Source organism: Oryctolagus cuniculus, chromosome 2, assembly GCF_051225735.1.
Source record: "Oryctolagus cuniculus isolate XC-2025 breed Fujian yellow rabbit chromosome 2, ASM5122573v1, whole genome shotgun sequence".
Taxonomy (NCBI): Eukaryota; Metazoa; Chordata; class Mammalia; order Lagomorpha; family Leporidae; genus Oryctolagus; species Oryctolagus cuniculus.
The window spans coordinates 100,583,156-100,727,334 of record NC_142868.1 but is presented as its reverse complement, the minus strand read 5'-3'; the positions used below and the strand labels follow the sequence as shown (position 1 = coordinate 100,727,334).

General features: G+C 39.8%; 1 long non-coding RNA gene and 2 pseudogenes across 2 annotated transcripts in view; 2 read left to right on the top strand and 1 right to left on the bottom strand.

The window, feature by feature from the left end:
- The first annotated feature begins 53,723 nt into the window (after positions 1 to 53,723).
- LOC149127944 (uncharacterized) lies at positions 53,724 to 135,315 on the top strand (annotated as a pseudogene). Its single transcript, XR_016230123.1, has 2 exons — positions 53,724 to 53,837; positions 134,362 to 135,315. The product of XR_016230123.1 is annotated as an uncharacterized LOC149127944 (transcript).
- LOC100341734 (heterogeneous nuclear ribonucleoprotein Q-like) lies at positions 119,157 to 123,185 on the top strand (annotated as a pseudogene).
- An 8,045-nt stretch (positions 135,316 to 143,360) lies between the features above and the next one.
- LOC149127943 (uncharacterized) overlaps positions 143,361 to 144,179 on the bottom strand; it is a 17,695-nt gene continuing 16,876 nt past the window's right edge. The window contains exon 4 of the long non-coding RNA XR_016230124.1: positions 143,361 to 143,437. This is a non-coding gene — a long non-coding RNA (uncharacterized LOC149127943). The remainder of the gene's footprint in view (positions 143,438 to 144,179) is intronic.

Genomic DNA, 144,179 nt, shown 5'->3' with positions numbered 1-144,179 from the left:
TTATTTTTTTCAAAAAACCAGCTCCTCGTTTGGCTGATTTTTTGTAATGTTTTTCTTGATTCAATCCTGTTGATTTCTTCTCTGATTTTAATTATTTCTCTTCTCCTACTAGATTTGGGTCTGGTTTGCTGTAGGTTTTCTAGATCCTTGAGGTGAATTGAAAGCTCATCTATTGGGTGCCCTTCCAATTTCTTCATGTAGGCACCTATTGATATAAACTTCCCTCTTAACACTGCTTTTGCTGCGTCCCATAAGTTTTGGTATGTTGTGCTGTTATCCTCATTTACTTCCAGAAAGTTTTTGATTTCTCTTTTGATTTCTCCTATGACCCATTGTTCATTCAGGAGCATGTTGTTCAATCTCCATGTGTTTGCATATGCTCTAGGGATTCCTGAGTTGCTAATTTCCAACTTCATTCCTTTATGGTCTGAGAAGCTGCATGGTATGATTCTAATTCTTTTGAATTTGCTGAGACTTGCTTTATGGCCTAGTATGTGGTCAGTCCTAGAGAAGGTTCCATGTACTGCTGAGAAGAATGTAAAATCTTTAGCTGTAGGATTGAAAGTTCTGTATATATCTGTTAGATCCATTTGGGCTATAGTGTCGTTTAAATCTACTGTATCCTTGTTGATCTTCTGTCCTATTGATCTATTTCTGAGAGTGGAGTATTGAAGTCCCCCAGTACTATTGTATTGGGGTCTAAGTCTCCCTTTAAGTCCCTTAACAAATCTTTTAGATAAACTGGTGCCCTGTAGTTAGGTGCATATACATTGATAATTGTTATATCTTCCTGTTGAATTGATCCCTTAATCATTATGTAGTGTCCCTCTTTGTCTCTCTTAACGGTTTTTGTGGTAAAGTTTATGGTGTCTGATATTAAGATGGCTACGCCCGCTCTTTTTTCATTTCTGTTGGCATGGTATATCTTTTTCCAGCCTTTCACTTTCAGTCTGTATGGATCTTTGTTGGAAAGATGCGTTTCTTGTAAGCAGCAAATAGATGGGTTTTGTTCCTTAACACAATCAGCCAATCGGTGTCTTTTAACTGGACAGTTCAGGCCATTCACGTTCAATGTGACTAATGATAAGTGGTAACTTTGCCCTGCCATTTGCCAAAGATAAGTTCTAATATATGCTTTGAATTCCCTGTGATCTTTTGCTGTGAGCTTTCCTTCCTTGGTTTCCTTCCTTTACCTTCTTTCATATTGATGACCGTGTTTCTGTGTTTCTGTGTGTAACACATCTTTAAGCATCTTTTGCAGGGCTGGACGAGTGGCAACAAATTCTTTCAATTTCTGTTTGCTATGAAAAGTCTTTTTTTCACCTTCATTCACAAATGATAGCTTTGCAGGATATACTATTCTGGGCTGGCAGTTGTTCTCTCTTAGTACCTGGGCTATATCTCGCCATTCCCTCCTAGCTTGTAGAGTTTCTGATGAGAAGTCAGCTGTGAGTCTGATTGGAGATCCTCTGAGAGTAATCTGACGTTTCTCTCTTGCACATTTTAGGATCTTTTCTTTATGTTTCACTGTGGAGAGTTTAATTACAACGTGTCGTGGTGAGGATCTCTTTTGGTTGTGTTTATTAGGGGTTCTGTGAGCTTCCTGTACTAGGATTTCTCTGTCCTTCTCCAAACCTGGGAAATTTTCTGCTAATATCTCACTAAAAAGGCCTTCTAATCCTTTCTCCCTCTCCATGCCTTCAGGAACTCCTAGAACCCGAATGTTGGGTTTTTTAATAGTATCCTGAAGATTCCCGACAATATGTTTTAGATTTCTACTTTCCTCTTCTTTTCTTTGGTTTGACACTATCCGTTCCTGTTCTCTGTCTTCTAAGTCCGATATTCTCTCTTCTGCTTCACCCCTTCTGTTTGTAAGGCTCTCTACTGTGTTTTTCATTTGATCTATTGAATTTTTCACTTCAGTCACTATCCCAGTTTCCTGTTGTACTAGTTGTTTCGTTTCATTTTGATTCCTCCTTAATATTTCATTTTCACGAGAGAGATTTTCTATCTTGTCCATTAAGGATTTCTGTAGTTCAAGAATTTGTTTTTGAGAACTTCTTAATGTTCTTATCAATTTTTTGAGATCTGCTTCTTGCATTTCTTCTATGTCATCATCCTCATAATCTTGAATTGGGGTGTCTTTTTCATTTGAGGGCTTCATGGTGACTTCCTTGTTTTTATTACCTTGGTTTTTGCGTTTGTTATTTGGCATATTGGAAATATTTGGTTTCTTCACTGTGGTGCTTTTTCTTGTTATACTATGACTCTAGATTAAGTGGACTATCTGTTTTTGATGGAGCCTTAGGGCTTGAGATGGGTGTGGCCTGAGAGCTCTGTTTGGTGTGCCAAAGGTGACACTCCCAGGTTAGGGGTGGTAAACCTCTCTCTCTCTCTCTCTCTCTTTCTTTTTTTTTTTTTGATTCAAAAGGGAAGTTATTCTGCACAGCTGAACGAAGTTGGAGGTAGTTAGCAGGCAAATGATATACCCACAGGAGCCAGAGATTGAAAGCTCTTTCCCAAGGACCACACAGGGAATCTGTTCGGCCCTCAGAGTGGGCTCAAATTCTCCTTCAGTCTCCCACTGGGTTGCCAAAGTTACGGAATTGTAGTGTCTCTGGAGAGTGCTCACGTGAATTCCGTGAGTTCTCTCCCCCACCGTCTCCTTTTTCACAGTCTCAGTTCAGTAGCACCACAAATTTACTAGGTCCTAATCTCCTGTTAATTCGCCCCGCCCAGAGTCAGGTTTTTCTGCTAGGCTCAGGGCCGGTGCAGACCTGAGGTCGCTTTGCTTATGACGTATGTCCAAGATGGCGCCTGCTCTTTGTCTTGCTCGCCCTTGAGAGGTGAGCGGAGAGAGAGAAACCCGTGTCCATACCTGTCACCTTTTTTTTTACTCTCTCTCTCTTCCAGTTAGCCTGGTGAAGTTCCCCCCCCCGGGGGTCGTTCCCTCTAGTCTCCTCTCTCCGCTTGCCTGCCGGTGTCTTGGGCTATTGAGGTTCGGCTCACCTCGCGTTCCAGCGTTGGTGTGTTGAGTCTGCCGCTGGTGTCCCGAACTGTGGGCTCCCACGCTCTCCACGCAGGTCCGCTCCCCTTCCAGCACCGATGTGTGGGCTTGGAGCCCTGGATGTCCCAAGTCTCCCCGCTGTTGTCTGTGTGGCACGCACTCCCCTTCGAGCACTGTCGCGCAGACCCTGCAGCTTGCGCAGCTCGGTCCCGCAGCTCGGCTTCCGTGGCTCGGTCCTGCGGCTCGGTCCCGTGGCTCGGCTTCCACACGGTGGGCGACCTTGTTCTCCCAGTAGGTCCTCTGATTCACGGCCACTGGATCCAGAAGAGTTTCCTCTGCAATATTTTCCTGGTTCTTTTTTCTGAGGCTACCGTAACTCCCCTTTTATTAAACTAAATTTTCCTGGACTATCGGTGCATGCCCTCACTATTCCGCCATCTTGGCTCCGCCAAAAGCAAATTTTTTAAAATTTAAAGCTTTTTAAAATTTTTTGGAAGGTAGAATCACAGAGTGAGGGAGAGGCAACAAAGAGATCAATCTATCCACTTGTTCATTCCCCAAAGGACCTCAATGACCAGAGCTGAGATGGGCAAAAGCCATTAGCCTGGGATTCCATCTTAGTCTCCAACATGGTTGGCAGGGGTCCAGCTACTTGGTCCATCATTCTCTGCCTTTTCAGGTACATAAGCAGGGGGCTGTGTTGGAAGCAGAATAATGGTGACTGATCTTCTGTAAAAAAAAAAAAAAAAAAAGAAAGAAATTATCAATTCCCAACTGGACTCTCACTGGGATTAAACATGACAATAGGTCTGATCTGATTTCATCATCATTTAAAAAAAAACATCTATTATTTTGCACTTTATGTTTCTGTGTGGGAGCAAACTGTTGAAATCCTTACTTAATGTATACTAAGCTGATCTTCTGTATATTAAGATAATCAAAAATGAATCTTGATGTGAATGGAAGGGGAGAGGGAGTGGGAAAGGGGAGGGTAGTGGGTGGGAGGGACGGTATGTGGGGGAAGCCATTGTAATCCATAAATCGTACTTTGGAAATTTATATTCATTAAATAAAAGTTAAAAAAAAGTAACTCTGAAATAAGGAAGCTGAGCTGGTGAGCCTAAACTTCTCTTGTAAGAAACTTTGTTAGGAGGAAGATGGATTTTGTGGAATTTATAGGAAGAATGACAGACAATACCCTTCTTCCCCCTAGTCAGTGCACCTCCAAAATAGATGGCTGGGGTTATGAGAGAAATTTGGAAGAAAATTTTTGTGTTAATCTAATTAGTCTCCAGGGGAACCAAATCTGTAGCTCTAGCTTCATTAGTACCATCCCAGATGAGCCAACTGACTGGAGAGTCTGCCGACTTCAGGCAAGCATTAGCAGTCAAATCCAAGATGATCTGGGAAGTCATGTTGTTTACTAAGTCAGAGAGGGTAGGATTATGCTCATGTTATCTACTAAATGTTATTGCATAGTGTGTGAAGGCTGACCCTAGAGAGTCTGAATGGGAATGGGCTGAAACTTCGAGAAATCATTCCATTTATATCTAAAATATGTAATAAAATGTAAATAACGATGAGTATCAGGATCTCTGAGATAGTTTAATAGGGCAGATTTGAAAAAGGCCAATGGATTCTGTTGGGACCTTCCATGTCATCAAATCAGCAGACCTGATGTGCCAGCACTGTCTGAGCATCATTTTTCAGTTACTGTTTTCAATATTTAGTGTGTAAAATATGGAGAACTGAGCTCATTGTGCTATAAATATAACTTATGAGGGCAACTGTTTTCCTATCAACTTATGAACTACTTGAATAATTTCCTGTATTTTAGTATTTTTTCTCTCTTCCAGGCAGATCTGTTCTCAATTAAATCAAGGAGTCACGATTCTTTGAACAGGGCAGATAGTGGAAGCCTAAGCAACAACAACCTCTTTCCTTATGCTTTCTGTGGAAGATGGGTGGGCTGGGGGAGAAGAGAGATGAGAGTGTGGATCTCATTCTAAATAACAGGAGGAACTATGACCTTATGGATATAACAGGCATTGTCTTGAGTTGAATTAGGAGATGACTAGGTATATGTGGGGGTCTAGCTGATGGTTCATCCTTGACACCATAATCAGGTTCTTTATCAGAAAGCAGCTTAGGCTATTGAACATAGCTTCATGGTCAACAATTCAAAGCACCTTTGAATACCTCCAATCTTCTTCTTAAGCCTCTTCAGACTCTTCCCCTTGGCCATCTCTTCTTCATCCTTCATATCTCCAAGCTTAAATGTCCCTTCTGTTGAAATGTTTGAGCAGACAGGCGCTTGGCACAGAAGTTCAAATGCCCCTTGGGAGGCCTGGCTTCCATGTTGGAGTACCTGAGTTTGAGTCACCAGCCCCATAGCTGATTCTAGCTTCCTGAGAGGCAGCAGGTGATAGCTCAAGTGCTTATGTCTCTACCACTTATGTGGGAGACTCAATGAGTTTCTTGCTTCTGACTTCAACCTGGCCCAGCCTGAGTTGTATCAGGCATTTGGGGGAGAGATTCAAGAGATGGAAGATATTTGCTCGCTCTCTCTCTGCCTTCCAACTAATAGAAGGAAGGAAAGTGAGAAGGAAGGAAGGAAAAAAGGAAGAAAGAAAGTAAAGAAGGAAGAGGGAGAGAAACTACCATTAGGTGGGTAACTGTTCTATCTAAAATGCATACTGCCTTTTATTATCTCTCTCAAACTTTTGATTGTTTTCTTTTTAATTACTTATTTATTTTACAGATAGAGTTAGACAGTGAGAGAGAGAGACAGAGAGAAAGGTCTTCCTTCTGTTGTTTCACCCCCCAAATGGCCGCTATGGCCGGCGCTGCACCAATCCAAAGCCAGGAGCCAGGTGCTTCCTCCTGGTCTCCCATGCAGGTGCAGGGCCCAAGCACTTGGGCCATCCTCCACTGCCTTCCTGGGCTCCAGCAGAGAGCTGGACTAGAAGAGGACCAACTGGGACCAGAACCTGGCACCCATATGGGATGCTGGCACCACAGGCAGAGGATTAACTTAGTGAGCCACGGCACCAGCCCTTTGTTTTCTTGTAACACATAACCTAATCTATAATTTTTTTTTCATTTGTCTTACTCACTAGAATAGTAGCGCTAGAGGGTAGGGACTATATCCGCATTATTTCACAGTCAAATATCAGTGCCTGGCACCCAGCAATAAGTCATTAAACTTGTGTTTGCCAAATAAATGAACATATTTAACTTAAAAAAGGTCCTATGGCAAAGGCAATGGTTCATGTTAAAGTGAGGGCATAAGATTGGACTTATCTTTGCCATTAACCATCTTTGCAGTTCTATCTGACTTTCTATTTCTCTGATCTCATCTTTAAAATGGGAAGCTAGAAGGGGTTCTTTCTCATTCCAGAGTTATATGATTAGAGATCACTGACCATACTTTTTGAAGTTTTTTGAGTGTTAGTTTACACTATGGGCTCATACTGAGGGTTTCTCTTTCTAACTGGTTTATATATCTTATTTTTCATAGAGCAACTTATTTTGACACAAGTCATTACTATGACCAAAACTAAACCATCTGAAAAACTTGTACACATAGTTAAATTCTGGTATTTATGATTCCAAAACCACTTTAGTGAGAAAATATGGTCATTGAATATAGGAATTCCTAACACAAATCAAGCATTAGTCTATTAAAAATAATCACGAGTGATTTGGAAAATGCAAAGCTTTTGTGGTGTCTTCAAAATATTGCAATTGAACAAATGACAGTGTTTACTGAACAATCAACTTGTTCTTTCATGCTAAGAATAGAGGTATTTAAAAATTGAGAAATCTCCCTGACAGCCTCACTGGTGAGGACAAAGGCATAAAGTTACCATCATAATTGTACATTAAGCTGAGGCCTAGCAGAAGACCACAGGAAAGTGATCACTAGGGTTCATGAGACTCATGAAACAGATGTGAGCTGCCAGTAGAGCATGGACTCAGATAACCCTGTATGTATTGATTCCATTTTCATAAGAACCAGAAGTAGAAGGAAACTGTGTCTGATTCACTGGGTGATTGTTGTAATGATTGTTGTCATTAAGATGTTTGCTGACATCCAACTATTAATTTCATCCCCATTAAACCTGCAGTGGTGACTTTCAGAAGGAAGAGATAAAAGGCAAATTATTTTACAAGGGTATTTTAAAAAGATCATGCAAAATAGAATTAAAAGGTAAAGTCATTTTAGTACAAAACTGTTAACATCTTTACTTAATATATGCTAAACTGATCTTCTGTATATAAAGAGAATCGAAAATGAATCTTGATGTGAATGGAAGGGAAGAGGGAGCGGGAAAGGGCAGGGAAGTTATGGGGGAGGGGGAAAGCCATTGTAATCCATAAGCTGTACTTTGGAAATTTATATTTATTAAATAAAAGTTAAAAAATAAAATAAAAAAATTCTTGTACTGTATTCTTAAAAGTACAGAAGAACTAATTCTTTTTTATGAGGAAAGCCAGGAGTACTTGTTAATAGAGCCAATTTCTTGTCAAATGACAATGTCTTAATCACTCTTTCAAACTAAATCCCTTTGCAATACAAAAGATTTTTCACTTTTCCTTTTCTATTTCAAATTTATATTTTTGTTTTTGAAAAAATACTGTTTATTTTCATCTACTTGAAAAGCAGAGCAAGACAGAGAAAAGAAATAGAGACATCTTTTTTCTGCTGATATACTCCGTAAATTACCACACATTTCAAGGTTGGACAAACCACAATCAGGAGAAGGACGATTGAGCTAGGAACTCCATCTGTGACCCCCATGTGGTAGGAAAAAGCCCAACTGGTCCATCATCTGCGGCTTCGCAGGATGCTTTGGCAGAAAGATGGATTGGAAGTTGGGTTGCCAGGACATGAATCAGCACTCCAATACTAATGTGGGAATCCCAAGTGGTGGCTTAATCCACTGTGCCACACTAGCCCCTACCTTACACTCTTGCAATATATCACTTTGTTAGCCGGCGCCGTGGCTCAATAGGCTAATCCTCCACCTTGCGGCGCCGGCACACCGGGTTCTAGTCCCGGTTGGGGCGCCGGATTCTGTCCCGGTTGCCCCTCTTCCAGGCCAGCTCTCTGCTATGGCCAGGGAGTGCAGTGGAGGATGACCCAGGTGCTTGGGCCCTGCACCCCATGGGAGACCAGGAAAAGCACCTGGCTCCTGGCTCCTGCCATCGGATCAGCGCGGTGCGCCGGCTGCAGCGGCGGCCATTGGAGGGTGAACCAACGGCAAAGGAAGACCTTTCTCTCTCTGTCTCTCACTGTCCACTCTGCCTGTCAAAAATAAAAAAAAAAATCACTTTGTTGATAGAAGCCAGTTGGCCATCCTTTATAAGACACATAATATGTTATACAAGTCATAGAATTTTGTTGTGAGGACTAAAATGAATTTAGCAAATTTATACTGCTTAATAATAATCATTTCATGGGATGTCCTGCAACGAAACTAAATATTTTACAAATAGTTTTCAGTACCCAGAGATGCTTGTCTTTATTGAAAATATCTTTAAGGGTGGGCATTTGGCTTAGTGGCTAAGACACCACTTGGTATAATTCTATCCCATATTAGAGCACCTGGGTTCAAATCCTAGGGTCCACTTCTGTTTTCTGTTTCCTGAATGACAGATTGTGGTCCAAGTACTTGAATCCCTGCCACTGCTGTGGGGGACTCAGATTGAGTTCCTGGCTTCTGGCTTTGTCTTAGTTCATAACTGGATGTTGCAGGCATTTGGAAAGTGTATTAATGGGTAGACGAGATATCTCTGTCTCTCTCTGCCTTTCAAATAAAAAATGAATTTTAAAAATATCAAACTTTTATTTCTTTCTATCAAACATTATGAATAACTTTGTTTTTCCTTTTGCTTTGGCAATCAGAAAGCTGAATCTAAATTCAATCATATGTTCAGTTAGTATGAGTGGCATAATTTTCTTTGTCCCTGAATATCACTCTTTCTAGTTTAATCCCCATTGAATAACATTATTGCACTTTGAGTTACCTAGAAACTATCACTAGGAAAAACATTAAATTACAAATTGATTTTCAAATGCAGATATTCTATTTAAACAGATAGTATTTTAACCATTCTAATTTTTAATTTTACCATACCCTTTTTGTATTTTATTTTCACATTTTAGCTTTTTAATTTTATTTGCTCATTTTAATTTTTGTCTGTTCTTCCTTGAATCTTTACTCAGAAACAAGTTCTGGACCCTGAGTTGTGGATACTTTAGTCTAAACCGTAAGTTATTTCTCTCCACATGAATTCCCTGTAATGTATACAGTGTATAAAATGAAACATGTACATTAAACTACAGGAAACAATCAATTTTGTTCAATCACTTATCACCTGTCAGTGAAGTCTATACAGGGGATTGTGATTAACTTGGACACCGACTGAGGTTTAGGCTTTGCTTCCACTGCTCTGAAAGGCGGCCAGGGTGCTTCCCCCTCTCAGGGGAGGAGGGCCTGTGGGAGCTGGGCGCCCAGTGTTCCTGGTCACAGGAGGGCGGCCTCGGCCACTGTTCCTGAGCAGCGGAGCTGCTGCCCTCAGACGTCCTCACTCGCGCTGGCAGCCTTATCCTTGTCAGGAAGAGGTACCTGGGCTGTGATTTTATCCCATTCGCCATCTCTCACCCAGCGGAGGAGCTCAAGAGACACGCACCCTCTTCAATGGGGAGGTAAGACCTCCTTCACGGCTGATCCTTCTAGCGGCTTTTTCCAGCATGGGAATCCTGAGGCAAGCCCAGGATAGGAGCAAGCCCTGGCCTCAACGTCCCAGCGCACAGGCTTCCTGTGCCCACAGAATTAACTCACAGTTACTGTAGCCAAGCAAGGAGGTTAAACGGAAGTGAACTCGGCCTGCAGAGGGCAGTCACTGCACATGCGCACGGAAGACCAGTGGCCGCCAATAATCAGTGCCTATGTTGGGTCCTCACTTCTGAGCGATGGCCTTCCTTGCTTCCAAAATGGGTGGGCCCTGGTGACAGCAGGCAACATTTCCAGAAGTAAAAATTCAGATCTGGAACTTCAGGAGGCTGAAGACCTTGTACCTAATAAGTTTCCCTAAATTCTCTGTGCCTCTGAAGTACATGTCACTCTGTCCTAGGCAGTTTCTTTGGGAATTTAATAGCTGCAGCAAAACTGTGTTTTCATGACTTTAGACACTGGCCATATGTGTTACCAATTACGATTTTAGAAACAGAAATCAGTGCATATTTGTGTTATTTCAATTTTTATTATTTTTTATATATAGGAATCACCAAAGAAAAACATACAGTTAAATAAACTGTTTTCTAAATGGAAACAGAGGGTATAAATTTTAGTAAGACTATGTTGCTTCTCAAATGTTGCAATTTCAATCTGGAAAAATAGTTTGATTCAAAACCTTAGAATATTATAGAGCTAGAAACAGAATGTTTTAGGCAGCTCCTCCTTTCAACTCTTTCACAAGTCAGAAAAATAAGCTAAGTTTTCATCTAGAATACCATTCAACTTAGGGAAAAATTGTAATATGGGGCATACAGGTAAGAAAAATCAGTTAAGGAAACTTTTAAAAAATTGTTCAGTAAGAAATGTAGGAGGTAGAAAAGAGACATTTTGATACAAAATTTGATATTGAAGACTTACAAAATAGATAAGTGCAGTTTGAAAATGTTTCCTGTCACCATTTAGAAAACAGCAAGCCTATTGAGAATAAACACAAATGAAAGGAAATTTCTTTGAAAAACACCAAAGATGAAATGAAGCAGAGGAATTAAGATTTGTTTAAAATATTCTCTCAAGTGCTTAATAGGTCTCCACGAAGAAATGGAGTTTAAACCTTTTAGGACAGTTTTGGATGTTGGCATTCTGGGTAAAAAGATACTACAGCATTTTCTTGCCAAAAAAACATGTTTTTGAAAGACCAACCTGCCTTGATAATTCATTAGATAATTATTAAAGTTCTTGCAAAGTATAGAAAATGCACTAATGTTTCATAATATAATACTTAATCATAATGGTAGAAATAATGTTGTAACTAACTTCTATTCAGATAAGTGACTAACTCAAAATGTATGTTAGAAAATAATTTTATAGACTAAAATATGTAGAAATATAAGATATTCATAAAAATTATAATTGAAATATGAACATTAAATCAGTAACTTTATAAATCATAATTATATTTTGAGTTTATTACTATAATGGCACATAATATTTTGCTTTATCTTTATTGAGACATTATATAATACACTGACATTTCTTCAGTTTGTTTGGGATGAACATCACCTTCAGCAAGAATTTTTATTAAATTTTTAATATTTTTTTCAAAATGAAGTTACATGTTTAATAATATCAGATCTGTATATAAGTTTAACAAATGAAAAGTTACAATGTAACAAAGAAGAGCATAGTTTGTTTCCCATTATAACTCCCTGTATTTTCACACTATCATAACTGTAAATTCACTTCTTCAGTCCCCTCTGCTCACTCTGCTGTGGCATGACATGACTCTGTCTTCATGTGACTGAACTGGCTCATTCTCATTTCTAGCATAGCTCCTCCTGTCAGCTGTGTCATCCTACTGCAAGATGGAAACTGGCATGAGAGGGATGGTGACCTAAACTAATATCTAAAGACAGATCAGAACCCATGGCCTCCTCAGCCCACAACCACTGTAAGTACTGCTGAGCATGAGAATATCTTATTGTTAAAATTGTCTCTGACCAAGTTAGCTGAATGGTGACTATCACTTGAAATGTGGCTGCCTGGTCACCAGGGTTCTAAGTTCTATCGTGTTCTATCACTAAGAAAATGATAACACCTTTACTCCCCTTACCTGATCCATCTCCTCTAATAGGGAAACCCCCAAGAATCCTCCATTGATTTCCCAGGCACATTAGCAGGGAGTTGGATTAGAAGTGGAGCAGCTAGGACTTGAATTGGTGCCCCTAAGTGATGCCAGCGCTGCAGGCCGGGGCTTTAACCCACTCAACAGCACTGGCCCCTAATGGTTCTTTTTGACTTTCCTGTCTCCCATGTTTTCATTAAAATGGTATTTTATTCTTATACAAAAAAAGAATATTAAACAAATAGCATTCTACCACCACCTGTATTATAGATAAGCATGTAGCTAAAATTTCTTTTAAAATTATGTATAAAATTCAAAACCTAAACCATATCCCCATGAATCATTCATTCATCAATTAATTTAAACTTTTAAACTATATTCTGAATACCTGTATTCTTTCCCATGCTAATACTTCCTACCTAAGAATTGACTCATATAGACTCATTTAATTTACTCTAAAGTTGGATTTATTTTAATCGCAGCATTATAAGTATGTAGCAAGTTAATATGTAGGTAGCAAGTAGATAATCTCTTTGGAAATCTTCAAAGTGTACCTAGATAAAATGAAAACCCATTAACCATATGAACAAAACATTATTGTCCAAGTATCTGGACTTCAATAGCAGATATACCTATATTAGAATTCCAGTTCTGTTAACGACATCTTGAGTGCTTCCAGACAATATCATGTCACTTTCTAACCTTCATCATCTGTTTCAAAAATCAGGATAATAGAAACATATAGAGTGTTAGTGAAAATTCAATGATGTAAGTAACATTTACCAGTCTCAGTGCCTGACACAAATTCATGGCTCATTCATTGAAGATTTTTAGGTGTAATCCATTTGAGATTACTTCTGAACTTAATACAGCAGAATGGGAGGTCCAAGATGGCTGAATAGAGATAAGATGTGCTGATTTTGACCACAGGAAGATAACAGAAAGAGGGTGAAGTAACTGCATTTCCAGGACAGAGTTTAAGAGAAGTTTGCAGTGGAAATCCTACAGAAAGTAGGAAGACTCTGTGGAGCATGGACAGTACAAATACATAACAGTGGGTGGGGACACCATGGGGAGACTCTCGCAGCTGGATCTGGAGAAGACAACATCTTCTTGGAGCTAGGTGAGCTCTATCTGTGACATCTTGTGTCACTGGTGATTTTGCTGAGGGAGAACCATGTGGACAGCATTGACGTTGAGTCAGGCCTGGTGAGATAGTGAGGGGCAGTTTTCCCACCTTACCCTGTGACAGGAGAGCACACTGATTTCCTCCCACTCCCCCACAAGGGTGACTGGTGACTAGCAGGAAGAAAGTGCCATCTTATTAAGGTGAATAAGGCTGCTGCAGCTCACATGTGCATGATTAGGTTTTATTTACTTATTTATTTATTTTTATTTAAGGAATACAACTTCATGCATTTAATATATACAGATTTGGGAATGTGATGTTCTTCCTCCCACCTCCCTCCCATACTCCCACCTTTCTGCATCCCCCCTCTTCCTTTCCCATTATTATTTTTTAAAGATTTATTTATTTATTGGAATGTCAGAGTTATACATAGAGGGAAGGAGAGGCAGAGAGAGAGAGAGGTCTTCCATCCATGGGTTCACTCCCCAGTTGGTTGCAACAGTTAGATCTGCGCCATCCTTTCACTCTTAGCCCCTGGCAACCTGTAATATATTCTGTGCTTATGATTGAGTTTCATGGATTCCACAAATAAGTGGCATTTATATTTTTCTGTGTTATGTCAAGAAGCCCAATGTCCACATTCATACTTTAGGGTCCATGTTGTGACAAAATGTCACAATTTCTTTTTTAAGGTTGAATGTCATCCCATTTTTTGTGTGTATCATTTTTTCTCTTTTCATGTGTTGACAGACAATGCAGTTATTTCCGTATCTTGTTCTTGTGAACAATGTTTACATGAACATGGATGTACAGATGTATCTTTAAGATAGTGATTTTATTTCTTTTGGATACAAATCCATTAGTGGGATTGCTTTGTCATTTGTTCCATTTTTAGAAGCACCTCAATAGTGTTTTCCATAGTGGATATACCAGTTTACATACCTACAATTTATGCGTTCCATTTTCTCCACATCTAGTTCAATACTTGTTAGCTTTCTTCTTATTCTTTTTATTTTATTTATTTGACAGGTAGAGGTAGAGACAGCGAGAGAGAGAGACAGAGAGAAAGGTCTTCCTTCTATTGGTTCACTCCCCAAATGGTCACCACGCCCAGCGCTGTGCTGATCCAAAGCTAGGAGCCATTTTGTGCTTCTTCTTAGAATCCCATGCGGGTGCAGGGGCCCAAGCACTTGAGCCATCCTCCACTGCCCTCCCGGGCCACAACAGAGAGCTGGAATGGAAGAGAAGCAAGTGGGACTAGAACCCAACCCCCATGTGGGATGCTAGCACCACAGGTGGAGGATTAACCAAGTGAGCCACAGCACCAGCCCCTTTTTTCTTTTGATAATATCCATTTTTACATTTGTGAGGTGATAAGAATTGTAGTCTTGATGAACAGTGCTGAGCCCTTTTTTAAAAGATTTATTTATTTATTTGAAAGACAGAGTTACACACACAGAGAAGGAAAGGCAGAAAGAGAGGTCTTCCATCCACTGATTCACTCCCCAGTTGGCTGCAATGGTTACAGCTGTGCTGATTGAAACCCGGAGCTAGGAGCTTCCTCCAGGTCTTTCCATGTGGGTGCAGGGGCCAAATGACTCAGGCCATCTTATACTGCTTTACAAGGCCATAGCAGATAACTGGATTGGAAGTGGAGCAGCTGGGATTCAAAGCAGTGCCCATATGGGATGCTGGCACAGCAGGTGGAGGCTTTACTCACTACACCACATTGCCAGCCCCAATGCCGTTATTATTTTCAAAAGATTTATTTATTTATTTGAAACGCAGGGTTACAGAGAGGCAAAGGCAGAGAGAGAGAGAGAGAAAGAGAGAGAGAGACTTTCCATCTGCTTGTTCACCCTCCAGATGGATGCAAAAGTTAGAGCTACATAAATCTGAAGCAACAAGCAAGGAGCAGGAGCTTCTTCCAGGTCTCCCACATGGGTGCAGGGGACCAAGGACTTGGGCCATCCTCTACTGCTCTCCAAGGCCATAGCAGAGAGCTTGATTGGAAGTGGAACTTCTGAGATTCAAACCAGCACCCATATGGAATGGCACTGCAGGTGGTGGCTTACTTGCTACACCAAGCACCAGCCCTTCTATTCTTATTTTTTACAGAAATCAATTTTCAGTTAATTTTTATACTCATAAGACTGTCCCTATACTAAGTAGAAAGTTCACTGTTTAGTATGAAGAAAGAAGTAAAGAACAAAAACAAAAAAAACATTGTTCCCCAATAGTGAAGGCACATGCTGTTCAAAATTATCATTTCTCAAAGTGTCAGTTTCACTCCTATGGATAACATTTTAAGTATCCTGTTACTTAACATAGATTAGAAAGACTATATGGTATTTGTCCTTTTGTGATTGGCTTATTTCACTAAGTATAATGGTTTCCAGTTGCAACCATTTTGTTTCAAATGACAAGATTTTATTATTTTTTTACCACTGTGTAGTATTCCATAATGTATATATACCATAATTCTTTATCCAGTCTTGAGTTGATGGACATCTGGGTTGATTCTATATCTTAGCTACTTAAAATTTAGCTGAAATGAACATGAGTGTACAGAGAACTCTTTCATATGATTTAATTTCCTTTAGATAAATTCCCAGGAGTAGGGTGAATAGGTCATATGGTAGGTCTATATTCATCTTTCTGAGCTATCTCCATACTGTCTTCCAAAGTGGCAGTACCAGTTTTCATTCCCACCAACAATGGATTAAGGGACACTTTTCCCCACATTCTTGCCAGCATTTGTTGTTTGTTGATTTCTACATGCTAGTTATTCTAACAAGAGTGAGGTGAAACCATATTTGGTTTTGATTTGCATTTCCCTGATGGCTAGCAAGCCTGAACATTTTTTCATTTGTCTATTAGCCATTTGAATTTTCTCTCTTGAAATTCAAAATTTCTTTAGTTCATTTGCCCATTTCTTAATCGGATTATTTATTTTGTTATTGTTGAGTTTCTTGAGCTCTCTATAGATTTAGGAAGTTAATCCTTTGTCAATTGCTTTGTTTGCAAATATTTTCTCCCATTCTGTTGGTTGTGTCTTTTTTTTTATCAAGTGCTTCTTTTGCAGTGCAGAAGCTTCTCAGTTTGACGTAACCCACATGTTAATTTTGGCTTTGATTGCCTGTGCTTCTGGGGGCCTTTCTAAGAAACCTTTCCCTATGCCAATACCTTGCAGCATTTTCCCAAAGTTCTCTAGTAATTTGATGGTATCACCTTATTGATTTAGGTCACTGATCCATTTTGAGTGGATTTTTGTGTAAGGCATAAGGTTTTGTTTCATACTTCTGCATGTGGAAATCCAGTTTTCCCAACACCATATGTTGAAGAGACTGTCTTGGCTTCAGGAGTTGATGTTTGCTTCTTTGTCAAAGATAAGTTGATTGTAGATGTATGGATTTATTTCTGGGGTTTGTATTCTGCTCCATTGGTCTACATGGCTGTTTTTGTGCAATTGTCAGGCTGTTTTGATTATACCTGCCCTGTAGTATGTTTTGAGGTCTGGTATTGTGATTCCTCCCATTTTGTTTTTTGTTGTATATTACTTTAGTTATTTGGGATTTTTTGTGTTTCCGTATGAATGTTACTATCATTTTTCTAGATCTGAGAAGAATGTTACTGGTAGTCTGGTTGAAAATCACATTGAATTTATAAACTGCTTGCAGTAGTATGAACATATTGACAAGGTTGATGCTTCCATCCATGAACATGGAAGATGTTTACACTTTTTTATGCCTTCTATTTCTTTCTTTAATTTTTTTGTAATTTTCATCACAGAGATCATTGGCACCCTTGGTTAAATTTATTCCAAGGTGTTTTTTTTTTTTTTTGTAGCTACTGTGAAAGGGATTGAACTTTGAACTTAGAAGTTCGTTCTAACTTATGGCATTGTCTATGTATACAAATGTTGCAGTTGATTTCTCAACGATGTTGCAGTGGATTTGTTTCTGAGAGAAGGAGTGTGGTGGAGGCAAGAGGTGTGGAGCCACCACACATACCCTGGGGAGTCAGGTGAAAGCAGGCTTGAGGCAAGCAGCCTGTGGACTCCTTTATTTCAGTTGCTATAGTTGCTTATATAGCTGAGAACAGCCAATCTGGTCAAGGGGCTGTCTATGCCCCAACAAATCACAGCCTGTTGCCAGGCAGGCTCCGTTTGACAGGTGGGTTTCAAAGCCATTCCTGAGTAACTGACACTCACTTACCAGTGGCCATCTTGGCATGGCCTTCTCATTCAACCACATACAAAGACTCTTTATTTTTTTTTTAACAGGCAGAGTGGACAGTGAGAGAGAGAGAGAGAGAGAGAGAGAGAGAGAAAGGCCTTCCTTTTCCATTGGTTCACCCCCCAATGGCTGCTGCAACCAGTGCACCATGGCCAGTGCACCGTGCTGATCCAAAGCCAGGAGCCAGGTGCTTCTCCTAGTCTCCCATGCGAGTGCAGGGCCCAATGACTTGGGCCATCCTCCACTGCACTCCCGGGCCACAGATGAGAGCTGGGCTGGAAGAGGAGCAGCCTACACAGAATCCAGCACCCCGAACGAGACTAGAACCCAATGTGCTGGTGCCACAGGTGGAGGATTAGCCTATTAAGCTGTGGCACCGGCCAGCTCTTGATTTTTTTTTTTTAAGATTTTATTTATTCTGAGAGATAGAGTTACATACAGACAGTGAGAGGAAGAGACAAAGAAAGAAAGGTCTTCCTTCCATTGTTTCACTCCCCAAATGACCTCAATGGCTAGAGCTGAGCCAATTTGAAGCCAGGAGCCAGGTGCTTCTTCCAGGTCTCCCACGTGGGTACAGGGGCCCAAGGACTTGGGCCATCTTCTACTGCTTTCCCAGGCCACAGCAGAGAGCAGGATTGGAAGAGGAGCAGTAGGACTTGAACTGGCACCCATATGGGATGCCAGCACCACAGGCAGATGATTAACCTATTGCGCCACAGCACCAGCCCCAAGGCTCTTGATTTTGTGTGTTGATTTTATATGCTACTTTACCAAACTTGTTTATGAGTTCCTATCATCTCTTCACAAGCTATTTTGGGTTTACTATATATAGAATCATACCATCAGCAAATAGGGGGAGTTTGACATTTTCCTTCTCTATTTGTAGCCCTTTGATTTCTTTTTACTTACCTGATGGCTCTAGTTAAAACTTTCAGGTCTATATTAAATAGCAATGATAAGTGTGGGCCTCTTTATTTCTGGATCTAAATGGGAATGCTTCCAATTATTCTCCATTCAGTAAAAGGTTGGCTGTTGGTTTGTCTTAGATTGCTTTGATTGTGGTGAGGAATGTTCCTTCTATAACCAATTGACTTAAACTTTTCATCATAATTGGGTGCATATACATTATTCATTGTAATTGGGTGCATATACTTTAATTATAGTCACCTCTTTCTGTTGTATTGATCCTTTGACCATTACATAGTGTCCTTCTTTGTCTCTTTTGATGAATACAGTTCTTACTATAAGTGGTCATGAACATTAATCCTAGAGATTATCTTTTAAAGTGATTGAGGATTCAAAATTAACTGCAACAAAAAGTGCTTTTGCCAATGTAAAAGAGATGAAAACCTCTTGAGTATATCCATCCTTAAAGTAGTTGAAAATGTCAAACATCAATTTGCCTCATCCTATCTTCCCTGTTTAATGTTATATATTGTTAATATAAAGTTATTTTTGACATCACTGTTAAATCATATTTCAGTATCCATGAAATTGTAAATGTATATGTTATCTTAGAATTGATTTTTCTTTCCTGAGTAAGAGGTGATTTGTAGCATAGTAGGTTGTAATTTTAGTTAACATTTAGGATACTTGCCCTTATAACACCAAATCACATAAATTTGCTATATTTAAGATTTTTCTAAGAACATTTGAATTTATATCATGTTATATTAATCTATCTGAAAGGGAGGTCAGTCATTGGAGAAGCAGCAGGCCACTTTCTCACAATGCTATGCATATCAGATAAACACATGTAATGAAATGGAAGGCTAATGGATGAGTTACTAAATATTAGAATACTTAATTTCAATTGAAATTAAATAAAAAATAAACTATTTCGTTCTTTTGGGCTACAAGATTATTGAGGAACTGTTGTAGGAGATAATTTATGATGAGAAATATGCTTATTTGTTGAATTTTTGACATTGGTTTATTTTCATAGGAGAATATATTCACAAATTATTAATTTTTATTTCTTCATGATAGGTTAGATGGAGTTATATTTGAAAATGAAAAAAGTTAAAGTTATTGCCAAGAAAATTACTAATAAACTTAAGATAAATCAGAACAAATGGTAGGATTGAAAACTTTTTATCTCCAGATCTGAGCCCGTATGTGTCAAAATGTATTCTTTTTCCCCATAAAGCAAAATATGTAGTTAACTGCCCTCACTTTTCTTATTAATTCTGAAAATGTTTCACAGCTAAGTTGTTGAATTACTCTAAAATCTTAACTGCTCATAAGCCATTAGAGGGTTTTAATTCTTCCAATTACTTTTTAATGAAGAGAATAATTTTAAATTTTTCTTCCTTGAATTCTGTCTTGATAGTGGAAAATAATATTAATCTCAATTAAAAATTATGCATTTCAACATTATGATCCTTTCATTTAGTGTAAATTTTTGTCAATGTTAAACATACTGTTCTAAATGTATTGGTATTAAAATCATATTTAGACATTTATACTTTATAAATAAACAGTGATGGGGAAAAATTGCAGAAGTGTGTAGTCTGTACTTAGCACAGAATAATTTTACATCTAAAGACCTTTACTTGTGATGCTATATACTGTTACATTATTAACACCTCACCTGGGATAATAAATGAAAATGAAAAGAAATATGATTACTTAGTTATATTACATTACCTTCACAGATATTATCCTAATTGCTAGACTTTTAAAACTTCCCCTATGGTGGAAGGAGCTGAAGTTCTTTATTTTATGTATACAAACAAATTTTATTAAGAAATTCAAGAAACTGACAGAAAGTCTAGTTAAGCCAAACAGTAGAACAAACTTTTCTACTTGTTAATTATTTAAAGAAATTGCTCTTGGTTCACCTGAACATATTTCTTGCAGCTCATTTCTGTGCGATGTGACATGAAACCAGTGGATGGAAAGAAATTTTCTTTTAATAAATGTGTTCGTTGTGTTAGACTTTGTAAGGACATTTTATGTTATCTGATAATGGTTCCACTATTCTTATTTCATTGAACTTTTTTTTCTTTCAGAATATTTTCATAGTAGGCTGAGAAACTCATGGTTAGAGTTATAGTTGATAGAAACTACTTGGGCTGTTGAGTATATTTTATGTTTTTGAGAAATTAGAACTTGATGCTATCACTCAGTTTTTCATGGATTGAAGTTTATGATTAAGGATGATGGAAAATACCAATATTTAGGAGTTAAAATTGTTGCTAAAATGGGATGGTAGTATTTTTCTTTGTTGCTCTTTCATGTAATATTTTAAAAGTAAATATACCTGACCTCAGATTGTGTTTTATAAATTATATTCTTCTATATTTGATTAAATTTCCTTTTCAATATTTCTCAGATCAATAATGTAAATTAGAGTACAATAGTATTTTATTGTTTAACTATTTTATCCCATTAAGGCTTCCATTTATTTAGATTTCCACTGAAAATCTCAGTACCTTATGACATTTTAGATTAATTCTGTACTGATGAAGATGCTCAAATATTTTAATAACATTTAATACATATTAAATTAATGTATATTATGCTATTTCATATGCAATGGATTAATCATAAAATCACCATGAGTATGAACAATGGCACTACTGAAAATGAGCTTTAAACACAGGCTTGATTTAGAAAAGATAATACAGATGATTACTAACAGTGAAGGTGCAGAAAAATGTTCTTATCACTCATGTAAAAGTTAACTCTTTAAGAATTACATTTAATGATTCAGATTAGATTTACCAGCTCCATTTCCCACTACTTCTATAACTGATTTAGGTGAAGTGACAAGAAGTTTTGGCAACTACTCTTCATAAGTTATTTCTTGCCTATTTCCCTTCCTTATTATAAAATATCATAAGTAAAAGAAATATACTAAGAATTGTACCAAGATTTATGGCAGATGCATTTATACACTCTGACAGGCAAAATGCTATGTTTTAATTTTTGGATATCTTTATTTGTTGATATGTTACTGCATGTTCGGTCATATTCATTTAACCATTAGTTTTATTTTAGCCAAAGCCATATATCAGGGATCAAAAAATAGAAATAAATAAATATTTTTAAAGAACTTTACAATGTAGTGGAGTAACAAACATATAAACAAATGTAATTCAATATAATAATCCTCTGAAAAGTAGAGACACTTTTACTATAGCATAATAGGCTAATAAAATCCTTTTCCTAGGCTGGCACCATGGCTCACTAGGCTAATTCTCCACCTGCGGTGCTGGTACTCTGGGTTCTAGTCTCAGTTGGGGCGCCAGCTCTGTCCTGGTTGCTCCTCTTCCAGTCCAGCTCTCTGATGTGGCCCGAGAAGGCAGTGGAGGATGGCCCAAGTGCTTGGGCCCTGCACCCGCATGGGAGACCAGGAGGAAGCACAGGAGGAAGCGCGCCAGTAATAGCAGTCATTTTGGGGGTGAACCAATGGAATGAAGACCTTTCTCTCTGTCTCTCTCACTGTCTAACTGCCTGTCCAAAAAAAAAATCCTTTTCCTAGTTTTGGGTGCTCTTATAATGAAGAAGTGTGGGGTTTTTTCAAATTGTTTTTTGTTTATTGAGATGTTTATATCCTTTATTGTTCTTTTTCTATTTTTTGGATATTACATTGAATGATTTTCATTTGTTTACTTTTCCTTTAATTCAAAAGATATTCCATTTGGTTAAATATAAAGTATCTTTTTAGGTGTTACTGAATTGTTTGTTCACATTTTTGCTGAGGATTACTCATCTATAAAAATAGGGAATATTGTCTTGGTTTTCCTGAGTGTATTTTTTGATTTTAGTATGAGGATAATGCTGGCCTCACTGAATGAGTGGAGTGTTTCCCATCTATTTTTGAAAAGTTTGCAAATAATTGGAGTTAATGTTTCATTTTTCAACACAGACACGTTATCCTTTAGGAAGGTGGAAAAAAGAGTTACAATGAAAATATATTATTACAGTTTGTTTTTCTACATTGTGCTATTAGTGGTACATTTTATGTCTTTGTGTTAATATTTGCTATCATCAAATACCCCTTAATTTTACCTTGAAGTACTTTTAGCAATTCTTGTAGGATAGATTTACTGATGACAAATTCCCTCAATCTTATTAAATCTATAAATTTCTTAATTTATTCATTAATTTCTTTTTTTAACTTTTATTTAATGAATATAAATTTCCAAAGTACAGCTTATGGAGTACAATGGCTTCCCCCCAATAACTTCCCTCCCACCCACAACCCTCCCCTTTCCTGCTCCCTCTCCCCTTCCATTCACATCAAGATTCATTTTCAATTCTCTTTATATACAGAAGATCAGTTTAGCATATATTAAGTAAAGATTTCAACAGTTTGCACCCACATAGAAACACAAAGTGAAAAATACTGTTTGAGTACTAGTTATAGCATTAAATCACAATGTACAGCATATTAAGGACAGAGATCCTACATGAGGAGTAAGTGCACAGTGACTCCTGTTGTTGACTTAACAAATTGACACTCTGGTTTATGGCATCAGTAATCACCCTAGGCTCTTGTCATGAGTTGCCAAGGCTATGGAAGCCTTTTGTCTTCACTGACTCTGATCATATTTAGACAAGGCCATGGTCAAAGTGGAAGTTCTCTCCTCCCTTCAGAGAAAGGTACCTCCTTCTTTGATGACCCGTTCTTTCCACTGGGATCTCACTTGTGGAGATCTTTCATTTAGGTCTTTTTTTTTTCTTTTTTTTTCCAGAGTGTCTTGGCTTTCCATGCCTGACATGCTCTCATGGGCTTTTCAGCCAGATCCGCATGCCTTAATGGCTGATTCTGAGGCCAGAGTGCTGTTTAGGACATCTGCCATTCTATGAGTCTCCTGTGTATCCTGCTTCCCATGTTGAATCATTCTCTCCCTTTTTTATTCTATCAGCTAGTATTTGCAGACACTAGTCTTGTTTTGTGCTCCCTTTGGCTCTTAGTCCTATCATTATGATCAATTGTGAACTGAAATTGATGACTTGGACTAGTGAGATGCCATTGGTACATGCCACCTTGATGGGATTGAATTGGAATCCCCTGGTATGTTTCTAACTCTACCGTTTGAGGTAAGTCAGCTTGAGCATGTCCCAAATTGCACATCTCTTCCCTCTCTTATTCCCACTCTTATATTTAACAGCGATCACTTTTCAGTTAAGTTTCAACACTTAAGAATAACTGTGTATTGATTACAGTATTCAACCAAAAGTATTAAGTAGAACAAAGAAACAAAAAATACTAAGAGGGATAACTTATTAAGTTGTTCATCAATGGTCAGGGCAAGGGCTGAACAAGTCACCATTTCTCATAGTGTTCATTTCACTTTAACAGGTTTCCTTTTTGGTGCTCAGTTAGTTGTCACCAATCAGGGAGAACATATGATATTAATTTCTTAAAGATTTATTTATTTCTTTGAAGGGCAGAGTTACAGAGAGTCAAAGGCAGAGAGACAAAGAGAGAGAGACAGAGAGAGAGCGAGAGAATCTTTCTTCTGCTGGTTTATTCCCCAAATGGCTGCAATGGCTGAAGCTGGGCTGATCTGAGCCAAGAACCAGGAGCTTTTTCTGGGTTTCCCATGTGAGTGCAGGGCCCCAAGGACTTGGGCATCTTCCACTGCTTTCCCAGGTTATAGCAGAAAGCTAGATAGGAAGTGGAGCAACCAGGACTCGAACTGGCACCCATATGGGATGCCAGCACTGTGGGTTGCATCTTTACCCACTATGCCACAATGCTGGCTCCTGAAACATTCTATTTCTGTCACTTTTCCTTTCTGGGACATGCATGTGGATCATGATATACTTGATTAGTTTCCAAAGATCCCCTTGGCTTTGTTCATTTTTATTTATTCATTTTTCATTTTTCCATAGATTGGGTAACCTGAAATGCCCTTTAGTTTCTATCTTCATTGATATTCTGAGCAGCATGGAGACATTGACCTCATACTTTATTATCTTTAGATAATGTTTCTTTTGTTCTTTGTGAATGGTTTAAATAAGTGATTTAAACTCTTTGTCTAGTAAGTCTACCTTGAATTCCTCAGGGATAGTTTCCATTGGCTGATGTTTTCCTGTGCTGGGGACATACTTGCATCTTTCATTATATTCTCCCATCTCTGTTTCTTGTATAATATTTCTGTTCAAAACTGGACATTGATATAATAAAAATGAGGATTCAGATTATCTCTCATGCTAGTTTGTATGTGTATATGAGGGGATTACTATTTGGTTAATGACTAATGACTTTTCAGAACTAATTCTGTAGCCTGTTTTTATGTATGACCACTGAAGTTTTTGCTTGGTTAGCTTAGTGGTCAACTAATAATTAGACAGAATGTCCCTTACATATTTGGAACCAGTGAATTAATTGAGTAGCCTTTGCCTATTGGATTGTGTACTCACTGTTATGTCTCATTCACCCTTGATATTAGATATCATATTCAAAATATGAGTTTGGTGTGGGCACAAAAATACACTCCCTACCAACTTCACATTCTTCAGCTTTTCTTTTCAAATTTGTTTTTGTCCACTGCATATTTTCTCCAAATGTTATAATTTCTGGAAGCCTCAGTGTTGAAAGTATTGCTGCCTCTAATTCTCAACAAATTGATTGATTTAGGTCAAATATTGACAGGCCCTCCTACTGGGGTTTCCAGGGAAGAGGAAGGCTGGTTAAATAATGAAAGCTCTATGTTAACGTTGCTGCACAACTGTCCTGTTTCCTCTGGTGTCTGCACAGCTGCTCATTTTCACTGTGAATATGAACTTGCTGGTTTTTAATAGAAGTTCAATATCCCTCAGGTGAAAGATCTGAAAATAAATTATTTTGGACTTTGCAATTTTTAGATATTGAAATAGTTATAGATTTCATAATTAGAAGTCATGGAGATGGGGCTCAAGTCTAAACATGAAATTCATAACCTGAATGTAATTTTATACAATATTTATAATGTGCCTGCATTTTGACCATAACTCTTCACAAGAGATCTAGTGTGGGATTTTCCTCTTGTGATGAGCACGCAAGTTTCAGACTTTGAAATTTAGGAGTTTTGATGTTTGGATAAGTGAAGGCAAATTTTTACTACCAAGCAGGAGGGGAGAGGGAGATCTGAATAGGAAAATATCCATTGCCCCAAATCTCACTACTTTCAACAAAATTCTCGCACTCTTCTTGAGTAACCATTCCCTTAGTTATTGCAAGCCTTTAAGTAATTTCCAGATTTCTGGAAAGGTATACATTGAAACTTTTGAGAGTATTCTTATTGATTTTATAGGGGAAATGATTTTTCAAAGAAAATTTAGATAGTCATTTCCAGTGATTCCATCTCTTGCACCTTTTCAAAATTGCATTTTCTAGTTAATTTTTTTGGTTTCACCTTAATCCATTCCTCCCATTCCTTCTATCATTTTTATTTTTTACCTTTCTTTCTAGTTATCATTTATGTCCTTTACTCAGGGGCATTTTTTATGGACATTAATAACATTTAGAATCAATGTTTACTTTTCAACTAAAAAAAAAACTTTCAAAGCATTTTTTTATGATTTAATATTTCTTTTTTTTAAACTTTTATTTAATGGATATAAATTTCCAAAGTACGATTTATGGATTACAATGGCTTCCCCCACATACCGTCCCTCCCACCCACTACCCTCCACTTTCCCACTCCCTCTCCCCTTCCATTCACATCAAGATTCATTTTTGATTATCTTAATATACAGAAGATCAGCTTAGTATACATTAAGTAAGGATTTCAACAGTTTGCTCCCACATAGAAACATAAAGTGAAAAATAATAGATGATTTTTTAAAATGATGATGAAATCAGATCAGACCTATTGTCATGTTTAATCCCAGTGAGAGTCAAGTTGGGAGTTGATAATTTCCTTTTTTTTTTTTTTTACAGAGGATCAGTTTAGTATACATTAAGTAAAGATTTCAACAGTTTGCACCCCCATAGAAACACAAAGTGAAATATATTGTTTGAGTACTCATTATAGCATTAAATCTCAATACACAGCACATTAAGGACAGAGATCCTACATGAGGAGTAAGTGCACAGTGACTCCTGTTGTTGACTTTACCAATTGACACTCCTGTCTATGGCATCAGTAGTCTCCCTATGCTCCAGTCATGAGTTTCCAAGGCTATGGAAGCCCTCTGAGTTCTCCGATTCTTATCTTGTTTAGACAAGGTCATAGTCAAAGTGGAGGTTCTCTCCTCCCTTCAGAGAAAGGTACCTCCTTCTTTGAAGACCTGTTCTTTCCACTGGGATCTCACTCGCATAGATCTTTTGCCAGAGTATTCTTAGATAACAAATTTTGTTTTAAGTTAAAAAATGCCTGAGTGTGTGTTTGTGTGTGTGTATGTGTGTCTTTGTGAAGATTTGAGTTTTCCTTCTACTTATTAGTTTGAAATGTATTTCTCTAATAATAGGAAACTGTAAACAAATAAGACTTTCTGGTAGACTTTAAACTTAAATGATCTCATGTTGGCCATTTGATAATTTCAGATAGCCAAGACATTTTATTTATTCTGTTTTTTAAAGATTTATTTATTTATTTGAAAGAATTATACAGAGAGAGAAGGAGAGGCAGAAAGAGAGAGAGCTCTTCCATCTGCTGGTTCAATCCCCAATTGGCCACAATGGTCAGAGCTATGTGGATCGGAATCCAGGTGCCAGGAGCTTCCTGCGAGTCTCCCATGCGGGTGCAGGGGCCCAAGGACTTGAGCCATCTTCTGCAGCTTTCCAAGGCCATAGCAGAGAGCTGGATCAGAAGTGGAGCAGCCAGGAATTGATCCAGCACCTGTACAGAATGCCAGCAATGCAGGTGGTGACTTTACTTGCTATGCCACAGCAACAGACTCAGCCAAAGCATTTTAATAGATTACTTTTTAGTTTTTATTTTTTTTTAACCTAAGATGTAGAAATGTTTTGATGCATTTCCTATTTATTAAAGCCAATGGCATTCCAACATTTGGAAAATAACCATGAATGTCTCTTAAAATATCATTAATTTGAGCATTTTCCTAGGTATAATGTTATAAAGTAATATGATAATGCTTGCTTTCATTCTTTCTAGAAAAGATTTTATTTGTCATATTCTTGTGTTAGTTCACACTCTCCTTATACATTTTTGAAAGAAATATATGAAGTGACATTAACTGAAAAATACGTTGTGAACTGAAATATTAGTGTTTTCAGGATTATCCAAGATGATCTTATCAACTTTATGATGGCATTATGGTAAAATGCACAATTTCTCAAATACAAAAATTGTAAACATTTTCTATTATGCCATGTCATCATTTTTAAGCACATCCTAATTTCAGAAATATGTGATAATATATAAAACTTAGATTGGAAATATATTAGTTTGTATTGAAACGTCATGAAACCTTGAATAATAAGAATGGCAAATTTATGGGAATTTCAAAGGTCAGAATATAAAGGTACAATGTTGTCACCCTCTCACTGATCTTAACTATAACTTTGATTCTATCTATTTTTTATTGTTTACTTAAGTTTATATGTAATTATATCATTAATATATCTTAACAAATCATGTTTTTCCTTTCCTCAGACTTTTCTCTCTCCACTATTTCAGTTAATTGTGTGTGCGTTCCTTACACTCAAATTCTTTCAAATTTTTCAGTACTGATTCATCTCAACTCTGTTGGTAATATTTCCTCCAGCTTTTATTCTGTTACTATGCTAGTTGAGGTCATCATTTTCCATTTCTTCTGTGAAGTATCACAGTAGATTTTAAATATTCTTTCTCTTTTCTGATTTCTAAAAAATGTAATTATGTATTCCATCAGTTTGGATAATTTTTAATCATTTGTACTAGAACATTGGTAAAAATCTCTTACTCTGACTTGAGTTTTCTTTTTTTAATTTTATATTTGTTCTACTTCATTGCTACATCAGGAATACTCTGATCTCTTTTTTAGCATGAAAGACGTATTAAGGGATAGAGAATCCAGGATGCATTTTAGTAATATTTTCACTTGCTAAGTTGACTTTTCTGACCTCCCTTGGATATTCTTGGTCTTTACTGTACAACTGTCTACATTCATTAATTCCTTGCTCTTTGAAAACTCAGAAAGCAAACAATTCCACAGAAATGTTCCTATATTTGCTGAGATTCTGGGTAAGTAAGAAAAATATTAGAGTAGTTCAGGAAGCTAAAGCTATGTGTTACACAGGTAAAATATTCTTACTGTGTAAAATTATTTCATATGTAAATTGAATTGGGATTGTAAGAAAATCCTGGATCTTGTGTGCAGTACACCAGATTCTGTACTATCATGACCTTTATAAGATTTAAATGTACTTATTTTCTGTGTCTCTGTGTGTGCAAATAATATATTTTATAAAATTACTTCATCGATTTCTTTAGTTTTTAGATATTTCCTTTTCACTTTTATGGAAAATGGAATAACTACTGTGCTATATAAGTGAAAGGAAAAGTTATAGTTAAAATTATAGTTAAAATATTCAGAGATTGGTGGAATACTGTCATTTCTTATGTATTTTAGATGACACTAATTCACCTTTTATACTTTGTTTTTCTTAAAATTTCTGCATGTGTGAACTTCTTTTTCCTTATAACCACAAATCCTTTGTTGTATTGGGATGGAAAATGAGCTCAATTCTGTCCACAATATGCCTTAATCTGGCAATGGGATACTTAGCTTTCCTGTTCTAAATATTCAAAACCTACACCTTTAGAAATAAGTGTATTTTTGTTTACTGTATGAATGTTTCTCCCACCATTTTGCAAATTTTATCTTTTATCTTCCTTTGTTAAAGCATTTTTTCTTTTTCTTTCTTTTTTTTTTTTTTTTTGGACAGGCAGAGTTAGTAAGAGAGAAAGGTCTTCCTTCTGTTGGTTCATCCCCCAAATGGCTGCTATTGCCGGTGTGCTTTGCTGATCCAAAGCCAGGAGCCAGGTGCCTCCTCCTGTTCTCCCATGCAGGTGTAGGGCCAAAGCACATGGGCCATCCTCCAGTGCCTTCCCAGGCGACAGCAGAGAGCTGGACTGGAAAAGACAGAATCTGGCATCCTGACTGGGACTATAACCCAGAGTGCTGGTGCCACAGGCAGAGGATTAGCCTAGTGAGCCACAGCACTGGCCTGTTAAAGCTTTATTAAAGCTACTGCTATGCTACTGGAATTTACAGCTGTGCATAATGCTGAACAATTAAAACTTCTTATTTATTGGTTATGGCAGCTTTACTTATAGGTAGTATGCATATATTATGGGATTATTGGAGCATATATTATATACAACAACAGATATGTTAGTCTTTTTAAAAAATATATTTATTTGAAAGGTAGAGTTACAGAGGGGAGGAGAGAGAGAAAGAGAGAGAGAGAGAGAGAGAAAGGTCTTCCATCTGCTGGTTCACTCTCCAGATGGCCACAATGCCCAGAGCTGCACAAATTCAAAGCTAGAATCCATGAGCCACTTCCATGTTTCAACTTGTATGTAGGGGCCCAAGGATTTGGGCCATATTCTACTGATTTCCAGGACATAGCAGAGAACTGGATCAGAGGTGGATCAGCCAGGATTTGAACCAGTGCCCATATGGGATGCTAGCACTGCAGGCCGCAGTTTTACCTATTAAGCCACAGGTCTGGCCCCATGTTAGTCATTAAGAGTGCATTATGTTTACTTAGAAGTAAAGAATAAATACAAATAATTTAGTAGTCATAGATATTCAAAATTAGATCATTTTTAAAGATCTATTTATTTATTTGAAAGGCAGAGTTACACCAAGAGAGAAAGAGAGGCAGAGAGAAAGAAAGAGGCCTTCCATCCATTGGTTCACTCCCCAATTGGCCACAACAGCTGGAGCTCTGCCAATCAAAAGCCAGGAGCCAAGATCTTCTTCCAGATCTCCCAAGTGGGTCCAAGGGTCCAAAGACTCGGGACATCTTCTATTGTTTTCTCAGGCCATAGCAGAGAGCTGGATTGGAAGTAGAGCAGCCAGGACTCAAACTGGTGCCCATATGGGATGCTGGCATTGCAGGATGCAGCTTTACCCACTACACCACAGTGCCAGCACCCATAATTAGATTGTGGATGGTTTTCAATAGAGTCATGATTTTTACAAAAATTGATATTCATTTTAACATAATTTTAAAATTACAATGAGAGAGAGAGAGAGAGAGAGAGAGAGAGAGAGAGAGAAGAGATATCTTCCATCCATTGATTCACAATTGAAATGGATGGAATAGCCAGGGTTTGGCCTGGCTGAAGCCAGGAGGCAAAAACTCAAGCTTGGTTTCCCACACACAGGTGACATGGGCTCAAATACTTGGCTCATCTTCGTGTTCCCAGATGAATTAGCAAGAAACCTGATCAGGAGTGGAGCAACCAGCACTCAAACTGGCACTCTGATATGGGATGCTTGCATGGCAAGTAGTAGATTAACTAGCTGGACCACAATGCCATCCCAAATAACATATTCTTTTTAACATGAATCACTTTATTTATTGAAAAGTAGTATGGCAAAGATGGAGAGGGAATGAGGGGGGGAATTGATCTTCCAACCATTGGTTCACTCTCAAATGGCTGTAACACTGGTGTTTTTTAGGTGGAATTCAGGAGTCAGGAACTGGATAATATGAGTCACCCACAGGGTGGCAGTCACCCAAGTACTTGAATCATCTTCCACTGCTTTTCAAGGTACCTTAAAAGGAAGCTGGAATAAAAGTGGAGCAGCTGGAATTTGCAAGTGATAGCTCATCTCATTGTGATGAATAAATTTTATTTATTTATTTGAAAGGCAGAGTGACAGAAAAGAATAGGCAGTAGGAATAGATTCTTAATCATTTCCAGAGTTTAATTTTGAAATACATTACTTGTGGTTTGGGGCCAGTGCTATGGCTCAGCAGATAAAGCCAAGGCACCTGATGTTGACATCCCATGAGTACCAGTTTGAGGCCACCAGCTCCACTTCTGATCCAGCTTCCTGAAAATGTGGTTGTGGAAACAATGGGATATGACGTATGTGCTTGGATCCCTGCCAATCATATGGGAGACCTGGATGAAGCTCCATGCATTTTGCATTGGCCTGGCCTACATCAGGCCACTGAGTCCATTTGGGCAGTACACCAATGGATAGAGGACCTCTTTCTCCCTCTCTCTCTCTCTCTCTCTCTCTCTTTCTTACTCTGACTTTCAAATAAATTCAATCTATTATTTATCTAAAATGCTTTAATGTGCCAGCGCCATGGCTCAATAGGCTAATCCTCCACCTTGCAGCACCAGCACACTGGGTTCTAGTCCCGGTCGGGGCACCGGCTTCTGTCCCGGTTGCCCCTCTTCCAGGCTCACTCTCTGCTATGGCCCAGGAGTGCAGTGGAGGATGGCCCAAGTGCTTGGGCCCTGCACCCGCATGGGAGACCAGGATAAGCACCTGGCTCCTGCCTTCGGATCAGCACAGTGCGCCGGCTGCATCGCGCTGGCCACGGCGGCCATAGGAGGGTGAACCAATGGCAAGGGAAGACCTTTCTCTCTGTCTCTCTCTCTCTCTCACTGTCCACACTGCCTGTCAAAAAATAAAAAAATAAAAAAATAAAATAAAATAAAATGCTTTAATGGCCGGTGCTGCGGCTCAATATGCTAATCTGCCTATGGTGCTGGCACACTGGGTTCTAGTCCTGGTCGGAGCACCAGATTCTGTCCCGGTTGTCCCTCTTCCAGGCCAGCTCTCTGCTGTGGCCTGGGAGTGCAGTGGAGGATGGCCCAAGTGCTTGGGCCCTGCACCCACATGGGAGTCCAGGAGAAGCACCTGGCTTCTGGCTTTGGATCAGCGTGGTGCCCTGGCCACAGCATGCCAGCAGCAGTGGCCACTGCTGGGTGAACCAATGGAAAAAGAAGGCCTTTCTCTCTGTCTCTCTCTCACTGTCCACTCTGCCTGTCAAAAATAAATAAATAAATGCTTTAAATGTAAATTAATATTTTCAGATATTAGAAATGTCATTTTAAATGTTTGATATCTTGGTATCAAGCTCTGCTAAACTAAAATTAATTTTATGGTTCATATGATTTTGGTAATTCTGTTCACAGCAATTTTTTTCATCTACTGCCAAATTGAACTAATTCAATTTGTCAGAAAAGACTGAATCGCAAATTAAATGAAGCACCAACCCTATCCAAAATATATTAAAAATATGCCACAATACTATTGCTTAATTATGTTTTGACAAGTTTGTCAATTGAATAATTTGGATCGCACCTGCTCCCATGATGTCTCTGTTCTTAGTTTTACATGAATACATATGTATAGCTTGCATTAAGATGAATATTTGTACAAACTTAAGCATTGTTTTTGTGGTTACATCACTAGCTTTTTTTTTTAACTATTATCTAACAAATATAAATTTCCAAAGTACAGCTTATGGATTACAGTGGCTTTCCCCCCCATAACTTCCCTCCCACACGCAACCCTCCCAACTCCTGCTCCCTCTCCCATTCCATTCACATTAAGATTCATTTTCAATTATCTTTACATACAGAAGATCAATTTAGTATATATTAAATAAAGATTTCAACAGTTTGCACCCACACAGAAACACAAAGTGAAAAATACTGTTTGAGTACTAGTTATAGCATTAATTCACACAGTACAATACATTAAGGACAGAGATCCTACATGAGGAGTTGTGTGCAGTGACTCCTGTTGTTGATTTAACAAACTGACACTCTTGTTTATGGCATCAGTAATCACCCTAGGCTCTTGTCATGAGTTGCCAAGGCTATGGAAGCCTTTTGAGTTCGCCGAAGCTTAACCATTTTTAATAAGATATATATATTTGTTAGAAGCATAAATGCCTAGATCTGTTAAGAAAAGAGGACTGCATCCAAATACACTGAGCATCATGAGTTAATGCAGTAATTATCCCCAAATATTGAAATGTGATATGGTACATATGTATAGATCTTATAAAGTGATATTGTAATTTGGAGAGTTTGCTATATTCTAAGTCAATTCAGTGAGTAGAATACATGAAGACATATATTAGAAACACACTCAAATTTAAGAATGGGGAAAATTCTAAGTGTATACTAGCAGAATATCAAATAATCATTACCTTCAAAGGAATTAAAATAACACTTACCTTCTCATATTGGTCATTTTCAACAATGAATTCTAAAACTAGGGATTTTTAAAATCTTTATAAAGTCTTGGGCGGAGCCAAGATGGCGGAATAGTGAGGGCGCGCACCGATAGTCCGGGAAAATTTAGTTTAATAAAAGGGGAGTTACGGTAGCCTCAGAAAAAAGAACCAGGAAAATATTGCAGACAAAACTCTTCTGGATCCAGTGGGCGTGAATTGGAGGACCTACTGGGAGAACAAGGTCGCCCACCGCGCGCGAAAGCCGAGCCGCAGGACCAAGCCGCGGGACTGAGCCACGGAAGCCGAGCCACGGGACTGAGCTGCGTAAGCTGCAGGGTCGGCGCGCAAGTGCTCGAAGGGGAGTGCAACAGCGGGGAGACTTGGGACTTCCAGGGCTCCGAGTCCACACATCGGCGCTGGAAGGGGAGCAGACCTGCGTGGAGAGCGTGGGAGCCCACAGTTCGGGACATCAGCGGCAGACTCAACACACCAGCGCTGGAACGCGAGGTGAGCCGAACCTCAATAACCCGAGACACCGGCAGGCAAGCGGAGAGAGGAGACTAGAGGGAACGACCCCCGGGGCGGGGGGGACTTCACCAAGCTAACTGGAAGAGAGAGAGAGGGAAAAAAAAAAAAAAAGGTGACTGGTACGGACACGGGTTTCTCTCTCTCCGCTCACCTCTCAAGGGTGAGCAAGACAAAGAGCAGGTGCCATCTTGGACATACGTCATAAGCAGAGCGACCTCAGGTCTGCACCGGCCCTGAGCCTAGCAGTAAAACCTGACTCTGGGTGGGGCGAATTAACAGGAGATTAGGACTTAGTAAATTTATGGTGCTACTGAACTGAGACTGTGAAAAAAGAGACGGTGGGGGAGAGAACTCACGGAATTCACGTGAGCACTCTCCAGAGACGCTACAATTCCGTAACTTTGGCAACCCAGTGGGAGACTGAAGGAGAATTTGAGCCCACTCTAAGGGCCGAACAGATTCCCTGTGTGGTCCTTGGGAAAGAGCTTCTGATCTCTGGCTCCTGTGGGTATATCATTTGCCTGCTAACTACCTCCAACTTTGTTCAGCTGTGCAGAATAACTTCCCTTTTGAATCAAAAAAAAAGAGAGAGAGAGAGAGAGAGAGAGGTTTACCACGCCTAACCTGGGAGTGTCACCTTTGGCACACCAAACAGAGCTCTCAGGCCACACCCATCTCAAGCCCTAAGGCTCCATCAAAAACAGATAGTCCACTTAATCTAGAGTCATAGTATAACAAGAAAAAGCACCACAGTGAAGAAAACAAATATCTCCAATATGACAAATAACAAACGCAAAAACCAAGGTAATAAAAACAAGGAAGTCACCATGAAGCCCTCAAATGAAAAAGACACCCCAATTCAAGATTATGAGGATGATGACATAGAAGAAATGCAAGAAGCAGATCTCAAAAAATTGATAAGAACATTAAGAAGTTCTCAAAAACAAATTCTTGAACTACAGAAATCCTTAATGGACAAGATAGAAAATCTCTCTCGTGAAAATGAAATATTAAGGAGGAATCAAAATGAAACGAAACAACTAGTACAACAGGAAACTGTGATAGTGACTGAAGTGAAGAATTCAATAGATCAAATGAAAAACACAATAGAGAGCCTTACAAACAGAATGGGAGAAGCAGAAGAGAGAATATCGGACTTAGAAGACAGAGAACAGGAAAGGATACAGTCAGACCAAAGAAAAGACGAGGAAATTAGAAATCTAAAACATATTGTCGGGAATCTTCAGGATACTATTAAAAAACCCAACATTCGGGTTCTAGGAGTTCCTGAAGGCATGGAGAGGGAGAAAGGATTAGAAGGCCTTTTTAGTGAGATATTAGCAGAAAATTTCCCAGGTTTGGAGAAGGACAGAGAAATCCTAGTACAGGAAGCTCACAGAACCCCTAACAAACACGACCAAAAGAGACCCTCACCACGGCACGTTGTAATTAAACTCTCCACAGTGAAACATAAAGAAAAGATCCTAAAATGTGCAAGAGAGAAACGTCAGATTACTCTCAGAGGATCTCCAATCAGACTCACAGCTGACTTCTCATCAGAAACTCTACAAGCTAGGAGGGAATGGCGAGATATAGCCCAGGTACTAAGAGAGAACAACTGCCAGCCCAGAATATTATATCCTGCAAAGCTATCATTTGTGAATGAAGGTGAAATAAAGACTTTTCATAACAAACAGAAATTGAAAGAATTTGTTGCCACTCGTCCAGCCCTGCAAAAGATGCTTAAAGATGTGTTACACACAGAAACAAAGAAACACGGTCATCAATATGAAAGAAGGTAAAGGAAGGAAACCAAGGAAGGAAACCTCACAGCAAAAGATCACAGGGAATTCAAAGCATATATTAGAATTTATCTTTGGCAAATGGCAGGGCAAAGTTACCACTTATCATTAGTCACATTGAACGTGAATGGCCTGAACTGTCCAGTTAAAAGACACCGTTTGGCTGATTGGGTTAAAAAACAAAACCCATCTATTTGCTGCTTACAAGAAACACATCTTTCCAACAAAGATCCATACAGACTGAAAGTGAAAGGCTGGAAAAAGATATACCATGCCAACAGAAATGAAAAAAGAGCAGGCATAGCCATCTTAATATCAGACACCATAAACTTTACCACAAAAACCGTTAAGAGAGACAAAGAGGGACACTACATAATGATTAAGGGATCAATTCAACAGGAAGATATAACAATTATCAATGTATATGCACCTAACTACAGGGCACCGGTTTATCTAAAAGATTTGTTAACGGACTTAAAGGGAGACTTAGACCCCAATACAATAGTACTGGGGGACTTCAATACTCCACTCTCAGAAATAGACAGATCAATAGGACAGAAGATCAACAAGGATACAGTAGATTAAAACGACACTATAGCCCAAATGGATCTAACAGATATATACAGAACTTTCAATCCTACAGCTAAAGATTATACATTCTTCTCAGCAGTACATGGAACCTTCTCTAGGATTGACCACATACTAGGCCATAAAGCAAGTCTCAGCAAATTCAAAAGAATTAGAATCATACCATGCAGCTTCTCAGACCATAAAGGAATGAAGTTGGAAATGAACAACTCAGGAATCCCTAGAGCATACGCAAACACATGGAGATTGAACAACATGCTCCTGAATGAACAATGGGTCATAGAAGAAATCAAAAGAGAAATCAAAAACTTTCTGGAAGTAAATGAGGATAACAGCACAACATACCAAAACTTATGGGACGCAGCAAAAGCAGTGTTAAGAGGAAAGTTTATATCAATAGGTGCCTACATCAAGAAATTGGAAAGGCACCAAATAGATGAGCTTTCTATTCACCTCAAGGATCTAGAAAACCTACAGCAAACCAGACCCAAATCTAGTAGGAGAAGAGAAATAATTAAAATCAGAGAAGAAATCAACAGGATTGAATCAAGAAAAACATTACAAAAAATCAGCCAAACGAGGAGCTGGTTTTTTGAAAAAATAAACAAAATTGACACCCCATTGGCCCAACTAACTAAAAAAAGAAGAGAAAAGACCCAAATCAATAAAATCAGAGATGAAAAAGGAAATGTAACAACAGACACCACAGAAATAAAAAGAATCATCAGAAATTACTACAAGGACTTGTATGCCAGCAAACAGGGAAACCTATCAGAAATGGATAGATTCCTGGACACATGCAACCTACCTAAATTGAACCAGGAAGACATCGAAAACCTAAACAGACCCATAACTGAGACAGAAATTGAAACAGTAATAAAGGCCCTCCCAACAAAGAAAAGCCCAGGACCAGATGGATTCACTGCTGAATTCTACCAGACATTTAAAGAAGAACTAACTCCAATTCTTCTAAAACTATTCAGAACAATTGAAGAAGAGGGAATCCTCCCAAATTCTTTCTATGAAGCCAGCATCACCTTAATTCCTAAGCCGGGAAAAGATGCAGCACTGAAAGAGAATTACAGACCAAGATGCCTGATGAACATAGATGCAAAAATCTTCAATAAAATTCTCGCCAATAGAATGCAACAACACATCAGAAAGATCATCCACCCAGACCAAGTGGGATTTATCCCTGGTATGCAGGGATGGTTTAATGTGCGCAAGACAATCAATGTGATACACCACATTAACAGACTGCAGAAGAAAAACCATATGATTCTCTCAATAGATGCCGAGAAAGCATTTGATAAAATACAACACCCGTTCATGATGAAAACTCTAAGCAAACTGGGTTTGGAAGGAACATTCCTCAATACAATCAAAGCAATCTATGAAAAACCCACAGCCAACATCCTATTGAATGGGGAAAAGTTGGAAGCATTTCCACTGAGATCTGGGACCAGACAGGGATGTCCACTCTCACCACTGCTCTTCAATATAGTTCTGGAGGTTCTAGCCAGAGCTATTAGGCAAGAAAAAGAAATTAAAGGGATACAAATTGGGAAGGAAGAACTCAAACTATCCCTCTTCACAGATGACATGATTCTTTATTTAGGGGACCCAAAGAACTCTACCAAGAGACTATTGGAACTCATAGAAGAGTTTGGCAAAGTAGCAGGGTATAAAATCAATGCACAAAAATCAACAGCCTTTGTATACACAGACAATGCCATGGCTGAGGAAGAACTTCTAAGATCAATCCCATTCACAATAGCTACGAAAACAATCAAATACCTTGGAATAAACTTAACCAAGGACGTTAAAGATCTCTACGATGAAAATTACAAAACCTTAAAGAAAGAAATAGAAGAGGATACCAAGAAATGGAAAAATCTTCCATGCTCATGGATTGGAAGAATCAATATCATCAAAATGTCCATTCTCCCAAAAGCAATTTACAGATTCAATGCAATACCAATCAAGATACCGAAGACCTTCTTCTCAGATCTGGAAAAATTGGTGCTGAAATTTATATGGAGGCACAAGAGACCTCGAATAGCTAAAGCCCCAAATGGTAGAGTTAGAAACATACCAGGGGACTCCAATTTAATCCCATCAAGGTGGCATGTACCAATGCCATCTCACTAGTCCAAGTGATCAATTTCAGTTCGCAATTGATCATAATGAAAGGACTAAGAGTCAAAGGGAGCACATAAGCAAGTCTAGTACCTGCTAACACTAGCCGATAGAATAAATAAAGGGGAGAGTGATCCAACATGGGAAGTGAGATACTCAGCAGACTCATAGAATGGCAGATGCCCTAAATAGCACTCTGGCCTCAGAATCAGCCCTAAAGGCATTCCGATCTGGCTGAAAAGCCCATGAGAGTATTTCAGGCATGGAAAGCCAAGACACTCTGGCAAAAGATCTCTGTGAGTGAGATCTCAGTGGAAAGAACAGGTCTTCAAAGAAGGAGGTACCTTTCTCTGAAGGGAGGAGAGAACCTCCACTTTGACTATGACCTTGTCTAAACAAGATAAGAGTCGGAGAACTCAAGGGGCTTCCATAGCCTTGGAAACTCATGACTGGAGCATAGGGAGACTACTGATGCCATAGACAGGAGTGTCAATTGGTAAAGTCAACAACAGGAGTCACTGTGCACTTACTCCTCATGTAGGATCTCTGTCCTTAATGTGCTGTGCATTGAGATTTAATGCTATAACGAGTACTCAAATAATATATTTCACTTTTTGTTTCTATGGGGGTGCAAACTGTTGAAATCTTTACTTAATGCATACTAAACTGATCCTCTGTTAAAAAAAAAAGAAAAGAAACTATCAACTCCCAACTTGACTCTCACTGGGATTAAACATGACAATAGGTCTGATCTGATTTCATCATCATTAAAAAAAATCATCTATTATTTTTCACTTTATGTTTCTGTGTGGGAGCAAACTGTTGAAATCCTTACTTAATGTATACTAAGCTGATCTTCTGTATATTAAGATAATCGAAAATGAATCTTGATGTGAATGGAAGGGGAGAGGGAGTGGGAAAGGGGAGGGTTGTGGGTGGGAGGGACGGTATGGGGGGGAAGCCATAGTAATCCATTATTCGTACTTTGGAAACGTATATTCATTAAATAAAAGTTAAAAAAAATCTTTATAAAGTCTTTTATTATTATTATTTTGTATTTGAAAAGGAGAGAGAGAGCAAGATAGAGATTTACCCCCATCTGCTGGTTCATTCCCCAAATGCTTACAATAACCAAGGCTGGCTCAAATATAAGCCAAAAGTGAGGAACTCCATTAAGATCTTCCTGGTGGGTGAAAGGGACCCAAGCACTTGGACCATAATCTCTGCCTCTAAGGTGCATCAGCAGGAATCTATGTGGGCAGCAGATCCAAGGCAATCCAGTATCAATATGGACAGCACAACAAAATCTATTTGAGCAGCACAATCCAAAATCTATATGGGCAGCAGATCCCAGGTAATCCAATATGGGATGTGAACATACCAAGAAGCAGGTTAACCTGCTGAGGGCAAAGAACACCCAAATATTTTCTAATAAATGTGTAAAACAGGAGTGCTATGTGAAAACAAAGTTATCATTTATGTTGAAAAACAACAGAAATTCATTCTCATCTCCAAAGATTTGTGAAAATTTTCCATTCAGTTGTTATTCAGTTAATTTAATGACATGCCATAAATATTCTTCTGAAAAAATGTAGTCATAAATAAATAATTATACCAGAAAAGGATTGATAATGATTTTGACTCTTCTTATTGTTTATACTGAAGAGAGACAGAATTTACCACCAATGAGAAAGTTATAATTATTAAATATATTTAATTTCTAAATTCACCAATCTATACCCAAGAAAAATTGCAAGAGCATTAACTGCAATGAAATAATAAAAAATATTGCCTTTTTCCTTTTTTAAAATTTTTTACAAGCAGAGTGAGAAAGAGAGACAGAGAGTTATAGACAGTGAGAGAGATACAGAAAGGTCTTCCCACCACTTGAGACAGCTGCATCCCTTATGGGAAGGCCTGGATTGGAGTCCCAGCTCCACTCCTGATTGCAGTTTCCTGCTGGTGCAAACTCTAGGAGGCAGCAGGTGATGGCTCAAATAGTTGAATCTCTGTCACCCACAGAGGTGGCTTGGATTGATTTGCCATCTTCTGGCCTGGACCAGCTCTGGGTATTGTCATCATCCAGCATCTGTGTAGTGAGCTAGCCTATAGACTGTCTGTCTCCTTGTATCCCTCCCCTCCCCTCCCCTTCCCACCCCTCCCCTCCCCTTCCCTTCCTTTCCCTTCCCTTCCCTTCCCTTCCCTTCCCTCCTCTCCCCTCTGCTCCACTCCCCTCTCCTCCCCTCCCCTCCCCTTCCCTTCCTTTCCCTTCCCTCCTTTCCCCTCTGCTCCCCTCTGCTCCCCTCCCCTCCCCTCCCTTCCCCTCCCTTCCCCTTTCCTTCTCTCTCTCTCTCTCTCCCTCCCTTTAACATAATGGTTTGAATCTTACTTTGATTTCTGATTCCAGTTTCCATCTGGTGTACACAGTTGGGCAGCAACAACTGATGACTCAAATTGATGGGTCCTTGCCACCAAAGTGGGAGATCTGGATTTCAGTCAAGTTACCACTTTGGAATTAGCCCAATCATGAGCATTTTTGGTATTTGAGAGAGAAGCCTGCTGATGGGAGATGTCTCTCTCTCTCCTCTCTCTCCCTCACACACACACTCTTTCTCATTTTCTTGCTCTCACTCTAGCTCTCACCCTCATCTCCATCCCTGCATGCCCATAAATAAATAAAAATGCTTAACAAATAGACTTAGATAAGATAAATGTGGTTATACTAATGCATAGAAAATAATATTTTAAAAAGAATAAAGGGCTAAAGCACATAAACAAATAGCTAGGACAAAACATATTCTCAGTGAATAAACTCAATTAGCTGAATCAAGAAAGAAAACTTAGTAAGCAAGAACAAAAACAACAAATATACAGTACAATAAAACACTGAAAGTCTTACTGATGATTATGTTAACTATAAAGGCTGTAAACATTCCAATTAACTCAGTTTTCATACTGAAGAAAAAAAGCCACTCCAACTATATGCTACAGAAGTTAAATTTCTAAAATAAATGAAAATTAAATTAAATATTAGTACACAGACAAATTAAAAAATAGAATACCTTGCAAACACTAATCTTAGTAAGCTAGACTGACTATATTGATAAGAAGCAACATAGATTTCAGGACATGGCATATTGCTAGGGATAAGAAATAACATTTCATAATGACAAAAAGACCAATTGACAAGGAATATATAATTATATATCTACAAAATGACAGAGATTCAAAATTTGTACATATAAAAATGGCTGACTGAGGTAAGAAACAATTGTGTACATAAATGATAGCTGAATGTTTCAGTATGCATTTACAGTGTTACAAAAAACAGAATACTACCTACTAACTGGGTGAAAACATTTGCAAATCACATGTCTCAAAAAGTACATGTATCTAGTATGTATGTGTGTGTGTATATAGATACTATATATACATATACACACTATATACACCTTATATATATATATGAGTATATATACATACTCAACTCATTTGTAGGAAAATAGGAAGTCCAATTAGAAATGGATAAAGACATGAACATACATTTCACAAAGGGGTAGGTATATACATACTGGAAGTAAGTACATGAAAAATAAACAAGTTCATTAGCCTTTGTGGAAATACAAATTAAGGACAGAATCAGATACTGCCACAATCTATTGTACTGACTAACATTTATGCTGATGATATAAAGTGGTAGCAAGGATTTGGAGTGACAAGACCTCTCTCAAATTACAGGTTGGAATGTAAGCTGGAATATCAGCTCTTGAAAAAAATCATGGCTGTGTTTTATAAACACACATCGCCATATGAGTAGAATTTAAAAGTTGTGTTCCCAGCTATTTATCTTAGGGGAATGAAAACTTAACATTCACACAAAGAATCTGAATCTGAATATACATAACAGCTTTATTAATACTCAAATAAAACTGAAAAACCTAAATGTTTTCAATGAGCAAATAGATAAACTATGGTGCATCTGTTCAGTGAAATTATTACTCAAACAAAATGTACAACATAAATGGATTTTAGGAACATTATGCTAGGTGAAAGAAGCTAGACAGAATCTACCTGTCTTTTTTTAAAATATATATTCTATAAATGCAGAAAGCATATTTGTAGTTTCCTAGTGTTGAAGTTGGGAATGGGATGAACTGCAAATGGGCATGAAAGGAATTTGTGAGTGGAAGAAATGGATTATTGTGGGGCTGGCACTGTGGATTAGTGGGTAAAGCTGTTGCTTGCAATGCTGGCATCCCATATGGGTGCTGGTTTGTGTCCCAGCTTCTCTACTTCAGATCCAGCTCTCTGCTATTTCATGGCAAAGCAGTAGACGATTGCCCAAGTCTTTGTGCCCCTGCACCCACATGGGTCACTCAGAAGAAGCTCTTGGCTCCTGGCTTCAGTTCGGCACAGCTCCAGCCATTGAAGCCATCTGGTGAGTGAACCAGCAGATGAAACCTCTCTCTCTCTCTCTCTCTCTCTCTCTCTCTCTCTCCCTGTCTCTCCCTGTCTCTCCCTCTGCCTCTGCCTCTCTGTAACTCTGCCTTTCAAATAACTAAATTATCTTATTAAAATGGATTATGATGTTAGTTATATAAAATTTATATACCATAACTTTGCTAGCAATCATGAAATTGCATTCAAACAATGTGTTCTTTAAATTAAATCGTGCTGTTCTGTAAAAAGCATAATTTAGTATGTAAAATTTGATGGTGTAGCATGTGGTTTATGAAATAAAGTTAGGTATACAAGAAAATAAGATAAAGGTGAAGAGGAGAAAAGTCAAAAACATGGTATTATAAAATTCTCATATGTAAAGCAGTATAATATTTGAATGCCATTCTTTTATTATTTAAACCCTATACTTAAACCCTAAAGCAGTACCTAAAATAATGAAATCAATAGTTTTGTATAACTCCCATCTGGGGAGTGAACCAGTGGCTAGAAGTGCTCTCTCTCTCTCTCTCTCTCTGTCTTGCTCTCTTTCTCTCTAAATCATTCAAATAAATAAATAAATCCTTAAAGCATTTTTAAATATTCATAAAATGGAACTAACACATGAGTTTTTGTTGGTGCAATGCTAATTTTGAAATTCATGTGCTTCTCATTATCATGCATTCTCTATATATTATGAAAAGGTCTTTTTGCCAAAAATGTACCAAAATAAACTCATACTTTCAACTCCAATTTTCATGAACTTTTTGAAGTTCTCTCATATATGCTTCACTTACCACACTGCACATTGTAGGACAGCCAGAACTGTTGCTCCTATCCAGACAATTGATCCAACATCTGGGTTCCATTTGCTGCATAAGCACCTACAGCTGTACTTCTATGTAGCCTCCTTGATTACACAATGGGGAAGAGAGGTAACAAATTGACACTCTTGTTTATGGCATCAGTAATCACCCTAGGCTCTTGTCATGAGTTGCCTAGGCTATGGAAGCCTTTTGAGTTCACCGACTTCAATCTTATTTAGACAAGGTCATAGTCAAAGTGGAGGTTCACTTCTCCCTTCAGAGAAAGGTACCTCCTTCTTTGATGGTCTGTTCTTTCTACTGGGATCTCACAGAGATCTTTCATTTAGGGTTTTTTTTTTTTTTTCCAGAGTGTCTTGACTTTCCATGCCTAAAATATTCTCATGGGCTCTTCAACCAGATCCAAATGCCTTAATGGCTGATTCTGAGGCCAGAGTACTGTTTAGGACATCTGCCATTCTATGAGTCTGCTGTGTATCTCGCTTCTCATGTTGGATGGTTCTCTCCCTTTTTGATTCTATCAGTTAGTATTAGAAGACACCAGTCTTGTTTATGTGATCCCTTTGACTCTTAGGCCTATCAGTATGATCAACTGTGAACAGAAATTGATCACCGGAACTAGTGAGATGGCATTGGTACATGCCATCTTGATGGGATTGAATTCGAATCCCCTGGCACATTTCTAACTCTACCATTTGGGGCAAGTCAGCTTGAGCATGTCCTAAATTGTACATCTCCTCTCTCTCTTATTCCCACTCTTATATTTAACACATATCACTTTTCAGTTAAATTTAAACACCTAAGAATAATTGTGTGTTAATTACATAGTACAACCAGTAGTATTAAGTAGAACAAAAAATACTAAAATGGATAAAGTATTACATTGTACATCAACAGTCAGGACAAGGGTCGATCAAGTCACTCTTTCTCATCGTGTCCATTTCATTTCAAAAGGTTTCCTTTTTGGTGCTTGGTTAGTTGTGTGTATGGGTATCTTAATAGGTGTGGCCTCACCATTCCTCAACTACACTAACACAGGTGTCTTCTTAGGGTGATACATCCATCCAGAGCAAGCACAACAGCTTACTGAAGTCCTCAAGAAGGATCCATCAGTAAGGGGCAATTCATGACGTTAAAGCCACAGATCTTGTCGCTCCCCGTCTTCGTGGGGGAACGACACTAAACCCTGCCTAGGCTTCATATCCGAGTCACGGCACCATTATGTCGCTCCCCCTCTTTGTGGAGGAACGACACAGGACCCTGCGCTGTTCTTTCGTCTGCTCGGCCCTCCCCGGGTTTGCTGCTGGTTCTTCCCGGGTTGGCTACTGACCCTTCCACCTCCGTGGAAGGGCAGTTCCCCCTGGCCACATTCCCCACTTCCACAGGGGAGCGGCACACCGCCGGCCGGCTCTCTCGGGGGCTGCACAAGTGTTCCTCAGGTAGATGTTCCCCTTAGATGTTCCTGGTGCGTGCCGTCTCGCTCCTCCTTTATAGTCCTCCTCCGCCAATCCTAACTCGGCTGCCCACACGCCGAGTACGCTGCTCTCCTCCAATCAGGAGCAAGTCCTACAGTTTATTGGCTGAACTGGAGGCAGCTGTGCAGAAGCTGTTTTCTTCTCTCCCAGCGCCATATTGTGGGAGAGCAGATGCATAGAATAAGTCTTAATTCCAGTAACAGTCTAGTCCGAGTTGCTCACCACAAGATCTGAGATTAAGTAACATAAGATTTAAGGCAGAAGTAGATTTTAATGGATGAGTTGTCACAAGATCTGATTTGGAAAAACAAGACTTTGATCAACTGCCGTAAGAAATTTAAAAAGTGAAAACTCCAGAAGCACCAGAGACGTCTATGAGACATATTAAATGTTCAATCAACTGACAATCATGTATTTGTGCTTCAGTAGGTAGGGAATATTCTGGTCTTTAAATTGTTCATAATTTCTCATTTAACCTGTAAATATGTGTTGTACATTGAAATCATGTTTCCTTTCTTTACCTTGGTAAAAATAAGCAGCATCACCAGGATCATGGTTTTTAGTTGTTTTTCCACTGAAGATTAAATTCCATCAAACTCTGCCCAAATTGAATATGCTCGCTGTATATCAGAATGTGATTTTTAAAGTCACTCTATTTCAGAGTTATCCTTTCTCATAAAATGTGTAAATTATTTCTACATAACTTGTGACTTTGACCTGAATGCCAACAGAAACACTATCCTAACCTAATTATCCACATTGTTTATTCCAGAAATGACTTAGTTACTGAATTTGAATGAAGACTTTACCATACATAATTTCAGGCCATAGTTGTTGTAATTCTGTATTTTTTTGTTTCTCTGTAACATTTTCCTTTACTTTAATTTTTTTAACATAAGAAGTTATAAAATAATCATACATATTGCCATGGGTCAATTTTTTTTCATTTTAAATGGGTTACAGTGCCATATTTATATACTGAGAATTAATGTATTTCTAAGCCTTTAACATTATGTAAAATGAACTAGTATAATGTCCTATACAGGGTAACATTTTTGTTTAAAAACAGGTAATTCTTGTGTAAATTCCTACCATGGAATGTTTCTTGCCTTTGTGAGACAGAGCAGTAAATCTACACTGAAACTTCAGTCACAATTTTGTATAATATAGTCAATACTTTGTCTGTAAGCTCCTTGCAATTATAGATGGGTATTTATCATTATGTATTGGTATAATCTAATATGTGCTAAAACAGTTTTCTAATGACCATAACCTGTCAAGGTAAAAAAAAAGAAAAAAAAGGAAACACATGTAATTCAGTAATTGAAAGTTTAACAGAAAATTGCAGTTGTCTCCACTGAAACAACTCACATTCACTTTAAATCATTCAGGAACCACTGAACATTGTTCATGAGACAGTGTTTGCTGGCAACCTCTTTTATGGATGAATGCTTAACTTGAAGGCATAACTACCTTTGTGAAGTATTTTCATATTTACTGAGACAGGAGCTTATGAAATACCGCAAATTTTATGCTGGAAGAGAAACATAAATCTTTGAACAAATAGCCAAAATTAAATCTATGAAAATGAGAGATAATTGTTTCCCTGAGAACTGCTGTAATTTTTATTGTCTGAAATATTAATGAGCACAGTTTTCCTCATTGGGAATGTTTTGCCTTGGCTTTCTTTCCCCCTTATTGTGAGCAATTAATGTATATGTTGTAGGATATCATGTCTTCCTCTCTCAAAGGCAGGTTGTGTTTGATTAGCACTTTTCTATGTAGGAGTGATTTTTAGGGTTTATTAAGGTAATTATAGGAATTATGTTCTTGTGTCAGAATTTGAAATAACTTAATTGGTATAGTACATGTAATTAAATGTTAACATAATTGACATCAGCATTATTGCTAAAGGTTTTCATTGAGTCTTATTGATCCCCATTTTTATACTTGCCAACTTTTGATGCTTTTTATATTTATAGCATAAAACAGAAAGAAACAAACTGTAGACCACTGCAGCTAAAGGTTTATGTATTGTTTATTTTACAACAAATAGTATGTCTGTGCAGTGCTGGTATTTCGTTTGCTTTGTTTTGAAGTATAACAAAATTCCACAAGGAAAAGACAGATGGCAACGTATGCATCTAAAGTATAGACAGCTATCCAAATAGTAAAGTAGGATACTCTGAGTTTATTGGTAAACACTGTCAAGCCAATTATTTAAATGAGAGTATAGGATTAACATCTTTAACTTCCAATTGTTGAAATGTCTGATTTAAAAGTCCAACATTTTAACAACTGCACATATTAAATTTTATATTTTTAGTCATATTGCACAGGCTTAGGAAAAGGTAAATAAGTATCACTTTGAAGAATGAAGTGATGGGGCTGGCACTTTGGTGTACTGGGAAAAGCTGCCACCTGCAGTCCTGGCATTCCATATGGGCACCAGTTCAGTTCTGAACTACTATACTTCAAATCCAGCTCTCTGCAATGCCATGGGAAAGCAGTAGAAGAATGCTTAAGTGCTTGGGACCCTGCACCCTCATGAGAGATCCAGTCTCCTGGATTCGCATCAACTCAGCTCAGTCCATTGCAGCCATTTGAGAAGTGAACCAGTTAATGGAGAACCTTTCTGTCTTTCCCTCTCTCTGTAACTCCATTTTTCAAATAAATAAATAAATAAATCTATCTTTATAAAGAGAATGAAGTGGTAAAAAACGGCATGGGGTTAAAAGAAGGTTTATTAGTAACTATACAGAAAGGAACATGAAATTTTCCAAAAATGAAGTTAAAAGCCAATTTCATTTTTGTACAAATATGCATGAAGCTTTTTCATAATACATATTCTCTTTGCATTTTTAGACTCATCATATCATCCCAGATCTCTTTGTGAAGAAATATTTTTGTTTATGTCCAATATGACAACATTCTATGTGTACAATAGTTACCTGATTTCATGAATTCATAATATGTATTTTTTTTATTTTTTTATTTTTTGACAGGCAGAGTGGACAGTGAGAGAGAGAGACAGAGAGAAAGGTCTTCCTTTGCCATTGGTTCACCCTCCAATGGCCGCCGCGGCCGGCGCGCTGCAGCCGGCGCACCGCGCTGATCCGATGGCAGGAGCCAGGAGCCAGGTGCTTTTCCTGGTCTCCCATGGGGTGCAGGGCCCAAGCACTTGGGCCATCCTCCACTGCACTCCCTGGCCACAGCAGAGGTCTGGCCTGGAAGAGGGGCAACCGGGACAGAATCCGGCGCCCCGACCGGGACTAGAACCCGGTGTGCCGGCGCCGCTAGGCGGAGGATTAGCCTATTGAGCCGCGGCGCGGGCCTCATAATATGTATTTTTGTTCAGCAATGCATTGCTATCCTATTTTAAGAGCAATGATTACTGCCAGCGCTGTGGCTCAATAGGCTAATCCGCCTGTGGCGCCGGCACACCAGATTCTAGTCCCGGTCAGGGTGCTGGATTCTGTCCCGCTTGCCCCTCTTCCAGGCCAGCTCTCTGCTGTGGCCTGGGAGTGCAGTGGAGGATGGCCCAAGTGCTTGGTTGGGCCCTGCACCCCATGGGAGACCAGGAGAAGCACTTGGCTCCTGCCTTCGGATCAGCGTGGTGCACTGGCCATGGCGGCCATTGGAGGGTGAACCAATGGCAAAGGAATACCTTTCTCTCTCTCTCTCTCTCTCACTGTCCACTATGCCTGTCAAAAAAAAAAAAAAAAAAGCAATGATTACTTTATTTTTCCATGTATCAGATATGTCCAGGGAACAAAGGAGGACAACTGACTGAATTCATTCTTTGCCCATTTCTGTCATTTAGTCTTTTACCTTTCCATTAAGATTTCACTGATGTGCTGGAAACAAAGTCTAGCTGTCCTTAAGAATGTCCCTTTTTTTCTTTTTTTCATCTAGATGCTCTTAATTTGTCTTTTAATATTTTATTCTGCCCTCTAAATATCCTTGAAACAGGAGACAAATCATTTTAGGTTCAAGTTAAACATGTTTGACAGGAAGAGAATATGTATATGAAATATGTGTATCACACATTGTATTGCTACAAGAGCAGTACTGCCAGATAAAATACAGGATACCCTAATACTGTGTGGAACATAATTATACTAAAAATCATGCTGTTTAACTGAAATTTATATTTAAATAAGAGCCTCATCTTTCTTTATATAGACCAACTTAATAAAAAAAAATAAAAGCTTCTCAAATTAAATAATGAGGTGATGACACATTGTTCATTGTAGTTATTCCACTTTGTAACAAAGGATGTGAGGTTACTCTGATACTATATAAATTTCCACTCCCATAAAACATTTAACTGCCCAGTTAATTACTCTTCTTGTTGTCCAGTCCATAGATCTTTAGGCTTCAGGGAATATTTATTTTATAGTACTATCTGAACATACATGTTATTTTATTACCATTCTACTGAGGAGGAAATATTTTGTCATCTGGGTATATTAGTAATGCCCAAACTATGGTTACTAATTGAAAGATGGAAGGCAGGATTAATAACAGTAACTACTACTTGAATTTTTCTCAAATTGCTATGACTCAATGAAGTGACTCCCAGATAGGATGACTTGTGCAATGAAAGATTAGATTGAGTATGCCCTTTAATCCAGTTATTTCATTTCTAGAAATTTATTCTAGGGGAACAAAAGGAGTAGACCATAAGACTATATGCACATTATGTTCCACACAATGTTTGCAATGACAATCAATCAATAAATAAACAGGCAGAGTGGACAGTGAGAGAGAGAGACAGAAAGATCTTCCTTTTCTGTTGGTTCACCCCCAATGGCAGCTGCAGCCAGCATGCTGCAGCTGGCGCACCGCACAGATCCGAAGCCAGGAGCCAGGTGCTTCCTCCTGGTCTCCCATGTGGGTGCAGGGCCCAAGGACTTGGGCAATCCTCCACTGTACTCCCAGGCCACAGCAGAGAGCGGTCTTCCACTGCACTCCTGGGCCACAGCAGAGAGCTGGAATGGAAGAGGAGCAACCGGGACAGAATCCGGCACCCCAACCAGGACTAGAACCCAGTGTGCCAGTGCTGCAGGTGGAAGATTAGCCTATTGAGCCATGGCACCGGCCCTAATGTGGTCTTACCAATTACTCTTATCCTTTTACTGTCCAGTGTCTACAGGATATGTTGTCTCTTAAAACACCAGAGACATAAAAATGATCTCTATGCTTGAAATTCACCAGTAACTTCTCATTTTTAATTTATTCACTTGAAAAAATAAATAAAAACTAAAACATATACAGTATATAGTCACATATTACATACAATGAGTATTTCAAAATATTTGAGGTGAATGAAATTCAAAGACAAGTTCATTTTTGTGCAAGAAAATTTGTAATCCATATAATGGATCTTTAAAAACACATTGAAAATTTGTATTATACATATCTATAAATCTATTTTAAGTTTTTCTTAATATAAATCATTTAATCCCACCTTATGTGAACTTCTTTGCAGTATCATTATACATATCGTTTTGAAATATGTATGTATTATGTAATGGCTTAATAAAGTGAATTATCATACATATAAACTTGCACATTTTTCAGAGGTAGAACATTTTCAATCTATTTGCTCAGTAATTTTGGAGAATAAATTACTTTGCATTGACTATAATCACCATAATTCACTTTTTTCTTCATCTTCCAGGTAAATACTTCCATATTTTTCTTTCCCTCATAAAGATCATTAAATATGTTTTTGCTTCAACTTAAAGGCAATCTTCCTAGCTTCCTTAATGAAAGTTACTCTCTATCATTATTTTTTTTAAATATTTATTTATTGATTTAAAAGTCAGGGTTACACAAAGAGAGAAGGAGAGGCAGAAATAGAGAAAGAGGTCTTCCATCTGCTGGTTCACTCCCCAGATGGCCACAATGGCCATTGCTGCACAGATCAAAGCCAGGTACTAGGAGCTTCTTCCAGGTCTCCCATGTAGGTGAAGGGGCCCAAAGACTTGGGTCATCTTCCATTGATTTTTCAGGCCATAGCAGAGAGTTGGATCAGAAGTGGAATAGCTGGGACTTGAACTGATGCCCATATGGGATGCCGGCACTGCAGGCAGTGGCCGTACCTGTTAGGTCATAGCGCTGGTCCCTGTCATTATGTTTTAAGCTCAAATAATTGCCCATAGTTGAGTTTTTCAAAGTGTTACAGCTAAAATAATCTTTGCCCCTTGCATTAGGACCTATCCATTATTTTTTTTTTCTCCAGAGCACTTGAAAAAATTAACTGTTTTTACATATATAATTTGTAAAACCATCTTCATATATGCTCTTTGAGGGTGGAGTTTTGCCATTCAGGACACTCCAGTAAATAGAAAAATCAGGTATATGAATCTCATTAGCATCAATACAATTTGGCAATTAACTAACATCCTCATAAAGAAAAAAATAAAAACTGATGATCAGAACAGATCAGATGATTCAGATATTGTCAATAGTAAAAACGGAATGCCTACCTAAGATGTCTGGGAAATTTTAGTTGCTTCGCTAAATGAAATCAGGAGAGACATGGCTCCATGAGGATGTGATAGGTTTTGAGGGCTCACCTCTTTTCAAGATATGGAAATAGTAGTTGATATGCTGAGATTACTAGGCACACAAGAGTAAAGAAAAGGAGTGCAATGAATCTGTTACCAATCAGAACATATGGGTTGCAGACATTGAGACACATTTAGCCTGTGATGGCTGCAGTACCATGGGGGTCAAAACACTGGGAGACAGACAGGGCCTGCATATACATATACAGGGTTTGGAAACACAAGAGGAAATAAGAGAATGCAGATAAATCAATGCCTAGAGATAATGTACAGCTTTAAATGATGATGTTAAAACACTGAAAATCAAAGATTACATCATCTTTGTCAAGAATCAAAAATATTGAACGAATATTTAATAAAAGCAAGAGAACAAGATAACAACAGACATCTATGAAATACCATATAAAGTACCACAAAAAAACAAGGATATAATTTTTTTTTAAGAAAAATGTTAGCAATGTTAGCAAACCATTAGAAAAAGCATTTAAGGAAACAAATGGAACAGTAACACAAACAAATGTCTTCATACATTAAACAAGATCATTATTTTCTAGAGATAATAAGCATTTCCTAAGATATAAGGAGAAAGCTGTGAAAACCTTAGAGGTAAAAATATGACTACAGAGTTCAAAATTCATTGTATTTTGAAAATCAGCTTCCAAAACAAAATACAAATTAGAAAAACTCATATAAACCAAGTAAGTTGAATCGATTTAAAAAATTCCAACAAACCAATTATGAAAACAGTCTCACAAATCTAAATTTCAGATACAGATTTAAAGAATACCCCAGACTTTCAAAGAGGAAGATGCAAATCTACATTTCCCATACATACTCAAAGTGGAAATAAGAAGAGAAAAAAATTTTTTTTAAATTTCTTTTGGAAAATCAACATTACATTAAAGATGATGCAAATGGACCAGAACTTACTTTTTTTAAAGTACCCCTTCAATAAACACAGCTACAAGTATCTTAAGCAAAATATCAATATAATAAATGAACTCACTTCATAAAAACGTAACATATCCATAGCAAGCAAGAAGTAATGAAAAATGCAATAGTGGTTACAATTTCCAGACCAGGCATCCAGGAAGCAAACAGTAAAGGGAAATCACACAATTATGTAGATTACGTGTTGAAAAGCATTGGATAAAGTTCAGCATCTAGTACAAAATAAAACTGCTAGGAGAACAAGAGAAAAGTCAGTGATCTCCTTATATGATCAAGAGCAAAAGGAACCTATAAAAAACTACACAGCTAATACAGGATCATTGAAAGTATTTTCCCTGGAAGTAAACTTAGACAATGCCTGCACTTTCTCTCTCCAACTTTCTACTGCAAGAGTGGTCAGGGAAGTAAGCAGCAAAAATCAAGCATAAGTTGTAGAGATCAATTCCTATGTAATACAATGTGAATATTTTGGATTATGTTTATATACAGATAATTGATGAAAATCTTAAAAAATAGCTGATAAATGAGATTACTAGAAAGATCATAAAATCCAGTCATTACTAAGAATCAGTATGAAACAAATAAAAATAATACTAAAGGACAATAGGCAGACTAGAAAAAATCTGCAAGAGAAATGGAAACCAACAGATTAAATTATCTGTCTCTAAATGTTCTTGAAAGCAATATGAAAAAAGAAACAACTGAAAAGTACTCAGGAGCTAATAAACAGCCTTAAAATTATTACTGATCTGAAGCAGGTTGCTGTGAGCCCAGGTAGGATCCTCGCAGGAAAGACCCTGGAGGCAGGAGTGGGCCGGCAGGTGGTGGACCAGGGAGGTGAAAACACCCGTGGCAGGACACAATTTCAGAACGGAACACAGGACTCACCTCTTATTTTTCCTTCCCGCAACATCTGAAGTTGTTTGTCAGCACTGTGGAGGATGCTGATTGATGCGACTTTGATAACGTGCATGCTCACGGATATCCACGCTGTCCAATCAGGCATGGGGCGTGAATGCTACGTAATCACGCGAGATCTTGACGCCATAATAGTCTTCCAGCGTCACAGCGGAGAGAGGTCCAGGGCGGGGCCTCTGGTGTTTACTGAATTCTGGTGTAACTCAGCGTCAGGACAGTGCTCCCCTCGGAAGCTGTCATGGTGAGTGTGAGAGTCCCGGCATGCAGACGTGGGGAAGGAGGAGTTGGGGAAAGTTGTGGAGAAGGCTGGTCTGAGGCGGGCCTCCCCAGGGTCCTCTCTGGGAATCTGTGGGCCGCATCTCCCTGCTGACACGGCCCTTCCCTCGGCCCACTCTGGTCTGTGGTGTCGGGGCTGGGGTGGCAGCTGGGACTCCTGGAGTCCTGTCTCCTCACAGCCAGTTGTCGGCTGGACCAGTTTCTGAGAACCAGTGTTGGTGGCATCCCCGGCCTCCCAGATTGTGTGGTGAGCACGCGATGGACACCAGGGAGAACCCAGACCCTGTGTGTGGGGTTCATGCAAGGGAGGAGTTGTCCTTCATGGAGTGCTCCGTTATTTTTTCCAAGACTGACTTCATTCCCTTGTTTTCTGATTTTGTGAGAAGCAGGGCCTCAGCATAGCTCATGCTAAGAATCTTGCCTCCACTTTCTGCTCACAATAACAGTGTCCTAGACTAGGTAAATTAAAAACAAAGCAGTTTTATTTGACTCAGGTTTTTGTACAGGTTGTGGGGGGGCAGGAGGACACTGTACATTGATGTTTGGATGTCATCTTAGCCCTGCTCATTACATGGACAGGCTGTCATCTGTCTCTGAACTTTCAAAATACAAATTTTAGCTGGTCACATATTTATCTGTTTTAAAATCTATTTATGTTTCGTGATTATCTTCTCACCTCAAGCATATAAGCCTGGATTCCTAAGTTAGTTTTTTTTTTTTTTCATTTTTCATTTTGATAGAGGGTGATTTTTTAAAGATTATGTAAGTATAATTGACAGACAAAATTTGTATACATTCAAGGCCTGCAACTTGTTGTTTTGCCATGTGGGGAACTTTTAAAAGCTTATGGCATATTCACATTATATTTTAAGCCCTTTATCAAAAACCTTTTGGTGTCCCCTTATCCATTTATATTATGAAATGACTAGGACAATTAACTAACCATCACCTTACATAGTTTTTAAAAGATATTTCAGATGTTAACCTGTTGTATCTAATACTGCATTCATATCATTACTGTGCTCTATTATACATCTCAATGTTAATTTATCTCCTAACTGCAAATGTGTCATTCATCTAACATCTTCCAGTTTCTTTCACCCTTAGCCCCTCGCAACCCTTATTATATTCTGTGCTTATGATTGACTTTCTTAGATTCCACAAATGAGTAGTATTTATTTTTCTCTCTGTTATGTCAAGCAGCCTAATGTCCACATTCTAACTTTGGGATCCATATTGTGACAAAACGTCAGGATTTATTTTTTAAGGTTGAATGTGTTTCCATTGTGTGAGTATCATGCTCTATCTTTTGATCTGTTGACAGACAATGTGGTTATTTCAATATCTTATTTTTGTAAATAATGCTTCCATGAACATGGATGTGCAGGTGTACCTTTGAGATAGTGACTTTATTTCTTATGGATGCACATAAATTAATGAGATTGTTTTGTCATTTGTTCCATTTTTAGAGGCATCTCCATAGTGTTTTTCATGGTGGATGTACCAATTTACATTCCTACAACCAATTTATATGTTCCCATTTCTCCACACCTGGTTCAATACTTGTTACCTTTTTTCATACTTTTTGATAATATCCATTTTCACGTATGTAAAATGATAACCATTTTAGTCTTGATGATCCATGCTGAGTCCCTTTTCAAATATCTGTTGGCTGTTTGCATATCTTCACTGGAACAACTGGTCAGATCATTTGTCCAAACTAATTAGGTCATTTATCAGTTTTTATTATATTTGCTTTTGATTTCTATATGTCTTATGTATTCTTTCTTTAATCATACTTTTGCCAATATTTTCTCCCATTATTTGCTTTATGTTTTTATCATTTCCTTCAGTATGTAGTTTTTTGGTTTATTTTTTACAGTCCTATTTCCTTATTTTCATTTTTGTCACCTGTGTTTGGTGTCATATCTAAATCATTGTTGAATTTTTAGGCATTTGTGAAGTGACAAGTTGAAGAGAGTGGGATGTAATTTGATTATATCAGGACATAGATTTAGACCTTTAGTCCATTTTGAGTTGATTGTTATATAAGATGAAATGTAGGCGTCTTGTTTCATGCTTCTGTAAGTGTGGATATAATTTTTCAACATAATTTGTTGAAGACTCTCATCTCACCAGGGATTGATTTTAGCTCATTTGTAAAAGATTAGTTGGTTGTAGATGTGTGGGTTAGTTTCTGGACTTTCTATTCTGTTCTGTAGGTTGTCATGTCTGTTGTGCCAGTACCAAGTTGTTTTGATTATAACTTCCCTGTATAGTGTGTCTTGAAATCCAATATTGTGATGCCCTCAGTTTTGTTTTATTTCTTTACTAGTGCTTTAGCTATCAGAGATCTCTTTTGTTTTATATTAATTTTAGCATAAATTTTTTCTAGACATGAGAATAATATGGCTGATATTTTGATAAGGATTATGCTGAATTTGTAAATTGCTTTGGGTAATATGGGTATTTTGATTGTATTAATTCTTCCAATACACAGACATGGAAGAGTTTTCTATTTTGTTGTGTGTTTTCTTCTATTTCTTTTTTTAATGTTTTGTAATTTTCATTATACAGATTTTTCACATTCTGGGTTAAGTTTATTCAAGGGATTTAAATTTTTAGTAAATATTGAGAATGATACTGATCTTACAAGTTTATTCTCTGTCATGACATTTTCTGTGTATACAAATGTGTATAGAATTTGTGTGTAGAATTTATTTTTTGCAACTTTACCAAACACTGTTATGAGTTGCAATAGTCTCTTGGTGGAGTCCTTTGGTTTCACTATATATAGGAACATGTCATCTGCAAACAAGGATAATTTTACTTTCTCCTTTCCATTTGGTATCCCTTTAATTTCCTGTTCCTACTTAATGGCTCTGCATACATCTTTGGAAACTATGTTGAAGACCAATGTTGAGAGTGGACATCCATGTCTGGTTCTGGATCTTAGTGGAAATGCTTCATACTTCTCCACATAAGGCTTGATGTGGGTTTGTAATATTTTGCCTTGACTGTGTTAAAGAATAAAGACTTTTATCATTAGATGATGTATTTTATCAACTGATTTCTTAGCATTTATTGAGATAATCATATGAATAGTGTGGTGTGTCATATTTATTTATTTCTATATGATGAACCATTCTTGCAAACCAGAGATAAATTCAACTTGTCCAGTGAATGATCTTTCTGAAGTGTCGTTGGATTCAATTAACTGTTATTTTGTTTGGGTCTTTATATCTGTTGATCAGGGATATTCATCTGTGAGTATCTTTTTTCTATCCTTTTCTGCTTTAGGAATTTAGGTGATGCTGGCCTCATAGATGTAGTTTGGCAGGATTGCTTCCCTTTCAAATGTTTTGAATGGTTTGAGAATTAGAGTTAGTTCCTCTTTAAAAATTTGACAGAGTTCAGCAGTAAAGCCATCTGGTACTAGGCTTTCCTTTGTTAGGAGGTTGTTTATTACTGAATTAAACTCCCTCTTGGTTATTGGTCTGTTTAGGAGTTCTAGACCTTTAGGAACCAATTATGCAAATTAAAACAACAGTTGGAGCGACTATTCTCAGGCCATAAGTAAATGCTCATGAGGATGTATAGAAAAAGGAGCCCTTATAAATTGTTAATGAGAATGAACTTTAGTACAGCTATTTTGGAGACCAGTGTGGATGTTCCCCCCAAAATTAAAAAAAAAAGATCTGACTAATGATTCAGCTATTCCATATCTAGTCATATGTTTGAATTAAGTGAAATTAATACATCAAAGAGAACTTGTGCTCTCATGCCTGGCCTTATTCACAGTAATGAGGTATGGAATCAATGTCGGTGTCGATTGATTCATAAATAGGTGAAGAAAATTCAATACATAGAGGCAACAGAATATAAAAAGAATAAAAAGAGTGAAATTCTACCATCACCCAAAAAATGGAGGCTATTATATTAGGCGAAATCAGCCAATATTTCACAACAGAAAGTTGAATACAACATTTTATCATCTTATGTGAAAGTTTAGTAAAAGTATATCTGAAATTGGAATAATAAGTACTGAAGCCTTGGCATTATGGTGTCAGGGTAGAGAAAGGTTCAATAAGGTGTCAAAACATAGAATTAATAAATTTTAATGTTCCACAGTACACTGGGATGACTACAGCTCATAATAATAAAGTTGATGTTTACTTTTTTGAAAACAAATCAATTATATCACAAAATAGATTTATTGCAATAATCATAACGTGGGAAAATGTGGTATATTCCCATATGGGAATATGGCTTAATTCTGTGAAGAACTATTTATATCTATATAAAAATAATGTATCCATGCAATTTTTATACTCTTTCTATATTAATGTATAGAAGCGTAATAATCTCCAGTTGCATCCATTTTGATGCAAATGCCAGGAATTCATTGTTTTGTGCCTGTCATATTCCATCATGTATATGCATATATATATAAAATATTTTATTCTTTTTACATTTTAAGCTTTGATTCAGTAAGAACGATGCATAGGAAAGTGAGGGCTTTATCTATAGGAGGGAGATAGATCTGGGTTCATACCAGGTACCAGGAACCATCCATATGGAGGAGCATCCAAGTCAGGAAGCATGGGATGGGTGGCACAAAGCCACATGCCCTGAAGGCACAGGCCTACAGCCAGCCCCCTACTGGCAAGAGGCCAGAGTGAAGAGAAAGGAGGAAAGGGCCAGACATACCCTGTCCCAGGCTTTTGATTCACTTTCAAAGGGGAGTGGTTCATTAACCTGATTGGCCAGTGGGCACTCAGGTGTGGCAAGGTAGGGATATGAGGTCACAAAGGGGCATGGTGAAGGCGTGATGTTCCAGCTCTCAAACCTAATAAATTTTTAAAATTTATTTATTTGACAGATAGAGTTAGTGAGGGAGGGAGACAGAAAGGTTTTCTGTCCATTGGTTCATCCCCCAAATGGCTGCTAGGATTGGAGCTACACCGGTCCGAAGCCAGGAGCCAGGTGCTTCTTCCTGGTCTCCATGCAGGTTCAGGGGCCCAAGCACTTGGGCCATCCTCTACTGCCTTCCTGAGCCACAGCAGAGAGCTGGACTGGAAGAGGAGCAACCAGGACTAGAGCCTGGTGCCCATATGGGATGCTGGTGCCGCAGGTGGAGGATTAACCAAGTGAGCCATGGGGCCAGCCCCTCAAACCTAATCAATTTTAATCTGTATGTCTGTCTACTTCATTCCCCCCTCAGAGACTCCATCCCTTAATCCTAAGGGAAGTTGAAGGATGTAGAATCATCTCTTTTGTAACTGCTTCCTGCTTATGAGGGGTGTAGTGCAAGCCTTGCCTATCCAGGGTCTGGAAGTCTCTGTCTATCTAGCAAATTTGTCTTGTGAGCTGGAGCAGTCTCCATCATTGCCAATATCTGTGTCCCCTGCATGGTCAGTTACTTCCTGAAGTCAAGTTCTGAAACATTTAAGTTTGTTAATTACTATAAGCAAAATTGGAACAAATCCAATTATAAGTGGGGTGCCCCTTAAGATGAAAACAATATATCTTATAGATTTCCAGATAGTGGTTAGTGATAGGCTACCCTTATGTAGATTATAAACCCTTTTAGCTTGAGTATGGAGAATTATATAGAACTCATTAGGTAGGTTTATCCTCAATAACAGTTCCCAGATATAATCAAGAAAGGCAGGTAAAGCATGTTTGCCTTAAGGTGCAGCAGTCTGGATGTGACAAAGGCAAAACTTTACATATCCTTTTTGCTTTGAAGAGGTACTAAGGTTTCTGATTGGCTAATAGGAATAATTAGGCATGTCTTTCACATTCACCTGTGAAGACTTAAGAGGTAGAAGTTAATCCTAATTTCATAGAGGTAGTCATGCTCAATAGCACCTGGTATGGTCCCTTTAATTTAAGCTGTTTCTGATCTGAAGAGGTCTTCTTGTGAATGGCTTGCTCAGGAATTTCCAATGTTGGAGTTTTTGTCAAAAACTCCTTGATTCTTTGGAACACCTTCTGTAGCTCCCCTGTCCAGCAGTGTGTCTGTGTCAGGGGCTTTAAGGAAACACAAGGCTTAGAATCCAAATACTGGAATCAATAACTTTTGTAGCTACTCTTTTCAGTGCAGAGTCTGCATCAGGGCCTCTTTAAAGCTATATACAAAAGCTTGGAATCCAAATTGCATAGAATCCTGTCATCTGCAATTCTCAATACAGGAGCTTTAGTTAGAACCTCCTTAGTTCTCTGGAACAACTTTGGCAGCTACCTTTCAGTACAGAGTCTGCATCAGGGTGTCCTTAGAGCTATATAGAGGCCGGCGCCATGGCTCATTAGGGTAATCCTCTGCCTGTGGCACCGGTACACCAGGTTCTAATCCCAGTTGGGGCACTGGATTCTGTCCCAGTTGCTCCTCTTCCAGTCCAGCTCTCTGCTGTGGCCCAGGAAGGCAGTGGAGGATGACCTAGGTGCTTGGGCCCTGCACCCGCATGGGAGACCAAGAGGGGACACCTAGCTCCTGGCTTCGGATCGGCCCTGCTCGCTGGCCGCAGCGGCCATTTGGGGGGTGAACCAATGGAAGGAAGACCTTCCTCTCTGTCTCTCTCTTTCACTGTATAACTCTGCCTGTCAAAAATAAATAAATAAATAAAGCTATATACAAAAGCTTGGAATCCAAATTCCACAGAATTTTGTTATTCCTAGAAATCTCCTTGGCTGCCTTTAAATATCTGACCCTATGTTTAAACATACGAGATAGGAATTTCAGAGAGAGACATGTATCCAAGATTTTACGTTTGAGGCACTTAATAAACTTTGAAGAAATACCTAAGAATACAGGCAATGGAGTTTGACATTTAGAAATAACTAGAACTTAACACATGCAAATAAAGTAAATCTTAGGGATCAAATTTTACCATTAATGTTAATACTGTAGCTCTTTGAGAACAGAGGTCCTGCATGGGAAGTTAGTACACAATGCCTCTTGTTAATTTAACAATTAACACTCTCATGTGTGATGTCAGTGATCACCTGAGGCTCTTGACATGAACTGCCTAGGCCATGGAAGCCTTTTGAGTTCCACAAACTCCATCAATATTCAGGAAAAGCCATAAGCAAAGTGGAAGTTCTCTCCTCCCTTCGGAGAAACATACATTCTTCTTTAATGGCCATTCGTTTCCACTGGCGTCTCACCCAGGGAGGTTCTCCAAGTAGGGACACTTTTTGCACAAGGGACCTGGCTCTCTATGCCTGAAATGCTCTTGTGGGCCTTTTTAGCCAGACCAGAATGCCTTTAGAGCTGATTTTGAGGTCACTGAGTGCTACTTAAGGCGTTTGCCACTCTGTACAGTCTGCTGTACAGACTCCTTCCCATGTTGGAGTATTTACATTTTTTAAAATTTTATTATTATTATTAGTTAACACAAAATATTATTGACATGATCACTTTTAATAATCAATGTCACCTATATAATCACTTTAAAATTTAAGATGTTAACATTACCATCTAGTCCGAGGGTATTTGCGATCCCATAGCAAGTTTTAAACTATACCCTTAGAAGTAAGTCCAGGCCGGCACCGCGGCTCACTAGGCTAATCCTCCGCCTTGCAGTGCCAGCACACCGGGTTCTAGTCCCGGTCGGGGCGCCGGCCTCAGCGTGCCGGCCGCGGCGGCCATTGGAGGGTGAACCAATGGCAAAGGAAGACCTTTCTCTCTCTCTCTCTCTCACTGTCCACTCTGCCTGTCAAAAAGAGTAAAAAAAAAAAAAAGAAGTAAGTCCATAGGAATGCATGCAGAGCTACACAGTTTTTACAGACTCTTTTTAGGTCCAAGTACCAGGAACCAGCCACTTGGAAGAGCATCCAGGCCAGGAAGCATAGCACTGGTTGGCCCGAAGGCCATGTGCCCAGAAGGCACAGGGCTACAGCCAGCACCCTACTGGCAAGAGACCAGGGTGAAAAGAAAGGAGGAAAGGCTATATAATATTTTCTTGTCCAACCTTCAGTTTATGGACAGCTAATCTGACTCCATATTATTTCTATTGTGCATTTTGCTGCCATAAACAGTTTTTATATGTTGATTTTATTTCTTTGGATATATCCCCCTGCATCAGACAATTGAATCATAAAATAAATCCACCTTGAGTTTTTATTTATCTCTATACTGTTTTCCATAACAGTTATTCATTTTCCCACCAATAGTGTATTAAGGTATTCTTTTCTCAACAATATTGTCAGTATTTTTTACATTTTGATTTTGGCATTATAGCCATTCTAACTGGGGTAGGTTGATATCTAATTGTGGTTTTATTTGAATTTCCCTGAAGGCTAGTGACACTAAATATTTTTGCATATGTCTGTTGGTCATTTGTATTTCTTTTGAAAAATAACCGTGGATATCCTTTGTTTCTTATACATATTGTCTTGTTGATTTCTTGAGCTCCTTATATGTTCTGGATATGAATCATTTATCAGATGCATAGTTTGCTAATTTTTTTTCTATTCTGTCATTTTTCTCTTCATGTTATTTTTTTCCCTTTGGAGTGCAGAAGCATCTTAAGCTTGGTATAATCCCATTTCTCTATTTTTTTTTCTTTATTCCCTGTGCTTCTGGGATGCTATACAAAAAAAAAAAATCTTTGCTTAGGCCAATGTTGCAACATTTTTGCTATGCTTTCCTCTAGTAGTTTGATGGTTTTGGATCTTAAGGTTAGATCCCTGATTCATTTAAAGGAATTTTTTGTATAGATTATAATGTACTGGCTTCATTTCAAACTTCTGCATGCATAGATCCAATTTTCCCAATACCTGAAATTTTTTTAGCACATTTGTCTGGTATTAATTGATTGCAGATGTGCAGCTATTTCTGCTTTGTATATTCTGTCCCTTTAGGTTACATGTCTATTTTCACACAGTGCCATACTTTTTAAATAATAATTGTCCTTCAGTGTGTTGAAATCTGATATTTGATGCCTATAGCTTTATTTTTATTGTTTAAACAGCTTTGGCCACTTACTGTCATTTACATTTCTGTATAAATTTCAATATTTTTTTTTCTGTAAGGAATGTCCTTGAAATTTTGATGGGCATTGCACTGAATCTGTAAATTCAGGGAATAATGTGGCCATTTGGAATAATATTAATTGCTACAATACTTGAACCATTGATTTTTTCATTGTTATACCTTCTGTTTCTTTCATTAATGTTTTACAATTTTCATTGTAGAGTTCTTTCACATCTTTTGTTAAATTTATTTCATTATTTAATATTTGGTAGCTTTTGTGAGTGGAAGAGTTCTTATAAGTCCTTCAGCCACCACTTACTCTCCTCAGAAATTTATATTCATTAAATAAAAGTTTGAAAGCAAAAAAAAAAAAAAAAGTCCTTCAGCCAGATAATTGTTGATATGTATGAGTGATATGGATTTTTGTGTGTTCACTTTGCATCTGCATCCTGAAACTGCTGAATTGTCATATAAGTTCTAATAGTCTGGTGGGGGGGGGGGTCTTTTTGTTTCTCAATATACAGAATCGTATCAACTATAGTGATACTTTAATTTCCACCTTTCCAATTTTTATCCTTTTTGTTTCTTTTTTTCTTGCCTTATGGCTCTAAATAAAACTTCCAGAACTATATTGCATAAAAGTGGTGACAGTGGAGAGCCTTGTCTAGTTGCAGATCTTTATCCAAATTGTTCCAGTTTTTCCCCATTCTATATGATATTTGCTGTGGGCTTGACATATATTTCCTTTATTGTGTTGAGGTACATTCCTTCTAAACCCAATTTTTATGACTTTTATCATAAAAGGATATTGTATTTTATCAAATGCTTTTTTGACATTTACTGAAGAACTTGTATGGATTTAATCCTTATATTATTGATGGTATGTATTACATTTATTGATCTGGGTATGCTATAATAGCCCTGAACCCTGGTATAAATTCTATTTGGTCAGTGTGGATGTGTCATTGAATTCAGTTTGCTTGCATTTTCTTAAATGTTTTTGCAGCTACATTCATCAGGGATAATGGTTCCTGGTTCTCTTTCATATTGTATCCTTGTCTGGTTTTATCTTTAAGGTAAGTTCAGCCTCATAGAGTAAGTTTTGAATAGTTCTCTCCCTATCCATTGTTTTGAATAGTTTAAGAATTGATGTTAGTTTACCCTTGAAAGTTTGATAGAATGCATGAATGAAGCCACCAATTTCTGAGCTTAGTATTGTAGCAAGGCTTTACTACTCAATCTCAACTTTTTTTATTGGTCTATCCAAATTTTCTATATCTTCATGCATAAATTTTGGTGTATGTTTCATAAGGAACTGAAGGAGAGGACTAAGGTACTAAATGAAAGTGGTGGAGCGGTAGAGAGGTTGATTGCTTTCTTTGAGCAGTTCTCACTGTGTTTGTGCATTGAAATATTGCATTGTGACATATAAAAGTGTATAATTCAATAAAATTTTACAAGAAATAGTTTTTATTGTGCTTTTAGTGAGAATCAATGAGAATGCCAAGGGTAAGTAGGGTAAAGAGGCTTAGGATTAGCTTCTTTGACTTAGTTCCATGTAAGTCTAGAGTGTAGTAGCTGGGTATCTCTGATTTTCTGTCACTTGGCTTTGGAGTGATTTAGCAGAGGAATGCCAGACTAAAATGTGAAAACCTTATACAGAAGGCAGTTGGTGCTGTGCGATGAATTGTGAAGTTTGCCTAGAAAGCTGCATTCACAAGCCAGTCTTTTACCATCACAAAGAATCAACTAATCCTGAGAACCATTTGTCCCTGGGCAGCCTTCAGTTTATCTATCTCATGTAAATTCTCATTTTTTGCAGAAATGTGTTATCATATTACCTTATATTATTCATCTACCCATTATATGGATGTTATCTCTTTCACTTCCTGACATTGTGTTGCTGTACTGTGATGCAGTTTACTGATCATCTTTAAAGCATATTTTCATATCATTCATTTTTCTATATCATGTTTCTGTTTTCTGTTTCATTGGTTTATATGATTCATATTATTTCCTTTTATTTACATTGTGCTTTATTCATTTTCCTCTGTATAGTTTAAGATTGAAAGACACAATTCCATTTTTAAAGACATTTATTTCTTTGAAAGGCAGAGTTACAGAAATGCAAAGGCAGAGAGAGAGTGAAGGGGGAAAATGGAGGGGAGAGAGAGAGAGAGAAATAGAAAAAGAGAGAGGGAGAGAGGGAGAGGTGTTTTCCACTTTCAGGTTCACATTCAAAATGGCCACAGTGGTTGGAGCTGGGCCAATCTGAAACAAGAGCCTGGAGCTTCTTCCAGGTTTCCCACATGGCTGCAGTGGCCCAAATACTTGGGCTATCTGCTGCTGGTTTCCCAGGCACACAATCAGTGAGCCAGGAAGTAGGACAGCTGAGGTTCAAATTGGTACCCACACGGGATGCCAGCACCACAGGCCATGGCTTTAACTGCTGTGCCACAGAGCCAGCACCATATTTTCAATTTTAAAACATTCATTTTTTGCAGATGATTGAATTGAAAATTTGATCTTCAATAAAAATCCTTTCATTGATATTAAAGTATCACATGCTCAGAGATTTAATTTTACAATACGGAATTCCTCAGAATTAAGTTTAGTTATTTTCGATAGCATTCTTGTTGTTAGTGGCAAAGATCCAATGATGCCAGTCTGGTAATTTAATTATGGCAGTGTTTTTCTTGTTCTCTTTCAGATTTTTAAGGAATATTTTTATCACAGCCACCAAATGGTCAAGTTTTACTTAAGAAAATAAATACAATATTTTTGAAAACATCATTCTCTTCTTTGCATATTAAAGGTTGTATCAATTTTTTATTATGGAAATGTTCTGTGCTTTAGGAAATATAATGTGCCTTATAGTAAGGCCATTTTAATACATTTGGTTTTGGTTCTGAAGACTACATGTCATTTTAGGTGAGTATAGATGTCTCTAATTTCTGTTTGTATTGTGCTTTCATTCCCTTCATTCCCAGTACCATTTTGTGAGGTACTCTCTGCATTTTTCAGCATGGCACCTGACCTCAGTCAAAGGAATCAACTTGGGATACTTTAGATACAAGTATGAACAGCAAGTATTTGGAGGAGGATGTACATTCATATTTGAAAAATGTGATTAGTATCCTTCTAAACTCTTTTCAGTGGTATGTTTTATCTTCAACCTGTGCCTCTGTGGCTGAGTGGAGTGATTGCTCCCTCACTGAATACAGAGGTGCTTGATAAGTCAAGTCAGCTCTGGTCAGGGCTCAAGTGTGGGGCAAGAATCTGGGGTGACACCCATGTTGGGCCTGGTGAATATGTATTGTCAGTAGGGTTGAGGGTAGGATCATGCCTGTTGCCATAATCACACCCTCACTCCTCTCTTCCATGTTGATCAATGATCAGGATCAGCCCATGATGGGCATAAACCTCACCCATGCTGAAGCATGAACTGCAAAACAGGATCTGTGCAGTCCTCAGAGTGAGCATGGGACCCTCTGTAGTGACCTATCTCAGGCAGTTAGGGAGATCTGAGCTTCTGATGCCAGACACAGTGATTGCCCAGAAACCCAGTTAGGTCCCATGCCATATTTTGCAGTCAGATTTCCAACAGTCATGGGGTGAAGAGGATACCCTCTGCCCCATGAGCCTGCCTCATCCATGTAGAAAGCAGGGTCGTTTCCAGAGCCAGCTGCTTAGGGGTGATCTGCCTTGACAATTTGAGCCCCAGAGCCTGTGATATGTTGAGAGGTTGGGGGCTCCTCTAAATCATAAATAGGAGCACAGCTCCCTCTCAACCCTTCAAACCAGACTCAAAGTCAGAGGAGAACACAGCATTTTTCTTCTAGGAATCTCCCCAAGTCATGCACAGGACAGCCACCGCAGCTTCTGCTGGTGTCAAGATGGTACCTTCTCCCTGTTGTGAGCACCCTTGTGTGGGGATGAGGAGAAAGAAATGTGCTTTTCCTTCACTGGATGAGGTGCTTATCCTCCCTCTCCCTCAGGCTCCAGATGGATTCAAACTCAGTGTAATCTGAGAGGTTCTCCCTCATGCCATATCACCAGTGGTACAGGCTGCCACTGTGTGCCCTCACCTTGTTATTAGAATCCTTTGTCTCCTTGAGGATTGTGAGATTCAGGTGTAGTGTGACACTTGCTGCTGTGTATCTGCACTCTCCATGCTGCTCCACAGCATTCCTCTTCTTTCTGTAGAAATTCCACTGCAAACTTCTCTCCAACTCTCCCCTGAGAATTTACTTTCTATTTTTTTCTAGTACTTCCTCTTCTCAGAATCAGCACGTGTCTTCCCTATTCAACCATCTTTGAATCCCCTCTAACCTGTACTTTTATAAATAATTTTTGTCAAGAGAAATTCTGTATAAAGCAATTTTAGGTGGCCTTGTCCATTCACAACTTGCATTCTTACATGTGTTGAAGAAACTTTATAATGGTAGAGTTAGAAACATACCAGGGGACTCCAATTTAATCCCATCAAGGTGGCATGTACCAATGCCATCTCACTAGTCCAAGTGATCAATTTCAGTTCGCAATTGATCATAACGAAAGGACTAAGAGTCAAAGGGAGCACATAAGCAAGTCTAGTACCTGCTAACACTAGCCGATAGAATAAATAAAGGGGAGAGTGATCCAACATGGGAAGTGAGATACTCAGCAGACTCATAGAATGGCAGATGCCCTAAATAGCACTCTGGCCTCAGAATCAGCCCTAAAGGCATTCCGATCTGGCTGAAAAGCCCATGAGAGTATTTCAGGCATGGAAAGCCAAGACACTCTGGCAAAAGATCTCTGTGAGTGAGATCCCAGTGGAAAGAACAGGTCTTCAAAGAAGGAGGTACCTTTCTCTGAAGGGAGGAGAGAACCTCCACTTTGACTATGACCTTGTCTAAACAAGATAAGAGTCGGAGAACTCAAGGGGCTTCCATAGCCTTGGAAACTCATGACTGGAGCATAGGGAGATTACTGAAGCCATAGACAGGAGTGTCAATTGGTAAAGTCAACAACAGGAGTCACTGTGCACTTACTCCTCATGTAGGATCTCTGTCCTTAATGTGCTGTGCATTGAGATTTAATGCTATAACGAGTACTCAAATAATATATTTCACTTTTTGTTTCTATGGGGGTGCAAACTGTTGAAATCTTTACTTAATGCATACTAAACTGATCCTCTGTTAAAAAAAAAAGAAAAGAAACTATCAACTCCCAACTTGACTCTCACTGGGATTAAACATGACAATAGGTCTGATCTGATTTCATCATCATTAAAAAAAATCATCTATTATTTTTCACTTTATGTTTCTGTGTGGGAGCAAACTGTTGAAATCCTTACTTAATGTATACTAAGCTGATCTTCTGTATATTAAGATAATCGAAAATGAATCTTGATGTGAATGGAAGGGGAGAGGGAGTGGGAAAGGGGAGGGTTGTGGGTGGGAGGGACGGTATGGGGGGGAAGCCATAGTAATCCATTATTCGTACTTTGGAAACGTATATTCATTAAATAAAAGTTAAAAAAAATAAAAAATAAAAAATAAAAAAAAAGAAACTTTATATGACAGAATGATCAGAGATATTAAAATATATATTAAGGAATGTATAATACAGTAGTGAGAAAGAAAATTGTGAAGTACATGGAAATATCCAAAATAAATACAGTGAGTAGTTGTAAGAAACGCCTTGGAAAATTTATGAAAGTAAGAAAAAAAAATTGGAGCAAAGACAGAGCCCACTATGTCACAATAATACTGAGCTCTATAGCAGAGCAACCTACAAAAGATATAGCTCGGTTTTTCTCTCCATAATTTTGATTGAAAAATACAACTTCTTTTCTGAACAAAAACTACAATTTCTATAAGTTTAAGCTACTAATATAGCCCTTGTAGAAATTATGTAGTTCATTTTTATTTCCTTAAGAATACCTACACCACTAAATCATCAATCTGGAATATATATTATAAGCACAAACTGGTGATTTAACCAAAATCAAAAGAAAAAAAAAAAAAAAGGAAGCATCCTATCTCGGTAGGGCCTTAAGGAAGAGAGCTACTGTAAATTATGTCTATATTGGTATGGAATGTCACAGCTCCTTATTCCAAACCCAGACAATGAGTAGCCCTTGCTGATGCTTCTGTCAGCATAAACTCCAATGCAGGAAGTTACACCCATATCAGAACAGAATTTGGTGTCATCTGGTTTATCAAGGATATATTCCGTATTTTCTAAGACACTTAATCATCCCCATTCCATTCATGTGCACGTCTTTATATGGACAACTCCTCTTCTTTTTTAAGATTTATATTTACTTGGGAGTCAAAATTACAGAGAGTTAGGAAGGCAGAGAGAATTGTTTTCTATCTACTTGTTCACTCTTGAAATGCCTGCAACAGCCAGAGCTGGGCCAGTCAAAATTCAGGAGCATGGACTTTCTTCTAGGTCTCCGACATGGGTGCAGGTGGTACTTGGGCCATCTTACACTGGTTTCCCAGGCCATTAGCAGAGAGCTGGATTGGAAATGGGGCAGGCAGGCCTCAAACCGGAACCCACATGTGATGCCCACACCACAGGCAGAGACTTAGCATACTAAACCACAATTCCAGCCCATGCACCTCCTTTTCTTGAGTTTGATCCTTTAGGTCCAATTAACTTCATGATGGAAGAATTGCTAAATCAACAATTCAGATATCAGATCTTAGAGACTGACCATTCCTCCCACCATGGGGCCAACCAGCCCAATGTTGGTAAGCAGAGAAACTCCACCTGATGGTGACATGGACCATAATCTTAATCATTCCTTCCATAAATTGTATCCTTAGTGTCTGATGGGTCCCTGCAGCCCATTAAGAGGGTCTCAAGGCATGCAGATCCTTGAGCACCATCTCCCAGATATGGCCCTACTTGTAGAGCAAGTCCAGGGGATTGGTCTCACACACCTAACTTTGAAGACTGCCCATGAAGATTCAGATTTCTTCTATGCCACCACACTCCTCCACCCAGAACAATGTCCACACAGCCAGGTGTCTCTTCACAGCCCATGAGGATATCACCACTACTATGCCCAGGTCTTTCTATACCATCCACATAGGCTCCAAAGCACTCTGCAAACTCCAAAGCACATATTAATCACTTCTAACTTTCAGCTTATATAGTAATTAGATGATTATTGAAGAATTTCAAGTTATCTGTGTTATAATTCAGATTAATAAACAGGAATGCTTCTCTATACAAATATATGTTCTCATGCATATATAGATAAAGATATCTTCCTTCTCAGTTTGAATGTGTTTTCATTCTTGCCTAATTAGTCTCATTAAGTCTCCTAGGGCCATGCAGATTACAAATGGTGAAAGTGTACATTTTACCTTGTACCTGTTCATTGAGAAAGTTAATGGTAACTTTGTTTTTTTCTTTCATTATTTATTATGTTGAGATAGTTTTCTAGTACTTATTTTTTGAGTCTCTTTATCATGGAAAGGTGTTGTGACTACTTTTTTTCTGTATCAGTTTAAATGGTCATATTTTCCCCTTCATTCTGATAATGTGGCATTATGACAATGATTCATTTTCATAAGTTGAACTAACCTTGCTTTCTAAGAATAAATCCTTTCTGTAAAATCTTTTAAACAAGCACTTGCATTTATTTTGGTATTGTTTTGTACAGATTTTTTGTATCAAAAGTCATAATAGGTTGATTTCTGGTGTTTCAATTCTGTTCCATTGGTCTATCCATCTGTTTCTGTACCAGTACCATGCTGTTTTAATTACAACTGCCCTGTAGTATGTCCTGAAATCTGGTATTGTGATGCCTCCGGCTTTGTTTTTGTTGTACAAGATTGCTTTAGCTATTCGAGGTCTCTTGTGCCTCCATATAAATTTCAGCACCATTTTTTCCAGATCTGAGAAGAAGGTCTTCGGTATCTTGATTGGTATTGCATTGAATCTGTAAATTGCTTTTGGGAGAATGGACATTTTGATGATATTGATTCTTCCAATCCATGAGCATGGAAGATTTTTCCATTTCTTGGTATCCTCTTCTATTTCTTTCTTTAAGGTTTTGTAATTTTCATCGTAGAGATCTTTAACGTCTTTGGTTAAGTTTATTCCAAGGTATTTGATTGTTTTTGTAGCTATTGTGAATGGGATTGATCTTAGAAGTTCTTCCTCAGCCATGGCATTGTCTGTGTATACAAAGGCTGTTGATTTTTGTGCATTGATTTTATACCCTGCTACTTTGCCAAACTCTTCTATGAGTTCCAATAGTCTCTTGGTAGAGTTCTTTGGGTCCCCTAAATACAGAATCATGTCATCTGCAAAGAGGGATAGTTTGAGTTCTTCCTTCCCAATTTGTATCCCTTTAATTTCTTTTTCTTGCCTAATAGCTCTGGCTAGAACCTCCAGAACTATATTGAATAGCAGTGGTGAGAGTGGGCATCCCTGTCTGGTTCCAGATCTCAGTGGAAATGCTTCCAACTTTTCCCCATTCAATAGGATGTTGGCTGTGGGTTTTTCATAGATTGCTTTGATTGTATTGAGGAATGTTCCTTCCAAACCCAGTTTGCTTAGAGTTTTCATCATGAACGGGTGTTGTATTTTATCAAATGCTTTCTCTGCATCTATTGAGATAATCATATGGTTTTTCTTCTGCAGTCTGTTAATGTGGTGTATCACATTGATTGTCTTGCGCACATTAAACCATCCCTGCATACCAGGGATAAATCCCACTTGGTCTGGGTGGATGATCTTTCTGATGTGTTGTTGCATTCTATTGGCGAGAATTTTATTGAGGATTTTTGCATCTATGTTCATCAGGGATATTGGTCTGTAATTCTCCAGAAATCAACCCAAACATCTACAGCCAACTTATATTTGATCAAGGATCTAAAACTAATTCCTGGAGCAAGGACAGTCTATTCAATAAATGGTGCTGGGAAAATTGGATTTCCATGTGCAGAATTATGAAGCAAGACCCCTACCTTACACCTTACACAAAAATCAACTCAACATGGATTAAAGACCTAAATCTACGACCTGACACCATCAAGTTACTAGAGAACATTGGAGAAACCCTTCAAGATATTGGCACAGGCAAAGAATTTCTGGAAAAGACCCGGGAGGCACAGGCAGTCAAAGCCAAAATCAACTATTGGGATTGCATCAAATTGAGAAGTTTCTGTACTGCAAAAGAAACAGTCAGGAGAGTGAAGAGACAACCGACAGAATGGGAAAAAAATATTTGCAAACTATGCAACAGATAAAGGGTTAATAACCAGAATCTACAAAGAGATCAAGAAACTCCACAAAAACAAAACCAACAACCCACTTAAGAGATGGGCCAAGGACCTCAATAGACATTTTTCAAAAGAGGAAATCCAAATGGCCAACAGGCACATGAAAAAATGTTCAAGGTCATTAGCAATCAGGGAAATGCAAATCAAAACCACAATGAGGTTTCACCTCACCCCGGTTAGAATGGCTCACATGCAGAAATCTACCAACAACAGATGCTGGCAAGGATGTGGGGAAAAAGGGACACTAACCCACTGTTGGTGGGAATGCAAGCTGGTCAAGCCACTATGGAAGTCAGTCTGGAGATTCCTCAGAAACCTGAAGATAACCCTACCGTTTGACCCAGCCATCCCACTCCTTGGAATTTACCCAAAGGAATTTAAATTGGCAAATAAAAAAGAGGTCTGCACCCTAATGTTTATTGCAGCTCAATTCACAATAGCTAAGACCTGGAACCAACCTAAATGTCCATCAACGGTAGACTGGATAAAGAAATTATGGGATATGTACTCTTTAGAATACTATACCGCAGTAAGAAACAACGAAATCCAGTCATTTGCAACAAAATGGAGGAATCTGGAACACATCATGCTGAGTGAAATAAGCCAGTCCCAAAGGGACAAATACCATATGTTCTCCCTGATCGGTGACGACTGACTGAACACCAAGAGGGAAACCTGTTGGAGTGAGGTGGACACTATGGGAAATGGTGGTTTGATCAGCATAGCCCTGACTGTTAATGAACAACTTAATACATTATCCCTCTTAGTAGTTTTTTTATCTGTTCTACTTAATATGACTGGTTTAGATCTGTAATTGATGCACAGTTATTCTTAAGTGTTGAAAATTAACTGAAATGTGATCCCTGTTGAACATGGTGGTGGGAATGGGAGAGGGAAGAGATGTATAATTTGGGACATGCTCAGGCTGACTTGTCCCAAGTGGTGGAGTTGGAAGCATACCAGGGGATTCCAATTCAATCCCATCGAGGTGGCATGTACCAATGCCATCTCACTGTTCCAGGTGATCAGTTTCAGTTCACAGTTGGTCATGGTGAAGGGACTGGGAGTCAAAGGGAACACATAGACTAGTCTAGTACCTGCTAACGCTAACCGATGGAGTAAATAAAGGGGAGAGTGATCCAACATGGGAAGTGAGATACTCAGCAGACTCATAGAATGGCAGATGTCCTAAATAGCACTCTGGCCTCAGAATCAGCCCTAAAGGCATTCGGAGCTGGCTGAAAAGCTCATGAGAGTATTTCAGGCATGGAAAGCCAAGACACTCTGGCAAAAGATCTCTGCGAGTGAGATCCCAGTGGAAAGAACAGGTCTTCAAAGAAGGAGGTACCTTTCTCTGAAGGGAGGAGAGAACCTCCACTTTGACTATGACCTTGTCTAAACAAGATAAGAGTCGGAGAACTCAGAGGGCTTCCATAGCCTTGGAAACTCATGACTGGAGCATAGGGAGATTACTGATGCCATAGACAGGAGTGTCAATTGGTAAAGTCAACAACAGGAGTCACTGTGCACTTACTCCTCATGTAGGATCTCTATCCTTAATGTGCTGTACATTGAGATTTAATGCTATAACGAGTACTCAAACAATATATTTCACTTTGTGTTTCTATGGGGGTGCAAACTGTTGAAATCCTTACTTAATGCATACTAAACTGATCCTCTGTAAAAAAAAAAAAAAAAAAAAAAGAAATTATCAATTCCCAACTTGACTCTCACTGGGATTAAACATGACAATAGGTCTGCTCTGATTTCATCATCATTTTAAAAAAATCATCTATTATTTTTCACTTTATGTTTCTGTGTGGGAGCAAACTGTTGAAATCCTTGCTTAATGTATACTAAGCTGATCTTCTGTATATTAAGATAATCGAAAATGAATCTTGATGTGAATGGAAGGGGAGAGGGAGTGGGAAAGGGGAGGGTTGTGGGTGGGAGGGACGGTATGGGGGGGAAGCCATTGTAATCCATAAGTCGTACTTTGGAAAATTATATGCATAAAATAAAAGTTAAAAAAAATTCATAATAGGTATTAATTTTTGGGATCCCTCTTTTTGTTTTTGTTTTTTTTTTCTTTTTTGACAGGCAGAGTGGACAGAGAGAGAGAGAGAGAAAGGTCTTCCTTTTCCGTTGGTTCAATGCCCAGTGGCTGCTGCAGCCGGCACACTGCGGCTGGTGCACCACGCCAATCTGAAGCCAGGAGTCAGGTTCTTCTCCTGGTCTCCCATGTGGGTGCACGGCCCGAGGACTTGGGCCATCCTCCACTGCACTCCTGGGCCACAGCAGGGAGCTGGACTGGAAGAGGAGCAACCAGGACAGAATCGAGCCCCGACCAGGACTAGAACCTGGGGTGCCTGTGCCGCAGGCCGAGGATTAGCCTATTGAGCTGCATTGCTAGCTCCCTCTTTTTCTAGCAACTTTGCCTACAATTCTTATTAGGGTATTGTTTTCCTCTTATAATAAATTAGAAATGTTTCCTTCCTTAATTTTCTATGTTTGGAAAAAATTGTTATTAATTATTTTGTATTTTTTAAAATTCATCCATGAATGCATTTGTCCTCAGCTTTATGTCCATTCTGGGGTTTCATTATTAATTCATGTCTATCTCATTAATTTTCTCATTAATTATAATTTGATTTAAATTTTTATAACATTTTTAAATCTCAAGATATCTATTTCACTCCATTACATTATATTTCAGATACTATGTTAGTTACCCCAGATCCAGAAACACATATGGTATCTGTCATCTCAGGATTGTCTTATTTCACTCAGGATAATGGTTTTCAGTTGTGACCATCTCGTTATAAAAGACAGGATTTCATCTTTTTCTCAGCTGAGTAGAATTGCATAGTGTAAATATAACAAAATTTCTTTAGCCAGTCATCAGTTGATGGGGATCAGCATTGATTCTGTCTTAGCTATTGTCAATTGTGTTGTAATAAACATGGAGGTTCAGGTAACTCATCTACTGTTTTGTTTTGTGTAAATTCCCAGGAGCATGATGGTCTGATGGATAAATTGTATGGTAGGTCTATATTCAGATCTCTGAGATCTCTGTCTTCCATGGTGGTTGCACCAGTTTACATTTCCACCAACAGTGTACCAGGGTACCATTTTACCTACATGCTCTTCAGAATTTGTTGTTTGTTGATTTCTGTATGTGAACTGTTCTAACTGGAGTGAGGCAAAACCTCATTTTGGTTTTGATTTGCATTTCCCTAATAGTTAGTGACCCTGAACATTTTCTAAGTGTCTGTTGGCCACTTGAATTTCCTTTCTTGAAAAATGCCTGTTCAACTACTTTTCCCATTTCTCAACTTAGTTTGTTGTTATTGTTGCTGTTGTTGTTGAGTTTCTTGAACTCTTTATAGATTCTGGATGTTAACCCTGTATCAGTTTTGTAGTTTGCAAATAATTTCTTTGATTCTGTCCATTACCTCTTACTTATGCTGACTGGTTCTTTTACAGTGAAGAAGATTCTCAGCTCTATGTAATCCCATTTGTCTTATTTGGATTTAATTGCCTGTGCTTCTGGAGTCTTTTCCAAGAAATCTTTTCCTATGCCAAAATCTTGCCTAGTTTCCCCATTGTTCTTTAAAGATTTCATGGTATCAGGTCATAGATTTTTGTCTTTGATACATTTTTGAGTGGATTTTTGTGTGAAGTGTGAGTAGGGGTCTAATCTCATACTTCTGCACATGGAGATCTCGTTTCCCCAGAGCCATTTGTTAAAGAGACTCAGTTCTCCAGTGGTAGATTTTAGCTTCATGATCAAATATAAATTGGTTGTATGCATGGATTCACTTCTGGAATTTCTATTCTGTTTCATTGGTCTACCAGTCTATTTTTCAGCCAGTACCAGGCTGTTTTGATTGTAACTTCCTTGTAGTATGTCTTGAAATCAGGTATTGTGATGCCTCTGCCTTTGTTCTTATTACATAAGATTGTTTTAGGTATTCAGGGTCTCTTTTGTTTCCATATGAATTTTAGCATCATTTTTTTTTGGATAGGTGAGGAATGTCTTTAATATTTTCACTAGAAATACATTGAATCTTCAAATTACTTTTACTAATATGGGCATTTTGATTATATTGATTCTTTCAATCCATGAACATGGATAATTTTTCCATTTATGTCTTTTTCTATTTCTTTGGCATTTTGTAATTTTCACCTTAGATATCTTTGACATCCTTGGTTAAATTTACTCCAAGATATTTGATTATTTTGGAACTATTGTGAATGGAACTGATCTTTCTCAGCCATTACCTTGTCAGTGTATACAAAGACTATTTTTCTGTGTTGGTTTTATATCTTGCCACTTTATGAAACTATTTTATGAGTCCAGCATTCTCTCAGTGGTGCTTTTGGGATCCTTTTGGAATAGATGTAGTTTGATTTCTTCTGCTCCAATTTGTAACCCTTAGATTTATTTTTCTTGCCTAATGGCTCTGGCTAAGACTTCTAGAACTCTCTTAAATAGCAGTGGGGAGAGTGGGCATTCTTGTCTGGTTTTGGATCATAGGTGGAATGCTTCCAGCTTTTCTCCATTCCATAGTATTCTAGCTGTGAGTTTGCCATAGATTGCTTTGATTGCATGAGGAAATATCCTTATATATCCAATTTGCTTAAGGTTTTCAATATGAATTGGTGTTGTATCATATCAGATGCTTTCTCTGCATCTATTCTTCAGTTTGTTAATGTGATGTATCACATTTATTAATTTATGGATCTTAAACCTACCCTGAATACAAGGGATAAATCCCACTTAGTCCAGGTGAATGATCTTGCTGGTGTGTTGTTGGATTCGATTGACAAATGTTTTGTTGAAGATTTCTGTATCTGTGTTGGTCAAAGATTTTGGTTTATAGTTCTCTTTCTCTGTTGGGTCTTTTTTCTGGCTTCAGAAATAAGGTGATGCAGGCTTCACAGAAGTAGTTTGGGAGGTTTCAATCACTTTCAGTTGTTTTGAATAGCTTGAGAAGAAATGGAATTAGTTCTTTAAATATCTGGTAGAATTCAGCAGAAATGCCATCTGGTCCTAGGCTTCTCTTTTTTGGGAATGTCTTTATTACTGATTCAATTTCTGTCTTGGTTATTGGTCTTTTTTGTTTTCGGTCTTCATGATTCAATTTTGGAGGAGATTGTATGTATCTAGGAATCTATCCATTTCTCCCAGGTTTCCCATTTTGTTGACATACAGTTCTTTGCCTTAAATCCTGTTGATTCTTTTTCCATGGTATTCTTACATTTATTTTTCATCTCTAATTCCATTGATTTAGGTCTTTTCCCCCCTTTTCTTGGTTTGTTGTGCTAATAGTGTATCAATGTTATTTATTTTTTTCAAAAATCAGCTCATCATTTCATGGATTTTTTTATATTTTTCTGTTTAAATTTTATTTCTTCTCTAATTATTTCTTTACTCCTAATCATATTGAGTTTGGTTTGTTTTTGTTTTTCTAGGTCCTTAAATGCATTGATAGCTCAATTATTTGGTATCTCTCCAAATTCTTCATGTAGGCGCCAGTTGCTATAACCTTCTCTCAGTACTGCTTTTGCTATGCCCTATACGTTTTGGTATGACATATTGTCATCTTCATTTGTTTCCACAATTTTTTAAATTTATCTTTTAATTTCTTCTATGACCCACAGTGCTTTCTGGTGCATGTTGTTAAGCCTTCATGTGTTTGCATATATTCTAGAGATTTTTGAGTTGATTTCCAACTTCATTTCATTGTGGTCCAAGAAGATGTGTGGTACTATTTTGAATTTTTTGAATTTGCTGAAACTGTGGCACAGCATGTAAATGCCCTGGCCTGCAGTGCCAGCATCCCATCTGAGTGCTGTTTCAAGGCCCAGCTGTTCCACTTCCAATCAAGCTCTCTGCTGTGGCCTGGGGAAGCAGTTATAAGATTGCCCAAATCCTTGGGCCCTGTACCCATGTGGGAGACCCAGAAGAAGCTCCTGGCTTCTTCCAGGCTTCAGATCAGTGCAGCTCCAGCTGTTGAAGCCATTTGGGAAGTGAACCGTCAGATGGAAGACCTCTCTCTCTGTCCGTCTCTCCTCTCTCTGTGTAACTCTGACTTTCAAATAAATAAATAAATCTTTTTAAAAAAGAAAGAAACAAGGCAGGGAGAAAAAGAAAAGAAACAATTTTTAAAAATAGAGACTTGCTTTATGTCCTAGCATATGGTCTATCCTAGAGAAAGTTCCATGCACTAATGAGAATAATATGTGTTCTGCCACTGTAGAGTGAAAAGTTCTGTAGATATGGTAATTCATTTGTCTATAATGTTTATTAACTCTGTTTTTTTCCTTGCTGATTTTCTTGCTGGTTGATCTGTCCATTGCTGAAAGTGGGGTATTGAAGTCTCCCATTACTATTGTACTGGAGTCTATATCTCTATATAGATCCAATAATATTTCTTTTAAGTAGCCAGGCACCCTGTAATTAGTAATTAGGTGCATATGCATTTCTTGCACTCATAGCTTCCTGTTGAGTTGATCCCTTAATCATCACATAGTGCCCTTCTTTGTCTCTTTTAACAGTTTTTATGATAAAGTCTATTTTATCTGATATTAGGATAGCAACAAAAACTCTTTTTTTAGATTCTGTTAGTATGGAATGTTTTTCCCATAGTTTCACTTTCAGTATGCCTGCTTATTCCTTAGGGAGATGTGTTTCTTGTAAGCAGAAAATAGAGGGGTCTTGTTTAATCCATTCAGCCAGTCTATATGATTTAACTGGAGAGTTGAGGTCATTTACATTCAAGATGGCTATTGATAAGTAACAACTTGGCATTGGCATTTTTCTGTAAATATTACTGTTTTACTTTGGTTCTTTTGTACATCTGGAGGATTTTCTGCCTTCTCATTCTTTCATAATGATGGCTATTTTTCTGTGTTTCTGTGTGTAGCACCTCCTTAAGTATCTTTTTAAGGCTGGAGACATGGTGACAAATTCTTTCAATTTCTGTTTGTTATGGAAATAATTTATTTCACCTTCATTTATAAATGATAGTTTTGCATGGTGCAGTATTCTGGGTTGACAGTTTTCTTCTTTTAAGACTGATAGTATATCTCACCATTCCCTTCTAGCCTATAAGATTTCTTATGAGAAGTCAGCCATGAGTGTAATTAGAGCTCCTCTGAAAGTAATCTGGTATTTCTGTTGCACAAGTTTTATGATCTTTTCTTTATGTTTTACTGTGGAGAGTTTGCAGTGTGTCTTGGTGAAGATCTTTTCTGGTCAAGTCTGTTAAGAGTTCTATGTGCTTCCACTATTGGGTGTCTTTTTCTTTCTCCTAATTGGGAAAGTTTTCTTTAATTTCACCAAATAGGCCTTTGAGTCCATCATCCTATTCCACAGCTTCTTGAACTCCTGAGATCCATATGTTGGGTCATTCAATGGCATTCCATAAATCTCTGACATTGATTTTAAGTTTTCTATATTCTTCTTGTGTTTTTTGTTGTTGTTGTTGTTGTTGTTGTTGTTCTGACTGCAGGATTTCCCAAGATTCATCTTCTAATTTGGATATTCTTTCTTTTTCATCACTGAGTCTGCTTTTGAGGATTGTCATTGCATTTTTATTTGACCTATTGAGTTCTTAGTTTCTAGTATTTCATTTTCTTCGTATCTGAATTTCATGGGAAAATTTTTTATTGATGTCATGTATTGTTTTCTTTTTTAATTTGTCAATTTGCTTCTAATTGCTTTTGAGTAATCCTAGGATTAATTTTTTTGAATTCCATTTCAGGCACTCCATCAATCTCTTCATCTTCACATTTAAATATTGGTATGTTCCTTTGGGGGGATCATATTCTTTTTTTTTTAAATTTCTCCCTTTATTTTTAGGCATTTGTGGAGTTAATTGTTTATTTTTTCCCTCTGATGACTTTTATGTTAGAGCTGTACCTCTATGGCTTAGCAGAATGTCTATGCTTTCAGTGAATACTGAGAAATGTGTGGTTGGTGTGTCCTAAGAGCTTTAGTCAGTCCTCCAGGGTGGAGCAAGTATCCAGGGTAACACCCAAGTTGGAGGTAGCAGTTCTCCTCTGATTAACAGAAGTGGGGGGTGGTCACATCTGTTGGTGTGATCACTCCATCACCTCCTCTTCTTCAAGCTGAACAGTGTCCTGGTGTTAGTCCTGAGTGTGTTGAACACTCATCTTTGTGAATGATCTGTGTGGCCCTCCCGGTGGGCATGGTTCTAGCTGCAATGTACTATCTTGGCAAACAAGGAGTTCTGAGAGTTTGGTTCTGCAATCAGAGCTCATCCAGAACCCCAGCTACACCCTGCCCCCTCTCAACACCTTCACCATGTTTTCACAGTATCCGCATCCAGGGCTCCTACAGTCAAGTAATGCAAGACAGTCCACTCTGCCCCACTAATCTGTTCTGTCCACAGAGAGAATGAGTGGTTCCCAGAGCTGCTACTCATTTGTGTTTTGTCCAGTCAGATCAAATTCAGTTCCCCCAGCTAGACTCAGAGTCAGTGCCAAATGCACATTTTCCCCCTAGTAAAAATACATATATCACAAGAGTTCACATTACCCACCAGCCACAGCCCTACTCTTCACAATTGTACTGGGCAGGTACAAGAGTTCCCATGGGTGGCACTTTTCTTCTGTGGTGCTGGCTCCCATTCCATGCCCATGGCAGGGTGAGCAGAGTGGATGGTTGTTGTTGTCCCAGTGTCTGTATGGGGGCAGACCCCAGCAGCGCTCTCAAACTGCTCTATTTGCCCCTGCTGACAGATCCTTCTAGCTTCTGTATGTGCACATAAGAGCTGAAGCAGCTGCTACTGTTTATGTCTGAAATGGCACAACCTTTTCACAGTTAGCCACAGGGCATTGGTGTGGAGGAGGAAGAAATGGAGACAGAGATGCACCACTTACCCCACTCCCCATTTGAGTAGTAATCTATCTAGATCTCCTGAGGGTTCTGGGCCAGACTCAAACATGGTGCTGTCTACTAGGCTGCCCTCCAGCCATATCAACAGTGGAACAGGCCAGTGCAGTCTTACCTCAACTTGCTAGCCAGTGTGGGCTGCTGGGTTCTTTGTTGTGTTCATGCTGTGTGCTCCATGCTGCATGCCTGCATTTTCCACTCAGGTCCAGACCATTTCCACTACTTTCACATCACCTCCCACTGCAGTTGTCCCTGCAACTTTTTTTTTTCACCAATTTCATGGAACCTAGAGCAGACCTACCTGCTACTATTCCATCATCTTGCCTCCCCCATAACATACTGTTGATAGACTGTGCTTTTAGAAATTTTTAGGCATGGAAATATTTGTGAATGTGCCTTATAATAGTTATAGTTATTTAAGGAGTCACTATTTTGTCATGTTTTACCTTTCTTTGTGTCTTGTAGTATTTTTGTCATAATTCTACTTATTTATAGCGATACAGCCTCTTCTCTCTTTTGATTACCATTTTCATGAAATAACTTTTCTCCATCCTTTCAGTTTCAAAATAAGAATCTGTCTATATCTGATTTGAATCTCTTATAGACACTAAATAGTTTAACCTCTGTTGGTTTTTATCCATTCAAGCTATCTCTGATTTTCATTGGGAAATATTATCCATATTCTATGTTCTCATTGGGAAATATTAATTATGGACTAGATTACTTAGTTTTGCCATGATGTTCTGTGTTGTCTCTAGGTCTTATATTTTCTTTTTCTGTGACTCCCACTTTTGTTGGCTTCCTTTTTTTTTTTTTTTTTTGACAGGCAGAGTTAGAAGGTGAGAGACAGAGAGAGAGAAAAGTCTCCTTCCATTGGTTCACACCCCAAAATGGCCACCACGGCCGGTGCGCTGCACCTATCTGAAGCCAGGAGCCAGGTGCTTCCTCCTGGTCTCCCATGCAGGTGCAGGGCCCAAGGACTTGGGCCATCCACTGCCTTCCTGGGCCACAGCAGAGAGCTGGGCTGGAAGAGGAGCAACTGGGACAGAATCAGACACCCCAAATGGGACTAGAACCTGGGGTGCCGGCGCCACAGGCAGAGGATTAGCCAAGTGAGCTGCAGCGCTGGCCTTTGTTGGCTTCCTTTATGGTTACTTTTTGACACATTCTGAACACCTTCTCAAATGTCTTTGTGGGATTATATTATCATTTTGTCTATGGGGATTATAAATGTTGTTCTAAAGTTGTAATGATTCACATCAAGTTGATTCTGACTTAAGTGTAATTTTTCCCTGATCTGTGGTAACTAATAAAGTACTGAAATGTAATGTATTGGAGTGAAATTGACATTTTGGGATTCAATGATTGTTTATTGCCCTTGTCTTTTCTGTTGAGGAACAGTGTTTTTTTATTCATGTTATTTGTTGAACTGCTTTCTTAGTGTAGGGTTAATGTAATTAGTATAAAGTAAGCTGAAAATAGATCTTTGTAAAAATGAAGAGTGAGAATAGGGGAGAAAGGAGAAAAAATGTGGGAGCATGGGCCATAGGGAGGATAAGGTGGGAAGTATCACCATGTTACTTAATCTGTGTATATAAAATATATACCTTAAATAAAATTTTAAAATATATTTCTCATTGGGAAATTTTATTCATGGACTGATGAATTAATTTTGGCAACAAAGTACATAGTTTTGCCATGTTCTGTGTTGTCTTTAGGTCTTATATTTTCTTTTTATTTATTTTTTTTGACAGGCAGAGTGGACAGTGAGAGAGAGACAGAGAAAGGTCTTCCTTTTGCCATTGGTTCACCCTCCAATGGCTGCCGTGGCCCAGCCAGTGCGCTGCAGCTGGCGCACCGCGCTGATCTGATGGCAGGAGCCAGGTGCTTATCCTGTTCTCCCATGGGGTGCAGGGCCCAAGCACTTGGGCCATCCTCCACTGCACTCCCTGGCCACAGCAGAGAGCTGGCCTGGAAGAAGGGCAACCGGGACAGAATCCGGTGCCCCTACTGGGACTAGAACTGGTGTGCTGGCGCCGCTAGGCAGAGGATTAGCCTAGTGAGCTGCAGCGCCAGCTAGGTCTTATATTTTCTTTTTTAATGTTTCCTACATCATTGGCTTCCTTTATGTTTAACTGATTTTTTTTGTAGTGACTCATCCTGATTACTTTCGCATTTCCTCTTATATATAAAAATGGCTCTGTGGTTATTATGGGGATCATGCATATTGTTCTAAAGTTACAATGACTCATGTTAAGTTGATACTACATTAAATGTATATGCATACAAAAATTTTATTCTTTGTAGAATTCATTTATAATAATTAATATTAAGTCTTTAAAGTTTATATTATTGATGACACAAATTATATCTTTGTATACTACAAAGCATCAGAAGTGATTCATTTGGAAAATTATTTTATGATTCATTCATTTATTTGAAAGCCAGTGTTACAGAGAGAGAGGGAGACACAGAGGGATGCCTTCCATCCACTATTGACTCCACAGATGGCCACAACATCCAAAGCTGGGCCAAGACAAAGTCAGGAGGAAGGAACTTCATGTGGTCTCCCATGTGAATCGCAGGGACTCAAACTTTTGGTACATCCCCCACTCCATTGCCCAAGACATTAGCAGGAACCTGGCCTAGAAGTGGAGCAGTTGAGACATGAACCAGTGCCCCTGTGACATGCTGGCATCACAGGCAGAGGCTTTACACACTACACCACAATACTAGCCACTGGAAAACATTTTAACTATAAAACATTATCATTCTATCATTTTCCCCCAAAAAAGCCATTTTTATATTTATTACATTTCATTGGATTTGACGGTTTTTAAGGTAGGTAAATTTTAAATATCTTACAGTTAGTCATAAAACTTGTAAAGAAACTTTTCCATTCACTGATGTGGGCTATTGTAATTTTAGGATAAGTATCTGAAAACCTATTTCCACCCATTTGTAAGTGCTGAAAATTAAATTTGCAGCCAGAAAAATAGCCTCATGGTCAAATAATTTAATTATCTCTGCATCTAACAGACACCACAAATAATCCATTAAGAGTTTTTGGAACTTCATTTCCACATATTTTATGTCATAAGGTACATCCTATTTGTTACACTGATAACCAGTTCTGTAAGTCCTGCAATCATCCAGGTCTACATTAATGCCAGTTTCACAGTAGATCCAGTGAATAGTTTAGTGGAAGCTTTTACTAAGAGCTAACACTTGTTTTCAATTATATTCAATTTGCTAATACAGTTTTTGAGATGAGAACATTCTCTCTCTCTCTCTCTCTCTCTCTCTCTTTAAATAAAGGCCTACACATTGTGGTGTAGTAGGTTAAGCCTCTGTCTGCAATGCTGACATCACATACACGTGCCAGTTCAAAACCTGGTGGCTGCACTTCTGATCCACCTCTCTGTTGGTAAAGCAGAGGAAGAAGGCCAATGAGCTTGAGCCCCTGGAACAATGAGGAAGACCAGGAGGAAGCTCCTGGCAACTGGATTTGGGCTGGTCCAGCCTGGCTTTTGTGGCCATCTGGGGAATGAATCAGCAGATGGAAGATTCTCTTTCTCTCTATCTCTTCCTCTGTGTACCTCTGACTTTGAAATAAATAATTCTTAAAAACAAAGAATTCTGAGCCTGGAGGCTAATTGTTCCTGTTGAGTATCTGATGCATTAGCTTAGAGGTATGAATTCATGTGGCTCAGAAAATGATTATGAAGGCTTTCAGAAGTTTGAGAAGATCATATAGCTTGCATATTAACTCATCAACATCACCAATAACTAACATACATACATCTCCCCAGAAAAAATAATTTGAGACATATTTGACAGTAAGTCATAGAGGGAGGAACATCGAAATTTCCTGTAATAAGGGATTTCTTCATGAGGATCACTGTAAAGAGCACACCAATAGATATTCTAAATACTATCTATAGCAATTACTAGTTGAAGCCAATGACAGCAGAATGTCACAGCCCCTCTCTGATGTTTTAAAATGGCAGTTTGCTTACCATTAACATTTTCAGTGTCTTGTCACTAATAGTTATATATGATCAACTAGCCTTAACCATCTGTCACTTGCAGCTGCTCCCTTCAGACAAGAAACATTTTAATTGAATTTGTTGTAAAGCAGTTTATATTAATATTACATTTCTAAACATACACTAAAATTTAAGACTCATTCATATGAAAAATGCAGAAACACACTTGATAAAATCTGACATCCATAAAAGCTTTGCATGGAAGTGAACTGTCTCAATGTGATACAGAACATACATGAATACACTGTAGCCAACACCATACTTGGTGTTGTGAACATTTTACCAGGTGGGACACTTTCTCAGCATCAGAAACAAGACCATGAATTCTACCCTTGTTGTTGCTATACAGTATTATACTAGGGGCTCTATGCTGTGGTATCAGGGACAATTGCACAGTGCTGTCAAGAGCTTTGGGTCTAAAGTGTAGTCTCTGCATCAATGGGACAGGCTGCCTGGAGTCCTGGAGGCTGGCCCAGCTCTCACTCCACAGGTTACAGGAAACAGAGGGGAGATATGTCCCAGTGTTGGACTGGGGTGCACAGATTCCAGAGTTTAAAACTGAAATGATCCAGTCTCCCAACAGCTAGTTCTAGCAAATCCACCAGCACCACCTACCCCTTCTCAGGACACTCAGCTTCCTGTACTCACCATTTCTGAGTTTCCAAGGCTTCTGACTTCCTGTTCACAGACTGGCAGAGCCCGACCCAACCGCAGCTTCTCAGCAGCAGATGCTGGATACGACTGTGACATACTTCCCCTGGCACACCTAATTAGACAGCTTGAAAAGCTCTTGGGCACCTATGATGTCACAAAGCTGTAGCCAATCAGCATCTTCCATAGCACAGCATGTTTGCACAGTGTAGGATGGGCAAGGACTTAGGGTTTTTGAGATGTGGGTGTTGTGAAGGGAGAATCCTGGACTCAGCTCTGTAGCATGGTCTTCTGGCTCCCTGACATTCCAGGCAGATGCAAATGCTTTAACTCTGTGTTCCTACAGGGAGCCTCCATGAGCGGGATCGTACAATAATCTGCTTCAGGCTAGTTACCATTTATTCACTGTTAATTAATTCCTGTAATTCATTTTTCTTCATATTCTCAGATCCTTTTTGTCTAGTCATTCATTTTTATATGTTGATTTTGATGATTGCTTAAATATGTTACATAATTTAAATTATTTTTATTCATTGATAAATGTTTCCTAATCTTCCTATCATATACAATATTTTCTCTTTGTTTCTTGCTGGTATTTAGTAATCAATTTAATTTTTAAATATTTATTTATTTATTTGAAAGACAGAGTTACAGAGAAGCAGAGAGAGAGAGAGAGAGAGAGGGAGAGGAAGAGGGAGAGAGGTTTTCCATCCTTTGGTTCACTCACCAGATAGCCACAAATGTCAGAGCAGGAGCTTCTTCCAGGTCTCCCATGTGGGTGCAGAGGCCCAAAGACTTGGGCCATCTTCTACTGCTTTCCCAGGTCATAGCAGAGAACTGGATCAGAAGTGGAGCATCCAGGACTCAAATTTGGGATTTGATATTCCATATGGGATGCTGGCAATGCAGGTGGCAGCTTTACCCAATCCACTTGATTTTATATATAGACCTTCTGCCCAGAAGTCTTGCTAAATTCACTTATCAGTTGCATTTGGGAATTAGGTTGGGTTATATCTGTATATAGTAGTGCCATCCACATATATTGACAATTGTACTGCTAAATAGTTGATTCTTATACCTTATATTTCTTTTTTGTTATTTTAGTTCTCTGAATGCAGCCCCAGTGTAGTATCGAGGCAGCCTTGTCTTTGTGGATCCCCGAGGAAAAAGCCTTCAGTGATATTGTATTTAGTTGTTTGTTGTACATTCCTTTAAGACAATCTTGATCTGATTAAGCACATCTCTGTTTTTTTTAACTATCTTGCTAACATTTTAGTTTTTTTTATTACTAGATAATGATGCTGAATTTTATTAAATGCTTTGTAATCTAAATGCTAATGTAACTCCTTGTATTCTTCACCTACAAGGGTGTTTGAGAATGTTAAATATTCTTGCACTTTTTAGTGTATCATTTTTGTTTGTTATTGATCCATTAGATTTTCATATATGACTTAATTTATATAATAATATTTTGATTAAGATATTTGTATCTCCTTATGAAACAGGTGCTATTTAATTTCATTTTTATTTTATATCCTGCACCAAACTGAATCATATGTGGCTTCACAAAAGAAATTTTAAAATGTTTCATTTATGTTCACTTGGGGCAAGTGTGGGAAATGTGCTTTTTTTAATTCCTTGAAAATATGAAATATTCCTTAAGTCTGGGTCTTAAACTTTGCTGCAAAGTTTTTTTTCAAATTTTTCAAAAGTTGGTTCAACTTTTATAGATTATATAGTATGGCTTCTTCTTAAAAATTTATGTTATTTTAGTGTATTGGAAGTTAGTTTTCAAAATGTACTGAATTTTAGTCTCTGTAGTTCAATTTTCACTCCTAAGGGTGTCATAAAATCCTGTTAGTATCTTTGTAAGTTCTATGAGCTCGTAAAGAATGATTTTGTTTTAAATCCTGAAAATGGTTATTAACTGATTAATTTTTATATTTAAGATTTTTTTATCCTTATTTGCTTGTTCCTTTGGTACTTTTGTATTGTCAGCATTTCATTGCTATCTTCTATTTTTTCCAAATTTATTTTATTCTTCCAGTTTTTTTTTTCTTTTTAATTTCTTGGGAGCAGAAAGCACTGATTTTCAGTATTCTGACATTCACTTGAAAATAAAATTTTCTCTAAACACTGATTTATCTGCCTCTCCTTTATTCCCTGATGTATTTCAAATCCTGTATTTTCCTGTACCAGTGGATCCAACCCTGTGTGGCTGCAGCCATGCCAGGCTCCATGTGTCTCCATTCTTATGCTGGAAACTCATATGTTCTCCACAGTGTCACCATCTCAAACAATTGTAACCCACGTTTGCTCTTACATGTTGTCATCTGTTTAGTCTCTGTCATCCATGACAGCTCTCGAAAGTCTCTGATGTCTGCAGTTCCATCATTTTGTCTACAGCACATCTTTCTTTGAGTATTTCTCCCATGCCTGCATCTTGTGTCAGTCTTCCTGTTCTTCAGTCTATCTTCATGTAGCTGTGACTCTCATATGTCTACATCACTAGTCCAGAGTGACTTTATTCTCTGTGCTTGCAGCTCATGGCTCTCTTTGGATAATTCTCTGAACTTTGCCTGAGGTGTGTTCCCTCAGATGCCTACTTGTCATTCACTTGTCATTCACATGTCATTCATTATCTCCTCTGTGTCTCTAAAACCCCTATGACTGAAACCCATGGTTTTCTCTTGTATCTCCATGACCAGGGCCTGTACTCTAAGTTTCTCATTTGTCTTCATTTCTTCTGCTACTACTGAATGGCAACTGGGTCTCATACAAGGTTTAGTTGTGAATAAAGCTACTTTGTATATTTTTATGTTATATTTTATGTCAGTATAAGATTCATACTAGCTGGGAAAACACATAGAAACCTACGTGCTGCATGGTGTGGTGATGCTATGATCGTCTTCCTAGGAATATGTCACAATGTCTGTTAAGTGTATATTCTACTAATCATTCTCACCAGTAGTGAATGAGATTTCCTGCTATTCTGTATTCTGGGAAAGCATTTGTATTATTTGTATTCTCATGTTTATTTTTTGTTTAAGAGTAATTATCAAAATACATGACACAATCTATCTTGTTGCTGTTTAAGTGTATTTTTCTTTAATGTTCAATGTGCTCCTTTCTTCCCTTAATTTCCTAATATTAAAGATGTTGTATGTGCTTATTTATTATCTGCATATTTTATACGTTAATGTGTTTATGCATGCATTTTTAAATTAGAGAATTGGCTTTATGATTGAGTTTTAAGACTTCTTGCTAAATTTGCTTGCAATTCCTTAATTTTTAAAGGATTCATTCATTAATTTGGAAGACATGGTGAAATACACACACACACCTACAGAGAGAGAGAGAAAGAGAGAGAGAGAGAGATTGATTTTCCTTCTGCTGAATCACACCTCCAAATGGTTGCAACAACCAGCCTTGTGTCAACCCAAAGCTAGGAGGCAGGAACCCCATCCTAGTTTCTCACATGTGTGGCACAGCCCAAAGTCCTTGGGCCGTTATCTAATACTTTCCCATGTGCATTATCAGGGGGCTGGTTTGGAAGCTGAGAACTCAGGACTGAAACTGTCAATTTGATAAGGAATTCCAGCATTGCAAATGATGACCTAACCTGCTGCGTCACAATTCTAGCCCTCTACAATTCCTTTAAATATGTATTTTTATAATGTAGAAGTGGTTATAGTTGTATGTTATGAATATATTTATTTATATCTTTATAATAAATTAAAACTTATTTAAAAGGCAGAATAACAGAGAGAAAAGGGTCCAAGGAAATTCATCTTCCATCTACTTATTTACTCCTAAAATTGACAAAATGTTTGGGAATGGTTCAGACCCAAGCTAGGAGCCTGGAACTTCTTCTTGATTTCACACACAAGAGAAGGGGCCCAAGTACATGGATCATCTACTCTTTTACCAGGAGAATTACCAGGGAGCTGAATCTGGAGCAGAGCAACTGAGACCCAAACTGTGCTTTTAGGGGATGCCATTAATGAGGGGACAGTTTAACACCCTTTGCCACAAAGCTAGCTCCTATTAGTGTATTTTTAACCCATGAAATGTACAAGTAAAATTGGATAGTAGAGTAACTTTTATGTTACATGTATTTTATTGTAATATAAATGGAATAATTAAATAACTTGCTTTCATTCCCAAAAAGTTAGATTTTAACCAAACCACATTTTCAGACAAGATGTTATGAATAAGTTTTGTTAATCTTAGAAGTGAATGATTTCTATTTTGTTACCTATTTAAATATGATATTATAATATCAATATATATGCAATCATGCAATACAATTTCTTGATGGTTGTCAGTAATATTCTTTTCCTAGAAGTTTTTTCCCAGTAGTCATAAGTCATTATTGAAGCAGCTGTTATTTCTAAGTATTTGTTGAAAAAACATGATACTAGATCTCTTTAGTGCTTCTATTAAACAAAATGATTAAATATGTTTGTACTGTTTAATAGCTATATTTTTTTTTTTTTTTTTTTTTTTTTTTTTTTTTTTTTTTTTTTTTTTGACAGGCAGAGTGGACAGTGAGAGAGAGAGACAGAGAGAGAAAGGTCTTCCTTTGCCGCTGGTTCACCCTCCAATGGCCGCCGCTGCAGCCGGCGCACCGCGCTGATCCTGGCAGGAGCCAGGATCCAGGTGCTTTTCCTGGTCTCCCATGGGGTGCAGGGCCCAAGCACCTGGGCCATCCTCCACTGCACTCCCTGGCCATAGCAGAGAGCTGGCCTGGAAGAGGGGCAACCGGGACAGAATCCGGCGCCCCAACCGGGACTAGAACCCGGTGTGCCGGCGCCGCAAGGTGGAGGATTAGCCTATTGAGCCACGGCGCCGGCTAGCTATATTTTAATATAAGAAATATGAAATAATCTTAGTTGATTACTGATATGGCGATTCTCTTTCACTACAAGAATGCTGTTGTGAGATCCCTTGTCCAAGAAGAAATACCCTTGGGTAATCTGGCACAAATCCCCATGGTTCCCCTCATCTGTTATTCACAAACAAGCACTGATTAGTGAAAGAAAAGATAAAGGAAATCTCAATGGATTCTGTCCCACATCATTATACTTGGGTTTCCAGAATTGTGTTTTTTAACATATGTTATATTATAATGAGCATAAAGTGAAGATTATGTCAAAAACTTGTTCTTCTAATTTAGGCAGTGAACACACTGGGAGTAGTCATGGTGGAAGAAAAGCTGCAAGTGAATACTGTATTTCTATTAATACTTACTAATTTCTTTGAAAATTGGAATTACAGAGAGAGAGAAGGAAAAGTAGAGATATAAAATTCCATTCACTGATTCACTATTCATCCACTTCCCCAAATGGCTGCAACAGTCAGAGCTGTGACAGACTGAAGACAGGAGCCTGGATTCAGCTCCTTGTTAATGCAGATCCTCATAGGCAACAGTGATGGCTCAAGTAATGGGATCATACCTGGATTGAATTCTTGGCTCCCAGCTTTTCACATATTTGGGGAGTATACAAGTGAGAGTGCTTGCTGTCACACAAATGATCGATCGATAGATCTATCTATCTATCTATCTATCTACCTATCTATGCATGAGATTATAAATCCTGAACATGGCACTAGCGACAATTAGTACCCTGTGGATTTACCTCACTATGTTAATTTTTCTACATTCTCTGTCCTATGACATCACAGATTTTCAAATCAGCCTTGGTTGGAGTAATTATATTGTCATATGTTAAAAGTATCCCCCTCCTTTGGAGAGTTGATTTACCACTTTAAATTACAAGTTACAATACATTATATGTGTTATCATGAAGCTCTGAAGAGTTTAAAGAAAGAAGTCAGACAGGTGAACGAGTAGAGCCCAAAGAATCTCTTTATGTTGTAGCAATATCATGGGTGTTTTGGTAGTTTCACATTTTTTAATTTTTGTTTTTAAGATTTATTTATGTATTTGAAAGAATTAGAGAAGGAAAGAGGAGTGTGGAGAGACAGAGATAGAAAAGGAGGGAGAGAGAGAGAGAGAGAATCTTCCATCTGCTGGTCCTCTCCCCCAGATGGCCTCGATGACCAGCACTGGGCCAAGAGAAAGCCAGGAGCTGGGAACTGCTTTCAGGTCTATCATATGGGTGGTAGAAGCCCAAACACTTGGGCCATCTGCTGCTTTCCCCAGGCCATTAGCAGGAAGTTAGATTGAAAGTCAAACAGCCAGGACTCTAACAGACATTTCTATAGGATACTGGTGTTCCAGAGAGAAACTTTATCCACTATGCCTCAAGGCATACAGTTTTTTACTGTTTTGAAATTTTAAATAATCTCATTTGCAGATTCCAGACAAATGTTGCATCTCTCAACTTATACATACTGCCTGAATGAGGTGAAGTAATCGATATAATCTCTAAATGCCCGAACCTCCAAATCCATAAAATCATTTCATGGCACAACATACCATCCATTGACTTTATTTTCATGCACCAATTATTAAAATTCTGGAATTTTACAGGAAAACATGGAAATAATGTAGTTATTTATTTTCATAAACATAATGGGGGAAAACACTGGGGCATAGACCTAGGACATAATGTGTTTTTGTTTAGAGAGAGAATATTAGTGTCAAAATAGTACAGTAAAAAATAGTGGTGGGCTGGTGCCTGCTGGCATCCCATATGAGTACAAATTAAATTCAAGATGCATTGATTCCAATCTAATTCCTTGCTTATGTGCTTTGTAAAGCAGAAAAAGATGGCCCAAGTATTTGGGCCCTTACCACCCAAATGAGAGACCTGGATGGAGTTCCAGGCTCCTGGCTCCAGAGCCATTTGGGGAGTGAACCTGAGAATGAAAGATCTATTTCTATTTCTCTCTCTGTATCACCCTGTTTTTCAAATCAGTTAATTAAATCTTAAAAGAAATGATGGGTAGGGTGGGTGCTGTGGCTTAGCAGGTAAAGCCACTGCCTACAGTGCCGGCATCCTATATGGGCATGGGTTTGAATCCCAGCTGCTTCATTTCCAGTCCAGCTCTCTGATATGGTCTGGGAAAGGAATAGAAGATGGCCTGAGTCTTTGGACCCCTGCAACTGCGTAGGATACTTCAAAGAAGCTCCTGGCTTCAGATTGGCACAGCTCTGGCCATTGTTGCCAATTGAGGAGTGAACCAGCAGATGGAAGATCTCCCTCTCTCTCTCTTTCTTCCTCTCCTTCTCTCTCTGTGTAACTCTTTCAAATAAATAAATAAATCTTTTAAAAAAAGAAAAAAAAAGAAATTATGGGCAAGTCAAATAAAAACCATGGATGTCTTTGGGTGCTGATGTGGAGAATTAGTGTATCAAATTCTCTCCAGATTTTTTAGATTGCTTTTTGTGTTTTGTGTGTTAATGTAGAAACATTTTTAAGTCATTCCCTTTATTCTTTGAAAGGAACCTGCCCTTCAAAACCCTGGAGGATTATTGTATGAGCTCCTCAAAGCCTTAGCATGGGAGATTTTTTCCTCACCATTATGCTATTTTCCTTACATTGATTATTCTCTACTTTTTCATTCCAAATAATTGATAAGTTTTCACATACCTAAGAGTTTTCAAAATATTTTAATGAAGCATTTTTACTGGGCTATAGTGTCCTAATTTTTATAGTTTTTTTCCCATAAAATTGCCAAAGTTTTCATTATTTTTGATACATTTAGGCAGAAGAAATTCTATTTTGAAATTGTTTTGTAGAATTCTAAATATAAATGTATAATAGATAACTGCTTTAAAATTGAAGAGAACCAACAATGTATTCTTAGGCAAATCAACTACCAACCAAACTCTGTATTTCATCCTCCTCAGGATTGATATTTGAAAAAAATATTATTTTCTAAACATAAATTTAGTAGTAAAGGAAAACTTAAGACAGAAGTCAAAGTTTCCATTGTATTTATTTATCATTATATTATTAATTAATTAATATTTGCTTCAACTCTAATCTCGCCAACATATTAATCTCATCGATGTTATTTGAAATATATTTACTAACATATAATTTTAATCATTTTATTGCAATAAAAATTTAGATCATTAGTTTTTACCATGCCAATGAATGATAGATTAAAGAGGGGTTGGCCTCATGGCACAGTAGGTTAATCCTCTGCCTGTGGTGCTGGCATCCCATATGGGTGCCAGTTCTAGTCCCGGCAGTTCCACTTCCAATCCAGCTCTCTGCTATGGCCAGGGAAAGCAGTAGAAGATGGCCCAAGTCCTTGGGCCCTGCACCCACGTGGGAGACCAGCAAGAAGCACCTGGCTCCTGGCTTCAGATTGGTGCAGCTTTGGCCATTGCAGCCATTTTGGGAGTGAACCAACAGAAGGAAGAGCTTTCCGTCTCTCTCCCTGTCTGTAACCCTACCTCTCAAATATAAAAATATAATAAAATCTTTTAAAAAAAAGATAGATTAAAGAACTTAGCTTAATCATCCATGAATAACAGCAGCTAATATATGAAATATCTCACACATCTCATAATGCATGATTTCAAATTTAGTTTAATGGCATTTATTTAATCAATTTAGTAACATTATGAATTTCTATTCATAGGAGTATGAACATTTCATTTAAATGTCTGAATGACATATTACTGAACAGGAAGCATAATATTCATTTGAAAAATGGCCAAGATTTGGATAAATATGTGTGCATGTATATATAATACTGTGATCTTAAAAAATGGAAAATTCATATAATTAACTGTGAATGGACTTAAAATGTATTTTGCATAAAAATAAACTTTTAAAAAAAGTTTTCTTCATTTTCAACTACTTGTAAAGAAAAGAGAGGAAGAAAGAGATCTTTCATCATCTAGTTCTTTCACAATTATCTTCAACAACCAGGGGTTGTCCAGGCCAGAGAAGCCATGAACATTATCTTGTTCTCCAACTAGGGACACAAGAGCACAGATACTTGGCATTATTTTCAGCATCCCAGGATTCATTAACAGGGAGATGGATCAGAAGTGAAGCAGTCAGGACATGAGCCAGCACTCTAATATGGGTTGCAGGTGTCCTTTGTGGTGAGCCGCAAGATCTGCCTCCAACTTCTTTTAATTCTATTTTTCTATTTTTGCATAGATATTTTGAAGTATCCCCAGATATGTATGTGTGTTTATATGTATACATATATGTGTATATGTATATATGTATATATATATATGATGGCAAGACAGTAAAGCATATAAACAGCATATATTAAAATGGATAATACAAAAACAAGATATTTCAATGTACAACTTTCAAATTAGGAGGTAGAGAACAACTTTATACACACTGGGGTAAATAATGTTAAACCTTTCTCGTTACCGTATAAACCACATATTCCTTTCTGAAGAGTCATGAGATTTTATTCAAATAATTTTATGAGGAATTTAAATGTGATTCCTTTGATATTATCCATGGGGACTGAAAAAAAAATGAGACTTTGAACAGATGCAACAATTTCTTAGGGATATTTTAAGCGACTAATTTAATTTTGAAAATGAGGGTGGCATGAACAGTTAGGGGTCAGGTTCAATGAGGCTTCTCTGATGAACTTACAGGATTATAACTCCTTAACTCCACTCCTCTTCATCTCTATATGTGTGAAATAAAAATTCAAATTTAGCCCTCCAAGCACACCCAACATAAAATGATAGGAAATGCATGGTAAACTTCTACATGAATCTTGGGTCTGTTCTCTCTCCCACACCCACAATCGAATTAACCTTTTTCATTAACACTGGCAAATATGTACTTTCAACAGAATCTTACAGAGAGAGGATAACTTAATATTTTAATGGTTTTAAATTCCAAATTATGATGCTTCTTTTTCACATTTAAAGATAGGTTGATGCACTTGAGACAAAGCAGCTCTGTGCAAGCATCTAATAAGGGACTGTCACTCCTTGAATATGTTGACAATATAGAGGTATGACTAAAAAGTTATTGTAATCTAAATTACACTAGAGAAATTAGTAATTTTGTAAAAAGTATGCAATATAAATATGTGTGTTTGTGACCACACTTGAAGATTGAGATTTTATGATTCTGAAGCACACACAGTATTTACCCCTATCTTTATTGAAAAATTTGTAATATGGTGATTAACTATGCTGTAGCTCATTTGGAGTGAACATCACTTTGAGCAAGGATTTTGGCTTTGACTGCCTGTGCCTCCCGGGTCTTTTCCAGAAATTCTTTGCCTGTGCCAATATCTTGAAGGGTTTCTCCAATGTTCTCTAATAACTTGATGGTGTCAGGTCATAGATTTAGGTCTTTAATCCATGTTGAGTGGATTTTTGTGTAAGGTGTAAGGTAGGGGTCTTGCTTCATGCTTCTGCATGTGGAAATCCAATTTTCCCAGCACCATTTATTGAATAGACTGTCCTTGCTCCAGGAATTGGTTTTAGATCCTTGATCAAATATAAGTTGGCTGTAGATGTTTGGGTTGATTTCTGGTGTTTCTATTCTGTTCCATTGGTCTATCCATCTGTTTCTGTACCAGTACCATGCTGTTTTGATAACAACTGCCCTGTAGTATGTCCTGACATCTGGTATTGTGATGCCTCCGGCTTTGTTTTTGTTGTACAAGATTGCTTTAGCTATTTGAGGTCTCTTGTGCCTCCATATGAATTTCAGCACCATTTTTTCCAGATCTGGGAAGAAGGTCTTTGGTATCTTGATTGGTATTGCATTGAATCTATAAATTGCTTTTGGGAGAATGGACATTTTGATGATATCGATTCTTCCAATCCATGAGCATGGAAGATTTTTCCATTTCTTGGTATCCTCTTCTATTTCTTTCTTTAAGGTTTTGTAATTTTCATCGTAGAGATCTTTAACATCCTTGGTTAAGTTTATTCCAAGGTATTTGATTGTTTTTGTAGCTATTGTGAATGGAATTGATCTTAGAAGTTCTTCCTCAGCCATGGCATTGTCTGTGTATACAAAGGCTGTTGAATTTTGTGCATTGATTTTATACCCTGCTACTTTGCCAAACTCTTCTATGAGTTCCAGTAGTCTCTTAGTAGAGTTCTTTGGGTCCCCTAAATAAAGAATCATGTCGTCTGCAAAGAGGGATAGTTTGAGTTCTTCCTTCCCAATTTGTATCCCTTTAATTTCTTTTTCTTGCCTAATAGCTCTGGCTAGAACCTCCAGAACTATATTGAATAGCAGTGGTGAGAGTGGACATCCCTGTCTGGTCCCAGATCTCAGTGGAAATGCTTCCAACTTTTTCCCATTCAATAGGATGTTGGCTGTGGGTTTTTCATAGATTGCTTTGACTCTTAAAAAAAAAAAGCACATACATGATGCCTATATCACAGGAGGTGACTTAACCCACTGCACCACAAAGCCAGCCATCTCTGCAGCAAGGATTTAAAAATAAAAAAACTTTGATGTTAAGCTTTTAAATTTCTGCAGTACAATTACATTCACTTAACAACATTATCAGAATTGTATATAAATTTAACAAATGAATTATTACAAAATAAAAATGGCCATACATTATTTATTTTTCTATTATAATTCCCAGTATTTTCAGCCTTTTGTGATGGTGCATTCTCTTCTTCAGTTCCTTCTGATCACTGAGCTACAAAAGAATGCTACTATGCCTTGCAGAGACTGAGCTGGGTCATTCTCACTTCTAGTACAGCTCCACATTTCAGCTATGCCACCCCAATCCAGGGGTACAAGCTGTTTCCCTGGTGCTCTAAGAAGAGTATAATTTAGCAGTTTGTCTTCACCACTAGTATTTTTTAAACTGGTATTTTAAGCCACAAGCAGCAGGAAGAGGCTGGGCATGCAGAATGGCAGCAGAAGCAGACCCTTGCTCACCACTATGTCAGCTGGGCCACCCTGCCCTGCGTGGACTTGTAGTTCTGGAAGGTGAACCAGAACCTGATCTCCAGCATGAAGATGTACAGAAACCAGAGCATCACAGCATAGCCATGCTTGGCTTGTGCATCGTGGTACCCTCACGGCCACCTAGCTCAGTGCCAGGAGGAAGTTCAAGTCACCCACCCAGCACAGGGTTGCAGTTGCTGATCTTGACTGCCTCTGGTTTTGTTCCACCAGGTGTGTGTCCATGACAGCCATGCTGCCTATCATCACCAGTGAGGTCAGACCACTTGTGATGGTGGTCCCAGGGAGACAGTACCATGCTCAGCCTGGGCACACATGATTCCCATGCAAGGCTAGACAAGGCCCTAAGTGGATGGGAGAACTACAGTGCATAGCAGCTCTCTACCTACAGGGGTGACTTGGTATGGTCAGGCACCCTGTGTCCAGCTGCCTTCAGGGTGTGGCTGTTCTGGCCTGGTATGTTTGGAACATGGGGAAGACCAGAAGAGACCAGGTCAGCTTGCAGGACAGGCAGCCAAACTCATCCCCACACGGTGTCTCCTGCTGCATGAAGCATTTTTCCAAGCTCACCACCTGAGCCCCCTGTCACATGCTGGCACCAGTGCAGGAGCAGAGGGCTGGAGCCATTGGGGCAGAGCCTCCAGGGGGAGCTGCAGGCCCACCTGAGATACTGAGACTTTCCATTCCCCACAAGGAAGGAAATGGAACTCACTCAGGTGGTTCTACAGGGTTTCATGCATCCCCGAATTCCCAACATTTGTTCCTGCTGCACCCACACCACTGTCCACCCTGAACTCCCAGCAGAGGCCAAATCCTCTGGATCTGCAGGTGCCATCTGTCCCCACCAGAACAGGTTGGCTCACCTCACTGAACCAGGAGGCCCAGCAGATCTTGTCCAGCATCCTGCATGGGGTTCTGGCTCTAGATTTGAGAGGACCCTCACATCACCACCTCTGCCTTGCAACCCCAGCCACCTCCTCCCTGCAAACACTTCCATTCCCTGCTGTCTGCCCTAGAACAACCTGCTTGGAATACATGTTAGGAGGCTACTGAAGTTGCCCATGTCAAATATAGTACTAATAGTTTTCTGGTATTCAGTTTAGGCTCCTAGTTTTGTGGTGAAGGCGTTGCTATCCATGCTGTGTAACAAAGTTGCAGCTGGAAGAGGGGGAACTCTGCAATGCAAGAAGTCAGTGACTAAACTGAAGCCATTCTCTGCTGTGTTTAATAGTCTGAATGATACAGTTATTGGATTTGGGTGTGGGAATCATGAATATCAATGCTAAGCGAAATTGTTTCTTGTAAAAAAATGAATACAGGAGGTGACTGGAGAAATGAGAGGGGAATGTCCTAAAAACTGTATAGAGAAAAATGTTATTAGGAACATGTATAATGAGCTTTATGAGAAAATAGAAAGAGCACATAAGTGCTTGTTCCCACAGACCCTCCCTTGCCTTACACAGGAGTGTATGATGAAACTGGTAAGTACATAGTTAATACTACGGCAAGTGGACTGATGTACAAGCATTGACATTCTTACAAAGGTTAGATGTTATGCCTCTGCTTGGAAATATAGAACAAAGGAACAAGGAACTCTTAACATTAGGCAATGCAATAGGTCCTGTAAGAAACATTGTAAAATAAATCCATTAACCTTTAAAATCTTGGACTTTTGTCTAGCAACTTTAGATAAGATAAGCAAATTTCATATAGCTGAGGCATCCACTATGCATAGAGGAAAGATTAATGGGAAGGTTATGATTTGGCCATGAAAGGAAAATGAAACAAAACATGATTAATAGAGAAAGGTTATGCATAGACAATCACTTGTTACGTGCTCTTTCTCTGAAAGAATAGAGGCTAAGGAGGAAGAAGGCTTAATGAAAAATATGTGTAAAAAGAGTGTGGGGAGCAACTCGGACTAGACTAAGTTACTGGAATTAAGACGTATTCTATGCATCTGCTCTCCCACAATATGGCACTGGGAGAGGAGTAAACAACTTCTACACAGCTGCCTCCTGTTCAGCCAGTAACCTGCAGGAGCTGATCCTGCTCCTGACTGGAGGAGAGCAGCATACTCGGCATGTGGGTAGCAGAGTTGGGATTGGTGGAAGAGGACTATAGAGGAGGAGAGAGACAACATGCACCAGGAACATCTGGATAACATCTGAGCAGTTCCCGAGAGAGCCGGCCGGTGGTGTGCTGCTCCCCCGCGGAAGTGGGGAAAGTGGCAGGGGGAGCCGCCCTTCCACGGAGGTGGAAGGATCGGCAGCCAACCCGGGAAGGACCAGCAGCAAACCCGGGAAGGGCCGAGCAGACAAAAGAACAGTGCAGGGTCCTGTGTCGTTCCTCCACAAAGAGGGGGAGTGACATAATGGTGCCGTGACTTGGATAGGAAGCCTAGGAGGCATAATGGTTCCATGACTCGGATAGGAAATCTAGGAGGGGAGAAGCGGGATGAAGCGGGAAAATACCGGAGAGAGAAAAGAGCCTAGGGGAAAGCCGGAAGGAAAAAGTGCCAGAAGAAATCTAGGGTTGAAAACAAAAGTGAAAGCTAGAAGAAACTTAGACTCGGATACGGACTGTGGGGAGAAGCCAGGAGAAATGAGGGAGAAATATTGTTGGAAGAAAGTTAAAATATACTGGGTAGAAAAAAAATATGTTAGGGAAAATGAAGCCGCGGGGGTAGGCCGAAGCAGAGACGTAAGCTAGGTTGGGATTCGTCAAGTCAGCCCGGGGAGCAAAAGGCAAAAAAGTAAAACCAGAAGTGGAGACATAAGCTAGGTTGGAATTCATCAAGTTAGCCCAGGGAGCAAAAGACAGGAAGCCAAACCGAAAAGCGGAGACGTAAGCTAGGTTGGATTTTGTCAGGTTAGCCCGGAGAACTTAGACTGAAAACTAAACCAACCGATGGCAGAAACGTGAACTAGGCCGTGATTCACGGAAGCCGCCGAGCGCAGAGACAGCGCGCAGGGCACGAGCGGAGAGAGCGCATGGGGCGCGAGTAGATAGGAAGTGCAGGGCTGGCACGGAGGCCATGGTGCAGGCGCGAAGGGCTTGGAGACCAAGGAGCGCACACGAAGCCGGGAAGCCACGCAGATGAGAGTAGCGCGGGCTGAAGCCACGCAGAGCCGGGAAGCCGCCGTGGGGCGAGGCGCCAAGAAGCCGCCTCGGGGCGGGCACCAGGAAACTGTGGGGATAAGAGAAACAGAAGTATAGAAGTAAAATGAGAGAAATAGGAATGCTGGCAGATAGAAGTAAAATAAGAGAGATAGAAATGCCCGGAGATAGAGAAATAGAGAAAAATAAGGCCTCCCCACAACACGGCAATGAGAGGGCTTGGATTCGGTCTGCCTGATTAGGCGATAAGCACCAGCAGGCAGCTCGAGCAGAGTATGAGCCGCAGGTCACTGAAGATAGGCACGAATCAACACCAATAAGTCTCCCCACAATATGGCAATGAGAGAGCTCGGATTCGGTCTGCCTGATTAGTAAGGCGATAAGCACTTGCAGGCAGCTCGAGCAGAGCATGCACTGCAGGGCACCGAACACAGGCATGCATCAGCGCCTAAAAACCTCTTCACAACATGGCAAAGAGAGGACCCGGATTTGGTTTGCCTGATTGGTAGGGCTTGTAAGCACCTGTGGGCAACTCCAGCAAGCAGAGCAGAGTGTGTGCCACGGGGCACCGAAGACAGGTGTGTATCAATGTCAAAAATAAAAAGAAAGGGGGAACTCTGGGGAGCAACTCGGACTAGACTAAGTTACTGAAATTAAGACTTATTCTATGCATCTGCTCTCCCACAATATGGCGCTGGGAGAGGAGTAAACAACTTCTACACAGCTGCCTCCTGTTCGGCCAGTAACCTGCAGGAGCTGATCCTGCTCCTGATTGGAGGAGAGCAGCATACTCGGCGTGTGGGTAGCAGAGTTGGGATTGGTGGAAGAGGACTATAAAGGAGGAGAGAGACAACATGCACCAGGAACATCTGGATAACATCTGAGCAGCCCCCGAGAGAGCCGGCCGGCGGTGTGCCCTTCCCCCGCGGAAGTGGGGAAAGTGGCAGGGGGAGCTGCCCTTCCACGGAGGTGGAAGGATGGCAGCCAACCCGGGAAGGACCAGCAGCAAACCCGGGGAGGGCCGAGCAGACAAAAGAACAGCGCAGGGTCCAGTGTCATTCCCCCGCAAAGAGGGGAAGCGACAAAAGAGTATAAGGTAAATCTGTGAGAAGGAACAGCAGAATGATGCCTCCCCTTGCTAACTAAATCTCGTCTCCTTGTCTTGTCTCTTCACTGGCATCTCCCCTCCTTCGGGAGCCCTTGGACCTGCCACGGCTGGACCATGGCAGTTTTGTCCTGGCTGTGTCTCAGTTGTTGCTGGTATTTGGGGAAATGAATGAGAAAATAGAAGAGACCTCACTGTCAACTTTCTCTCTCTCTCTCTCTCTCTCTCTCTCTCTCTCTCACTCTTCTAATACTTTTTAAAAATGTTTAAATATTCAATGTTCTAATACCTCTTACAGTAACACAGTACCTTCTGGTCATTCTTCATATTCAGGATTTCTTTGGATGTATTCAATTATTTGAAATGAATTTTGAATACCTATTTAAATTTAAGAAAAAGGTATAGTTAGTTTTAAATAGTAACTGAGAAAACTTTTAACCAAAAAACACGATCCCAAGTTAATCTATCCAGGTACATTTGGGGACTGAGCCAGCAGCTGATTTTCTCTCTCTCTCTCTCTCTCTTTCTCCTCCCTCTATTCCTCTCTGTATGTAGCTCTGCATTTAAAATAAATAAATCATACAAAAATTATTTTCAAGACAAATGCAAAACAGAAACAGTTTGAGACATAATACACACCTAAATAACTAATCTCCATCAGAGCTGCACTCCAAGAAATGTTCAAAAGTTTCTTCCAGAAGAGGAAAATGATGCCAGATGGAAATACTTGACTACTTAAAAGATTGGTGAGAACTGACAGTAAATGTACCAGGTTATCTCATATTCTTTGAATATTTCTGAAACATAATTAACTGTTAACAAAAACTATTTTGAAAATATGTATAAGGAAATTATATGATATATATGAGATAAATAATCAATAATCGTGAACCATAAATGTCAGAAGGGACCTGCATGAATACTCTACATAAAGTGTTATAATGTCACTAGAGTGTAGATTGATAAATTACATATATGTGTACATCAAAAATTTTATTGAAAATGGAGTTCAAAGATAAAGTTAGGGTCAGACATTATGGCACAGAGGATTAAGCCACCACTTGAGATGTCCACATCCAATGTCTGAGTGCCTAGGTTTTGGGTCTTGTCCCTGCTTCTGTTCCACCTTCCTGCTAATGTACATCCCAGGGGTCAGCAAATAATGGATCAAATATTTGGTTCCTATCTGCCAGCATGAGAGATCCAGATGGGTTTCCAGGCTCCTGACTTCCATCTTTGTCCCATCTATTGCAGGCATTTGGGATGTAAACCAGTGGATGGAAGATATTGTCTGTCTCTGTCTCTCTCTCTGTCTCTCTCTCTCTCTCTCTCCTATCCCTTCTCTCTCCTATCAAATGTGAAAAGATGCTTCATACAGCAAAGCATATAGTAAACATTTTAATTAAATTGTGACACTATTTAAAGAAATATTTGTAGTCATTAAAATGTTTGAGTGTGGGTATTTGACCTAGTGATTAAGAATCAAGTTAGAATACACTCATTCCATAATGAGTGTGTAGATTCAAGTGCCAGCTTTGTCTCCTGTTTCTAGCATTTTGCTAATGCACATCCTGGGAGGCAACCCACAATGTATCATGTAGTTGAATTTCTGATGCCCTTGGGAGACATGGATTGCATTTTTGGCTGCTGACATCACTATCGGCGTTTGGGCAGCAAACCTGTACATGGGAATGGCTCAGGTGGGAGGAGCCTAGATTTCTTTTTCAAGATCTTTGCCCTAACTTGAATACCTATGTGACAGTTACATACTAAAAAAATAGACTTTCACTGTGGCATTCAGTCACACATCTGGTGATATTTGTTCTTTCTATCTAGCCTATCCTAATACAATAAAACCTGTACTATAAACAAGCCTCAATCAAGGTTATAAAGTCAAGTTTGTGAAACAGAGCTGGTGCTCATTAAATATTTGCTGAACGATGAAAAAGCTATCACACTGAGAAGAACAAACCAGCCTAAGATGCAGAGAAACCTCACTTTCACATGATTCTGACCCCATGGATTTGATGCTCTGTGCTTAGTGAAATAAAAGTCTGTTTCAAGTCAGCATAGATTTTTACATAGTCCCAAGGCCAGGGAGTTTATTTCAGTCAAAACTCAGGATATATTTGCTTCATTAGGAATCCATCATGTGCAAGATGGGCCAAAGAGAAATGTACTTTCCAACCACTCCACTGGGTTAACCTGGTCTCACTCTCAGGATCTTGGTTCTTCAGGGATGGACTTAATGGCTGGCATCAGGCCTTGACCTTGAGTTTTTATTTTTAAAAATTATTTTTATTTATTTGAGAGAGGTAGACATAAAGACAGAGAGAGAAAGTGCACTTCTATCCACTGGTTTGCTCCTTAAATGTCTACAGTGGCTGTGGCTAGAAAGAGTGCAATGGCTTTTAATGTATATCCCCGTTGTCTATCTGTATAGGTTTTAAATATTGGGTTCACAACTGCATTTATTTTCACTAAATAAAAATTATTGATCCTGATCCCGGTTGGTTGTCTGGAAGCCCAGTCATTATTCTTAATCGACTTATTGATTCCTGGCTCACATTAACCATTCATGAAGTGGTGAAACCCAGGTAATGTGCCAGGTGGGCTAGTAAGATGGGGTAAATCAGGGCTCTTCAGAGAAGTGATTTTCATTATTAACTAATAGTTTCATGATTACCCCGCTGCTTTGTTTTTTTTTTTCTCTTGTTTTTTTTTTATTTATTTTTTTGACAGGCAGAGTGGACAGTGAGAGAGAGAGAGAGAGAGAAAGGTCTTCCTTTTGCTGTTGGTTGACCCTCCAATGGCCACCGCAGCCGGTGTGCTGTGGCCAGCGCACCACGCTGATCCAATGACAGGAGCCAGGTGCTTCTCCTGGTCTCCCATGGGGTACAGGGCCCAAGCACTTGGGCCATCCTCCACTGCACTCCCTGGCCACAGCAGAGAGCTGGCCTGGAAGAGGGGCAACTGGGACAGAATCCAGTTCCCCGAACAGGACTAGAACCCGGTGTGCCTGTGCCGCAAGGTGGAGGATTAGTCCAGTGAGCCGCTGCGCTGGCCTACCTGCTGCTTTGTAATACATGCAGTGACATAACTATAGAACAGGTAGACAAATCAGCAGCCATTCTTCTACAGGAAAATTAAATTAGGTCATTTATCTAACTGCTGGGTGATTTCAGATAGTTACTTATCTCAAAATGAAGCCTCCACTGCATGTGTCAAATCTGTAGCTCAGCTCCTAAAGTTCCCCCAAGTTTGGAAGCATAATTAGTCAGTTTTGTCTCTCCTCTGTCTTCCTGATATGCTATTTTAACTCTCAGAAATTTCCAACAAACCAAGAAAATGGCCTTTAGTCAGGTATGGCTCAATAAAATGATTTGTTTTTCTTTCTTGGAATAAAATAGTCACTTGTTCAAAGCAATTAACTTTGATCTTCTGTACATACAGTTAATTGAAAATGAATCTGGAATTGGAGATGGAGCAGGAGATGGGAGGGTTGTGGGTGGGAGGGAGGAAAGCTTTTGGGGGGTGAGCCACTGTAATCCAAAAACTGTACATTGGAAATTTATATTTATTAAATACAAGTTAAAAAAAGAAAGCAATTAACTTGACAGAACAGGCTCCAAAACTAATAAAATAAATGTTCTCTAGATTAGTGTGTATATGATCATGGTTCTATAATAATAACCAGCAACCATATGTGATTATATGGATAAAGAAAAAAGCACATAAGGACCCACAATAGATGCTAACATTGGTAAACATTGGAGTGAGCATTCAGATGAGGGAAGTGTGCACAAATTTTCATAAGATCTAATACATTATTTATGTAATGCGTATAGCATTTCAGGAATTAGTTTAGCTGTTTTGTAAATATTCACTCATTTAATCCCATAATAACTATTTGACATTGATTCCATTGTTATCTCCACTCTACAGATGAGAAAAATAAGACCTGGGAATTCTATTATCACTTGGCCAATCTGAGTATGTGGCAGTGCTGAAATTTAACACCATTAACTGGGCTCACCTGTGTTATGCTCTGCAGTCAGTATTAAAGAAGATACCAACAAATAAGAGTTTCTCATGGTAGTGAGATTCCAGATAATTTTTTACTCTTTCAGGTATTATTCTGATATGAAGAACATGAATAATTCATACAACTGGAAAAAATAAAAGTATTAGTTTGGTACATCAGATCAGAACAAGGTCTAATTTATTCATTTAGAAAGAATTTGTTGAGTTATTGCTAAATTCTAATAAGTATGTTAAGAACTTTATATATATATGTGTGTGTATATATGTATATATATATGTATATATGTATGTATAAATGTGACTTTAATTTTTGGTGACAATTTACATGATAATTAGGTATTTCAGTGGGAAGCAAGAGACTTGAATATCTGTGAAAATCTTTCTGGAACAGTTCTTTTCAATTTTCATTTCCATTTCCATTTATAAGACCCTTCTGTCCAGATTTTTTTTTTTTTAGAGTGACTTCTTTCAAAAGGTTACAATTTTTTTTTTATCTTTTATTTAATGAATATAAATTTCCAAAGTACGACTCATGGGTTACAATGGCTTCCCCCCCCATACTGTCCCTCCCACCCACAACCCTCCCCTTTCCCACTCCCTCTCCCCTTCCATTCACATCAAGATTCATTTTCGATTATCTTAATATACAGAAGATCAGCTTAGTATACCTTAAGTATTTCAACAGTTTGCTCCCACACAGAAACATAAAGTGAAAAATAATAGATGATTTTTTTTTAAATGATGATGAAATCAGAGCAGACCTATTGTCATGTTTAATCCCAGTGAGAGTCAAGTTGGGAATTGATAATTTCTTTCTTTCTTTCTTTTTTTTTTTTTTTTTTTTTACAGAAGATCAGTTTAGTGTACATTAAGTAAAGATTTCAGTCGTTTGCACCCCCATAGAAACACAAAGTGAAATATACTGTTTGAGTACTCGTTATAGCATTAAGCCTCAGTGTACAGCACGTTAAGGACAGAGATCCTACATGAGGAGTAAGTGCACAGTGACTCCTGTTGTTGACTTTACCAATTGACACTCCTGTTTATGGCATCAGTAATCTCCCTATGCACCAGTTATGAGTTTCCAAGGCTATGGAAGCCCCTTGAGTTCTCCGACTCTTATCTTGTTTAGACACGGTCATAGTCAAAGTGGAGGTTCTCTCCTCCCTTCAGAGAAAGGCACCTCCCTCTTTGAAGACCTGTTCTTTCCACTGGGATCTCACTCACAGAGATCTTTTTGCCAGAGTGTCTTGGCTTTCCATGCCTGAAATACTCTCATGGGCTTTTCAGCCAGATCCGAGTGCCTTTAGGGCTGATTCTGAGGCCAGAGTGCTATTTAGGACATCCGCCATTCTATGAGTCTGCTGAGTATCTCACTTCCCATGTTGGATCACTCTCCCCTTTATTTATTCTATCGGTTGGTGTTAGCAGATACTAGACTTGTTTATGTGCTCCCTTTGACTCTTAGTCCTTTCATTATGATCAATTGTGAACTGAAATTGATCACTTGGAGTAGTGAGATGGCATTGGCACATGCCACCTTGATGGGATTGAATTGGAATCCCCTGGTATGTTTCCAACTCTACCAATTGGGGCAAGTAAGCCCGAGCATGTCCCAAATTATACATCTCTTCCCTCTCTTATTCCCACTCTTATGTTTAACAGGGATCACATTTCAGTTAATTTTCAACACTTAAGAATAACTGTGTGATAATTACAGAATTAAACCAGTCATATTGAGTAGAACAGACAAAAAAAAAATACTATGAGGGATAATGTATTAAGTTGTCCATTAGCAGTCAGGGCTATGCTGATCAAGTCACCATTTCTCATAGTGTCCATTTCACTTCAGGAGGTTTCCTTTTTGGTGTTGAGTCAGTTGTCACCAATCAGGGAGAACATATGGTATTTGTCCCTTTGGGACTGGCTTACTTCACTCAGCATGATGTGTTCCAGATTCCTCCATTTTGTTGCAAATGACTGGATTTCGTTGTTTCTTACTGCGGTATAGTACTCTAAAGAATACATATCCCATAATTTCTTTATCCAGTCTACCGTTGATGGGCATTTAGGTTGGTTCCAGGTCTTGGCTATTATGAATTGTGCTGCAATAAACATTAGGGTGCAGACCGCTTTTTTGTTTATCAATTTAAACTCCTTTGGGTAAATTCCAAGGAGTGGGATGGCTGGGTCGAATGGTAGGGTTATATTCAGGTTTCTGAGGAATCTCCAGACTGATTTCCATAGTGGCTTGACCAGTTTGCATTCCCACCAACAGTGGGTTAGTGTCCCTTTTTCCCCACATCCTCGCCAGCATCTGTTGTTGGTAGATTTCTGTATGTGAGCCATTCTAACCGGGGTGAGGTGAAACCTCATTGTGGTTTTGATTTGCATTTCCCTGATTGCTAGTGACCTTGAACATTTTTTCATGTGCCTGTTGGCCATTTGGATTTCCTCTTTTGAAAAATGTCTATTGAAGTCCTTGGCCCATCTCTGAAGTGGGTTGTTGGTTTTGTTTTTGTGGAGTTTCTTGATCTCTTTGTAGATTCTGGTTATTAACCCTTTATCTGTTGCATAGTTTGCAAATATTTTTTCCCATTCTGTCGGTTGTCTCTTCACTCTCCTGACTGTTTCTTTTGCAGTACAGAAACTTCTCAATTTGATGCAATCCCAATAGTTGATTTTGGCTTTGACTGCCTGTGCCTCCCGGGTCTTTTCCAGAAATTCTTTGCCTGTGCCAATATCTTGAAGGGTTTCTCCAATGTTCTCTAATAACTTAATGGTGTCAGGACGAAGATTTAGGTCTTTAATCCATGTTGAGTGGATTTTTGTGTAAGGTGTAAGGTAGGGGTCTTGCTTCATGATTCTGCACGTGGAAATCCAGTTTTCCCAGCACCATTTATTGAATAGACTGTCCTTGCTCCAGGAATTAGTTTTAGATCCTTGATCAAATATAAGTTGGCTGTAGATGTTTGGGTTGATTCCTGGTGTTTCAATTCTGTTCCATTGGTCTATCCATCTGTTTCTGTACCAGTACCATGCTGTTTTGATTACAACTGCCCTGTAGTATGTCCTGAAGTCTGGTATTGTGATGCCTCCGGCTTTGTTTTTGTTGTACAAGATTGCTTTAGCTATTCGAGGTCTCTTGTGCCTCCATATGAATTTCAGCATCATTTTTTCTAGATCTGTGAAGAATGTCTTTGGTATCTTGATTGGGATTGCATTGAATCTATAAATTGCTTTTGGGAGAATGGACATTTTGATGATGTTGATTCTTCCAATCCATGAGCATGGAAGATTTTTCCATTTTTTGGTATCCTCTTCTATTTCTTTCTTTAAGGTTTTGTAATTTTCATCGTAGAGATCTTTAACGTCCTTGGTTAAGTTTATTCCAAGGTATTTGATTGTTTTTTTAGCTATTGTGAATGGGATTGATCTTAGCAGCTCTTTCTCAGTCATGGCATTGCTTGTGTATACAAAGGCTGTTGATTTTTGTGCATTGATTTTATATCCTGCCACTTTGCCAAACTCCTCTATGAGTTCCAATAGTCTCTTAGTAGAGTTCTTTGGATCCTCTAAGTACAGAATCATATCGGGCTGGCTATAGCTCAGCGGTTCCTTCGACGCAGATTTTTCCAAAAATTTGTACCACTTCATAAGCATTCCTGGAGTCTATGTAAACATCCCCTCCTGGCCCTCAAGAAGCTTTAGAGTGTGATTGAGGATATACAACTCACAGGTCTGAGCAGACAGGTTTACAGGCAATCTGTCATTTTCACATATTGGATGACTATTACCATCCATAATCACATAATCATTACATTTTCCCTCCATGACTCAAGTTTAATCATCCACAGAGAGCCACATTCCCTCATGAAAAGGACCATCTCTCATATCTGCTTTCATACTCTACAATACCTTAACAGTTATGGTCAGGTATTGTTTTACAGGCTCCCACCTTTTATAAAATTCAGCTAGGTTTGTACAGCATTGATTGTTAAAATTAAATTAGTCTTTTCCAAAAGAATGACCTCCTATTTTAAATTCTGGAATTAGTAAATTACATTTATCTCTTTGGTTTAGATTTTTTTTGAAAGATAGAGTTACAGAGAGAGGTAGAAACAGAGAGAGGTCTTCCATCCGCTGGTTAAATCCCCAGATGGCCACAACAGCCGGAGCTGCACCAATCCGAAGTCAGGAGCCGGGAGCTACATCTAGGTCTCCATGTGGGTGCGGGGGCCCAAGCAGTTGGGGCATCTTCTACCACTTTCCCAGGCCATAGTAGAGAGCTAGATTGGAAGAGGAGCAGCTGGGACTAGAACCAGTGCCCATATGGGACATCGGCGCTTCAGGCCAGGGCTTTGACCAAATAATTTGAGTGTTTCAGTCAATGATTGAAGCAATGCAGTCCACCTATTTTGTTTTCTTCCCCCATTGGGATTTTCCACTGATAGGCAAAGTGGTTTCTGCTTTCTGTGTCTAGTGGGCAGATCTAGAAATCACATTTTAAGTCAGCATCACTAAAACTTGTGTGGTCATGGGGAATTTTACTGAGAATGGTATAAGAATTCTAAACCACAGTGTGACAAGCCTGTGCAATTTAGTAGATAGCTCTTAGTTCCTGTAATAATCTATAAAACACATCAGATTTCTTTACTAGAAGAAGGGGGGGTTATATGGGATTCCAGAAGATTCTTACAATCCATCTGTAATGAGAATCACTGTTATATGCTGTAATCTATTTCTCCCTTCATTAGAGATATGATGCTGTTATTTATTAATGGTTTTGCATAGCTGTTTCGGCTTAATTTTTAGAGGCATAATTTTAACCTTCTTCTACTTCCCTCTTTTGCCCATACTGAAGAGTCAATATGATGTTGTTGTTCTCTCTGGAAATTTTAGGACTCATAGCTGCCCATTATTTACTGTGAGTATCTGTCCTAATTTTAATAATTAGACTTGCTGAGGAGATTGGATCCCACCTCTGGAATACATAGGAAGGATCTTCACATTTCTCCTGTACCTAATTTAACTTTTTCTTTCAAAAGCAACATTTTTTTCTTCTTACATTTATTAAATATTTAGTGGAGGGTTAAGCTTATGATTTTAAAATAAGCGGAATGTATGTCATAGTAAAAATTAAAAAAAGAATAAGAAAGAATGGAGGAGAGAGAGTGGGAGCTTGGGTAGGGTGGATATTATGGTGGGAATTATCAGTATGCTCCTGAATCTGTACATAAGATTACATGAAATCTGTTCACTATTATAAAAATTATTAAAACTAAAAAAAAAAAAATAGGACCTGAAAGTCATCCTTATTTACCACAGACATTTTTAATTTTTCTTTGTATAATTTTATATCCTATGTTTGGCAAGCAAGGGAGAACTAGGCTGACCTGGAATCCACAAGGAATATTTAATCCTCCCCTTTTGGTTCCAACTCTAGATATATTAAGTGCTCCAGGAAGGACCTCTCAAAAAGGAATCACTGGCCACCACCACCCCAGTCCTCAAAGATCAAGAGATGAATTATCTTCATTTTTCTAACTCTGAACATTTTTTGGAAATGCCCTGGCTTTCCACAGTGGTAAAATGCCATGACTCTAATAGCTTTCACTGGCTTTGGAGTCACTCCTTCCCTCTTTGTAGTTTGCTGGCCCCAGTGAGCTTTCATGTCTCTTTGAGGGGGCCTTGTTTTTAACATTTTGTGTATTACTTTTTCCACTGTGGATATGAATTTTTTCCATATGCTATTTTTTATCCTCCTTCCTTAACACAAAGATTTTTTGAGCTTCTGTTTGTCTCTATGTGGCCAACTTTAATTTTGAAGTTGACTTAAAAACCACTGTCTCAGCTGACTCTCAGGGCTGAGCCCAGCATATTTTCATATTTGATCTCTAAGCCTTTGTAAGAATGCAGAGGGATTTTTCTCTTTCTTTTGGTGTTGAACTTCAAATGTCTTTGATGCATTTTGTGATCTCAGGTTGATTTTTTAAAATTTCTTTAATCATTACTTCCCTTACATCTTACAATTTTACTCTGGGGAATTATCACATTAATGATCTTTGGGATGTTGTACTTAGCTGAGGAGATTCCCAGTCCAGCAATGTCTTCTCTTTCCCAAATTTTCATAGCCTCCCTTCCGATCATCCCATTTTTCTCTCTTGCAGATAATATGTTCATTAAAGGCATCACTGCAACCCAGGTATAGTAGCTGGGTTGCAAGAATTGATCTAAATGTTTTGTCAGACTAAGTGGGTTTTTTTTGAAGTGGCTTCATTTCTTTCTTGAAGTTTCTGACTTCAATACTTGTAAAAGAAGCTTACTAAGACAACATCTCCCTGAAACATTGGGACTTCCTGAGGTAGATGCATAATAGATGTCATCTGTTTAAGCAGAATAAGGACATTTTCTACATTATTTTTTTTACATTTTTGCTTTTTTTCAATTTTGTACATTAATCAGGAGGTGCAGTAAGTTCAGCCTTTCCATATTTTTAAACCCCTCTTTCCTTGGCTTCTCTTGCCATGATGCTCATTCTGGGCTCCATTTTAAGCTGTGTAAGGAGAATGGACCCCAGAATTTAGCCCAAGAACCTTTTCCCTCTTCTATTAGAGGAAATATGGGAGTAGGAATTAAAACAAGAGGACTTAGGGTTTTCATACAGCAAAGAGTATAACCTCTCTCCTGGGGAGACAGAGCTTTATCATGTACAGACAAAATGAGATCCTGACATATCTAGACTTCATGTGAACCAAGTTTAGGACAGAAAAATGAGGGCATTACAATTTTATTTATTTATTTTTTTGAAAACGAAACACAGATTTCACAAATATAAGCATGCATATAGCATGCATAATTGAAAATGCATCCAGAGAGAAATGATTCAAGTTCTGTTATTTAGGACTTACAATTTATGGCCCAAGACTTCAATTTTTGGATAAAGTTTCTTTTTTTTGATAAAGTTTCAAGAGGGATGAGACAAAAATAGAAATTTGAGAAGTTCAACCTAACCAAAACTATCTCTTATAAAGATTCTCTGCATCTGTAAGTTGTTTCTTCTATTGATAAAAATTACACATATTTTAAAGTAGAAGAATTTTATACAATGGGGAATAAGCTCCAAACAGAAATAATAACATTAAGGGACAAAATAATTTATAACAACACAACACACAATCAAATTTAGACCAAGCTTTATGATAGTTATAGCCAAAGGAAAAACAGAAAGATACATGTAGAGTTTGATACAAAGTAAGGAGCCAAGTATAACTTTTTAGTTTTTTTGTAGTTGAAAGTTTGTTTATTTGTAGTTGAAAGACAGAGAGACATACAGAGAGATCTATATCTTCTGCCCACTTATTTACTCTCCAGATGCCCACAACAGACAGGGGTGATACAAGTTAAAGCCATAAGGCAGGAACTCATTCCAGGTTCCCACCATGAATGGCAGGAATTCAAGTCTTTTGACCACACTATGTCTTTCATTGTACATGTTAGCATGAAGCTGGAATTGGAGGCAGACCCAGGAATTGAACCCAGCATTAGGTGCAAATATCTTAAGTAGTATCTTAGCCACTATACCAAATGCACAACCTTGAAGATATGTTTAATGTATTCAATTAGAACAAGTTTTTTTTTAGATTTATTTTATTTATTTGAAAGGCAGAGTTAGAAGAGAGAAAGGTAGAGCCAGAGAGAGAGAGAGGTTTTCACTCCGTTGGTTCACTCCCCAAATGACCGCAACAGCCAGAGCTGATCTGATCTGAAGCCAGTAGCCAGGAGCTTCTTCCGGGTCCCTGACATGGGTGCAGGGGCCCAAGGACTTGGGCCATCTTCTACTGCTTTCCCAGGCCATAGCAGAGAGCTGGATTGGAAGTGGAGCAGCCAGGACTAGAATTGGTGCCCATATGGGATGCTGGCACTTCAGGCCAGGACTTTAACCCACTATGCCACAGCACCAGCCTGAGAACAAGTTTTATGGGTACTTAAATCTATTTGGAAAATAATTCTTATGTGTTTCTCTGCATAAGATCCTAGAGATCTATGGTTTTGTCTTTTTTCAGGATTTACTACACAAGCAATACATGTGATGTGTTAAAATAATTTTAATCCAAAAAAAGTAATTTTAATCCACACAACAAAATTAGGTGAGGTAATATATTATGCATTGTATAAAATAAGGCCAATTACTTCCCTAAGCCCAAAATGTTAAAAAGGTAAAATGGTACATTGCGGGAATATAAGCCAGGGGTAAGTTTCACACAGTGGTGTAAGACACCATTTAAAATGCACACATTGGTATTAGAGTGCTGATTGCTGTCCTGGCACCTCCACCCCAACCCAGCTCCCTGGTTAAACAATACATTAAAGCTGAAGATGATGCCTCAACAGTTTGTGCTACTGCCACCCACAAAGAGACATATCTGAGCCCTGGATCTTGGATCCTTGCTCCTGGCCATGGCTTTTTCCAACCCTGACAGTTGTAATTTGAGGAGTGAACTAGTAGATGGAAGATCTCTGTTCCTTTCCTTTAGTTTTGTTTTTGCTCTGCCTTTCAATTAGATAAAGTAAATAAATAGCTGTTTTTTTAAAAAGTACAGATAAAAATAAATCATGAAAGGTACAGTGGAAAATAATCTTGTCATCAAAGAATAGCTTTGAAAATTTCATAAAGAAAGTATCATTTTACAATAAATCATTCTTTGAAGAAATTCATATGGCTTTGCTTATATAAAATCATTATCATTTAAGTATATGGTATAAGTATTGTTAAATGACAATAATGAAATGATTGTTACAAATGGCCATGGTGACCTCACTGTCATCTGAAACACCCCAGACTATGAGTGGTCTTACTTTAAATTTCTATGTTGATACCTGAACCACTTGAAATGCTTTGTGAAGGTAAGAACATTGAGTGAATATAAGGCCACTTTTTATATATGCTAGAGTTATAAAATATCTACACACATTGCTTAGCACTGCACAGGGAACACTGATACATTAGAGTGCTGGCCATTTCAGAAATTTGCATTATATTAAAATTGAATGAGAATTGTGTATTATAACTCTCATACAAGGAGTTAAGATACTTCCCAGTGTATTCTGTGTTCTCAGTGTGAATGGCATTCTCGGCCATTTTTGTTGATTCTGCTTCTCCTGTGTCTTTATCCAAGGTCAAATGTATCCTATATATCACCAGGAATACTGAGGTAACCTTTGAAATGTGTTCTTTGCCACTCTGCCTCCCAAATCCTTGCTCAGACTTGTAGCTGTTCATATATGTTTTAAAAATGTATATCTAATTGTGTTACCCCATTGCTTAAAAAAACACAACTGTCAGGACCAGCATTGTGATACAGCAGAGTAAACCATGTTTACAATCTGGACACTCCATTCATAGCGTCAGTTCAAATCTGAGTTGCTGTACTTCCAATCCAGCCCCTGCTAATGCACCTGGAAGATGTTGCTCCCCCTCGTCGCGGAGGAACGACACAGGACCCTGCGCTGTTCTTTTGTCTGCTCAGCCCTTCCTGGGTTGGCTGCCGATCCTTCCACCTCCATGGAAGGGCGGCTCCCCTGGCATTTTCCCCACTTCCGCGGGGGAGCGGCACACCACCGGCCGGCTCTCTCGGGGGCTGCTCAGATGTTATCCGGATGTTCCCCTTAGATGTTCCCAGTGCATGTTGTCTCTCTCCTCCTTTGTAGTCCTCTTCCACCAATCCCAACTCTGCTACCCACACACCGAGTACGCTGCTCTCCTCCAGTCAGGAGCAGGATCAGCTCCTGCAGGTTATTGGTCGAACTGGAGGCAGCTGTGTAAAAGTTGTTTACTCCTCTCCCAGCGCCATATTGTGGGAGAACAGATGCATAGAATAAATCTTAATTCCAGTAACTTAGTCTAGTCCGAGTTGCTCCCCACAGAAGAGAAGTGAATGATGGCCCAAGTACTTGGGCCCCTGTCACCCATGTGGGAGAACTGGATTGAGTTACAGGCTTCTATTTTTGTCACTGCTCAAAAATCAGCCACCAGAGTTATTTGTAGAGTAAAACAGGAGGAAGATCTCTTTATCTTCCTCACTGTTTAACTCCACCTTTCAAGTCAATTGTTTACAATCTTTAAAAATCATAGTATCATTTGTGAATGAAATACAGTTAAACATTTCAATTTATATCATCATTTTGTAGTATTTTTCTATTTCTAAGCCACTGCTTTAGATATTTGTGCAGTAGAATTTTTGTTTTCAGTTAAGAATGTCTTTCTATTTTTGTGTCTTTCATCAATATTTTATAATTTTTTTTCCAACCAAAAAAATCCCTTTCTTCATGTAATTTCTTTCTTTTATTTAAACTTTTATTTAATGAATATAAATTTCCAAAGTACAGCTTACGGATTACAATGGCTCCCCCCCCATAATGTCCCTCCCACCCGCAACCCTCCCCTTTCCCACTCCCTCTCCCCTTCCATTCATATCAAGATTCATTTTTGTTTCTCTTTATATACAGAAGATCAGTTTAGCATACATTAAGTAAAGATTTCAACAGTTTGCTCCCACACAGAAACATAAAGTGAAAAATACTGTTTGAGTACTAGTTATAGCATTAAATCTCAATGTACAGCACACTAAGGACAAAGATCCTACATGAGGAGTAAGTGCACAGTGACTCCTGTTGTTGACTTAACAAATTGACACTCTTGTTTATGGCATCAGTAATCAACCTAGGCTCTTGTCATGAGTTGCCAAGGCTATGGAAGCCCCCTGAGTTCACTGACTCTGATAATTTTTAGACAAGGCCATGGTCAAAGTGGAAGTTCTTTCCTCCCTTCAGAGAAAGGTACCTCTTTCTTTGATGACCAGTTCTTTCCACTGGGATCTCACCTGTGGAGATCTTTCATTTAGGTTTTTTTTTTTTTTTTCCAGAGTGTCTTGGCTTTCCATGCCTGAAATACTCTCATGGGCTTTTCAGCCGGATCTGCATGCCTTAAGGGCTGATTCTGAGGCCAGAGTGCTGTTTAGGATTTTTACTGTAGTGATCTTTCACTTTTTTGGGTAAAATTCATTACAAAATATCTGACTGTAGCTGTTATGAATGGTGATTATTCATGATTTTGCTTTCACTGAGTTCATTACTAGTATATGAAAAAACAACTGTTTTTTTCATGTTGTTTTTGTAAAATGCACCTTTATTGAACTGAATTATCAGTTCCAAGAACATTTTTGTGCAGGGTTTAGATTTTTCCGTATACATTAAATCATCTGCTAACAAGACTATTTTGAGTTTCTCCATTCCAATTTTGTGGCCTTTCTTTCTCCTCCCTATTTGATCCTCTTAATATTTCTAATATCATACAGAATAACAGTGCTGAAACTAATAACAGTGTTTAAACTAATAATGTTTTGTTCCAGACCTGAGAGGAAGTGATTTCAGCATTTCCCCATTCAGTATGATTTTGACAAGATGCCAAAAGGTAGCCTTTATAATTTTGAGGTAAGCTTTTATACTAAATTTTTGATGGGCCATTAGCTTGAAGCGTTCTTGAATTTTGCCAAGTGCTTTTCCTCATTTATTTAGATGCTTATATTTCTTATACATTCTATTGGCATGGTTTATGGTGATTTTTATTTGTGAAGGTTGAATCACCTCTGCATCTCTTAGATAAATCACACTTGATCTGATAAACTATCTTTTAGATGTGTGGGATTTTGGTTGCTAGGCTTTGGTTAATAATATCTGCATCTATTTTCACCAAGGACATTGATTTGTAGCTTTGCTTTTATATTGTGTCCTGTTCTGTTTTGGTATCAGAGTGATCTGTAATAGGTTTGGCAGATTCACATCCTATTCATATTTTTGTATATGATTTAAAAGGTGTTTCAGTTAGTTCTTAAATTATTTGTAGAATTCAGTAGTATAGGGTATCTGGATATTAAATTATTAATATTAATGAATCTAAAGGGAGACAATCAATTTAATACAATAGTAAGGAAGAACATCAACAACACCCCGCTTTCTTCAATGGACATATCAGCTAGACAGAAAATCAATAAAGAAACAAGAGCTAATCAAAACTCTGGACCACATATACCTAGCTGATATCTACAGAACTTATTTTTTTAAAGATTTATTTTATCTGGGGTAAGTCCAATTGAGCATGTGCCTAACTGTACAGTTAGAAACGTGCCAGGGGATTCCAATTCAATCCCATCAAGGTGGCATGTACCAGTGCCATCTCACTAGTCAAAGTGACCAGTTTCAGTTCATAATTGATCATAATGAGAGAATTAAGTGTCAAAGGGATCACATAAACAAGACTAGTGTCTGCTAATATTAACTGATAGAATTAAAATGAGAGAATTATCCAACATGGGAAGTTGGATACACAGCAGACTCATAGAATTTTAGATGTTCTAAACAGCACTCTGGCCTCAGAATCAGCCCTTAAGGCATTCAGATCTGTCTAATAAGCCCACGAGAGTGTTTCAGGCATGGAAAGCCAAGACACTCTGGCAAAAAAATGGCCTAAATGGAAGATCTGTGTGAGTGAGATCCCAGAGGAAAGAATGGGCCATCAAAGGAGGCACCTTTCTCTGAAGGGAGGAGAGAACTTCCACTTTGGCTATGGCCTTTGGTAAATAAGATAACAGTTGGTGAACTCAAGAGGCATCCATAGCCTTGGCAGCTCATGACAAGAGCCTAGGGTGATTACTGACATCATAAATTAGAGTGTCAATTGAGGGAGAGAAAAAGAGAGGAGCCGACTCCACAGAGACTGGGGGACAGGGCCGAGAGAGCGAGAGAGGGAGTGAGTGAGCAAGCATGCGAGCAAGTCAGCTAGAATGGGCAAGGCTGCCACTCCTGCCTGAGGCACCGCGGATGGGAGTGGGGGTGGCAGGGAAGGAACACAGAGGGAAGAAGGAAGGCCAAGAGAAGGCGTCCAGAGGCAGCGACGGCGGCTGCTGCTGGTGGTGGTGGTGGTGGTGATAGGGGAGAAGGAGGAGCAGGTGGAGGGCAGGGGCTGAGGGAGTGAGTGAAAGAAGCGGACGCATGAGGGAGGGGAGGGAAGGGGGGGTCACGCGGGGGCACACGCTCACACAGGGAGCGCGCTCAGAGGCCAGAGGCGAGTGGAAATGGATCGGGTTTGCTGCCAGTGGTGTGAGCTTTGGCCACCATTTTACAACAGCTCCACTCACACTGGACACAGGGAGCAGTGAGCATGTGTTTCCCGCAACCCGATCCCCTGGGACAGGATTCCTCTGCCACAGCCCAATGGGGAGGGCTAGTTGCACATAGTGATTTAGATGAAAGAGCTATTGAAGCTTTGAAAGAATTCAATGAAGACGGTGCATTGGCAGTTTTTCAGCAGTTTAATGACAGTGATCTCTCTCATGTTCAGAACAAAAGTGCCTTTTTATGTGGAGTCATGAAGACTTACAGGCAGACAGAAAAACAGGGGACCAAAGTAGCGGACTCAAGTAAAGGACCAGATGAGGTAAAAATTAAAGCACTCTTGGGAAGAACAGGCTACACACTTGATGTGGCCACTGGACAGAGGAAGTATGGGGGACCGCCTCTAGATTCCGTTTATTCAGGTCAGCAGCCTTCGGTTGGCACTGAGATATTTGTGGGGAAGATCCCAAGAGATCTATTTGAGGATGAGCTTGTTCCTTTATTTGAGAAAGCTGGACCTATTTGGGATCTTCATCTTATGATGGATCCACTCACTGGTCTCAATAGAGGTTATGCGTTTGTCACTTTTTGTACAAAAGAAGCAGTTCAGGAGGCTGTTAAACTGTATAATAATCATGAAATTTGTTCTGGAAAACATATTGGTGTCTGCATCTCAGTTGCCAACAATAGGCTTTTTGTGGGCTCTATTTCTAAGAGTAAAACCAAGGAACAGATTCTTGAAGAATTTAGCAAAGTAACATAGGGTCTTACAGATGTCATTTTATACCACCAACCAGATGACAAGAAAAAAAAAAAAAAACCCAGAGTGTGGGGAGCAACCCGGACTAGACTAAGTTACTGGAATTAAGACTTATTCTATGCATCTGTTCTCCCACAATATGGCGCTGAGAAGGGAGAAACAGCTTCTATGCAGCTGCCTCCTGTTCGGACAATAAACTGTAGGACCTGCTCCTGATTGGAGGAGAGCAGCATACTCGGCGTGTGGGTAGCAGAGTTGGGATTGGTGGAAGAGGACTATAAAGGAGGAGAGAGACAACATGCACTGGGAACATCTGAGGGAACACCTGTGCAGCCCCTGAGAGAGCCGGCCGGCGGTGTGCCGCTCCCCCGCGGAAGTGGGGAATGTGGCAGGGGGAACCGCCCTTCCATGGAGGTGGAAGGGTCGGTAGCCAACCCGGGAAGAACCAGCAGCAAACCCAGGGAGGGCCGAGCAGACAAAAGAACAGCGCAGGGTCCTGTGTCGTTCCTCCACGAAGACGGGGAGCGACAAAATGGTGCCGTGACTCGGATAGGAAACCTAGGAGGGAAGAAATGGGAAGAAGTGGGAAAATACCGGAGAGAGACTAGCAAAGAGCCTAGGGAAAAGCCGGACGGAAAAGGTGCCAAAAGAAGCTATTGAAAGCCTAGGCATAGACTCGGATATGGACTACAGGGGGAAGCTGGGAGAAATCTCTAAGGTCGAAAGCGAAAGTGAAAGCTAGAACAAACAGACTTGGATACGGACTGTGGGGGAGAAGCCAGGAGAAATGAGAGGGGAATATTGTTGGAAGAAAAGTTAGGAAACATACCGGGTAGAGAAAAATGTTAGGGAAATTGAAGCCGCGGGGGCAGGCTGAGGTGGAGACGGAAGCCAGGTTGGAATTCTTCAAGGCAGCCCAGGGAGCAAAAGGCGAAAAGCTAAAACCAGAGGCAGAGATGTAAGCCAGGTTGGAATCCGTCAGATTAGCCCGGGGAGCAAAAGACAGGAAGCCAAACCGGGAGTGGAGACGTAAGCTATAGGTTGCATTTCGTCAGGTTAGCCCAGGGAACTTAGACTGAAAACTAAACCAACCGGTGGCGGAAACGTGAGCTAGGCTGTGTGACTCACGGAAGCCGCTGCGCGCAGAGAGAGCACACGGGGCACCAGCGGGGGGAGGGCGCATGGGGCGCTAATAGATAGGGAACGCGGGGCTAGCGTGAAGGCCGTGGTGCGGGCGCGAAGGGGCGCGGAGACCATGGAGAGCACGCGAAGCTGGGAAGCGGCTCAGAGCCGGGAAGCCGCGGGGTGAGGCACCGAGAAGCAGCCTCAGGGCGGGCGCTGGGAAGCCGCGGGGATATGAGAAACAGAAATTTAGAAGTAAAATGAGAGAAATAGGAATGCTGGCAGATAGAAGTAAAATGGGAGAGATAGGAATGCCCGGAGATAGAGAAATAGAGAAAAATAAGGCCTCCCCTCAACATGGCAATGAGAGAGCTTGCATTCGGTCTGCCTGATTAGGGAGGTGGTGAGCACCTGCGGGCGGCTAGCAGCTTATGCGCCGCAGGTCACCGAAGACAGGCACAAATTAACATCAATAAGTCTCCCCACAATACCACAATGAGAAGGCTTGGATTCGGTCTGCCTGATTAGTAAGGCGATAAGCACCAGCAGGCAGCTCGACCAGAGTATGAGCTGCAGGTCACTGAAGATAGGCACGAATCAACACCAATAAGTCTCCCCACAATACGGCAATGAGAGGGCTTGGATTCGGTTTGCCTGATTGGTAGGGCTTGTAAGCACCTGCAGGCAGTTCTAGCAGAGCAGAGCATGCGCTGCAGGGCACCGAACACAGGCACGCATCAGCGCCTAAAAACCTCCTCACAACATGGCGAAGAGAGGACTCGGATTCGGTTTGCCTGATTGATGGGGCTTGTAAGCACCTGTGGGCAACTCCAGCAAGCAGAGCAGAGTGTGTGCCGCGGGGCACCGAAGACAGGCGCGTATCAATGCCAAAAAATAAAAAGAAAGGGGGATCTGTGGGGAGCAACCCGGACTAGACTAAGTTACTTGAATTAAGACTTATTCTATGCATCTGTTCTCCCACAATATGGCGCTGAGAAGGGAGAAACAGCTTCTATACAGCTGCCTCCAGTTCAACCAATAAACTGTAGGACCTGCTCCTGATTGGAGGAGAGCAGCGTACTCAGCGTGTGGGTAGCAGAGTTGGGATTGGTGGAAGAGGACTATAAAGGAGGAGAGAGACAACATGCACCGGGAACATCTGAGGGAACACCTGTGCAGCCCCCGAGAGAGCCGGCCGGCGGTGTGCCGTTCCCCCGCGGAAGTGGGGAATGTGGCAGGGGGAACCGCCCTTCCACGGAGGTAGAAGGGTCAGTAGCCAACCCGGGAAGAACCAGCAGCAAACCCGGGGAGGGCCAAGCAGACAAAAAACAGCGCAGGGTCCTGTGTCGTTCCTCCATGAAGACAGGGAGCGACACCAGAGGCTTTTGCTTTCTTGAATATGAAGATCACAAAACAGCTGCCCAGGCAAGGCATAGGCTAATGAGTGGTAAAGTCAAGGTCTGGGGAAATGTTGGAACTGTTGAATGGGTTGATCCTATAGAAGATCCTGATCCTGAGGTTATGGCAAAGGTGAAGGTACTTTTTGTACGTAACCTTGCCAATACTGTAACAGAAGAGATTTTAGAAAAGGCATTTAGTCAGTTTGGAAAACTGGAAAGAGTAAAGAAACTGAAAGATTATGCATTCATTCATTTTGATGAACGAGATGGTGCTGTTAAGGCTATGGAAGAAATGAATGGCAAAGACTTGGAGGGAGAAAACATTGAAATTGTTTTTGCTAAGCCACCAGATATGAAAAGGAAAGAAAGAAAAGCTCAGAGGCAAGCAGCAAAGAATCAGATGTATGATGATTACTGCTATTATGGTCCAACTCATATGCCCCCTCCAACAAGAGGTCGAGGGTGTTGAGGTAGAGGTGGTTATGGATATCTTCCAGATTATTATGGATATGAAGATTATTATGATTATTATGACTATGATTACCATAACTATCGTGGTAGATATGAAGATCCATACTATGGTTATGAAGATTTTCAAGTTGGAGCTAGAGGAAGGGGTGGTAGATGAGCAAGGGGTGCTGCTCCATCCAGAGGTCATGGGGCTGCTTCTCCCCGTGGTAGAGCCGGTTATTCACAGAGAGGAGGTCCTGGATCAGCAAGAGGTGTTCGTGGTGTGAGAGGAGGTGCCCAAGAACAAAGAGGCCACGGGCAGGGAAAAGGGGTCAAGGCCAGTCCTGACCTGTTACAATGAAGACTGACTTGCTATGTGGGAGTACACCAGAAGCTTTCAGTGGAGTAATGGTAAGGAAATCAAGCAACCTTAAATATCTCGGCTGTATAGGAGCATATCCTATTGCAGAAGACCTCCCTATGAAGATCATGGAATCAAATACGGGACATTGAACTAATACTTGGACTTTGATATGAATTTCTTTAACAATTTTCTTTGCAGTGCAAGTTATTAAACTAAAGCTACTCTATTTTCTAAATGTGTTCCAACAGAAATCCTTCATAACTTCTAGCATGGTATCTTAATAAAGAATAAAGTTCTCTTTAAAAAATCTGCTCTAAGTAGATTTTCCCCTGTTTTTTTAAAATTAAGGATCCCAGCAGTGGTATTCTGAAATATTATCTTGAATTTGTGCATTTAAATTTTATTGCAGTGGTATAGATGAATTCCACTGTGGGTATCCTTAAATTTTATTTCTGCTCGCAAAGGTTAATCATGATTGTCTATATCTTTTTATAGTAATAATGGCTTTTTTTTTACAGGCAGAGTGGACAGTGAGAGAGAGAGACAGAGAGAAAGGTCTTCCTTTTGCCGTTGGTTCACACTCCAATGGCCACCACAGCTGGTGTGCTGTGGCCGGTGCACCGCGATGATCCCACAGCAGAAGCCAGGTGCCTCTCCTGGTCTCCCGTGGGGTGCAGGGCCCAAGGACTTGGGCCATCCTCCACTGCACTCCCCGGCCACAGCAGAGAGCTGGCCTGGAAGAGGGGCAACCGGGACAGAATCCGGTGCCCCAACCGGGACTAGAACCCGGTGTGCCGGTGCTGCAAGGTGGAGGATTATCCTATTGAGCCATGGCGCCGGCTATATTCACTTTTGAATTGTGTTCAGATATGCAGTTTCAGGTGTAATCATCAGAGCTGGTTAGTTAGGCATTCCAGATAGTGGTTCTTTTTAGAACCTTTTTTAGAGGGTTGGTTAACTACCTCTGTAGCAGAGGATTGAACTATACCCTAGCTGTACTGTACATAGAAAAATCTTTGTAGATAAAAGCAAGGCTTGTTAAATATGATACAAGGGTAAGATTTTAGTATACCAAATGTAACATTGTTAGTTGCCTTTAGTTTCAGAGGCTTGTAAGACTTCTTCATGACCATCATAACAGGCCTTGCTTTTGTCATATTTTGTGGCTGAAAAAGCAGCCTTGCTTCTTCAGATATTGTAGTTATTTGGATGTATAATAGTTTAGCAAGATGTTACTTTTGTAAGACATCAGATGTTCAAAAAAAGTGCATTCGAACTTGTACTAAATACTGCAGTGTCTCTTTATAAAAAGTCAGACTAAAACTGACAATTGTACAGCAAAGCCTGACATTTGGATATTTTGAAGTTTTTTCATAAATCATAGAAATTAGTATATGGCTGTAGTTTAGCTTTTTAGGTAAAAAGTATGTTTCATTAGTGCATTTCTTACTGCTGATCACTATAAAAATGTGAATCAGCTTTCCATTTCTTATGCAGGTCATGATAACTTGTAGAGTATAATCATTTGTGCTGTTTTTAATTTTCTAAAGCACCTTGATGACAGTGAGTGTTCAGTGGTGAAGCATCCTCTATTGAATCACCCTCAAAAAATTTTTTGCCAAGTCCTAAGTTGAGGACTTGGTGTAAATAAATCCCTTCTCCCCTTCCCCAAAGGGATACTGTAGTTATATCACATAAACCCAATGGGCACCATGATGAAGATCAGAGCTTATACTTAATTGAGGTTTTATACACACCAGTTCCCCAGTAAATGCAAATTTAACAAGAAAATTAGACATGTCATATGTTCAAAATGCTCATGGCAAACAATCATTTTGCATTCCTGCAAATAAAATTGTTTTATACTGTAAGCTGGAGGTGAGTGTAACTTATTTTTGTAATAAAGTTTTTATTTTATGTGTCTTTAATGTAAATGTGTGTTAGTGTAGAAATCTTCTTGTTTAAAAACTTAGAATTGCACACATTTCAGTATGTTTATTTGTAATTACATAATTTTAGAATAGTGGTTGCCAATAGCCTGTATGTTTTACATTAATTAGTTTTTTGTTATCTTAATAAACCATTTTAGTATGTTGTATGTCAGTTACTGGGATAGCTGGGACATAGAGTGTAATTTAAAAATTTGTAAATAAGTATTCATTGGAATATATGTAAATGTGCCTTGCCGGTTGTTGAAACTTACCTACAAAATGAGTATGGGGTGACAAAATTAGTTCTTGGTGCTTAATGAAACTTTCTGCCACTGATTTTATATATTATTACCCCGTGCTTTTTAAAAGTACATCTCTCTCAAATCTTAGTGTGAGATTGAGGGCTACACAAAACATTTACATTTCATTCTACCATAATGAATATGCTAGGTTGTGGAAAGTGGGTAAACTAAATGTAGCCTTCAGTAAAATTGAATCTCAGTGTAATCCTTGGTACTGGTATTTTCCAGTTCCAAGGAGTTAAATGATCCCATCCAAGAGGTCATTGCCATGCCTGTGGGCAATTTACTGTCGTACCATTTTTAAGGGACACTGTCAAGGTGTTTAAGTTAATTCTCAGATTTATTTGTTGGGATTTTAGAACAGGATTGTTTGACTTAAACTAAAAACTGCATTTTCAAAGTTGAAAGATGAACACTTTTGTGAGTTCACAAATGTGTTCTTAAGAAAACATTAAAATATGAAGCTGTGGACTTCCAAGACTATTTGGCATTCTCAGTTTGGGGACTTGGGAAAGAAAACTGATGTAAAGAAATTGTGAAGAATTGATGGTTATACGTAAAGAAGGGTAATGTAAACATTGATGATGAAATATGTATACACTCAAGTGAAATTACTTGACAGTGTTCATTTGAATAACTTTGAATTCAAGCCATTATAATTACTTTTCTTTTCTTTTTTTTATTTCTTTTTTTTTTTTTTTTTTTGACAGGCAGAGTGGACAGTGAGAGAGACAGAGAGAAAGGTCTTCCTTTGCCGTTGGTTCACCCTCCAATGGCCGCCGCAGTCGGCGCGCTGCGGCCAGCGCACCGCGCTGATCCGATGGCAGGAGCCAGGAGCCAGGTGCTTTTCCTGGTCTCCCATGGGGTGCAGGGCCCAAGCACCTGGGCCATCCTCCACTGCACTCCCTGGCCACAGCAGAGGGCTGGCCTGGAAGAGGGGCAACCGGGACAGAATCCGGCGCCCCGACCGGGACTAGAACCCGGTGTGCTGGCGCCGCTAGGCGGAGGATTAGCCTAGTGAGCTGCGGCGCCGGCTATAATTACTTTTAAAATTAAATATCATTTGCACTGTTCTGATAATGGGTGCAGTTTTTGAGCAATATAATTAGAGCTAAATATGCATGTAGTGATTGGTGATGTGAACAATTAAGTTCTGACAAGAAATACAGGTATTTTCAACCTTAAATTTCTGTAGTAAAATGAGTATCAAACTGTGAACAGACATCAAGGAAAACAGGCAATGCATATAAACATACTTTTGAATGTTGCATGGCCTATAAAGCAATAATGCAATTTATATGGAATGTCATGGGATATAAGAAATGGAAATGCAAAAATAATCCTTTAGTAAAAATGTCAACATGTTAAAGGGGGGATATTAATTAATGTAGGTTATTGCTATTTGCGATTTGTTTATGGGTTCTTGGCTTTGACAGCTTCAAAAAATGGACACATGGCAAGTTAAAGAAATTTTGTACATATTGTCAAGGAAAGGGTCCTAAATCCAACAGTCAGGTCCCTTTCTTGGGATCCACAATGTTTCCTTAAAACATTCTGATTGTTAAAAAGAAAACTTGAGTTACCTAACCCAAACATACACAAGATTTTGTTTCTGCAGACTACTTGCAATCAAAAGTGTTCATAAATTTAGTTTTATCAGTTTTCAGAAAGTTACTTTGTGAGAAAACTGTGTTGTCTCTATTCTCCCAAGCATGCTTTTTGTGGAAGATTTTCAGCCTTTGCAACTTAATCAGATGTTTAAAAAGAAGGGAGAATTCACAAACAAGAGCTGTTGCACTCTCATGGTAACATGTGTAACATGACAAACTTTTCTACTGATAACAAATCTTAACAAAAAACATAAAACATCTTCCTCATAAAATAGGAACAACATAGAAATGGATTGATGGGGTAATCTGGGGCATTCCGTTGTATAAGATATTTGAAAAGAATTAGGTTGAACTTCAAGCTAGATGAGCAAAATTGACAAATTCACTAGAAGTTTTTTCACATAGCCAAAAGTTAATCAAAAATGTGGCAAAAGATCACCATGACATGTAGCCTTTATTTTAAGGGGAGAAACAGAAAAGTAGAACGGCTTCATGCATTTAGGAGAGGGAGCTAATCCTCCAATAAACAATTGTTCCAGTCTCTAGAACTTTGAACAGTACCTACCATGACAGTTTTTTGTGCATACCATAAAATTTTTACCTGACCATAGGAACTCAGTGGTGGGTATGAAGTTAATGAATAAGTAGCAATACATAAAAGAAACAGACTGGGATGGTGTTTAAGGTGTAGTTATTACTTAGTAACCATACCACTCAATAGGGCATGCCACTAAACATGCTAGTTATAACCAATTCTTGCATTTTTTACCTGGGCAAATTAGTAGACTGACTTTAGAGTCTGTCACTTTTTTAAAAAAGTACTTGAGACTTAAATTCTGTTAGCACCACAGTCTGCCTTCAGTAATATTAAAATATCTTTGAGGACCAGAAGCATTCAGTTGGAAAAACAATCTTTTTGTAAATGCAAATCAGTATTACTAATACTCTGGGTCAAAGATTAGATTTTTAATGATATTAACAGTAGTCTGGTAAACATTTAAAGTCTGACATTGAGAAACAAAAGCTTGTTACCTGACTAGTATTTTTGTTTAAAAATATTAGTTCCGTTAGCTTATTTAAATTGTCTGACATTTATTTATCCATAGAATTTATATTTATTTCATTCCTTTCATCTCACTGAAAACTGTCTGCAGGCTCTTTGATTTGGATTAGATGTGTGAAGTACTGTCTTTTGCCAAAAACCTCAAATTAACTGTTCTTTTAAACGTAGTGGATTTGTGCTTGTTTGGAGATCAGTTCAAAACTATCTGTACTATCTGTACAGCCTCTGATGTTAAGATTTTATGGATAGCATAAGGAAGCTAGCTCTGACTATTTTCCTAAGAATAAATACCTATTTTTGTAGCATGTCTTAGGATCTCCAGGAGTCCAAGAATTATTGTGAGTGTCCTCCATTTCATTTTTCACTTAATAGCTTTTAAATAGACATTTGGGAGTCATTAGAGATCTGTCTTGCTTTTGGATTATCTTATACATTTAAAGAATCTAGTCATTGGTTAAAAAAAAATCCCCAAGATATCCTCAATTGCAAACACATGAATGGGAGGTGTATAGAATAAATATTGGGCTGGTCTTCACTTAATTTTAATTGTTGATGGAAATATCCTGTGGTCATGTACATGTCTTTGGATTTGAAGTTAATGGTAATTTAATTCTGGTTTTCTGGGAACATGGCCCACTGTGCAGTGTTCTTTTCTACCACTGGCAAATAAAATTTCTCTGAAGATTTGGAAAGAAACAAAAAAAGAGTGTCAATTGTTAAATAAACAACAGCAGTCACCATGCACTTACTCCCCATGTAGGATCTCTGTCCTTCATGTGTTGTACTATGTGAAATAATGATATAACTAGTACTCAAGCACTACTTTGTACTTTGTGTTTCTGTGTGGGTGCAAACTGTAGAAATCTTTACTTAGTATACTAAACTCATCTTTTGTATATAAAGATAATTGAAAATGAATCTTGATGAAGAATGGGATGGGAGAGGGAGTGGGAGATGGGATGGTTACAGGAGGGAGGGTGGTTATGGGAGAAAAACCACTATAATCCAAAAGTTGTACTTTGGAAATTTATATTCATTAAATAAAAGTTAAAAAATTTATTTAATAGCATGTGACCAGTGCAGAAGCAAATACAGCTATAATTAGACTTTAGAGGTTGACTTTTATGTTTTTGTAAGTGCAATGAATTTTAGTAACTAAAACTGTGAGAACAAACAGTAAATAAGATTTTTTTCTGGTCATGCTCACCAAAACATATAGTTAATTTTCTAATGATGCAGATAAATGCATGCTTTCTTGATAGTTTTATCTCATTTTAAAGTATCTCTTTCATGAAATCTAAGATATTTTATCAACAATACATTATTGTCTTGATGGCTTATTTTAGTCTACTTATTTTAGTAGTAATGTCTGCTCTTATATTACTGATTGCATAAAATCATTTAAAATGTTGTTATGGAACATCATTTGAAAAAAGAGTTTGATACAATGTCAAAAAATTTTATTTTATTTGAAAGACAGAGAGAGGTAGAGATATATAGAGAGAGGTCTTCCATCTCCTAGTTCACTCCTCAGCTTGCCACAACAGCTGGATTTATGCCTATCTGAAGCCAGGTCCCAGGAACTTCTGGCTCCCCCACGTGGTTGTAGCGGCCCAAGGACTTGGGCCACCTTCCACTGCTTTCCCAGGCCATAACAGAGAGCTGGATCAAAAGAGGAGCAGCAATGGTAGGACCAGCTCCCATATGGGATGCCAATGCTTCAGGCCAGGGCTTTTACATGCTGCACCACAGCACCAGCCCCAACAGAACTTTTTACTCCACAGCAGCAAAATACATATTCTTCTCATCAGTACATGAAACTTTATCTAGGATAGACCTGTATGCTAGGCCATAAAGCAAGCCTCAGCAAATTAAAAAAAAAAAAATGAAATCATACCATGTACCTTCTGTGACCAGAATGGAATGAAGCTGAAAAACCCCAACTCAAGAATCTCCAGATCATATGGAAACACATGAAGACTGAGCAACATGCTCCTGAATGAACAGTGCATCATAGAAGAAATCAACAGGGAAATAAAAAATTTCTATAAATGAATGAAGATGATAATTATCCTATCAAAACTTATGGGATACAGCAAAAGAAGTATTATGATAGAAGTTTATAGAAATTGTTGTCTACATGAAAAAAATTGGAAAGGTACCAAATAAATGCTCTATCCATGTATATAAAGAACCTAGTACAAAGAAATAATTGAAATTAGAGAAGAAAAATTGAAACAAAAATTCCAAAAGATCAGTAAAATGAACAGCTAATTTTTTGGGAAAACAAACAGAATCGACATACCATTGGCTAACGTAGCAAAAAAAGAGGGAGAAGGCCCATATCAATAAAATCAGAGGTGTAAAAGGAATAGTAACAACAGATATTGTGGAAATAAAAATAATCATCAGAAATTACTACATAGAGATGTATGACAGCAAATCAGGAAACCTGGGAGAAATGGAAAGAGTCCTGAACACATACAAGCTACCAAAATTGAGTCAAGAAGACAGAGAAAACCTAAACAAAGCAACATCCTAGACAAGGATTGAATCAGTGATAAAGACCCTCCCAAAAATGTAAAGCCCTGGACCACAGATTCTCACTGTGGAATTCTTTCAGCTATTTAAAGAAAAGCTAATTCCAGTTCTTCAAACAAGTGAAAGGGCAGGAATCATCCCAAACTCCTTCTATGAAGCCTATATTACCTTAATTCCTAAGGCAGAAAAAAATACACTAGAGAAAGAGAATTATAGATCAATATTCCAGATGGACATAGATGCAAAAATCCCCATCCAAATATTAGCCAATCTAATCCAAAACACATCAGAAAGATCACTCACCTAGACAAATTGGGATTTATCCCTGGTATGGAAGGATGAATCAACATTCTCAAGTAAAGAAATGTGATATATCACTTTAACAAACTGATGAACAAAGTAAACAAAGATGATCTTAATAGATGCAGAGGAAGCATTTTATAAAATACATTTTATGAAGAAAGCCTTATGAAAATTGCGTACAGAAAGAACATGCCTATATAAGAATGTTGTTCATATTTTGATTGTGATCACATTGAATATCTAGAATTATTTTGGTTGTATAGAATTTTGATAATATTGAATCTTCTAATCTTGAAAGATTTTCCCATTTTATATATTCTTTCTCTTGGTTTAGCATTTTGTAATTTTCTTCTTAGAGATTTTTGGCATCCTTAGTTAAATTCAATCCAAGAATTTATTTTTTGTGTCTATCATGCATGAGATTAATCTTATGAGTAGTTTCTCATCCATGTATTGTGTTTATATTTTTAAGAAATGTTATCTTACTGACCACAAACATTATTTTTTAAGATTTATTTATTTTGCTTGAAAGTCACAGTTGCAGAGAGAGGAGAGGCAGGGAGAGAGAGAGAGAGAGGTCTTCCATCCACTGGTTCACTCCCCAGATGGCCTCAATGGCCAGAGTTGCCTTGATCCAAAGGAAGGAGCCAGGAGCTTCTTCCAGGTCTCCCACATGGGTGCAGGGTCCCAAGGACTTGGGCCATCTTCTACTGCTTTTTCAGGCCATAGCAGAGAGCTGGATCAGAAATGGAACAGCAGTGTCTCAACTGGTGCCAATATGGGATGCCGGCACTGCAGAAAGTGGCTTTACCTGCTTTGCCACAGCACTGGCCCTGGTATTGTGGTTGAATGCAAAGGTTATTGAATTTTGTGTGTTGATTTTATATCCTGCCACTCTACCAAACTCTCAGTGCAGTCTTTTGGATCCTCTATATATAGAACCATGTCATCAAATAGGGGTAGTTTGGATTCCTCTTTTCTAATTTGTATCAATTTGGTTTCTTTTTATTGCCTAGTGGCTGTGGCTAAAAGTAGCAGGACTATGTTAAATAGCAATGGTGAGAGAAGGGATCCACTGTATGGAGGAGAAAAAAGAAACATTATTCTCTTAAAATCAGCTAATTTGGCCCCTTCTAAACAAGAACTAAAAGGTCAAGAACATGCAAGTCTTCTGGATTTAAATCATTTAAATTTAAATTTAGATCACTTAGATGATCATACAAAGACCCAAGGAATCGTATTGTTTGGAAATATCATGAACATTAGCTATCACTTCGATGGAGCAAAACCAGAACATTTTCCTGAATCCATATGGTTGTGGTTCAGTATGTTTTTTTGAATGACCCAGTTATCTTATTATTAAGGGTCAAACTGATAGTTTTGAGACACAAACACAAAAGCTCTTGTAATTAAAAGTGTGACAGTGAGAGAACACTCAATTATCAAGAAGGATTGGATAGGATAAGGTTGTATTTTTGAAAGTTTAACATTGATATGAAGAAACCAGAGTACTGATCTTTTTGAGGGTGGCCAATCCATTTGGTGTAAACATGAAGAACTTCTAAAGTAAAACTTCTTGTGCCTTTCGTTAAGTGCATAAATTGGAAATAAGTCTGGGAAAGCTCTCCAGAAATACATAGGAGTCCCCCATCAGGAGGATGAGTGCCCTGCCAATAGTGTAAAAAAAATTCTGCCCTCATTAAGAAATTTTCTGATACTATATGTAACTTTATTATTTTTAGTAGAATTAGTGTAAAACAGTGGCATGACTTTGTAGTACTAAGTAATTTTGGGGTTTGACATTTGTAAAATTCAGGCTTTTCATGTATGATGTATCATAATAGAGCTAATTTATCCACTTGCTGATCTTTGCATGATCAAAATACCAGCTTTTTGCTTCTTTGAAATTAGAAGATTTTTTTAAATGTAACTGTTGATATTGGCATTTGTGTATGAAAAGACTCCTTAATAGATCTTATTTCTAAAAATTCAAATACAACTACAATAAATTCTAGTTAGTCAAGTGTTACTGCATAAATATTCTGTAATATGTGTATAAAAGTGATGCTTTTGACTTCATATGAAACACTCCATTTGACTTATTCATTGATGACTACTTAAATTAATAAACATTACATTAAATTTTCATAAAGGGTTGGAAAGAATTCTGAGACACTTTGAATGATCTTCTTGGGCTGGGTTACATGGTTCCTGGTAGTTGCCTAGGTTTCAGACCAGTTTTAGAAACTAATGAATTCAGAAACTTGGTAAACAGAACTATTCATTTTAAAACTAGCTGGGAAGATTGCAACTTACAAGTTATGCAGAATTTATTCATTCTGTTCCTTCTAAGAATGACAGGGTCAGAACACGGGATTATGAAATTCTCTCAAACTGTAGATTAATTTATTATGGTTAAGTATGAGTCTCCACCAAATACTAAAATAACTGTTGGCTTAAGATCCCAGTGTTTTTCTCCTATATTTGACAGTTGTGCATATTCAGATGAGGGCTATAAAACCAACTGAACTAACTAAATTTTAGAACTGAGGGATAATTTGTGTAGCTGATTCTAACAGAACATTGTTGGTATAAGCTTTATAAGCAAAGGTCACATACATCATGATTCCATGTGCATATCTAGGTGGGAAGCGATTGGCAGTACTTTATCTTTGGTCTTCAAATACCACGAAACTTTATTAATTTGTGATTTGTAATTTTTCAGCTAGAGCTGTATACATTCATTCTGAAAGTTGGTAGTACAAATGAGATGATAGATGGTGTGTTAGGATATACCTGTGCAGCAGTTGCTGTTCACATAACATTCAGCTCTGCACATGGAGTCATTCTGCGTGCTTCCGGATTACCAATATAGTCTTGATTGTTTAAATGTTTAAGTTTCATGTGCATATATTATTTATTGATTTACAAATAAATGACTTACTAAATGTTAAAAAAATTTTCATAAAGGGTGAAGCTCTTTGGGAAACATTTGAGTGAACTTATAAGAGTACTAGATACTCAACCAATTTTCTAGTTAACCATTATTATACATTGCATGCTCACTATCCAGACATTCAGGTAAGTGCCAGCTATATGGTGATTAATAATTATTATTATTAATAATAGCACAAAACTACATTAAATGTACTGGTGGCAGTTATATGACAATTGAATGTAAGACATTTATATAGGCAATAACAATAAGAAAATAATTATTATTCAGCTTTTGTATATTTTAAGAGAGGGTATGGAATGTAATTCAAGCATCATTTCCAAGTAGTTCTACATTGAATTAGATTTTTGTTGCATTTCTATTGTTTTTATTTATCATGCTTAGATTAAAGGTGCACTGAATTAGCAGAATTCTGAGTCAGGTAATCATTCATACATTTCTTGACTTTTATATTCTCATGGATATTTCATTTCTCCATGTAGCGTTTGAAGTAATTAAAAACACATGAAAAATCTTACGGACATTTCATTTTAAAGATGTTTATGTTGAGCGGCCCATGAGAGCGGGAGGAGGTGGTGGTGGTGCGAAGATGCTGTTCTTTGGCACAAATTGCAATCAATTAGGGATCGTTTCTCAGAATTGAGTTAGAAGTGGAAGTTCAGAAAAGCGTGGCCACCATTGCTGCTTTGAGCACCTCAGAAGGGCAGAATGGATTTATCAGGAGTGAAAAAGAAGAGCTTGCTAGGAGTCAAAGAAAATAATAAAAAGACCGCTCTGATGAGAAGTCTAAGGACTGCTCTAAAGATAAAAGGGCCACCAAGGAGTCCAGTGAGAAGGACCCCGGCCAGGACCAGGCGCGAAAGCGGCACAGCGCTTCCAGCGGTAGCAGCAGCACCAGGTCTCCTTCCAGCTGCAGCTCCAGCTTGGGCTCCAGCACCAGCAAGGGCTCCAGCTCCTCCTCGGCTTTAAGCCACTCCTCATCTCCAGCTCCAGCCGTTCCTCTGGCTCCTGGAGCGCCTCCTGATGCAGGCACAACAGAAGGCACTTGGGCTCCAAATCCAAACCACCTTAAAGAGATGGAAAGCAAAGGAAAAGATGGAATGCATCCCCTAAACCCACCAAAGTGCACATTGGGAGGCTCACCAGGAACATGACCAAGGACCACATCATGGAGATATTTTCCACCTACGGGAAGATTAAAATGATTGACATGCCTGTCATATATGTGATAACAAAGCAGTGGATGTAGAGAGTGTTCAAGTGACACAAAAGCAGTTGTGGATGGCCCATATTCTTGAGCCCCTGCACACACGAGAGACCTGGAAGAAGCTCCTGGCTGCTGGCTTCGGATCAGTGCAGCTCCAATCCGTTATAGCCAATTGGGGAATGGATCAGTGGATGGAAGACCTCGCTCTCCCTCTCTGCCTCCCCTCTCCTTGTATCGCTTCTGATTTTCAAATAAATAAGTCTTTTAAAAAAGATGTCACAATGATGTAGCTCCAATAGAACACTGTATTGTTTTCCTTTCAGATCATTTTAGTCATTCCATCAGCAAAACTAATAGCTACTCTGAAAATTCTAGAATCTGAGGAGAAAAGGAGACATCTAAGTGGGATTACATAGGGGAGTCATTACTTGTTAATATATTATCAAAATAACATTTTTAAATGAAAAAAATATCCTTTGTCATTAGACTTTGTGATGCTTCAGATTAATCCCTGCTAAGGATACTTTGGGAAATAGATGTTGACAGTGTAAGTGAAGAGAACTTTGTTCCCACTGTTGTAAGTGTGCCTGGCAGAACCACAATGTCTGTCACCTAGCAAGAGGGCAGGATAAAAGACCATCATCATGGTATAGCAGGTTAAACCACCATCCATAATGCCAACATCATGAGTGCCAGTGTGACTTCTAGCTGTCCCGGCAGCATTTCCTTAAAGGGCCAGGTGTCCGTGCCCCGGCTGAGGCTGAGCAGAGCCAGCTGCGGGGCTGTGGTCATGGGGGGGCCACCATCCAGAGGGTCCTGAGCCAGGGAGAGAGAGGCCAGCTGCTGGGCCCTGGCCACATCGGCTCCAGCCCCACGCCCGCCTGAGTGCCAAGGAAGCCAATCCCCGCACAACACCACGGGCGCTGCCCTCCCCAGAGAAGCCCTCAGCCGGAGGCGGGGTGGGGAGGAACCCCCTGCCCCAGCTCGCTGCCCACCTGCCCCCGCCCCGCCCCTCCCCCATCCTGTCTGGCCGCGGTCACCCCCCCACCTCCCTGCGGGCTCTGGGTCTGGGTAGGGCCCTGGTTGGGAGGGAGCTGCGGTCCCGGGACAGCCCCCTCCCCCCACTAAGTGCCCCCCACGGCCTCTCCACCCCCACCCCCACCCCCAGAAGTTTCTCTCTAGCCTTGCTGTCCGCGTTTCCGCAGCTTCTGGGGTCTGTGGCTGGGAATTGTTGGCCATGATCTGACATTTTAAAGAGTTTATTTATTTATTTATTTGACAGGCAGAGTGGACAGTAAGAGAGAGAGACAGAGAGAAAGGTCTTCCTTTGCCGTTGGTTCACCCTCCAATGGCCGCCGCAGCCAGCGCAATGCGGCCAGCGCACTGTGCTGACATGATCTGACTTTTTAAAGAGTGATTGATTTGAAAGTGGGAATTGAGAGAAAGAGAGAGAGAAACAGAGAGACAGAGACAGAGAGAGAGGTCTTCCACCCGCTGGGTCACTCCCCAGATGGCCGCGCAGATCAGGAGCCAGGAGCTCCATCCGGTCTCCCACGCAGGTATAGGGGCCCAAGGACCCGGGCCATCCTACACTGCTCTCCCAGGCCACAGCAGAGCTGGATCGGAAATGGAGCGGCCGGGACTCGAACCCGCACCCACGTGGAATGCGGCTCTGCAGGCTCCCAGAGCCATTGCCTCTTTAATCAAACCTCCTCCGCTCGCCCTGCACTCTGCTCTGGGCCCGCGTTCGGTCCGGGTGCTGTTCGAACCCCGGGCCCTGAGTGCAGCCCAGAGGCTCCGCCCGGGTTCGTGGATTCCGCCCCTCGAGGGCTTCAGGCCGCGGAGTTGGGGGGCAGCCCGCCTCCCCCGCCAGGAAACGCTCGCGGTCTCCCCGGCCAATGTGCAGCGCAGCGCGGGCGAGGCCCTGGGCTGGCGTCCTAGCTCTGCCCAGCCCTGCCGCTGGGCCGCGGCCTCCACGGGAGGAAAATGTGCCGAGGGGGAGGTGGGCCGCTGCCTCCGCCTTTCTCCCCTTCCTCTCCCACCCACCGCGTCCGCTTCTCGCCCCGGCCCTGCCTCCCCCAGCCCGCAAAGCCCTGGGGTCATCATGCGCAGCGACCAGGAGGCTCGAAGGCAAATGACGGCTGGGGGCCGGGCCTCCTCAATGGGTCCCGCAAGCGCTGCGTCCCGCTGTCGCAGGCACCAGCCCCACGCCCGCAGCTTTACTTCGCGGGGCCGGGTACCGGGCCAGGTGCGGGGCTAGGTGCTGGCCGGGCGGCTCCTCCCTCTCCGGCCTCCGCTGCCTGCTGGGCCCCCGGGCGGGCTCTGGAGCCCCGGGCCCGAGAGGGAGGAGGTGCCCGTCCTGGGGGAGACGCGTCGCGGGGTGGGCATTGGAGCAGGGGGCGCCTCTGGCCCCCAGCTCCCCCCAAGCCCCGTGGTCGCCCCAGAGCCCCCCGGGGTCCCCCGAGGTCCTGCCCTGCAGGCCGAGCGCACCCTTGGCGCCTCATGCGTGCACAGCCATCCCAGCGCCCGCAGCCCGGGGCCCTGGACCCTCCTCCCTGCACGGAGGGCGCCCCCTCCCCCGGCCGCGGCCCCAGCCCTCGGGCTCCAGGAAGGGGCCTTGGGAGGTGGTGGGAGGGGTCCCGCTGCTCCGTGGGCCCTGCGCGCCAGGCCAGGCACAGGAGCTGAGGAGCGGGCGGTGGGGCTGGGAGCAGCTGCTCCTCCCAGGGACGGGGGCAGGGGGCTGCTCCCAATCAGAGCTGCGGCTGCCCCTGCAGCAGGGTGCCATGGGTGGCCACTCGCCTGAGCTCCCATCGCAGCTGCCCTCTCCATCTCTCTTCCTCTCCCCCTCCAGTTCCAATGGTCCCAGGCCATGGGGGTCGAGTGCTCCAAGCCCACGGCGGGGCGGGGGTAGGGTCGGCGGCTCCCCGCCCCAGCATGTAGGCGCCCAGGCGCCCAGGTGCCCAGCAAGGCCGGCGAGGATGTGGTGAAGTGGCAGCTGGGCTAGGACATGACAGCAAGATGTGGTGGATGGTGAGTGGGCACCGGGCCCACGTGGGCCAGCGTCGTGGCCCCGGAGCTGTGTGGCCGGCTCGGCCGGGCCCCTGTGCCCCCCGGGGGGGGGGGGGGCTGTGGGCAGGTGGCCCCAGGGGCTCCAGGCAGGGCCGGGGGTGGCCGCGTAGGGCAGGGCTGGGGCAGCTCCACTAAGCTTGGGCGCCCTTCTGGAAGCTTCTAGGGGTCCAGGCTGTGGCCCTCGGGGCTGTGACCCCCGCCATGGGGGAGGGAGAGATTCCAGGCCTGACTTGGGGCCGGAAGAAGCCCGGGCCTCTACCTGGGGATTCAGAGCCTGCGGCCCACTCTGGGAAGCGGCCTGGGTCTCATGGCCGTGGCACCGGGGCCCTGTCCCCTGCAGCTGCCGGGCAGGAGTGGTGGTCCCCAGTCCCTGGTGCTGAGTTCATGGTCAGCTTCAACTCTTGGTCTCCCCTTGGCCAGCATTTATCATGCGCCTACTGTATCCCGGCCCCGTCTCAGGTGGTCAAGAGAAGGGCAGGTGGGGGTGGCCGGGGGCAGGTGCCCGCATGGGCCTGCGTAGCCTCAGAGTTGAGACCCGGCAGTTGACGAAATGGGCAAAGAGAAAAGGGGGCTGAGGGCAGGGCCTGGGTAAAGGCCCTGGGCTAGCACGGAGCCAGGAGGCCAGTGCGGCTGGAACAGAGTGGGGGTGGTGCCCACAGCAGAGGCCCAAGCTCCCATTCAGGGGGTTATGCCTCCCCCAGGGAGCCCGGGATGCACGTTGTCAGTGGGGGGCATTTCCTGCAGAGGTGCGGCCTGGGGGCACCTGTGTGCCTGCCCCTCCCCAGCCCTCCGCAGGAGCCTGGAGCTGCATCACCCCGCCACCAGACCCCCAGCATAGTGCGGTCGCATGGCCACCCTGGCACCTGGGAAGGGCCCACATGCCCGCCAGGGCCGCGCTGGCCTCGCTGTGCAGGGCTGAGGTCCCTGTCTCCGGAAGCTTCAGAGCCCAGTGGGGCTGTGGCATCTACAAGAGCAGTGTCTACACTGGGCTGGCTGGGTCCAGGCGGGAAAACTGGAACTGCAGGCGGCGTGGCCGTGAGAACCGCTTCCGTGGCTTTGTCTCTTCCGTGGGGGTGGGGGGTCCCACGAAGGAGGCAAGAGCGAGGATGTGCGGGGCTAGGACAGGCGCTGACCGCCGCCAGCCTCAGTCTCCCCTGCCCGCTGCCAGGCCTCTGCCCAGGCTGGAACTGTGGGCTGGGCACATGGGGGCAGCCATGGTCAGACCCCGGGAGGCTCTGCCGTGAACTGGCAGTCAGGTGGGGGGCTTGTGGTCACCGGGATGGCACTGAGGAGGGGACGCTGGCTGAGGGTCTGGGGTCTGGGGTCTGGGGTCTGGGGGCCGAGGTCACGGCCGTGCAAAGGCCCTGGGGCAGGATGGAACTGTGGGTGGGTGGGGCCCTAGGGAGCCACGGCAGTTTAGGTGGGCAGTCGCCCCCCGTGCCCATATGAGTGCCACCCACCACCTCTCCTGCTGTGTCCTGGCACTGGGGTGGGGGTCGGGGCACTCCATTTCCTGGCTCTTGGGCACCGCACACTGTGCCCACATCTGAGGCTCCGAGGAGCCGGCCAGTCTGCTGCAAACTACAGAATGTGTCCCGGGGCTGGGCCAGACGGGGGCCATGGGGCCCACGGGGCCATGGGCACCTCCTCACCCCCGCCCCTTACACTGCGCAGATGGGTGCTGGGCCCCTGGGGCGGGTGAGTGAGTAAGTGAATGAATGAATGATTGAATGAATGAGTGGCCCACCCAAGTGAGGCCCCTCCATCTCCCAGGTCAGTGGCCCAGTATCCGGCCCTGCCCCAGTGCTCAGAGAGGGGCAGGGGCTCCCGGGGACTCGGAGCTCAGCTGGGCAGGCTTGGCCACCTGCGCGGGGTGGATGTGACTTGGGGCCAGGTGAGGCTATGGCGGGGCTGTGACCGGGTGAGAGGAAGTGAGGGAGCCGTGCGAGGCCGCAGATGCTGCACTAGGGGACTTAAAAATGAACACGAAAACACAAATTTTTACAATACGGAATGGCAGTATATCTTATTCATTACTGGTGAGAATGCATAGTGGGACAGAAATTTTACCAGACATCTTGATGTGTTATTAGAAATTCAACCACAGTATAACCATATCATACAGCACACTGGTTCCAATATATTTAAAACAAGAGTAGATAAAAACTGATGTGAAATATATATAGCAATATATATTGTATATATATGTATATATTATATATATATATACATATATATATATATATATATGGATAGACCACGGGAGGAAAACAGGAGATGCAGAAAGAGGAGGTGCATAGGGTATGGGTATTGGGCATGGGGACATAGAGAAACACCTGGCTGTAGTCAGAGGCATTCTAGAAACCTAAGTATGACAGTGGGTTCAAGCAAGAGCAGAGACGTATATAAAGGTTGCCATGAGCTGGAAGCACAGGCAGTGAAGTTACTGCAGGGTAGTAGAAAGATCACTCTGGAGAAGGGAAGCAGACAGTTGAGGGAAGATCTTGGCTTCATGTAAGAGGGGCTGGAGGACATGATTGACATGGTGCAGGGAGACACTCAGGAAAATGTGCTGGAGACACAGGGGATGGAGACTCATGCAGCTGGCAGGTGCTGCAGGCACAGGGAGAGGGAATGTTGAAAGCTGACATGAATGTCAGAGATGTTATAAATGACAACAAACCAAGGGTGAACAGGCATCACAGTTAAATGAGAGATAGACACTGGAGAAAATACATGGGTTTCAGACATAGGAATGGAGAGACATGAAGCCTGATATGGCTGCGGGCACATGGGGATGGAGATACTGGGGCAGACAGGACCTGCACACACAGGGTTTGCAAACATGTAAGAAAATTAAGGGATTGCAGAAAAATCAGTGCTGAGAGAAAATCTGCATCCTTAAGTGAATACGTTAGGACAGCACAAACCAATCATCCCAGCTTCCTTCTTAAGAATTAAAAAAGAAAATGTATGAAGAATATTTAAATAAAGTCAGGAAAAGGGTAATAGCAAGCATCAATAAAATGCTGGTTTCACAAAAGTACTACAGATACATATAAGCAAGGAAGAACATTTTTTAAAATATTAGCAAAATTTATAAGCCAGTAGCCAAGTTTAAGAAATGAAAACAGTGCTATTCTTTACAGGGCTCATAGAACTCACCAAGATATTAAGGTTTTGTGAAATTCTTATGAGTGAAAGTTTGACTCCAAAGAGGCAACTAACAGAATGGGAGAAAATATTTCCAAGCTATGTAACTGATAAAGAAATGCAACAACAACAAAATAAACAATCCACTTAAGAAATGGTTCAAGGCTGGCACCGAGGCTCAATAGGCTAATCCTCGACCTGCAGCACGGCACACCGGGTTTTAGTCCTGGTCAGGGCGCCGGATTCTGTCCCTGTTGCTTCTCTTCCAGGCCAGCTCTCTGCTGTGGCCCGGGGGGGGAACAGTGGAGGACCCAAGTCCTTGGGCCCTGCACTCACATGGGAGACCAGGAGAAGCACCTGGCTCCTGGCTTCGGATCAGCGCAGGCGCCAGCTGCAGTGGCCATTGGGGGGTGAACCTACGGTAAAGGAAGACCTTTCTCTCTGTCTCCCTCTCTCTCACTGTCCACTCTGCCTGTCAAATAAATAAATAAATAAATAGAAATGGTTCAAAGGACTCAAACAGATTTTTTATCAAAAGATGAAATTCAAATTGCCAACAGACACATGAAAAAAGGATTATGATCACTAGCCATCAGGGAACTGAAAATGAAAACCACACTGAGGTTTTTACCTCACCCCAGTTAGAACAGCTTCATAGAGCAACCAAAAAACAATAAATGCTGGTGGAGATTGTGGGGGGAGTACCCTAATACACTGTTGGTGGGAATGTAAACTAGGACAGCTGTTGTGGAAAACAGTATGGAGATTCCTCATACAACAGGAAGCAGGAGGGAGGATGGCAGCATGAGTGGGAGAGAGGGTAGGGTGGGAAGTAGCACTATGCTCCTAAATCTGTATTTATGAAATACATGAAATTATTTACCTTATATAACTAGAAAATTATTTAAAAATTGACTCCAGAGTTAAAAATCTGCTATATTTTTTTGAAGTCCAATTTCCAAAAACACAAATATAAGATGAAATAGGAAAATTCCTATATAATTTAATAAGTTGAAAAAATTTTTGGAAATCCAAACCAACCAATCAAGAAAAATGTTCCACAAGGAAAAATCTGGGTCCAGACTTATGGAACAATATACACTTCTAAGAGAAAAATAAATAAATAGATAGATAGAAAACCACTGAATTCCCTTGACTTGTTCCAAGTGGACATACACAGAATGTTTTTGAATCTGTTTTGGGAAGCTAGTGTTACACATATGATGCAAACGAGACCAGGGTATACAATGAAAATGAAATCAAAAAGCATGTCTTTCATAAACTGTGATACATATATCTGAGCAAAATATGATTATATGAGTTCAATCATCTAGGAAAGCATACCAGATCAAGAACAAATGAGCTACACTAAAACTTGAAGATTTTTAGCATTCTAAAACAAACCCTATCAATCATCCAAAAAGGTGAAAAATAGGAGAAATTACATGACCACTTAAATACTAAAAAGCATTTAATAAAATTCAATATCTGACCAGAAAATAAATCTACTTGTAGCAGAACAGGAAAACACAGACTTCCTTCATGTGATCAAGATAGTCTAAAATGGAGTACAGCACACTACTTAATACAGGGCCAGTGAAAGCTTTATCCTGGGAAGAGACACAGATGTGACTGTCCTCTCTCCCCACCCCTTCAACTCTGTACTGGAGGAGTGGTCAGGGAAATCAACAAAAAAGAAACATAAAGGAAATATCAACTTTTAAGCAATAAAACTCAATATACATGGATGACACCATTATATGGAGAGAGAATGCACTCTAACCCCAAGCCAAATACAACCGGTAAGTGAATTTAGCAAGACTACCAGGTAGACAATCATTATAAGTCACAGCAAGAAACAGAAAACATTAAAGGACAAAAGGAAAACTAGCAAACACGTATCTACAAGAGGAAAATTAAATTATGTAATATCTTCAACATTATTCAAATGCATATTAAACACACATGCACGTACACAAAGGACACAACAGAGAAATGACTCCACAACATGGAAAAAGCAAAGACGTCAATGAAGTGCCAGTAGGTCAGGAAATTCTATCTCACCTGAGTATGGCTTCAGATCACCAGGGCTGAGCAGGAACATGGAGGTGACCCCACCACTGGGGAATCTGGCAGTAGAGGAGGTGGCTTCAGACCCCAGCCCAGCTCCTCACTCCCCTCACCTGGCAACAGTCCAGCCATGCCCACTGTGCCAGGGAGCCTACTGATTGGCTACTGCTTTATGACATCATCCATGCCCACCCGCTTTGCAAACTGTCCAACCAGGCACCCCTTGGGGGAGAGACAACCAGGTACTCTTGGGAGATTCTCATGTCACAGTCTCTTCTGGGCTGCACTGGGCAAAGTGTCCCTGTGGTGGCTCAGCTTTCTCCCCTCTGCAAAGAGGGAGCTGGAGACTTGAGAAGCAGGAAATGCGGAGAGCTTAGGGCCCGGTGTCTGAGAAGGGGGAGGTGGAATGGGTGGATCCTGCTAGGACTGACTGTCCTGGTCCCTCAACTTGGACTTGCCCATGGGGAGCTCCTGAATTCTGCAGACTCCACCAGGTGAGGGCTGGGCTGGCTCCAGAATATGGGTAACATACCCTGTCCCTGCACAGTGACTTAATCCACCAGGGAGGCAACAGGTGATGGCACAAGTATGCGGGTTCCTACCACTCATGTGGGAGACCAGCATGGAGTTCCTACCCTCAACTTGGCTGAGCCCCAGCTTTGCAGACATTTGGGGAATGACCCAGTAAATGGACGATCTCTCCTTGTTCTCTGTCACTCTGCCTTTCAAATAAATAAATCTTTAAAAAGTCAAGGAAGAATTTTCTCACCAACCATCTCTTGTTCAATAGCAATGGCTAGA